Raw genomic sequence first — 144,179 nt, 5'->3', positions numbered from 1 at the left:
TAAAAAAAAAAAGAGGAAGTGGGGTTCTGGGCATCCATTTGCCAATGCAGCAAAGAAGTCACACCTTGTTACTGGAAGGGTTCCTGCTACCTGGGTGGGTCAACTCAAGAGTGTGGGGAGCCCATCAAAGAGTGTAGGCAAGAGCTGGGACTTTCTTCTTTCTTTATTAATTTTGCACTACTGGGAATTGAACCCATGGCCTCGGACATGCTAGGCAAGCTCTCTGTCATTGATCCACATCCCCAACCCTGGGCTGGACCCTTCCTACACTAGGATCAAGAACGTATGCCCTGCTGGGTGCAGTGATGCACACCTGTAATCCTAGCAATTTGGAAGGGTGAGGCAGGAGGATTGCAAATTTAAGGCCAGCCTCAGCAACATAGCAAGGCCCTCAGCAACTTAGTGAGCCTCTGTCTAAAAATAAAAAAATAAGGGCTTGGGTTATGGCTCAGTGGTAGCACGCTTGCCTAGCATGTGTGAGGCACTGGGTTCAATTCTCAGCATCACATGTAAACAAATAAATGTATAAAGGTCCATCAATAACTAAAAATAAATAAAAATAAAAATAAATAAAAAAATAAAAAGGACTGGGGATGTAACTCAGTGGCTAAGCACCCTTGGTTTTAAAAAAGAACATATGCCCTTGTGGGCTTGCTGTGTCACAATGACTAGGTGAATTCCCACTCTCTCTTTCTCTCTCTTTTTCCCCCCAATCCTGGGAACTGAATCCAGGGTTGCTCTAGCACTGAGCTATACCCCCAACCCTTTCTATTTTTAATTTTAAGTTGCAGAGACTGACCTTGAATTTGTGATCCTCCTGCCTCAGCCTCCTGGGACACTGGGATCACAGGCATGCCCCACCCACTGGGTGTGGACTTTGTCTTAGAATTCTTATTCCCTCTGTTTTTTATTTTTTATTAGAATGTCATAATTATACATTGTAATTGGGTTCCTTTTGAAAAAATTACACATGGAATCATGCATGGAATTTGCTTTCAAGCCCCATCCCTCCCCACTTTTCCTCCCTTCTCCCTCCCATTATTCTCCCTACTCTGCTTTTATTAGACTTTCTTCGTTCTACATATACACAAAGGTGAAATTCCCTTTGGTACCTTAATATGTGAGTATAACATGATTATGTTAAATTCATTCCATTTATCTTCCCCTTTCTCTTTTTTTTTTTTTAAAGAGAGAGTGGGAGAGAGAGAGAGAGAGAATTTTTTTAATATTTATTTTTTAGTTCTCGGCGGACACAACATCTTTGTTTGTATGTGGTGCTGAGGATCGAACCCGGGCCGCACGTATGCCAGGCGAGCGTGCTACCGCTTGAGCCACATCCCCAGCCCCCCCTTTCTCTTCCTTCCTCTCTCCCTCTCAATCTTCTTCTACTCCACTGATCTCTCCTGTATCTTTATGATATCTTGTATCTTTACAATATCAGATCCCCTCCCCAATCACCTTCTTTTTTAAGATATTTCCTAGTAGATGGACGCAATATCTTTATTTTATTTTATTTTATGTGGCGCTGAGGATTGAACCCAGTGCCTCACACGTGCTGGGCAAGCTCTACCAACTGAGCTACAATCCCAGCCCCTCAACCATCTTCTTTTCTTTGTTTTGCTCTCACTTCCATGTATGAGAGGAAACATTTAACCCTTATTTTTCTGTCTGGCTAATTTTATTTAGCATGATTTTCTCCATTTCTATCTATTTACCAGTAAATGCCCTTATTTCATTCTTCTTTATGGCTGAGTAAAACTCCATTTTGTATATATACTACATTTCTTGATCCATTTATCTCTTGATGGGCATCTGGACTGATTCCATAATTTGGCTATTGTGAATTTTTTTCACAATACTGCTATACACATCGAAGCGACTATATCACTGTGGCATGATGATTTTAGTTCTTTTGGATAAACACCAAGTACTGGGATAGCTGGGTCATATGGTGGTTCCATTCCTAGTTTTTTGAGGACTCTTCACTCTGTTTTCCAGAGTGATTGTACTAATTTGTAGTCCTACCAACAATGTAAGAATATACCTTTTTCCCACATTCTCACCAGCAATTATTATTTCTGTTCTTGAGAATTGCCATTCTTACTGGAGTGAAATGAGATCTTAGGGTAGTTTTGATTTTCATTTCCCTGATTGCTCGAGAGGCTGAATCTTTTTTTTTTTAATGTTTATTTTTTAGCTTTAGGTGGACACAATATCTTTATTTTACACTTATGTGGTACTGAGGATCGAACCCAGTGCCTCGTGCATGCTAGGCGGGTGCTCTACCACTGAGCCACAAACCCAGCCCCTGAACCTTTTTTCATGTATTTTTTGGCCATTAGTGTTTCTTATTTTGAGAAATGTCTAATTCTTTTGCCTATTTATTGATTGGGCTGTTTGTATTTTTGTTTTCTGACATCGAGTTTTTTGAGTTATTTATATATTCTGGATATCAATCCCCTGTCAGAGAAGTACCTGAAAAAAAAAATTTTCCCCATTCTGTAGGCATTTTCTTTACTCTCTTAATCATTTCCTTTGCTGTGCAGAAATTTTTAGTTTGATGGCATCCCACTTATTGATTTTTGGTTTTATTTCTTGAGCATCAGGGGTCTTGTTAAGGAAGTTGGTGCCTGCACCTATATGATGGAGTGTTGACCCTATTTTTTTCTTCTAGCAGTTGCAAGGTTTCTAGTCTAATTCCTATCTTTGATCCATTTTGACATGACTTTCGTGCTGGGTGAGAGATAGGAGTCTAGTTTCATTCTTCTACATATGGATAACCAGTTTTCCCAGCACCATTTGTTAAAGACTATCTTTTCTCCAACACATATTTTTGGCAAGTTTATCAAGCATCAGATGGCTCTAAGTATGTGGGTTTGTCTTTGTGTCTTCTATTCTATTCCTTTGATCATCCTGCCTAACTGTTTTTGCTACTATAGCTCTGTAGTATAATTTGAAATCAGGTAATAGGATGCCTCCTGCATCACTTTTCTTGTTTAGAATTGCTTTGGCTATTTGGGTCTTTTACTCCAAATGAATTTTAGGACAATTTTTTCTAGTTCTGTGAAGAATGTTATTGGTATTTTGATGGGTATTGCACTGAATGTGTATATTGCTTTTGGTAGCATGGTCATTTTAACTACATTAATGCTGCCTAGTCAAGAACATGGAAGGTCTTTGTCTTTCCATCTTCCCTCTGGTTTTGTTTGCAGTTCTGGGGATGGAACCAAGTGCTTCACACACGATAAGCAAATGCTTAACCATTGAGCTATAAACCTAGTCCTTGTTCCCTTTGTTTGTACTGTGGGACATTTCATCTCTTCCATAGCTCTTCTCATCTGTACACTCTACAAGAAAAGCCTCTACAACAAGGGAGTACGGAATCACCTGTAATCATAATCAGTAACATGATTTTTTTTTGTGTGTGTGCTGCTGGCTTATGTTGTCCCACAATTATAATTTTGAGGTCTGTTTATGGATCCAATGAACCTGAACTTCTAACATGGGATGCTTCTATCAGTCTGTCCCTGCCACACCTGACATTCATTCTGCTCTGTTGTATGAGGTAGACAATCTGACATTGGCTGCAAATGTGTGAAGGGCATCAATTAAAGTCCTACTGACTATTCCCAAAGGGATGTTCTTTGAAACAAGGACAAATCAGTATACATAGTGGATTCCAGAAGTTTTTCTTTCTTTCTTTCTTTTCTTTTTTCTTTTTGCGGGAGGAGTACTGGGGATTGAACCCCGGGGCATTTTGCCACTGAGCTACATCCCCAGCCCTTTTTACTTTGAGACAGGGTCTCACTAAGCTTCTGAGGGGCTTGCTAAATTACTGAAGCTGGCTTCGAACTTGCAATCCTCCAACCTCAGCCTCCCAAGTCTCTGGAATTATGGGTGTGTGCTCAGACCCAGAAAATTTTCCCTAAATATTTTTGCCCCAAATCAGAGCATGTAGTAGCTGTTGTGATTTCCTTCCTTAAAAACTATTATTTTTATTTTTTGCTTTGGTTTGCATTGTTAAACTAGCATTACAGTATAGAAAATTTGGTAATACATCTGTTCAATTTCGTGTATTTTCTTTTAGTCTTTTATCAAGTGTATTTTAGTTTTTTTTAATCCACTTTTCTATGTTTAAAACTGTCTTTTTATTTATTTATTTATTTATTTTGTGGTACTAAGGATTGAACCCAGGGCCTTGTGTATATTGCTAGGCAAGCTCTTTATCATTGAGCCATATCCCCAGCCTTATTTTAGTTTTTAGTATGATTGAAGTCATATTCCGTGCATAACTTTATGTTTATGTTTTTCTTTTTCTCACCTGGCATTGTGTAAAAGAATTTTAAAGCCAAGTGTGATAGTGCACAACAGAGACAGAAAGATGGCAAATTTGAGGCCAGACTTTGCAACTTAGAGAGGCCCTGTGGTTGAATGGGGATGTAGCTCAGAGGTAGGGTACTTGTCTGGCACATGCAAAGCTCTGGGTTTAATCCCTAATAAACACACACACACACACACACACACAAAATTACTTAGAAAAGCATATGAAAATAACATTTTTATAAAACAAACTTTTTTTTTTTTAAGAGAGAGAGAATTTTTTAATATTTATTTTTTAGTTATCGGCGGACACAACATCTTTGTTTGTATGTAGTGCTGAGGATCGAACCTGGGCCGCCCGCATGCCAGGTGAGCGTGCTACCGCTTGAGCCACATCCCCAGCCCCAAAAACAAACTTTTAAGAAAAAACAAAATCCCAAGCTTCTACATACATAAAAGTACATAATAGTGCCCTCTGCAATTTCACTATCACACTTTCAAAGGTAGTATATGGCAAAGGTAATTCTTTTTTTTTTTTTTAGAGAGAGAGAGAGAGAATATATTTTTTTTAATATTTATTTTTAGTTTTCGGCAGACACAACATCTTTGTATGTGGTGCTGAGGATCGAACCCGGGCCGCACGCATGCCAGGCGAGCGTGCTACCGCTTGAGCCACATCCCCACCCCAAAGATAATTCTTTTATTACTTTCTTATGCCATGTGAAAATAAATTGCACTTGCTTTTTTTTCCCCCACTTGTTTCTTTTATTAATATTGAGGAGTAAATCACACTAAAAAAGTGTTTCTTGCCAGGCACAGTGGCACACACCTATAATCCCAGCAGCTTGGGAGGCTGAGACAGGAGGATCACGAGTTCAAAGCCAGCCTCAGCAAAAGCGAGACACTAAGCAACTCAGTGAGACCTGTCTCTAAATAAAATACAAAAAAAAAAAAAAAAATAGGCCTGAGGATGTGGCTCAGTGGTTGAATGTCCCTGAGTTCAATTCCTAATACCCCTCCCCCCAAAAAGTGTATCTTGATTTATGTTTTTTCATTTTTTTTTTTTGGTGCTGGGGATTGTACCCAGGTCTTACCTGTACTCCACCCCTAAACTACATCCACAATCCCAATGAAACTTTTTTGCAGCAAATAGAGTAATATAATTTTTCATCCATTTTAAACCATGGGTGAAATTTCCACCAAGTAGAAAGGAAGCACTGGTAGGTAGTGGATACAGTGTGTGTGTGTGTGTGTGTGTGTGTGTGTGTGTGTGTGTGATGTGTATCAGTGTCCTTCAGAGCCTTTGGTAAATTTTGCCATTGCATCACCCCTACTTCATAAGGCAAACGTTTTAATTACAATGTCTGAATATTTATAAATATTTCGAGGATATGTATTCGATATTTTTGAGACGCAGTTTATGATGTCAGTGTAAGAGTTTAACTTTTAAAGTCAATTTGAAGGGTTTACTAATCAGAAATTATAAGGCAACAGAAGCAACTGAAAGCCAACAATTAGAGAACAGCTAATTACGTGATACCATATATACACTATCAATAGAATGCTAAGCAGCCATTGCAAGTGAGAATCATAAAAATAATGTCACAACACAAAATGCCACTCTTGCCACGTTCTGTGAAAGTGCAGAATTAGGAACTTCATGTGCTCTGTGATTATTTATTTCATTCAATGCCTAGCATCTGGAAATACTCAATAAAGGGTATGTGCTATTTTTAATACCAAATTATATTTTTTAATTTTTAAAAATTTGATAATGTAAAACTAACAACAATACAAAAATGGAATTGGAAAATGGACAAAGGGTGTGAATGGATAGCTCTCCTGAGTGGAACTGCACGTCAGATGGAAAAATGTTCAGTTTCCCTCATCATAAGAGAAAGGTAAATTATGATCCCTCTGAGGTATCATTTTAAATCAGATTGGCAAAGTCTGAAGAGTCTGACAGCAGTTGCTAGTGTGTAGATAAACAGGTGCTTTCTTACCATGCTTATGAGACTGTAAAGTGTGGCCAGCAGTTTGGCAATATTATCTAAATTTGAATTAGACATGCTGGGTGGGTGCAACTCAGTGGTAGAGTGCTTACCGAGTATGTACAGGGCCCTGGGTTCAAACCCCAGCACTGAAAAAAGATGGATTAGATGTGCCTAAACTAGACAAGGTGGCACAAGCCTGGGAGTTCCTGGGGAAACATGGGTACCCAAGAGTTGGAGGCCAACCTGGGCAACCTAGTGAGACCCTGTCTCAAAACAACAAAACCAAGAAACAAACTCATTGCCTGATTCTAGGAATTTATAATTCTAGAATTTATAATTCTGATTCTAGGAATTTATCCTATGATTTACTTAAAACATATGCAAAATAACACAAAGAAGCCTATATATTGTAGATTATTGTAATGTTGAATGATTGGAAATGACATAAATGTCCACTAATAGGGGTGTGTTTCAATAGTCTATATGAAGGAGTATTCTGTAGCTTTTAAAAGGGTGGAATTCCCAGCTACTCCAGAGGCTGAGGCAGGAGAATTGCAAATTCCTGGCTAGCCTGGGCAACTCAGTGAGACCCTGTCTTGAAATAAAGATTTAAGCCGGGCATGGTGGTGCATGCCTGTAATCTCAGTGACTCAGGAGGCTGAAGCAGGAGGATTACATGTTTGAGGTTAGCCTCAGTAATTTAGTGAGACCCAAGGGCTGGGGATGTGGCTGAGTGGTTAAGTACCTCTGGGTTCAATCCTCAATACCAAAAAAAAAAAAAAAAAAGAGGTAGATGGGTGTGGGAGTGTGGGTAAACACAAAAATGAAGACTTCAGTGTGTGCTATTAAGTGATAAAAGCATTGCGCAGCACAGTCTATACTGTGTGTTCCCCTTTGTGTGACTAAGGAAGGTACACACTATCACACACACACTATCTCTAGAAGCATGAAGGCAAGTCCCTACAGAGGCACCAGGTTGAGACACAGTTTGTCAGGAGTAATTGGAAAGGTGCTTCCTTGTATAGTTTCTTCATACCTTTTGAATTATGTAGCTTTTGCACATTACCAAGTTTAAAAAAATGGGTAAAGTAACATCTGTTTAATTTTAAAAGTTGGCAAAATGTAACCACTGTTCTTTTAAAAATTAATAAAAATCAGCTGGGCATGGTGGTGCACACACCTGTAATCCTAGCCAGTTAGGAGGCTAAGGCAGGAGGATCGCAAGTTTGAGGCCAGCCAGGGCAATTTAGTGAGACACTGCCTCAAAAGAAAAAATACAAAGAGCTGGGGATGTAGCTCAGTGGTAGAGCATCCCTGGGGTTCTTTCCAGTACTGAAAGGAAAGAAGAAGAAGAAAATAATCACAAAAATTTGAGGAGATAAATATGTTTAATCTGAGTTAAACATTACACCATGCACAAGGCCCCTGGGTTTCATCCCCAGCACTGCCAAAAAAAGAAAAAAAAAAAAAGAAAAACCACCAAAAAACATGATGCGGAGGAGGGAAGGGGGGGTGTGCTGGGGTTGTGGCTCAGTGGTAGAGCGCTTGCCTTGTACACTTGAGACACTGGGTTCAATCCTCAGCTCCACATTAAAAAAAAAAGTAAATAAATAATTAAAGTCAAGGTATTTTGTCCATGTTCAACTAAAAAATTAAAAAGAAAAAAACAACAACATGATGCCATGTGTATGTGTATCACAACATCTCATGGTGCCCTATTAATACATACAGTTTTTGTGTGCCAGTTAAAAAAAATAAAATTTAAATTTAAAGAACATTTTAAGCAAAAGTGGAGCCTATGGTCCTTGGGAAGCTAAGGCAGGAGGATCAGTGGAGGAGCCTGGGCAACATAGTGAGACCCCCACCCCATTTAAAAAGCAACTGTGATCCTAAAACAACAGTGATCATCTTTGCACCTTTCTTCCAGTCTTTGCAAGACACATGCACATTTTGACAGTCAGGAGCTGCAGACAATCACATTGTTTGCACGCCCTGCCGATTATTTTGCCCTTATGAATCAAGTGCAAAACAATCATTAATGCTGTTCTCCTATCCATTGGCTGTTACAATAGTAAAGGGAAAATGCCATTGCAGACATTTCAAGGCAAAATCTCACAGGAGCAAAGTAAGCACATGGACAAACTGCCCGGAATTCACTCTCATTAGATAAGAGGAAACGCCAGCCTTCTGGTATCCTGCAGTGAACATACCCTTGGGGTGCGTTTCCTATTCTTCTGGCTTCAGTTTCTCTGGTCTCTCTGCCAGTGGCTGGATGTGTCTGGTCAGTGGGCTCCAAGCATGTGTTTTGAGCATTAGTGGAGACTGTCGGATCAGTTGCTTCCTGTTCATGCTGGTTTTTGCAGCAAGGGCACAGTCAGGATGGCTGCAGGGAAACCCTGAACAGTGGGCTGGCTGGTCCCTGCGACCCCAGAGAGTGTGAAGGCATGGCTTTATTTCAGACTTTACAAGCCAGTTTCCAGCATCGCTTTTGCACTGGCCTCTCTGTAGATCCACCCTGTTTCTGATGTGTAGTACAGACCTAAGGTTATTTAAGGAAGCATTTGCCCAGCAAGGATTCAAAGCCAAACACCAAACCACCCCTGGTTTGAATGCAACTGGGGGGCTTATGGGGGTGGGATTCTAAGCCCCTGCCTGCTCCCCCTCCCCACCCCCACCACAAGAGGCAGCGCTGGTTACATTGACCCATCGAGTGTCATCAGTGATTTATGGCCCTGCAGGGCCCAGCTGTTGGCCATGGACAAGGCAGCTGCTCAAGGTTAAGCAGGCCCAATGTAAGGGACTTGTCGGGGGATGGCCCCAGTGCAGTTGTCCCCTCTCAGTGTCAAGGCGATGATCATGTGGCCAGTCTAGAAGCCAATGAAAGCTAAGGAGGAATTGTAGGGTACCCCTGCCCCCAATACCCACACTCGCCCCCATCCAGTAAGGCCCAAAGCTCTCCTCACAGCCAAATCCCCCGGATAACTGGACTGACAGGTTATCTAGGAGTCCTGGCCCAGCCTGCAGGATCAGTAGGTTGTCAAAGCTGCTCTCCCCATGTCCTGTGGTGTCACCTGATTGTCACTCAACAAAGGACATGCATGGGAGCAAGAGCTGAGAGAGGAAGGGAACATCCAGCTTTTTAACTGGCCCTTACTGAGCCCCAGGCTCTGTCCAAATGTTTCACTTGCATTTTCTCATCTATCCTTGCAACAAGCTAGTGAGGTAGATTTTACTAATATTCTCTTAAACCTTTTGAAAATGGAGATTCATAGAGGTTAAGAAACTAACCAAGATCCCTGTCTCTGGAGTCAGAGCTTTTAACAAAGTGCCTGCTCTTGGCCAGGCAGTTGGCATGGGCCAGTATTCCCTCTCCCCATCCTTGCTCAGAGGCCAGCAGGACAATCCTGGTTTGGAGTTGAGGATGCAGGTGTGGGGCCTTTCATCAGTTTGCTCAGGCAATGAGTGTGGGAGCTGGGAGTGTCTCTGGTATGCCTGACACCATGCTGTGCTCCTTTTCCTACTCCTTCAGCTTTGCTGCACTCCCCGATGCTGGGGGAAACTTCAGGGGGACCCACTGTGCACTTTGTGCACTTGTTGCCAACAGGGAAGGAAAGCCTGGGGTAGACCCTGTGTCCTGCCTGCGCCCCCTGCTCACTCAACTGCACTTGATCCTTTCCCCTTCCCCGAACATCCTTCTCTCTTGACCTCAGTTAGTCCATATTTTCCTGGGTTTCTCTTATGCTGCTGGCTGCCCCCGTTGGGGCTCCTTGTCTGACTCTCCCTTCTCTCCCTCCACTGTGGAAGGGCCCCAGAACTTGACCCTGAACTTGCGTACCTGTTAGTGTCTTTGTACTGAGCCTTACTCATTCCCACCTGTGACCTGATAACTTCAGGTCACAGGTGGGAATGAGTAAGACACACTTAACTGCTCCCTTGACATTTTTAACACCTTTATTGAGATTTAATTCATATACCATACAATTCATCCACTTAGAGCCTATAGTTCAATGGGATTACATCTCCAGTTGTTTTAAAAGGACTACATCTAAGGGCCAGGATTGTGGCTCAGTGGTAGAGCACTTGCCTAGCACATGTAAGGCACTGGGTTCAATACTCAGTACCACATAAAAATAAATAAAATAAAGGTATTGTGTCTATATATAACTAAATATATGAAAAAAAGACTATATCCCTGCTCCTTTATTTATTTATTTATTTTTAATTTTGAGCCTGTAGTAGTGGCACACACACCTGTAATCTTAGTGACTCTGGAGGCTGAATCAGGACGATCACAGTTTGAGACCAGCTCAGTAACTTAGGACATAAGGACTTAGTGACACCCTATCTCAATAAAACATTTTTTAAAAGGGACCTGGGGATGTGGCTCTGTGGTTAAGCAACCCTGGGTTTAATGTTTAATCCCCAGTATGATATATATATATATATATATATATATATATATAAAATTTTTTGTTTTTGTTTTTGTCTTGAGACAGGGTTTCTCTAATTGCTGAGGCTGTCCTGGAACTTGTGCTTCTCCTGCCTCAGCCTCCCAGGTAGCTGGGACTACAGGTTTCAGCCTAATGTTTTTAAGGTCTATCCATGTTGTAACATGTGTCAGTTCTTCATTTCTTTTATAGTCAAGTAAAATTCCATTGTATGGGTGGAATTTATGAATGGATAATTTCATTTCTCCATTTATCCATGGGTAGACATTCATGTTTCTATTTTTTAGCTATCATGAACAATGATGTTAAGAAAATTGATGTAGGGCTGGGGATGTGGCTCAAGTGGTAGCGCGCTCGCCTGGCATGCGTGCAGCCCGGGTTCGATCCTCAGCACCACATACAAAGATGTGTCCGCCGAAAACTAAAAAACAAATAAATAAATAATAAAAAAGAAAATTGATGTAAACATTTTTGTGTGAATATGTACTTTCATTTCTCTGGTATATATACCTAAGAGTGTGTTTTAATCAGCTGTTTTGCCACTATGGCTAAAAGACCAGAACAAATGTAGACGAGGAAGTTTATTTGGGGGCTCACTATTTCAGAAGTCTCAGTCCATAAACAGCTGGCTCCATTCTGCGGGGCTCGAGGTGAGACTGAACATCATGGTGGAAGAGTGTGGCAGAGGGCAGCAGCTCATATGATAACCAGGAAGCAGAGAGAGACTTCACTGCCGAAGACAAAATACATACTCCAAAGCTAGGGCCACCTCCTCCAGCCTCACCCTACCAGGCTTCAGTCACCATGTAGTTAATCCCATCAGGAGATGAAGTCACTGATTGGGTTAAGCCTCTCATAACTTGATCATTTCTCCTCTAAACCCAATCATTATCTCACACATGAGCTCTGGGGGGACACCTCACATCCAAACCATAACAGAGTGGAGTTATTGTAGCACAGGGTAACTCTACACTTTTTTTTTTTTTTTTTTTTGGTACTGGGGACTGAACTCAGGGGCATTCGACCACTGAGCCACATCCCCAGCCCTATTTTGTATTTTATTTAGAGACTGAGTTGCTTAGCGCCTCACTTTTGCTGAGGCTGGCTTTGAACTCTCGATCCTCCTGTCTAAACCTCCTAAATTGCTGGGATTACAGCGTGCACCACTGCACCTGGCTTCTACATTTAACTTTTTGAGGAACTGACAAACTGTTTTCCCTGGTGATGTGTCATTGTGCATCCCTACCATTAATGTATGAGGGCTCCCCATTCCCTCATCTTCTCCAACACTTACTGCCTTTGAATCCATTCATTCTAGTGGATTCCAGTAGTTTCTCACTGTGGTTTTGATCTATGATTGCTTAATGGCTAATGATGCTGAGAATGTTTTCATGTGCTTCTTGTCCAAGCATTCATTTCATCTGTCTATCCCTCTTTCCTTTCTTCCTTTTCTTTCTTTTTTCAGGAAGTTTGAGTTTTTCATTTTTTTTTTTAATTTCAAGGTTATTATGGCAGTTCTGGGTCCCTTGTATTTTCATTTAAATATTAAGATCAGCTTGTCAATTTTATTCTAAAAGCCAACTAGCATTTTGATAGAGATCACATTGAATCTATAAATCAATTGGATATATTGTATTCTTAAAATATTAAGATTTCTGTGAACATAAAATTGTCTTTTCATTTATTTATATTTTATTTGGTTTCTTTCAGCAGTGCTTTATAATTTGCAGGTAAGTCTTACATATCTTTAGTTAAATTTATAGCTAAGTATTTTATTCTTTTATTTTTCCTGTACCTGGAATTAATTTCCTAATTTCATTTTTGGAATGTTCATTGCTAGCATGTAGAAATGCAATTGATCGTCATGTCCTGAGCTGCCTTCCTGTCACCCTTCCATCCTACAACATGCTGTGAGTAGAGAAGTTTTCTTTCTTTTCTCCTTTTTTTTTTTCTTTTCTTTTCTGAGACAGAGTCTAAGTTGCTTAGGCTCTTGCTAAATTGCCCAGGCTGGCCTTGAACCTGTGATCCTTCTGCCTCAGCCTCCCCAATGGCTGGGATTAGAGGTGTGCACCCCTGGACCTGGCGAAATAGTTTTATTTTTCCCTTCTAATATGGATACTTTTCATTTCTTTTTCTTACCTGATTGCCCTAACTAGAATAATGTTAGGTAGCAGTGATGACAGACAACATCCTTATCTTATTTGTGATCTTAGGAGGACATCATTCAGCTTTCACCGTTAAGAATGATATTAATTATAGCCAGGTATGGTGGCCCATGGCTGTAATTCTAGTCCTTCAGGAGACTGAGGCAGGAGGATCAGGAGTTCAAAGCCAGCCTCAGCAATTTAGCAGGCCCTAAGGGTCTCTAAATAAAGTATAAAAAAGGGCTGGGGGTGTGGCTCAGTGTTTGAGTGCCCCTGAATTCAATCCCCAGTACCAAAATAAAAGAAAAAGGAATGATGTTATTTGTGGGTTTTTCACAGATTCCTGTTATCAGGTTGTGGAGCTTCTCTCCTATTCATACATTTTTGAGTGTTTTATCATGAGAGTGTGCTGGGCACATACCCTTTTCTGTATCTATTGAGATGATCCTATGGCCTTTTTTAAAAAATATTTTTTAGTTGTCATTGGATCTTTTATTTTGTTCATTTATTTATATGCAGTACTGAGACTCAAACCCAGGGCCTCATGCATGCCAGGCAAGCACTCTACCACTGAGCCACAACTTCAGCCCTAGGGCTTTTATCTTTTATTCTATCAATGTGATATATTACATTAATTGATTTCCAAACATGAGGCAACCCTCAGGATTGATGATTCACAAGGACTCTGAGGACTCTGCATATGTTATATTCCCAGCTGAGATTTATCATAGTGAAAGGACACAAAGAAAGATCAGCCCGGGAAACAGCACATGGGGCAAAGTCCAAAGCAAAGCAGGCACAAGCTTCCAAAGTGCTCGTCCAGTGGAGTCAATAGATGACAAGCCTGATTCCTCCAGCAGCAAGCTGTGACAACGCGTCTGAAATGTCTGCCAGAGAAGCTCACATGAGACTTCGTGCTCAAGGTTTATTACTGGAGCTGGTCACGGAGTCAGCTTCTGCCTAGCACATACCCAGATCACAGACTCCCAGAAGGAAAGCAGGTATTTAGCATGAACCACATTCTTTGTGCAGTGGAGGTACAGCAAGCCATTCTTACCAGTCCTTACATCCCTGTTCCCAGATGCCAGCCAAGGATAGAGTTCAAAAGCAGGCATTTCAAAGGATAGCCGTCTCAACTCTACCATATTAACTTTCTTCTGCAGAAAATGTTAAACCAATTTAGCATTCCCAAGATAAATCCCACTTATCATGGTGCATAATCCTCCTGTTTCTGTTTCCCTAGTAGCCGGAATACAGCCATGTGCCACCATGCTGGACACATAATTTTTATACATTGTTGGATTCAATTTCCTAGTATTTTGTTCAGGATATTTGTATCTAAGTTAATAAGGTATATTGATCTGCAATTTTCTTTTCTCATGAAGTCTTTATCTAGTTTTGCTCTCAGGTTGTATTGGCTTCTTCCAATGTTTGGAAAATGTACCCTCCTATTTGTTAGAAGTGGGTAAAAGATTAGTACATTAGTTTCCTATTGCTGCTGTAAATAAGTTACCACAACCTTAGTGGCTTAAAATAACATAAATTTATTTTTTTATAACTCTGGAGATTGAAAGTCCAAAATGAGTCTCTCAGGGATAAAACAAGGTGTCAGCAGGCCCGTTCCCTCTGGAGGTTCCAGGAAACATCCATTTCAGGTCCCTTCCAGTTTCTAGAGGTTGTTCATGGCTTCTTCCTCTATCCTCAAAACCATCTGAGTAGAGTTTTTTTTTTGAACTAGGGATTGAACCCCAGGGGTGCTTAACCATTGAGCCACATCCCTATCCCTTTCTATATTTTGTTTTGAAACAGGCTTTCACTAAGTTGCTGAGGGTTTTACTGAGTCACTGGCCTCCAATTTGCAATCCTCCTGCCTCAGCCTCCTGAGTTCCTGGGATTACCGGCGTGCCCCAAGCATACCCAACTGAGTAGTGGCTTTTCTTAGACTGTGTTCCCTCTGGTACCTCTGCTTCCTCCTTCTTACAGTCTAGATCCAAGTCTTCTGCATCCCTGTTATAAGGACCCTTGTAATTACATCAGGCCCAGAATAATCTTTGCATTTTTGACATTCTGAATTTAACCCCATTTACAAAATGCTTTCTGCCAGATAAGTGAGCATTCATAGGTTCTGTGGATCAGGACATGGATATCTTTAGAGTTGTTATCCAAATACAAAAAAATAAGAAAGAAAGAAAGGAAGGAAGGAAGGAAGGAAGGAAAAAAGAAAAAAAGTAGTCATTTTTCAGTAGACCATAGTTGGTGTTAATTCTTTAAATATTTGGTAGAATTCTCAAGTGAAGCTCTCTGGCCTGTGGGAAGTTTTTAATGACTAATTGGTTATCTTTACTTGTTATAGGCCTACTCAGATTTTTCAGTATTTTTTTTTATTCTTTATTTTATTTATTTGTTTTTATGTGGTGCTGAGAATCGAACCCAGTGCCTCACACGTGCTAGGCAAGTGCTCTACCACTGAGCTACAACCCCAGTCCTCAAGATATTTTTGAGTTAGTTTTGGCAATTTGTGATTTTCTAGAATTTGTCCGTTTCATCTAAATTATCTAATTTATAGTACAGTTATAGTATTCTCTTGCAATTTTTTATATTTCTATAAGTTTATGTCAGTGTATTTTTATTTTTTACATTTTGATCAGAATCTTGCTAACTTGCCCAGGTTGGCCTTGAACTTGTGATCCTCATTCCTCTGCCCTTTGAGTAGCTGGGGTTAAAGGCATACACTACTGTATCAGGCTAATTTATTTTTTTAATTAAAATTATTTTTAACTGATACATAAAATGCATATTAATGGAGGGCCATGTGATGTTTGAATACATGTTTTCATTGTGTAATGTTTAAATCAGATTAGACATAGCTATCTCCTCAAACACTTATCATTTCTTTATAATGAAAATATTCAAAATCCTTTCTTCTAGATTCTTTTTCCTTTCCTTTCTCTCTTTCTTTCTTTCTTTTTTTTTTGGGGGGGGGAGGAGGGGGCAAATACTGGAGGTAGCCCAAGAATTCTCTGCTCTACCACTTAACTACACCCAAGTCCTTTCTTAATTTTTATTTTGAGAGAGGGTCTCAATAACTTGCTGAGGCTGCCTTGAACTTGCCATTCTCCTGCCTAAGCCTCCCAAGCTGCTGTAATTACAGTGTACAGTCACACCTGGCTTCTTGTACCTCTTGAAATGTATAGTAGATTATTGTTATCTATAGTCTACATAAGCCTAAAGTGGACAATCTGAAAATATTTAGACCATGAAGAGATCAAGCAACTCATTTATTTAATTTTTTTGGTACCAAGGGTGCTTAACCTTTGAGCCACATCCCCAGTCCTTTTTATTTTGAGACAGGATCTCATGTTGCTTAGGGTCTCACTAAGTTACTGAGATTGGCTTTGAACTCCTGATCCTCATGCCTCAGCCTCCCAAATTCCTGGGATTACAGGTGTTTGCCACCCATAAGACCCTGTGATTTATAAAGAATATAAATTTGTTTATCTGACAGTTCTGAAGACTGTGAAGTCTGAGCTGGCATGCTGAGCATGGCACCAGCATCTGGTGAGGGCTTTTCTGCTGCATCTTAACATGGTGGAGGGCATCACATGACCAGACAGCAACCACCATAGCTCAGGTCTCTCCCTCTTCTTATAAAGCCACTAATGCTACCATGGAACCCCTATCCTCATGACCTCATCTAATCCAAATTACTTCCCAACCTCTTTACTTCCAAGATTCATTAACAAACGAGTTTGGGGATTAAGTTTCCAATACATGAACTTTGTAGGGAACACATTCAAACCATAGCAGATTGGTAGTTCTGTCCCTTTTTTGATCTTTCTCTCTCTCTCTCTCTCTCTTTTTTTGCCAGAACTGAGGATTGAACCCACAGACATTCTACCACTGAGCTACATCCCAGCCCTTTAAAATTTTGTTTTGAGACAGTGTCTTACTTAATTGCTCAGGCTGGCCTTGAAGTTGGGATCCTTCTGCACTGGGATTACAGGTGTGTTCCACTGTACCTAACACCTTCTTTGACTTCTGATTTTAGTAATCTGCATCTTCTATCCTCTTTTGTTAATGAATTTAAGGAAAAGTTTATCACTTGTGTCAATTTTTTCATAGGATCAACTGTTGGTTTTGTTGATTTTCTCTGTTCTTTTTATATTCTTAGTTTGTTTATTTCTGATCTAGTCTCTTCTGCCTTTTTTTTTTTTTAAACTGGTAGGGAGCTGGCTAAATTGCCCAGGCTGACCTTGAACTTGTCATCCTTCTGCCTCAGCCTTCTTTTTATTTTTTTATTGCTTTTATTTTTTAAATACATGACAGCAGAATGCATCACAATTCTTATTACACATATAGAATGCAATTTTTCATATCTCTGTTTGTATATAAAGTATGTTCACACCAATTCATGTCTGCCTCAGCCTTCTGAGTAGCTGGAATTACAGAAGTGTGCCGCTGCACCCAGCTCTCCTTCCTTCTTTTTGCTTTGGGTTTAGTTTGCTCTTTTTCTTTCCCAGTTCTTTGTTTTATTTCATTTTGTTGATGCTAATGATTAAACCTGGCATCTCATGCATGCTGGACAAGGGCTCTACTAAGATAGGCCCCCAGCCCTCTACTTTCTAGTTTTTTTTTCTTCCTCCTCCTCCTCCTCCTCCTCCTCCTCCTCCTCTTTCTTCTAATTGTTCTGGACAAGTATTTATAATGGAAAAAATAGCTTAAATATTTGAGAAGAAGAATGGATAAAGATATTTTAGATTCATAAGATAAAATGTAATATCTATTAAAATTTTAGTCTGAATAACTAGAAAAATGCTCACAACATAATTGAATTAGGATACAAAATAGTTTAAAATTTACAAACTCTCTCTCTCTCTCTCTCTCTCTCTCTCTCTCACTGTGGACATACTTCTGAAGAGGGTGCCAATCCAGGCACCACAGCTCACTCCGATAATCCCAGTGATTTAGGAGACTTAGGCAGGAGGGTTGCAAGTTCCAGGCCATCCTCAGTAATTTAGCAAGACTCTAAGCAACTTATTTATACCCTGTCTCAAAATGAAAAGTAAAAAGTGCTGGGGATGTGGCTTAGTGGTTAAGCACCCCTGGGTTCAATCTCGGGTACCAAAAAAGAAAGAATCAAAGAGAATTTTTCTAAGAAAAAACTTTTTTTAAATGAGTTTACAGTAGCCCAAGTGTTCAGTGTTCTAATCTACAGCAGTGCATGCTAATGTCTAGACTTTCACATTCACCACTCACTCTCCTCTTACTCAGAGCAACTTCCAGTCCTGCAAACCCCTTTCTTTTCTTTTCTTTCTTTTTTGCGATGCTGGAACCCAGGGCCTCATGTAGCTCTACCATGAACTACATCCCCAGCAGTGGTAACTTCTTTTGTGGTAAGTGTTTATACAAGTGTACTATTTCTTTGCTTTTTGTTTGTTTGTTTTTGGTACTAGGGATTGAACCCAGGGGTGCTTAACCTCTGAGCCACATCTCCAGCACTTTTTATTTTGAGACAGTGTCTCACTAAGTTGCTTACAGCTTTGTTAAGTTGCTGAGGCTGGCTTTGAACTTGCAATCTTGCTGTTTCAGCCTCATGAGACACTGGGATTATAGGCGCATGCCATGGTGCCTGGTTATTTCTTTACTTTTTATACTTTAATTTTTACTGTGCCTTTTCTATCTTAGATAAGCTTACATACATAGGTGTGATTGTGTTGCAGTTGCCTGCGGTATTCAGTGGAGTATAGTGCCACACAGGTGTGTAACCCAGGAGCAACAGGCTCTCCCACCTAGCCTAGGTGTGTAGCAGACTGCACCACCTCGGTCTGTGCAGGTGTACTCTGTGATATTTACATTATGGTGACATCACCTAACAATGCAGTCCTCAGAAATGCCTTGCCTTATATTTAACATCCTTTCTCCATTTCTCGCACCCCTACCAAACTTGTTACATAACTTTGAGATGGACACACGGTAACCCACAATGACAATAACACTAGATATGACAATGGTCTAAGCTTTTGCTGGTGGGATATAAGGAGATGTGTTTTGCCACAGCTGCCTGAACAGGAAATAAGAGACTGTTGTGAACCCTGCTCCTGCTTCTTCTTTATCTCTTTGCCTGAATTTCTTCAGGTAGCACACTGGAGCTGAAGGATGAAGTCTATCCATTGGCACAGGAGGGCAGAGCAGGGAGCTGGAAGCAATGTGAGCAGATAACTTAGTGGAACACAGCTTCTATTCCTGCCTGTGTACATCTGGTATTTTTTATTCTATTCTAAGTCATTCAAAGTAATGTTGTTTTTGACCCTTTTGACTTCACAACACACTAAAGGGTCACAAGTGCAGCTTGAAAACTATCACTGAGCTACCTCCCCAGCAGTGGCAACTCCTTCCATGGTAAGTGTGTTATTTCTTTTTTATATACTGTAAATTTCACTGTGCCTTTTCTAGTTTTTTTAAATTATTAATTTATTATTTTTATTTTCATATGGTGCTAAGGATTGAATCCAGTGCTTATACATGCTAGGCAAGCACTCTGCCACTGAGGCAAGGCCCCAGCCCCCTTTTCTGTGTTTAGATATGCTTAGATACACAAATACTTAAAATTGTGTTGCAGTTGCCTATGGTATTTGGACCCCCAAACCAGATGTGGTGGCTCATTCCTGTAATCCCAGCAACTCAGGAGGCTGAGGCAAGAGACTCTCAAATTAAAAATTGGCCTCAGCAATTTAGCAAGGCCCTCAGCAACATTTTAAGGCCATCTCAAAAGAAAAAATAAAAGGGCTGTGCCTCAGTGGTTAAGCACCCCTGGGTTCAGTCCTCGGTATTAAAAAAAAAAAAAAAAGAGTCTTGCAAGAAAAAGATTCAGGTTGAAGGGTGCCAGCCTGTGGCAAAGATAGAAAGGATATAGTGGCAGTTAGTTTCCAATGCAAGTTGCCCAAGAATCCTACAACATGGAGATTTTCAGGGCTAAAAACAAACATCTCTTTTGGTATTGCAAATTGCAAATTTGAGCAATGGGCTGGGGGTGTCACTCAGAGGCATAATGCATGCCTGGCTGTGGGTTACATCCCCAGCAGCAAAAACAACAATAAAAATTTAAGGGGGTGGGGAGGTGTAGCTCAGTGGTAGGGTGCTTGCCTAGCATGTGTGAGGCCCTGTGTGATCCCTGTGATCTTCAACACCAAAATACAGAAATAAATGTAAACAACTATAAGGAGTGGTTTGGGAGTAAAGTCTTGGCTCAAGATGAGTCTAACTTCTCCCAGAGGCTATGAGCCTGGAGGCAAAGATGGCCGATGTCGGCATTAAGGATGCCACCTTCCTACCCCTGACTCAGAAGCACTGAAAGAGGTTGTCTTAGGCTCAGCACAGCCTCATTTGCAGAACAAAGCATTTAGATTTAAAAAAGTATGTCTGGGGGCAGGGGGTTTAGCTCAGAAGTACAGCATTTGCTTAGCTTGTGGGGCCCTGAGTTCCAGAGCTCTCTCTTTGCTGCCTACCTCTCCCGTATCTACAGGGGAATAATGGAAAAGGAAGAACCTCCCAGAGTGCAGAATGAGGGGCTATCTGAATGGTATTCAAGAACCAGTTCTACTGCCATAGAGGGGAATCTTCCCTGTCCCTCTTCAGAGGATGCCATGTTTATTTAGCCATGCTGGAGATGGAACCCAGGGCCTCACACATGCTGGGCAAGTTCTTTACCACGAAGTATTTGTGTGGACAAATAGGCTTTCTTTTCTCTTGGGTAAATCCTTCAAACCTTTTTTCAGTTAAACATACATAACAAAATTGACCATTTTAACCTTTTTCTTCTCAAGGTGGGTTCTTGATACGTTGGCCAGTCTGACCTCGAATTTGCTATCCTCCTGCCTCAACAGCTAGGATTACAGGTATGTACCACCATGCCAGGCTCCATTTTAATTCCTTTCGAGTTGTAGTTCAGTGATACCAAGTATTTTCACATTTTTGTGATACCACTTTCACTATCCATTTCCAAAACTTTTTCATCATTCCAAATAGAAATTCTGTATTATTTAATAGTAACTCCCCATTCATCTCTCCCCTAGACCCTGGTTACCATTACTCTACTTTGTCTTTATGCATTTGCAAAATCTATGTACCTTATATAAGTGAAGTTATATAATGTTTGTCTTTTTGTGTCTGGTTCTTTTACTTATCATAATGTTTTCAAGTTTGTCCCCATTGTAGCATCGCTGACTAATATTCCATTGTATCTATATCCCACATTTTATTAATCTAACAATCTTAGGACACTTAGGATGCTTCTGCATTTTGGCTACTCAAGCAACACTGCTATGAACATGGATGTGCAAGTATTTTTTTGAGTCTCTAATTCATTTTTTTTATTACTATCAAGGAGTAAAATTGCTGGATCATATGGTAAATCTGTATTTAACTTTTTGAGGAATTGCCAGACTCTTTTCCTCTTTTCCCCTTTTCAGCAAAATGGAATATATTTAATAATTATTTGGGATAACAGTGTAAACTGGGACTGTCCCAGGCAGATTGGGATATATGGTCATTTTTCCTATATATAGATATATGGATGAAATGTTCAGAGAACATTGTTCACCAGTGTACATTTTCCATTTGTGCTATAAAACTTCGTTGTGTACATGGCCACTCAGAATGAAATTTGGTTCCCTGGCTGCCTAACAGCAAGGTGTAGCCATGAAACCAAGTTCTGGCGAATGGATGAGCAATGGCGGGCAGCTTCTGGGGGGGTCATTCTTGTCTCCTCTCTTTCTCTCTCTTTTCTCCTGGCTTGAAAAGAGAGGTGATGGCTACTAGACCCTGAAGCTTGAGACACCTTGGAAAAAGAAGATGTGCAACACGGAACAAGGGGATAAGAGGAGCCCCTGTCCCTGACAACAGATTGGGATTCCTGATACTGCCCTGGACCACCTACCTCAGGATTTTTACTTGAGAAAGAAAGAAATTCTTGGTGTCTTTCTTTCTTTCTTTTCTTCTTGATCCTAATTCTTTCATGTATTTCTAGTAGCTAGTTACCATTTTTTTTCTTTTTCTTTGAGAAAGGGTCATGCTAATTTGTCCAGCTGGCCTTATACATGAAATCCTCCTGCCCCAGCCTCCCAAGTGCTGGTATTATAGACAAGCACCATCGTTCCTGGCTTATATTGATCACTGTGATGCTCTAAAGGGGATCATTTTATGTTACTGTTCTTAGAGTGGAAACCAGCTGCAGTATCTGGCCTTCTTTGCTTTGTTGGACCTCGGTCTAGTTTGAGTTCCTTTGCCCTCCACACCTCCTCCTTCCTTTTTCTCCTCAGTCTTTTGTTCCCCCATTCCATGACAAAGCCTCTCAGCCTAAACAGTCACTATTTTCTCCACCAATTCTCCCTCTCTTTTATATATATATATATATATATATATATATATATATTTTTTTTTTTTTTTTTTTTTTTTACTTTTGTAGTGCTGGGGCTGTAACAGGGCCTCATGTCTGCTAGGCAAGCGCTGTATCACTGAGCAACATCCCCAGCCCATCTGCCTACTTGTTCTCACTGGAACCTGGCTCAACCTGGCTGCCCATAGGAGCAGAGGCTCCTGGTCTCCTCCTACCTCTTTGCCTCGCTCACTCTGTAGCCCCCTCTCTTGCTCTTCACTATTCCCCTTCAGTCTCCTCTTCTGAGGCTGTGCGCATGTCATCCCTGCCATTCCAGCATGCACACCAAGAACCCTAGCATCGCACCCTCCCATGGGGCAGGCAGTACAAGGAAAAGAGACCAGGGACTGATGCTGTTGGTTGTGGACCATGGGTTCCAGTCTGAACCTTCACCGGGGTCATGAGGACCTCGTCACTCCCCAAATTTTAATCTCTAATATTCTGTCTAGTTTTCCTGCTCCCCCAGCCCCTCTGTTTCCCCTGAATCTTGTCCGTGTTTCTCCAACTCCCCTTAGGAGTGCGGCTTTCCCTGAGAGCTGTGGTCCCAGCACTCTGTTTAACCATTTATTGTCTCACCAGCCTGACTGGCACCTCTGCCTCCTTCTGTACTCCCTGTCCCTCCTGTCCTGCCTCCTCTAGGAGGAGGAGTCTGCAAGCTTTTTCTGTAAAGGGCAAGATAGCAAGTATTTTAGGCCTTGTTGGTCTTCCTTCCTGGTCACAGGTAAATGAACGATCCTCTCCTGGGGAGATAGCTGAAGGGAGAGAGGATGCATCCAGGATGAGGGAACACAGAACAGTGTGGGGCTGAATCTAAAGGGAAAGGCTAGGAGCCTGAAGAGTATTTTTTATTTGTTTATTTGTTTGGTACTAGGGATTGAACCCAGGGGTGCTTAACCACTGAGCCACATCCCCACTCTTTTTTTATTTTTTTATTTTGGTAAGTTGTTAGGGACTCACTAAGTTGCTGAGTCTGGTCTTGAACTTGCAATCCTTAAGATAGGAGTTTTTCTTTCGCTAAATGGTCCATGGAGGGAATAGCTCTCCACAATATCAGGAACTCTGGCCTGTTGGATTCTTTCACAGTATCCTTCATATCCTCCATTTCCAAGATTGCTCATTGTACAAGATGGCTGTTTGAATTCCAGCCACCAACTCTTTACTGCCTGGCCATGGAAGGAAAAGGTAAAGAGGTGGATATGTTCTCCCTGTGGTAGACAGCCTCTCGGTAATGACGCCCAGTGATCTCTGCCTCTTGGTATTCACATCTTTGTCTAACTCCCTCTCCCTCAGTATGGCTGGATGTATCGATTCACTTCCAAGGAACAGAATACAGAAAGTGAGAGCTTGTCAATGGTCGAGTGCCCCTGGGTTCAATGTCCCAGTACTGCAAAAAAAAAAAAAAAAAAAAGGTACAACTTGTTACCTCCAAGACTAATTCATAAAAAGATGGTGAGTTTTGTCTTGGAGGCTTTTCTCACTTTCTCTTGGATTGCGCACTCTGGGGAGTGAAGCAGTCCTGGGCTCTGCCTCATGAAAGAATTGGAAATGAATCTTTTCTTTTTTTTTTTTTTTTAGTACCGGGGATTAAACCCAGAGGCACTTAACCACTGAGCCACATCCAGCCCTTTTAAATGTTTTACTTAGAAATGGTCTCACTAAGTTGCTTAGGGCCAGCTGAGGCTGGCTTTGAACCCGTGATCCTCCTTCTCGGCCTCCTGAACTCCAGGATGACAGGCAGGCGCTGCTGCACTCAGCTCAACATTCTTCAGGGGAGTACCAGGGATTGAACTCAGGGGCACTCGACCACTGAGCCACATCTCCAGCTCTATTTTGTATTATATTTAGAGAGGATTTCACTGAGTTGCTTATTGCCTCACTTTTGCTGAGGCTGGTTTTGAACTCGCCATCTTCCTGCCTCAGCCTCTGGAGCCACTGGGATTACAGGCGTGCGCCACAGCCCCTGGCTCGTCATTTTTTAAAAAAATATTTTTTTAATAGTTGGTAGACCTTTATTTTTATTTATTTATACATGGTGCTGAGAATTGAACCCATGCTGAGAACCTCACACATGCTAGGCGAGTGCGCTACCTCTGAGCCCCAGCCCCAGCCCCTGGTTCATCATTTTTAAAAAACATTTAATGATTTATTTTGGGGGGTACCAAGGATTAAAACCCAGAGTGCTTAACCTCTGATTTTGTGTGTGTGTGGTGCTGGGGACTGAACCCAGGACCTTAGGCATGCTAAGCAAGTGCTCTAGCTCTGAGCTACATCTTCAGCCCTAAACCCAGCATTTTGAAGCAGAGGATCCTTCTTGACATGTGGACCCTCCCTCCTTGAGCTCTAGAATCTTCTCTGGTTCTTCTGCTGATTTCCTGTTCAAGCCCCTCCAAACTTAAGTCCCAGCTCTGCCCCCATGAGACTTTCCATCCCTCCTGATGTGAGAGAGGTTCCAGGCCATTTTCCTCCTGCTGTCAAATTCCAGCTGGAAGGTCAGTAGAGTCATCCTGTGCTTGGTTGTCCTTGTGGATTCCCAGGAAGATGGGGTTGGGGCTCTTGTCCTCCCAATCGTAGGTGTTTCCCTTCAGTTCCATCCCTTTCTATCAGCAGTGGCTATAGCCATTTCACTTCTCAGTTACCAAAGGGCAGATTCACCTCATCACCATAGAACTAAATTTCTCCCAACCCTCCAGTCATAAAAAAGCATAATTTCCTCCTATTGACAGAATTTTCCCCTGTTCCCTGAAAAATGGTAAAGATTCCCTAGGCTTTTGGTCCCAAAAAGGAATTTTCTTTCCTTTTCCTCCTGGGCTTTTTTTTTTTAAACTGGGAACTTAACCACTGAGCCACATCCCCAGCTCATTTTAAAAACTTTTACTTAGGGCTGGGGATGTGGCTCAAGTGGTAGCGTGCTCGCCTGCCATGCATGCGGCCCAGGTTCGATCCTCAGCACCACATACAAACAAAGATGTTGTGTTCACTGAAAACTAAAAAATAAATATTAAAAAAAAATTTACTTAGAGACAGGGTCTCACTGAGGTACTTAGGGCCTCAATAAATTGCTGAGGCTGGCTTTGAACTTTGAACACACAATCCTCCTACCTCAGCCTCCCAAACTACTGGGATTACAATGCCTGGGCAGCATTTTTTTTCTTTCATGAAAACAATTAAATGAAAATGATTAGGGGCGGGGGTTGTGGCTCAGCAGTAGAGTGCTCGCCTAGCACGTGAGCGGCCCTGGGTTTGATCCTTAGCACCACATAAAAATAAATAAATAAAATAAAGGTATTGTGTCCAACTACAACTGAAAAATAAATACAAAAAAAAAAAAAGATTAAATGTTTTCATCTTGACTATGAAGAATTTCAGCAAAATACTTACAACTGGGTGGGTAAATTATAAACAACAGAAGTTTATTTGGCTCACTGTTCTGGAGCTTGAGAAGTCCAAGATCAAGGGGCTGCATCTAGAGAGGGTCTTCTTGCTGCTTCATAACATGGTAAAATGCATCACATGGCAAGAGAAAGAAAAAGAGAATAAAAGAGAAAAAAGGGGCTTAGCTCCCCTTTTATAAATAAACTGCTCCCACAATAACAACCTTAATCTATTTATGAGGATGGTGCCCCCATGACCTAATCGACTCTGAAAGGTTCCACCTCTCAACTGTCATATTGGGGATTAAGTTTCCAGTGCATTAATTTTTAAATATTTGGTTAATTAGTCAGTTATTGGTACTGGCAATTGAATCCAAGACTGGTACAGTGCTCTACCATTGAGTTACATCCCCAGCTCCTTCTTTTACATTTTTATTTTTTGAGACTGAGTCTCATTAAATTCCCCAGTCTGGCCTCAAACATTCAATCCTCCTGCCTCAGCCTTCCAAGTTTCTGAGATTACAGGCATGTTCCAACATGTCCAGCACCAACATATGAATTTTTTTAAAAAAATATCTTTTTAGTTGTCAGTGGACCTTTATTTTATTTATTATATGTGGTGCTGAGAATTGAACCCATGCTAGGTAAGCATTCTACCACTGAGCTATAATCCCGGCCCTCCAACACATGAATTTTGAGGGACACATTAAACCCATAGCTGTGAATTATTCTTTTTTTTTTAATATTTATTTTTAGGTGTAGATACACAATGCCTTTATTTTTTTTTTTTTTCTATGTGGTGCTGAGGATTGAACCTGGGTCCCACCCATGCTAGGCGAGTGCTCTACCTCTAAGCCCCAATCCCAGCCTAGCTGTGAATTATTCTGAGATAGATCTCTGATTCCTAAATTTTCCTCTAATCTTGGTAGAGTTTGGTCATTTTGCCAGACTACTGAAACTGAAAAAAGAAATAGGCATCTAGTAGGGGGATGTGAATGAATTACGTTCTGAAGACTTTGCTCTGTGGGGTAGGCAGTGAGAGAGGAAGCAGGGGAGTTTGGAGTTCAGCATAGAGAAGGCTGGAACTGGTCTTGTGGAGACAGAGATGACTACAGGAGAACCACTCACACCCATGTTCTCCACACTGTTGAAGGGCCCAGGAGATTGGTGACCATGAATTCTAAGCTGCATCATTTGGCCTCTGCAGTGTACAACTTCCAGGGGGCATCACTATCCTCGGTCTACTTTTCTTGGTCTACTACTAGCACCATTGTCCCCTATATTGTGAACTCAACCACACATCTGGCTTGCTTATCAACCACCAACTTTAAAAATGCAACTGCTAAATATTCCTCAAATCCCTCCTCTTGTTTTCTTGCACTTTTTAACAAATTCCTCTCTGTCCTCTCTGCTCCTCTTCTCTCTATTCAGCTGATAGACTGGATGTGAGGTGTTTGGTAGAAGGAGATGTTGAGAAAGACTTTCTGCTTTTGGAGACTCCCTAACCCCTTGACCTCTACAGCTCTTCACTCCTCCCTCCTCCATGATCATGCCTTGCGGATCTTTCCATGGCCCGTGTTTCACTGTCAGCTCCTTAAGTGATGTGATTCTCCAAGGTCCCTGACCATCTCTATCCACTCTTGCTGGAAAGCTCATTAACTTCAAGTCTTAATTATATGTTGTCATTTTATAGGTCTTTATCTCACTTTTTAACTATTTATTGTGTTCCACATCATTATTTCTACCTATTGGATATATTTATCTAGATATTTATTAGGTAGGTACCTCAAAGGGTGGAGGATGAGAGAGAGACATTTTAGTCAAAGGGAGCAAAATTTCTGTTAGGAGGAAGATTGTGGATTGTGGATTGTGGCAATCTCCTCCTAGCTATCCTCCTTGATTTCTGGTCTTCTCCTGCCCATCCTCCATGTTACAGCCATGGGGATCTTTTTGATCTTTTTGAAGGGTAATCTGGCCATATTCTTTCTCTATTTACCTCTAAAGTCTTACTGCTATTTTCAGGATAAAATTCAAGTTCCTTGTTCAAGTACACCAAGCTTTTCAGGATTATATCTCCATCTCCAGCCATATCTATTTTCCTTTTCCACACAAGCACCCATTGCCTCAGATTGACTGACCCCCCTGGCAGTTACTGAATATGTCCTTTTCACTGTTACCCCTACTGCCCCTCCACCCCCAATGCCCTTCCCTGTCACTACTTGTTTATCTGTTAAGGAATCCATGCCCGCCATATTGGATTGGATATCCTTTCCCTCCTATGTGCTCCCACAGCACCACAAGCCCAGCTTGCCTTTCTCACAGCATGAGTTTCACTGATCTCACTCCATTCATGGTCCCAAAGTTCCAAGAGGACTAGGACAGGATCTGGTTTGTCTCTGTGTTCCCTGTGCTGGGTGGTCCCTGGCACAGAATTGTTGAAAATACTTGGAAGAAAACTAAATGATAATGAAAGCATCTATCAGAGTTTCTCTTTTTTTCTTCCTCCTTTTCTTTCCTTTTTTCCTTCCAGTACTAGGATGGAACCTGGGGGCCCTCTACCACTGAGCTATATACCCAACCTTTTTTCATTTATTTCGAGGCAGGGTCTCAATAAATTTTCCAGGCTGGTCTTGAACTTGAGATCCTCCTGCTTCAGTCTCCTGAGTCATTGGGATTACAGGTGTGTGCCAGTGAGTCCAGCTAGGGTTTCTACTACCTATTTTTCTAAATACATTTTTCATGTTGCTGACAGTGTTAAATTCCTATTAACAAGATTTCATCATGTAACTTATCTGTTTAAAAAGCTGTCTTGATTCTCTTTCCTCTAGTTTATCACAGTTTAGCTTCATCCATTCCTTTGACTTAGGTTCCTTCCTTCTTTCCTCCCTCCCTCCCTTCCTCCCTCCCTCCCTCCCTTCCTTCCTTCCTTCCTTCCTTCTTCTCTTTCTTTCATACTGGGAATTAAATCAAGAGGTACTTTCCCATTGAGCTACATCCTCAGTCTTTTTTATTTTTTAATTTTGATACAAGGTCTTAGTAAGTTTCTGAGAGTCTCATTAAGTTGCTGAGGCTGGCCCAGAACTTGCAATCCTCCTGCTTCAGCCTCCTGAGTTCCTGGGATTACAGACATGTACCTCTACACCTGGTGGCACCATTTATAAGTTGATTGTGCCCACATCATCACTGTTTTCAACTCAAAACTCTCTGCACCCCCATATGTGTGTGTATGCATGTATGTATATATGTATATATGTGTTGGTATATATATACATACATACATACACACCTACATAAGTAGGTAACAATATATAATGTTTTACATATACAACAATATCACATATAATTTTATCTAATTATATAATTTCATAACGTGTAATTATTTTATAACAATGTTGTATTGATACATACATTAAATAATAAGTATTATAACCAACTTGTGAGTCTTGAAGAAATATTAAACTAAAAATTTAAATGCACTTTTTCTGCTTCAAAATTTTTCCTCTCGTATTTTTTCTTAATAAATACCATCATAAATAGCATCATCAATCACTGAGTTTCTCAAACTGTACATCTGGAAGTCACCCTTAGGAGATGGGTTAAGAGCATGAATTTGGTAGCCAGACAAATGGCTTTAATTTTTTCTCTGCCATATGCTAGTTATGTGACCTCAAGCAAGTTCCTTAACCTCCTTAGCCTTCCTGTCTGCAGACTCTCATTACAGCAGTATCTATTTGCCTAGCTTGCTGAGAGGACTGAATGACAGAATCATGCCAAGTAGTGGACAGATGCTGCTACCTGATCATTATTATTATAGCCATTTTCTCTCCCCCACTCCATCACCTTATCACTAACTCTGTAGAACCTACATTCTCAGAATCCCTTGAATCTATCCCATCCTTTCTTTCCCCACTGCCACTCTCTTAATCCAACCTCCCATCCCCTCTTGTCTGACAACTGCAGACGCTTCCGGTCTTGCCCTTTTCAATCCTTTCTCCACATTTCTAGCATAACTGTTTCTGAAAACCAAACTTGACTCATGTCAGCTTCCGGCTAAGGGGAGATCTTTCAGTTCCTCAAATGGACAGAGCTCTGCTCCCCTCCACAAATGCCATTTCCTCAGCTGGGGCCTCTCAGCCATAAGCTACCTCTATGGAGTGGCTCCCTCTTCTTTCTGCTCCCCAAGTAAACCTCCAGCTGCCTGTCCACCTCTTGGATGTCACTCCTCTGCACCACTTCCCTCCAGAGTGCCTCTGGGTGCTTTGTCACAGTGCTCGTCATAGGTCAGGTCCATGCAGTGCTGGACTCTGTCTCTGACACTAGACCAGGAGCCTCTGCAGGCAAAGTTTCTGTTTTGTTCAGCACCATTCTTCTACAACTTAGCCCAAATAGGAGCTGAATACTCCCTACCCCCCATTTTTTTTTTTTTTTTTGTGGTAGTGGAGATTGAACCCAGACTACTCTGCTACTAAGCTATCCCCAGCCATTTTTATTTTTTATTTTGAGACAGAGTCTCGCTAAGTTACCCTGGCTGGTCTTGAACAACTTGTGATTCTTCTGCCTTAGCCTTCCGAGTCACTAAGATCGTAAGCATATGCCATGATAGTGTGTAGCTCAATCACTTTAAAATTTATTATTTAATTTACTTTTAACGGGTAATACATGCCCATAGTAAAAAATCCAGAGGATGTAAAGGGACACAGAGTAAAAAGAAAAAGAAAAGTCTCTTTCTGCCCTGTTCCTCAACCACACAGTCCTTGTGCCTCTCTCTGTACCTATTTTATTGAGGATCCTTCCAAGATATTCTATGTAAATAAAAGTATATATGTACAGATATTGTCAATATGGTAGAATTTCTACACAGTATTCTGCACATGGAATTTTCTTACTTAACCTTATATCTTGGAAAGATAATCCTTTTCAGCTTATGTGAAACTGATGTTTAAAAAAATTCTGCATGGTGTCCCTTTTTAAAGATGTGTCCTAGAATGTTTAATCAATCCTCCATCATGGGCACTTAAATTCCTTTCAGTTGTTAGCTGTTATAAGCAATGTTACCCTGAATAGCCTTAATCACAAAAGTGATTATATCCATAGGATAAATCCCAAGAAATTAAGCTATTGAGTCAAACTGTGTGTGCATCTAATAGTGTGTTAGATATTCCAGACTGATTTCCATAGAAGTTCACTCATCTATTCTCCCATCTATAATGAACTACTATACATTCTTCACAAGATTGTCAACACAGTGTTTTCAATCTGATCATGACAAAAAGAGTGCTGTTGTAGTTTTGTCACATCCCTTTTTATAATTGAAGGTAAGCATTTTATCATATATTTAAGATCCATTAAAACCAACAGAAAATTGAACAAAAACTTAAACTGGCATTTCACAAAAGAAGAAATTCTTTTTTTAAAAAAAAAATTATCTTTTGGTTTTTGGCGGACACAACATCTCTGTTTGTATGTGGTGCTGAGGATCAAACCCGGGCTGCACGCATGCCAGGCAAGCGCGCTACCACTTCAGCCACATCCCCAGCGCCAAGAAGAAATTCAAATAGGTTAGAAGGGAGTTACAAATTAAAACTTAAAATGATGAAATGGTAGCAATTCATACCCATTGGAGTGGTTGAAATTAAGAAATCTGGCTGGGTATGGTGGCGTACACCTGTAATCCCAGCGGCTCTGGGGGCTGAGGCAGGAGGATCACAAGTTCAAAGCCACCCTCAGCCACTTAGTGAGGACCTAAACAACTCAGTGAGTCTCTGTCTCTAAATAAAATACAAAAAAAGGGCTGGATGTGACTCAGTGGTTAAGCACCCTGGGTTAAATCCCCAGTACCAAAGAAGAAAGAAAGAAATCTCATAGTCCAAATATTGTCAAAGAAGTGGAACAACAGAAACTCTTAGACACTGCTGGCTGGGATATGAATTGGTAAACTCGCTAAGAAAAAACAATTTGGCTTTATCTAGAAAAATCGAAGATTTTCATATCCTGTATCCCAGTAATTCCATTCCCAATGTCTGAACTCCTTGAAGAAGTCTTGTCCATGTATACCAAGAGTTGTGTAAATTAGTGCACAGAGTAAAACTGCTTTTTTAAAAAAAAAAAAATTTTTAGTTGTTGATTGACCTTTATTTATTTACTTATATGTGGTGCTGAGAATTGAACCCAGTGCCTCACACATATGAGGCAAGCACTCTACCAAGTGAGCCACAACCCCAGCCCTGTAAAACTGCTTTTATACAATACAAATGGAAAAACTTTTGGGGGAAGGGTGCTGGAGTTTGAACCCAGGACCTTGTGCATGCTAAGCATGTGCTCTACCAATTAGCTACACCTCCAATCCCCAAAATGGAAAACCTCAGGTGCTAATCCATAGTAATACAGAAAAACAAAATTGCATTTTATTGATTCAGTAGAAACCACACAACAATAAAATGCACAGCTTCATGCATCAACATGGTTGGACTACATAAAAATAATCTTGAGCTAAGTGAGTAAGTTATCAAAGAAAAGTATATAGCTGGGCGTGGTGGCACATGTCTATAATCCTATTGACTCAGGATGCTGAGACAGGAGGTTTCCAAGTTCAAGGGCAGCCTCAGCAACTCAGCAAAACCCTGTGAAAAAGTAAAAAATAAAAAGTACTAGGGATGTAGCTCAATGGTCAAACACCCCTGGGTTTGATCTCCAGTACCAAAAATTTTTGTTATGGTTTGATTGTATATGTCAAACACCAGAACTGTGATTGTACAATTTTTATCATTTGTAATTTACAATTCATATATTGAAACCTAATCACCAAAAGGATGGTATTAGGAGGTGGGACCTCTGGCAGGTAGTGATTAGGATGAGGGAAGAGCCCCTTGCTTTGTTTTTGTTTTTGTATGATGCTGGGGATTGAAAGGAGGGGTGCTCTATCACTAAGCTACATTCCCATCCCCAGCCATTTTTTATTTTGAGACAGGATCTTCTTAAATTGCTGAGGCTGGCCTCAAACCTGGGATTCCCCTGCCCCAGCCTCCTGAGTCTTTGGAATTACAGGCATGGCATCATGCCTGGCTCCTCCCCTTTCCTTGGGTAATATACCTTTTCCTGCTTTGCATGAATCCTCAGACACTGTACAGCAGTTTAGCTTCACCCCTTTGACCTTTATATAAAGAAAATTATACTCCTTTGTGACCTACTGATTTAGCTCAAGATGATATTTTTGCAGTCCAGCTGTGTCAGTGCATGAAGCTCTGATTTGTTTGTTTCATTGCTGTGTGATTTCCACTGTATTAAAAAAAACACAATTTATCTTTCCACTTTACTATGCATGGACATTAAGGCTTTCCATTTTTCTTGTATTAGAGATAGCTCTGCCATGAACGCTAATTTACATAATTCTTGCTACTCAAAGGATCAATGACCTTATCAAGGAGGCAGTGTTCATTCCTTTTTGCCTTTTTGCTCTATGAGGACACAGCAAGAAGGTTCTCTCCAGGGACTGAATGTCAACACCAAAATTGTAATTGTAAATTATAAACAATTTTATTGTTAGTAATTTACCCAGTCTAAGGCATTTTGTCATAGCAGCAGAAGAAAAAGACTAAGACAATAGTACATTTCACAAGAAATAACAATAAAATGATAGGAATAGCATATATAATATACAATACCATTTAAATAAGAAGGAAAAAGTTAACATATAAAGAAACATAACTTTGGTTGCTTACATATACAGGGATTATCTCTGAAGCATATGTAAGAAATTGGTTGAGAAGAGACTAGGTGGCTGGGGACAAGAAAGGGAGAACAATATACCTTCGAAAATGTTAAACCATGACTTGATTTATATAAACACATGCATTTTTATAAGACTAATTTTTATAAGACTCATTTTTATATCCTTTCCTAAAATGTTACATTTATTTTCTGTTACTGCACAAGTTACCATGATGTCAGTGGCTTAAAACAATACAGATATTTATTATCTCACATTTGATGAATCAAGAGTCTGGGAACAACTTCTTGAGGTCTCCTGCTCAGCTCAGGGTCTCCCAAGGCACAGCTGGGTTGCATTTTAATCTAAAGTCTCAAATGAGAAAAAACATGCTTCTAAGAGCTTTCAGATTGTAGGCAGAATCTTTTCCTTTTGGCTGTGTGACTGAGGAGCCTGGCATTGGACTGCTGTTGGTTGGAAGCCTCTAATGGCAGCAGATCCTAGGACAGCCACAATGGGCTTCCTCAATATGCTGGTTATTCCATTGCTTCATTAAGCCGCAAGGAGAATCTCTTGATACAGTCTGCTAAAATGGAGTCTTAGGTACCCAGCATAACCTGGAAGTGACAGCCAATCACTTTTGCCATAGTTCATTGGTTAGAAATGAGTCACAGATTCTGTCTATACTCAAGGTGTGGACTCAAGGAGATGAGAATTATTGGGATCACTGTACAGTTTATTGGCCACAACTGCCTATAATTTTTGGGGGGAGGGGGGTGCCCATGTTTTTGCTTACGCTTTTGTAAGAGCTCCATAGATCAAATAAATTGATCCTTTCTTTGCCACATGAGGTGCCAATTCAATACTTTTTTCAGGGCAGGTATTGGGAGTTGAATCCAGGAGAGCTTTACCACTGAGCTACATCCCCAGACCTTATTATTTTTTATTTTGAGACAGAGCTTTGCTAAATTGCTGAGGCTTGCCTTAAACTTGAAATCCCCTTGCCTCAGCCTCCCAAATTGTTTGGATTATAGGCATGCCCCATGGCACCCAACTTCATTCAATACCTTTTTGATAAACAAGCAAATGACTTCATGAATCTCCCACCAGTTCTTCTATACTCTTAGCTCCAACAACAAGGTCTTTCTAAGAGTCTGTTTCCCTTACCTGGGAAACTGAACTAGGTCAAAGTTTAGAATTAAACTAAGGTTCAAGAATGGGTAGGAATATAGGGATGACCTGACTACTATGTATGAACATAAAGCTAAAATAAAATAAAAAGGGTAGGAATAAGCTAGGCATGGTGGTGCACACCTGTAATCCCCGATACTCAGGAAGCTGAGGCAGGAGGATTGAAAGTTCAACACCAACCTCAGCAATTTAGTGAGGCCCTCAGCACCTTAGTGAGATCCTGTCTCAAAATAAAAAATAAAGGGCTGGGGATGTGGCTCAAAAGGTAGCACGCTCGCCTGGCATGCGTGCGGCCCGGGTTCGATCCTCAGCACCATATACAAAGAAAGATGTTGTGTCCGCCAAAAACTAAAAAATTAATATTAAAAAATTCTCTCTCTCTTTAAAAATAAAAATAAAAAGGGATGGGGATGTAGCTCATTGGTAAAGCACACCTGGATTCAACCCCCAGTACCAAAAAACAAAAACAAAACCCAAAAAACAGAATGGGTAGTAGAATTAGCTAGGTTCTGTGGCACATGCCAGTAATCCTGTCTGTGAGACTCTGTCTCAAAATAGTAATAAAAAGGACTTGGGATAAAGTTCAGTGGTAGAATGCCCCTCATTGTGATTTACACCAAGATGAATCAAAGTAGTTTAAGGAGTCAACCTATAATGTTGCAATTAGCAGAACAGATCAGGTCTTCCTCCTTTTTGTGGAGATCTACTTGGAGTCCTGTGGTCTTGGAGGCCCACACAGAATGTTCTGTCAGGTATGAGAAGCATGGAACAGTGCAGCCGTGCCTCTAATGACCTCAACTCTCCAAAGCATCTTATGTCGCCATCTTATGCCATATATTCAGTTCTCCAGTAAGCCTGTGCCCACTGTCCGGGTTCTGGGCTTCGTGGCGCTGGCTGTGGCAGCTTTGGTCATGCTCCCCTGACCTACGCCTGGACTCCCACCCAAGGAGTTGTCCAATTATTTTGCTTAGGCTTCCCCGCTACTTTTTTTTTTTTTAATTGAGAAAACTACTCTTAGTTATTCATGATTCAGATACTACAAGAATGTAAAAATTTCCAGGCCATGGTATTGTCACATCGTCTTGCATGAACCTCTATGTAAGTGTTCACTACAGAGTACTGAGTATTTAGACTTCCTTCTTTCACTAGACAGCAAGTCCTTCCCTCCAGGATTTCCCTATAGACCCATATATCCAGCTGCCCCCGGGTGACCTCCCTATAGGTATCCCACAAGCACATCACCATGTCCAAAGATGCACCCACTTGAAGCACCCCCTCTGAGTGTCCATGTTGCACCCAATCCTCTATTGTTGTATTGACTACCTTACATTGTAGTCATCTGTTCATGAGTCTGCCTCTCTCTAAATAGAGAGTTTACTATTTAAAAGAAGCCATTTGAATTTTATTATCTTTTATCCCTGGAGTCCAGCACAGTGCCCCCACATAGGCATTAATGAATGTTCATTGAACTGAATTGGATATTTGTATCTTCAGGGCAAGGGACTGGAGGGGTACCTAAGACATGCTCAGGACATGCTTGTTGCATTAGATTCTAGGAAAGATGCTTCTCCCAAAGCCCTCTGCCCACCCTCCTTCTCTGGCAGGCTTGGATTAAGACTGGGAGCCAATAGTTTGTCACATAGCAACAATAGTAAAGAATGAGCTACTGCCGAATAGAGCAGACGCTTGCCTGCTGCAGAGCAGAGCAGAGCTATTTTGAGATCCTTTAGGTAGAGTCCCAGTCTGATAGGTCCACACATTGTGGCTATAGTTACCATACACACGACATAAGTTTAGGGGCTACCAGGAATGGAAAAACATCTGATTTGCATATCTATCTCTTTTATCATCCTTTGGAGCAGCATTTTTGAATATAAAGGAGGGATTTTAGGTCACAGTTCTTCCTATTTTGAAGTCAATCACATTTGTATTTGCAATGCTGTTAACATATTTTAATATTCCATGAATTTCCTTATGGATAGGTTAATTTATAGTTATGCTATTCCAAGCAAAAAGAAGGACAAACTTCAGCTCAAACTTCCCAGCATGACACCAGTGATCCCTGATGGTATGGCTGGGCCCACTCTGTGTCCTCTTCTGCCTAGGCACCAGGTGCCAGGAATCAAGCACTTCTGCTTACAAACCAGACATCCTTGTTAGGCTAAAGGGAGCCTCGCTGTGTCCAGTAACTATTCATGTCTGAGTTTCTCTCCAAGTAGATGGTATGCTGAGGACAGGAACAGTGAGTGCCTCCTCCATTTTTTTTTTTTTCTTGTACAAGTACATTGCCACTGAGCTGTATCCCTAGCCTGTCTCCTCCATCTTTGAATCCACACCACTCAGCACAATGTTGAGCACAAAGAAAGGCTTAATAAAGGATGTTTAGGACATGGTTACCTTAGGTTCTGCTGGTTCACTTCAGTCCTAATGGTGGGACATCATGCCTAATGACATAGAAGGTGACAAGCTCTGTGTCTTCTTTTATAGGTTTGGTAGGCAGTGTTCTAATTTGTAGAAAAGATATTGTGTGTGTGTGCAAGGCTGTGAATGTTTTTTTTAAAATAATTTTTTAATTGTAGATGGAAACCATATTTTATTTGTTTATTTTTATGTGGTGCTGAGGATCAAACCCAGTGCCTTACACATGGTAGGCAAGCGCTCTTCCACTGAGCTAACCCCAGCTCTCTGTGAATGTTTTTATGTGCACACATCACCCTTCCTTCTTATCTCCTTCCTTCCTTCCTTCCCTCATTCTACAAGCATTCATTGGCCATGAATTCTGCGCCAGTACCTGTACTAGGTGCTGGAGTTTTGAAGAAGCTTGAGACCTGCCTCCCCACTAAGGAAGTAGCAACAGTTCAATAAAAAGAGGTCTGGATTTGGGAGAACTGAGTTCAATCCTTGCCACCTTCTATGTCATTAGGCACGATGTCCCACCATCAGGACTGAAGTGAACCATTTTGGAGCCCCATGAAGGACACTTTGCTTGCTTTATGGCTCCAGTTTCCAGATCATTAATGAGCACAAACACTTACTTGATATAACTGTAAAGAATCCAGATCAAAATATCGAAAATTCCAGGAAAGACAGAGATTGACTGACACCCTGATGGACAGGTAAGATAGATCATGTCTTTTCCAAGACCACAAAGTCTTTGTTGCTATGGTAGAATAGATGAAGTTGGAGCAGAGGGACCCCCGTCCCAGATGAGATTCAAAACTCAATGGTATCCATTCACTTGTTCAAGAAGTTTGAGTTGCATCCCTGGTATGCATCAGGTCTTGAATTAGGAGTTGGGGAGAGAGAGTTCACAAGGAAAGTACCAGCAAGAACCTAAGCACCTAGAATGAAGAGTGCAATGTGGGGCCATTCAAAAGCACAGGGTGCTGGTTGGGGACAACACAGGAGTCTGGAAGATCTGTGAGGGCTTTATAGGAAAAGAAATGTGTAAACTGAGACCTGATGGATGATTGATAATTAGATGGGAAAAGGGGTGGGAGGGATAAGGATTTCTGACAGAGGAATATATGTATGCTGTCTCAAGGGCAGAGAAAGCATGGCACAAATGGTATACAAATGATTCTACTTGGCCGCAAAGAGGGAAGCGGAGAGAAATGAGGTAGGTGGGCAGGCACCATTTCCTGCACATGAAACTTATCCTAACAGCAAAGAAACCCTTGACTTTTTTTAAAAAATTCTTTTGGGTCCCAGTTTCAAGCATCACAGACATTTATTATATATAATGACAGTTCCCCACAACACTTCTCTTGCCCCCAAACTGTTAACAGTTTGGTGCATATTCCCCTGGCTTCTAACCCATTTTTATTAATAATTACATTTATAAAAATAGAGTCATCAAATAATTGCTAACCTCTTCTGTTTGTACTTAGCAATATATAGATATCTTTCCATGATAGTATACTTGATTTTTTTTTTTTTCAGAGTCCTGGAGATCAAACCCAGGGCGCCCCTCCCCTCTACACGAGACAAGCACTCTACCACTTAGCTACATCCCCAGTCCTCAAAAATTTTTAACAGATTGTGCTTAACCATTTTTGAGTATCCAGTTCAGTGTTATTAAGTATATTCATACCATCACCACTATGTTTCTCCAGAACTTTTTCATTTTCTGAAACTAAAACTCTGTTCCCATGAAACAATAGCTCCCCATTTTCCTTTCATGCCCACCAGCATTCTGCTTTGTGTCTCTAGAAATTTGATTAAACTAGGTATCTCATATATGCAGAATCACATCCACAGTTGTGTTTTTTTAAAGCTATTTTGTGAATCTTTTTAAAAATATATTTTTATTAATTTATTTTTATGTGGTGCTGATGATTGAACTCAGGGCCTCACACCTGCGAGGCAAGTGTTCCTGTCTCAGCCTCCAGAGTCACTGGGTTTACAGGCATGTGCCACCATGCCAGGCTGCATCATTTTGTTGTTTTGGTGGTGGTTGTTTGTTTGTTTTTAACCATTTAGCTACACATGGGTTGTTAGTTTGTTTCCTCTGTTGGCAGAAGTGCGAGGGAGGCCACTGCAATACTACAGGAAATATTCTCATACCATCTCTATGCACTTGTAGGCTGTGTCCTATACATCCTGGGATTTTCAAAGGCTATAAACATTTGGTTTGCACCAATGCTCTATTCCCACCAACAGTGTATGCAAACCCAATTCTGCACATCCTTGCGTATGCTGGCACTCAATTTTTTTTTCAAGAACACATTTTATTAAATGTGATGTAAATAAAAATGCATCCCTGTAAATGCTGACAATATTTTGGGTGAGTATATAAATCAGTCTCTTGTAAAGGGTGTGAAGCCACTTTCATAACCCTGTTCACATTCCCATTCCCATTTGCAAGAACAACCCAAAAGCACAAACCATTCTTCCCTTGATGGCAAGTGTTTTGGCAAAAACAATGTTGAGGCCACACTGATACAAGCCTTTTTAATTTAATTTTTGTAATACTTCCACATGACTCAAAATGCATTTGAACTAGAAGATAATTTCAAAAGTAGAGTCCAAAGGAAGAGACTGACAATTTGGGATGATGGAAGAGGATTAGGGAGGACTATGTGTTTTCATGGATGACTCTCAGGTGTCTAGCTGGTGAAGTAGGAGGACAGAGAAATTAGTCATAGGAATAGGGAAGACCAAAAGGAAAAAAAATGTGTAGATGTGAGGGTAAAGGGAAGGAGGTAAACTGAGGCCACAGTGCCTGTGGACAATATAGGCAGCAAATTGGCCAGATGTAGACTGATGAACACACACTGGAGTAATGCATCTCCCCTCCTATTCTTTTTTTTTTTCCTTTCTTTTTTTTTTAGTTGTAGATGGACACAATACCTTTATTTTATTCGGTGCTTGGAATTGAACCCAGTGCCTCACAAATGCTAGGCAAGTGCTCTGCCGCTGAGCCACAGCCTGGGCCCTTCTCCTCCTAATCTCAAACCCACTCCCTAAGGCTCTTCTCTTTGGCAATCAGACACCTGGGAAGGCAGGTTAGTTACCAGAAGGTTGTGAGGTGCACAGAGAATGTCTTCAAATTGGATGATCATATGGGATATTTATTTCTGACTATGGAGAAGCCTAACATGCACTCATCTCATTTTTATTCTCTGAGTAATCCTTCTGAGTTGCATACAATCCTTTTCATTTTAGAAAAAATGATTTGAAGCAGCTATGGTGTACTGAGTGCTTACTACTATGTGCCAAGCCCTTCAAAAAGCCTTATTCATAAATTTTCATGTTTAATCCTTACAATAAAACAGGGGTGATTTTGTTGTGGTGGTGTTGATAGTGGTTGTGCTGAGGATGGAGCCCAGGATTTCCTGAAAATTCAGTACACACTCTACTGAGCTATATCAAAGCCTACAATAAGTTAGGTCTAATCATGAAAGCTACTTTACAAATGATGAGTCTGCCCAAGTCACACAGTTACTACATCACAGAGCCAGAATTTAAATCTCATCTTGTTTCACTTCAGCATCCCTATTCTTACCTGCCAGTCTGCTGCTTCTTGGGCTCCCCAGCTACTGACCAACAACTTCTTCCTTTTTTTTGAGGTACTTGGCATTGAACCCAGGGGCATTCTACCACTAAACTACATCCCCAGAGCTTTTTTTTTTTTTTTTTTTTTTTTTTTTGAGACAAGATCTTGCTAAATTGCGGAGGCTAGCCTTGAACCTGTGATCCTCTTGCTTCAGCTTCCCAAGTAGCTGGGATTACAAGTATGTGCCACCATGCCCCAGCCTCAATGACTTGTTCATGAATGCATTCTTTTCTCTTTTTATTTGGTACTGGGGATTGAAGCCAGGGGAAATTTACCACTAAGCTGCTTCTCCAGCCCTTTTTATTTATTTATTTTTTTAATTTTCAAGACAGGGTCTTGGGCTGGGGTTGTAGTTCAGTGGTAAAGTGCTTGCCCAGCACATGTGAGGCACTGGGTTCGATCCTCAGCACCACACACAAATAAGTAAAATAAAGGCAGTGTGCCATCTACAAGTTAAAAAAAAAAAGCGGGGGGTCTTGCTAAATTACTGTGAGTCTCCTTGAGTTGCTGAGGCTGGCCTTAAACTTGCAATCCTCCTGTCTTAGCCTCCTGAGTTGCTGGGATTACAGGCTTGCATCAATGTGCCCAGCATAAATGCATTCTTGTGACAATCTTTCTTTTTTCCTTTTTAGTAATGGGTGATGAACCCAGGTCCTTCTGCATGCCAGGCAAGCACTCTACTACTGAGCTATATCCCCAGCCCACTTCCAAGAATATATTCTTTTTTTTAAAAAAAATATTTTTTAGTTTTAGGTGGACACAATATCTTTATTTCTTATTTTTATGAGAATTGAACCCAGTGCTCACGCATGCTAGGCAAGCGTGCTACCACTTGAGCCACATCCCCAGCCTCAAGAATACATTCTTGATCTGCACATAATACCTCATGCTTGGATAAATTTTTATTTGATTAAGTTAGATATAATCCAGGCTGATGATTTTAAAAAAAAAAAAAAGTAAATCATCTTGAGTCTCATCTGATTTGCCTTTGGACCCCCCACCCACCCACACACACACACACACACATGGCAGACTTCAGGACATCATCCTGGGTAAAAAGCCAGGGCTTAAATCCCAGGAAGATACACCAAGCATCAGAGTTCTCTATTTACTTAGAACCTTCCCTCTTGGCCAGGACTGTGAACTCTCAGTTTTTCCTCTCTCTCTCTCTCTTTTTTTTTTTTTTTTTTGGTACTGAACTCAGTGTGCTTTACCACTGAGCTTCAGCCCCAGGCCCCGTTCCCTCCTTTTTTTTTTTTTTAAATTTTGAGAGGAGGTCTCACTAAGTTGCTGAGGCTGACCTCAAATTTTCAATCCTCCTGCCTCAGCCTCCTAAGCAGGCGCCTTTGCAACTTGCTTAGACCTCTCATTTTCTTTGTGGAATCTTCTCATAGCATGTTTTTCAGGTCTCCTTTGATTTCCTGTTTTTTGTTTTTGATACCAGGGATTGAACCCAGGGGTACTTAGCCATTAAGCCACATCTCCAGCTCCTCTCCATTTTTATTTTCTGAGATAGTGTCTCACTAAGTTGCTTAGGACCTCACTAAATTGCTGAGGCTGCTTTGAACTTGTGGTCCTTCCTTGTGTTTCCCAAGCTGCTTGGATTACAGGAGTGTGCCATAGTGCCTTATTCCTTTGATCTACTTCTTAAACTGAGTCTTACAGTATCTTTGCCAGGTGGGCAGGGTATGTCTGAATAGGAAGACTCAAGGTGGATCTTCTGCAAAACTAGGCAAATATTTTTCCTAAGGTCAGAAATCTTCAAAAATTGGGTAAGCAACCCTCTCACAAGGAAATCACAGACCATGGTTCCAGGTGTCATCCTCATTTCCTTCCTTTGTCCTCATTACTGTGAATGGAGGTTAACACTGTTAAAGATTCCTAAAGGTCCATCTTGTTCTTCCCCCTACACATGAATCCATCCCCTAACAGTTTTAAGATAAAGAGGTATTGTCCTTTTTAATCTGCCTGCTTTTCTACTGAAGTTTGGGTAAACTAGGCTTACTGTTTGTGCAACTGAACTCATTTTCCAAGACAACTTCAGTTGTTTTATAGGATCTTCACACCTAGGTTCTTTTGGTACTGGAGATTAAACCTAGGGCCTCACACATGCTAGGCAAGCTCTCTACCCCTGAGCTACATCCCCAATCCTACTCCTAGGTTCTTATTCTCTTCATCATTGGGGTGGGTGGGGGGGAAGTAGGCCCAACAATATGTAAACACCAACTAAGGAGCATGAGATGTGAAATATGAGAAAAAGCTTTTAATCATCTTGATAGATAGTGGTTTGGGGTTTCCTTAGGAGGCCACTTACACCCTTGCTATCTTCTCCAGTCCCAATTTACCCAAGGAAGAAACACAGGGGAATCCTGTAGTGTGAGGAATGTTAAAGCATACTTTCTTCTTTCTACTGCAAACTTCTTGTTCCATACACCAGACTTCAACACCTTCCATTCATTAGTTTTGTTGTTTTTTCACAGTTACATTACCTTTAGTACCTTACATTTCTGCTTTTATCCCATACACTCTATTTAAGGCACTACCTAATGTGGTCTTTTATTAAGCTGGTCTATTGGGGATGGGCAAAAAGAAATACCCTAAAAATACCCTAAACCTTCAGTTTAATGGTCAAGATTTTGGGTTTGGACCTAAAACATCCTCCCTCCCATTGCTGTTATTTTTCTAATTGCCAAAGTAATAAATATGCTTGTCTAAAAAATTAGAAAATTCAGAGAAAATGGGAACAATTCGTAATAAGTGTGGTCTGGAGATGTGAACCATTCTCTTTGGGAAGACGTTGGAGGAAAGAGTGGGTGCACAGGGTCTCTGTCCTCAAACCCGGGGCGGCGGGTATCCTCTACCTGGTGGATAGACCGGCCAAGTCGAAAGACCGGCTGCTCAAGGGCTCGGGACTCAGGGCCGTACCCACCAGCACTCCTATTAGTCCACCTGCGCCGTGACTTGGCGCCTTCTGGGGCGCAGTTCCCGGACTCCCTCACCCCGGTTCCCACCGGTCCTCTACGCGGAGACCCAGCCCTAGCACCTTCCCCCGTAACTGTCCACCGACGGAAAATAGGTTCCGAGTCCGCCCCTGGCCCCCCCTTAAAGCCCTCCCCTTTAAAGGGGGCCGCCGGGTGACGCCGGGGGAGTTTGCGGAAGCGCCAAGCGCGTTGGGGCCTTGGGCGGATCCCGTGATTGGAACCGGCCCCGCCCCCGGCTCCTCTTTCCCCCATTGTGTGAGCGGCTCAGGCGAGGCCCCGCCCCCAGCCACCTCCCTCCGGAGCCCCAGCCCCTCCCCTTTTTTTCACCCCCCCTTGGCTCATTTCCGGCCGCCGTCGCTACCGCTAGCCTGTAAGGAGGGTTCGGCAGAGGGAAGAAACAACAGCCGCCATCTTGTTTGTGTGCTAGGCTGGGGGGGAGAGAGGGCGAGAGGGAGCGGGCGAGAGTGGGCAGGCGGGACGCCGGGCTGAGTGCGAACTGCGGGAGCGAGAGAGTGCGGAGGGGAGCCGGGCCGGAGAGCGGCGGCTGGGGCCGAGACAGTGGCAGGGGGCCCGGGGCGCACGGGCTGAGGCGACCCCCAGCCCCGTCTCGCCCGCACACACCCCCACCGCGGCCCGGGAGCCCGGCCGGCGTCGACGCCTAGGGGGGACCATTACATAACCCCGCGCCCCGCGGCGCCTTCGCCCGCCGCCGAGGGCGGCCCGAGCCGAGCCCGGGGGGCGGGCGCTCCCGGCACCTGGCCGCCGGGGGTGGGGGCCGTAGCGGCGGCCGTATTTATTTATTTTCCGCGGGAGCGGAGGGCGAAGCCGGAGAGCGCGGCGCGAGAGGAGGCCGCCTGCGCCGCCGCCCGAGCGGGGCCTCCTCGGTGGGCTCGGCGTCGGCGCGGGCGGGCGGCGCTGCCTGGCCCGGCCCCCTCGGCCCTCTGGGCCGGCGAGCCCCGCGCCCGGCGTCTTCGCCGCGCGATGTGAGGCGGCGGCGCCAGCCTGGCTCTCGGCTCGGGTGAGCTCTCAGCGGCCATTAGGGGCCGGTGCGGCAGCGGTGCGGAGCGCGGCGGCAGGAGGAGGGCTCGGAGGGTGGGGGCGCAGGCCCGGGAGGGGGCACCGGGAGGAGGTGAGTGTCTCTCGTTGCCTCCTCCTCTCCCCCCTTTTCGCCCCCGCCTCCTTGTGGCGATGAGAAGGAGGAGGACAGCGCCGAGGAGGAAGAGGCTGATGGCGGCGGCGGAGCTCCGAGAGACCTCGGCTGGGCAGCGGCCGGCCGTGGCGGGCCGGGGACTGCGCCTCTAGAGCCGCGAGTTCTTGGGAATTCGCCGCAGCGGACGCGCTCGGCGGATTTGTTCCTGTGGCCTCCTCCGGGCCTGGCGGAGGCCCGGCCCCTCGCACTTGCCCCTACCTTTCCTATCGAGTCCGCATCCCTCTCCAGCCACCGCGACCCGGCGAACAGAAAAAGGAACTTCCCCACCCCCTCGGGTGTCGGCGGAGCCCCCAAGCCCACCCCTGGGAGCGGGGCGGGGACCCCAGGCCGAAGAAGATATTTCCTGAGGATTCTCGTTTTCCTCTCCTGTATCTCCGAAAGAATTAAAAATGGCCGAGAATGTGGTGGAACCCGGGCCGCCTTCAGCCAAGCGGCCTAAACTCTCATCTCCGGCCCTTTCGGCGTCGGCCAGCGATGGCACAGGTTAGTATCGGGGAGCCCCGGCCTTCCACATCCCCCTTCATCGTTTCTGCTCAGTCTACCTTTATTCTTCTGTATTTTTTCTCGCTTTCTGTCCTCCTAGTTTCCTGCCCCGTAATTAATTTTTAAAGGTGTTTGAATGAGCTGGTCGAAAACGTCCAGTGGCCCAACCATTTTCTTTGCCTCCTGATACATTCGTTGCAACACTGTGTCATATCGATGTGTGTTCTGGAATTAGAGCTCTTAAGTGAGTGCTGTATGGAAATGGCCTTTATTGTTGCTCCAATGCAGTTTAATTTGAGAAATGCCAATGCATTTGTGTGTAAGAATTTTTTATGCGATTTTAGTTTTGATTTTTGTTGTTAGTAATTGAGGAATTTTGTATTCTTTCTCCTTCGTTATACTTATTCTGTTTCCTTTACTTTCCCACTTTTCCTTTTCAAGATCTTGCTCCTTTCAGAAGATTTTCTGTTGAGAAATAGGATGTAAAAAATCTTGGTTTTGTGTGTGTGAGAGAGTAGATTTCAAGTTTGACGTAAAGTTTTAACAAAATTATTTGCTCTTACCAACCATTTTTAGCCTTTTTTTTTTTTTCCCTCCTTATTTGCTTTAAGAATCAATATGGAGCGCAGTTCATTTTACATCTCCCAGTTCATTTTCTCTGAGACCAAAATGTCTGAAACTCTGGGTTTTCGGGTTGGGAGACTAGAGGCATTTTCTTTGCAGTTTGTCACTTTCTTATGGTGAGTGGGGAGAGAAAAGATAAATGATTTTCTGGAATTGTGTATTTGGAAATTGAGATTCGAAGTTGAAAGTGTCCCAGTCATGAACTTCAAACGTGAATTGCTTGTACAAAAGTTTAAAATATGCATTAGGTTTGTGTTTGTTTTTGTCCTTATACTCTTCAAATATATTTGAAGGTCTTGGTTTCAGTTTAAAAGCTCTCTGATTCTTTTCTTTCTTGAGTTGTAGACAGTCCCTTTGTTAGGGGAAATTCAGGGAATCTCTTCCATCATCCTTTTCTTTTCCTACTTACTGTTTAATGGTGTTATCCTGATGGCCAGCGACCTTCTCTTTTGCAGTTGTAGTTGTTTGAGATGCCAGGATAATGAAGAGGAAGAATGGCTGGCCATCTGACAGTCCCCAAGATGTTCCCCCTTACTATGAGCATCTCTTTAACTCCCTGAGAACAGGGACAACGTCATCCCTCCATCTGCCAGTGAGAGTGCATAATGGAGTTAAATGTACCCTTTAAGTTTGCAGAAAACTTCTAGAGCATGTTTCTAAGTAGAGTTCATCTCAAAGGATGAAAATATGAGGATATAGCAAATGCTTTGAATTTTTTGCTTTTATAGAGTTAGGTGTATCATAAGTCACAGGTCCAAGTTAACCTGCAAAAATTGAGAAGTAGGAGTCTTAACAGTGTTCTTCTTCCGAAGAACAAGCATTGGCCATGTGTGAACTTTGATCTGTGCTGTGCCTTGAAGTTTCTGGAGTTTTAAGGGTTTTTTTTTTTAAAGCTCTTTCTCTTCAAAGTTCATACGCATTAATATGTTGTATTTCTTTGCACTTACTACGGTGTCATTCAAATTTTAAAATCATCTTAAGACATGTATTTTCCTGTAGATTTTTGTGTTATTTCTTCAGTTTTTGTATAATACAGTTTTTGTTCTTTAGTTTTTGCCTAAGGTGGTAATGGATTTTACATTTGCATTAGCTAGTAACTGTTGTAGGGAAAACTTTATATGCTTTATTTTGATGAGTCCTGATTTGAGCAGTTTAAAGTTGGAAGTTCTGTTCTTGTCTGTTCAGGTGCACTACTTATTCTCCATTACTGATCTGTGCCCTTGACTAACTTCTGTCAACTTGGGCTAACTCATTTTGGTAGTGTAATACCGGATTAATAAGCAAAAACTGTTTTACTTCTTGAAATATCTTTGAATATTATGAGTCCTAAATGTAAAAAAAAAAAGAGTCCTTAAACATTGGAATTAGTTAATTCACTAATTCTTGAATTTGATCTTAACGGTTTTCTAAGATTTGTAGTGAGAGTTAATCCCCCTCCCCCCCTTATCAATTCTTTACACCTGGAATTCTTTGTACAATTTCAAATTTTAACCACTCTGGATTTTTGGGGGGGTTAGGGGTGGGAGATGAGTATTAAAAAAAAACAAACAAACCTGCCACTCTCTGAACTTCACTTCATGCTGAGCACCATTACATTTTGATAATTTTTGTGTAATGTAAGTTTGCAGGCAGTTTTTAATCGAGACACTTTTAAAACTTCACATTTCAAATTTACAACTTTACATTTTTGACTTGTAGCTTTACTATTTTATAAATGTGAAAGGAAGCTGTTCTTTGATATTTGATTATGATTAGAACTGGCCAAAATGAGCCAAAACTTCTGGATCCCAGAAACTTTCTTTTTTGGTACTGGGCATTGAACCCAGGGGTGCTTACTGACTGTGCCACATCTTCAGCCCCTTTTTTATGTTTCATTAGAGATGGTCTTGCTGAGTTGCGAAGTGCCTTGCTAAATTGCTGAGACTGGTTTTGTTTTGAACTCGAGATCCTCCTGCCTCAGCCTCCTGAGTACTGGGATTACAGGCGTGTGCCTGGCTAGATCCCAGAAACTTTTTAAAAGTTTCTAGTGTTAAGCACATACCTACAAAGGATGTTTGAGTGTTTTACTCTTATAGGAATGAAAACTGGAATCCAGTGGGTTGACATGCTGAAGTATTACAAAACAAATTAATACTTAAATCCCAGCTTCTGAACTTCTAAGATTAGGCCCTGACAGAATGAAAATGACTTATTTAATGCTCAAGTATAGTAAAAAATTTCCAGGTTGATTCAAGTTTAAGTTTTGTATGTCAAAATAGGGAGAAAAAGAGACTTTTTATCTTTTCACCTTTATGATTGTTTCAATATTTGCATTTTATTCATGGAAATTTCTGTTTAGTTTGGGCCGGGCCTAGTGGCTTGGAAGGTTGAGGCAGAAGGATCACAAGTTTAAGGCCAGCCTAACCAACTTAGTGAGCGCCTGTCTCAAAAAGGACTGGGGAAGTAGTGTAGTGGTAAAGCCCCTCTGGGTTCAATCCCCAGTACCAAGAAAAAAAAGAACATTTTACTTAGTTTGGTATGGTTAGGGCAAAAATCATTCAATAATGAAATGCCTTTTTATCCTACCCCTTTTCTCCAGAAAAGACCATAAAAACTGTTTATAAAAATTTGACTAGAAAAGTTCATAACAGGTAAGTTCTAGAAAAGTTTCTTGAACCTGTTTTTGATAATCTGAGTAGAAATGAGAAGGATGATCTGTTGCCATCTTTGCTCAGTGAATATGTTCTGTCACTGCTTTGTAAGCACTTAACTGCTATATATACTGAAAAGAACAGACTTTGGGATGATGGGTGGTCCTACTGTATGTGTTGAGATTGGCTTAGGTTTATGCCTTCCCCACCTTCCCAGAGGTTCAGGGCAAAGTATAAAATATACCAGCATGTCAACCACTAGATTAATGTATACATTAAAAAGATGGTAAGGATTTTTGAAATGTCAGTTTTACTTTGTCAAAATAATATTATGCACCAGTGGCTTACCATCCTTAGCAGAACATTTTGATGGAGGCCATTCTTTTCTCAGTTCTTAGACCTGTGGTGTTATAATTTTATTTTTTAGGCATGAATGTTTACTTTAGCATTATGCTTCTGGCATCTTTGGTCTAGTGAGGTATTACTGACTGGAGCATTTTACCAACTCCCTTAATTTTCTTTGGCCTGGTAAGATTTATTCTTCTCAGGGCCTAGTAAATTCATTGATAGGACTTGAAGAAGATTGTTTGTGGTCGATAGTGAGTAAAAGTGACTTTTTTTTTTAAGTTGTAAGACACCCTTTTTCACCAGGAGTTCGTGTTCTATTGCAGGGATGGGAAATGTATTAGCATGTCCAGTAAATAGATGGGAGAGAAGTTTTGAAGAAAAGCTTTCTGCCTTGGTTACCTTTTGGCATTTTTTGTTTCTTTAATTTTATACCTCTTCTAAACTAGTCCATAAAAAGGAAAAAAAAAAAAATAGAAACAGTTGAAAATTAGTGCATAGTGGTGTTTGTAGAAACATTAAGTGGTTAAATAGGAAAGAGGAAAAGAGTGGGAAGAATGTTACAGATACAAGTGGGAGTGTAAAATACTTCTTCCTGGTGTATTTATAAAAACAATTCAGGAGTTATTCTGCCATACAACCAGATTAATGGAAAAAATAAGACATGGCTTCTTTTGTGTGTTTGTCCAGATTTTTAGTTTCCTCCTTTCTGAACCTGAATTTATTTATGTTTATTTTTTGGAAGTATTAGAGATTGAACAAGAGGCCTCTGCCTCTTGTATGCTGGGCAAGCACTCTGCCACTAAACTACACACCCATTTTTTTATTTTTTAAATAACATGCTATTGCAATGTTACCGAGGTTGGCCTAGAACTTGGGCTTATAGGCATGTACCACTTGTCCTCCACCTGAAGTTGAATTTTTTGAGTATAGCAAACAGTGAAATTAATGGCCAATTGAAACACTATAGCAAATATAAAATTTTTAAACATTGAATTTTTCAGATTTTTTTTCACATGATAGGTGGTAGTTTCCTTTTGAAATTTTAATAGAAATTTTTTATTATTGCTCAGTTCTCAAAAAGGAGTTAAGAGAATAAATGTTAATTGAGGTATTAAGCCTCTTTTAAGCAATTTGGATATAATTTGTTTTTAAATGTAGATCCTTTTTATAAATGCTCAAAAGGGCAATTAGGAGTAATTTTGTTAAGTGAGAGAGATAGTAAAATTAAAACTACTGGGGGAAAAAATGAGTGGTAAAGAGAATGAGATTAGAGTCAAGACTATCAGAGTATAGATCCCATACCTGTATTGACTGACTATGAATCTTGGGCCAGTTATCTAATCTCTCAGCCTCTTTTCCTCAAGTATCACTTTATAGGGTTGTGGTGAGGAGTAAAGGATAATTTTTTTTTTTCTCCCTAATACTTGGGATTGAACCCAGGGGGCTGTACCACTGGGTACATACACATACATACATATATACATACCCCCAGCCCTTTTTAAATATTTAGAGACAGCTGAGGCTGGCTTTGAACTTGGGATCCTCCTGCCTCAGCCTCCTGAGCCACTGGGTTTACAGGTGTGTGCTACCTACCGCTCCTGCACTCCTTTGATTTTGAGACAGGGTCTCACTAAGTTGCTGAGGTTGTCCTTGAACTTGTGATCCTCCTGCCTCAGCCTCCCATGTAGTTGAGATTATAGGCATGCCCCCCATGCTGAGCTGAGAATTCTTTTTATAAAATGCTTAAAACTACTTGCTGCTACATAGGTTGTACTTATTAACTTTTAATTGTTTTTAACTTCATTGCCAAATACATCACAAGAAAAGTGGTGATATGTTTTGTTTTTTAAATAGTTATATATTTAGAGTAGATAAAGAGAAGGGCAAGTACATGAAGTTTGGATAGCAGTGTTAGAGTGTGATTTATGATGTAGGATTACATCATCTACCCTAAGATCATTTTTTTAGGAGTTTAAAGGATATGGAATAAAGATTAAACTAAGATTAAAAGTACTATATTTATTGCATAGAATGTTTTGTATATGTAATTGAAGATGAACAGATATTTAAAGCATAACGAGAAACTGGAAAACAAATTGTTCTCATTTGGTATTGCTTAAGATAAGAATGGCTTTTTCTAAAGAATTGTGTGATTGAATACTATTTTTTCTCTCTTTCATTTGCTTATCTGGGTCTTAAGTTTTTCTTATGGAAGAAGAAAAGTAGGAACACTCAGTGCTTTTCAAAAGTTTGACCACACCCCATTAGAACTGCATTTTATATGTAGAACCAGAGACACTGTCTCAACAAGGGAACAAACAATATTTATTTTTACTACTTGTACTCCAATATTTTCTATTTCTTTTTTTTTTTTTTAAGCACAGATTTGCAACCCAGTATATTGATTTCATGACCCACTGTTGGTGTATGAGCCACAGTTTGAAGAGTATTTGTTAGAAGAGTTGACAAGATGGCAGTTGTTAAGTATTGAGGCAACATTTTCTGTATGGTGGGATTTTATCCTCAGTATAGGGAACACTGTGATATCCAGACATACATAGTCCCTTCTTTTCCTTCCTGAAGTTTATAGATAAAGGGGAAGAAGGGTGGGGGAGGTATAGGGGGACCCTTAACCCAGTAGTTATAGGCTCTGGGACCCGTCTTTGAGCATTGGTGTCAGATGGAATTTCGTGGGTAGAGATAGGATTAATAAGAGTGAACCCAGGCTGGAACAGGAGAATGTATGAGGCCAGAGAGTATGGCCTCTTCAGGGAACCTCAGGAATAGCAAGAAGTGCACTGTAAAGTAAGCAAGAGGTCATTCATACAGGGCTGATGATGTTTATAGGAGTTTACACTTTGCATTTTAGCTGTTTTAAATGGACGGAACTAGAATTATACCGTGGAGGATTAATTTAAGTGAGAAGTTCTTTGGGAAGAAGAAGGGAAAAATAGAGTGAGCAGTGAGAAAATGTTTCAGTGTTGGTAAGGATGGGCTTATCACAAAGGTGGACAAAGGTGGAAAGATCTGAAGGAAGATTGATTTGATGTTAGGTAGCTCATGGAAAAGGCAACGATAATTCCCAAGTTTCAAGTTGGGGTAGCTGGAAAGGTGATGATTTACTATGTTAGAGAATGTAGGAAGATATTTTTTGGTGTGTAGTGTTACGTATATAGCAAGGAGGCTAGTAATGGATTTAATTTTGGATATTTTGAAGTGGTATGGTTCTCCTGAATTGAATAAGTCAATTTTCATTTGCTCTTCCTGTATCTCCTTTCAGCCAACGGAACATTGAATACCTACTAAGTTTAGGCATTTGGGATGTAAAGAATAGTGCTTTCTACTTTCAAAGCCTTAAGGGATCTGGATGGTATATGTGTACATAGTTATCTCACAAGTTTTGTTTCTGAAAAGTTTCAAAGGAAGAGGATAGGGGTCATTTCTGACAGGGTCGGTTTTGGGTTTGGCTGAAAATCAGAGAAAAACATTTATTTGCTGTAGCTGAAGATATCTTACCTTTTCTTAAAAGTAGAAAAGTTGGAAGAGTGTTTCAGGTAGAACAAATACAAATGGTTCTGATGTGTCTGTAACAAAGGCTGTGTGGTTGGGATTTTTTTTTTTAATTTTTATTTTTTAGATGTAGTTGGACACAATACCTTTTTTATTTTTTATGTGGTGCTAGGTGCACGCTCTGTCGCTGAACCGCAATCCCAGCCCAGTTGGGATGTTTTCATGCCATGCAGGTGGAAGAGAATGTTGAGGTCCTATTATTGGAAAGATAAAATATGCTAAGAAATGGGCCATTTATTTTGCCATTGGGGTTAAAATTGTAGGAGCAGAAGAGTGAAATAGTTGACGAAAACTGGGTGAGAACATAATGGAAGAAGATCAGGAGTAGGTTTTTTATCTCTTGAAATGAGCTTATCAATTGCCTTGGAAGTTTATGGTAAATTAAAATTACCAAAGTGAATTGTTTAAGATCCATATTTTTTAACCAATTAACATAAATGTAGAAAATATAGTAGTCACAAACAGTTCACTTTCCCCTTTGTTATTTACAGATGTGCAATTTTAGGAGATTTTGTTAAGAGATGGTATGATACCTTCTCCATATAGGATCCCTATGGGCATTTGTTTGGGGTGAACCCCAAGGTGTACTCAAAATCGAGAAATGTTCAGCGATAGTTAAGCACACAGTATGTTTTTTTTAAACTTATTTTTTATTGTTGTGTTAATTACACATAATATGGACACATAGATACGGACACACAGTGTAGATAAGTAAACATATCATTGTGTTGTTAAGGTGGATTTTAATAAATAATAATATTCTCTTGTGGTTATTTTCACACTGTTACTGTATGAGAACATTATTGGTAAAAAGCAAGGCAGATAGTCAATGTAAACCTTCTAAAAGCGGGTCCCAGTCACATTCCTGATTAGTTACAGTACTCTTATCTTTGTTTAAATTTTAATATATAAGTGATAATGTTTAAGAATGGACTTCCAAGTTAATCTCTTCCCAAAGTATAGCATCTTTCCCCAACCTCCTGAGGATTGAACCCCAGGGATGCTTTAAAACTGAGCTATATCCCCATCACCCCCTTTTAATATATTTTTAGTTTAGATGGACACAATACCTTTATTTATTTGTTTATTTATGTGATGCTGAGGATTGAACCCAGTGCCTCACATGTGCTAGGCAAACTCTCTACCACTGAGCTGTAACCCTAGCTCTTACTTTTATTTTTTGCTTGCCTTTTAGTCCTCAGTACTAGGGAGGCTGAGGTAGGGAAATCAAGTCAGGAGGACTGCTTGAGGTCAGCATGGGCAGTATAGCAAGACCCTTATCTCAAAAAAAAAAAAAAAGTGCATATTTTAAAATTTGCTTGTGATTTTGCCTTTTGACTCTATTGGATTTAAAAGTAAGCAGTTGCCAGAATGAAGAACTATGTGATCCTGTATAATCATCATCCTCAGTCTAAATGTAGATAAAGAGATTTTTCAGTTGTTTTGGAAGTATTAAAAATCTTGTCTTAAGTGTGGATATTTCATTTTAGTTAGTGTTCCTTCAAATTTTGTGGTTTGAAATGTTTGTGCCTCTTTTCTTGATAAGTATTTTTGTTTTGTTTTGTTATTCTGGGGATTGAACCAGAGTCTCTCACTGAGCTATATAGTACTTTTTTATTTTGAGGACTTGCTGTTTTGCTCAAGCTAACCTTGAACCTTGGGATCCTTTTGCTTCAGTCTCCTGAACAGCTCAGATCACACTTGACTGCATGCTGCCATTTTTTTCTTTCTTTCTCTTTTTAATTGTTTCATATGTAAGGTATTAAAATGCTACTTAAAAAATACAAAGGGAAAGTTATTTTAACCTCATATGCTTGTGAAGGTTGAATTGCCTCATATTAAAGGCTACAGTCTGGACACTGTGACATATACCTTTAATTTCAGCTGTTAATATTGAGGCAGAGGATGATGAATGAATTCAAGCACAGCCTAGGCAACATAGCTAGATTCCACCCACTTCTGCTTCCCCAAAAGTCTAGTGTTTTGAAAGTTGCATGCTTTTAAGTAAACAGTGTAGGAATGACCCAAACCAATGATAACAAGGAATCTTTGTGATTAGTACCATATTTCACCACATAATGGCTACAGATTTTATTTATTGCAAAAAAAGTGGGGTGCGACCATTATGTGACATTAAAAAAAAAAAACAACCAAAACTATGCCAGTGTTACTTAAAAATCATTTATTACTAAGAAGTCTTTGGCACAAGATTAGGAAGCACAAATTACTCTTGCATATGAATTAATATGGTGGCAACAATTATGCAGTGAAATACAGCAGTTTTAGTGTTTAGCCAAACCATTATAAGAATGATGTTAGATAGATTTTGACGTGTGTGTGTGTGTGTGTGTGTGTGTGAGAGAGAGAAATTCCAAATCCCTCAACAGGAGCTGTGTACAGGAGGCTCCATTCTGATCTCTGCCCTCCTCTGCACTCATTTGGCTCCCCCTGCTTTACTTTGATGAATTGGATGAATCTCCCCTCCCCTCTTTAGGTTGTTCTCTTTCTCCAGTCTTCATCTGTTTAGCTTCTGCTCATCCTCTGACCTCACCATCAGGGTAGATGAAGGAAATAAAGGTTTCCAGATCTGGGATGTCTGTTCTGGTTTTTTATTTATATTTTGCAGTGCTGGGGATTGAACTAAGGGCCTTATATATGCTAGGCAAGTGCTTTACCGTTGAGCTACATCCCCAGGTCTTTTTTAACCTCATTTTAATGTGAAGAAAGGAGAAACAGTGGGTGGAGTCTGTTCTCTAAGTGGGTACTTGAGAATTTACTAGTTAAGGTTTCTTTTTTGGTGTGATGTGGGGATTGAACCCAGGGCCTTGTGCATGTGAGGCAAGCACTCTACCAACTGAGCTATATCCCCAGCCCTAGTTCTGGGATAATTAGTAAGGATTTTTGCTTAATGAATACACCTTAAGAACAGAACTGAATTGATTTGACTTCAGTTTGCCTAAAGCACAAAAATAAACAGTTCAACAAATAATTTGTGACCCTCTAAATGAAAAAAAGTGTAACTGTAAGAGGAACTAATATGGTAGAATTAGATTTTGAGCTAAAATTCTTTTAAGTTTTGCATCCTATTTAAGTGTTAAAACTTTCTTGTAATTATGCTTACAAGATGTAGTTTTGGGGATTCTGTTGTTAATTGTGCTAATTTTGAAGGTTATGCTTCTTGTATATATTTCATGGTGGATGATTTTAAGTTTCAGGAGAAAAAGTTTCAGGAGAAATTTTGAATTGTCTTAATCTTTTGATTTTTGGAAAGACTAAGTGAGCAGAATTCATTTTACAAGGAATTATGTGGTTAAATCTGCTGTGAAGACCACAAGCAATAGGCACCACGGGTGATCTATAGAATCAGTACCCAATAATGAAAGGGTGATTTGACTCAATAGTTTTCCACATATTTAACCCAAACTTGTTTTTATTTAAATTGTCTTTTTTCCCCCCCTTGGTGCTGGAGATTGATCCCAGGGCCATTCTATGTTCCCAACCCCTTTTATTTTTATTTTGAGACAAGAGGTCACTAAGTTGCTGAAGTTGACCTTGAACTTATGATTCTCCTGCCTTAGGTTCCCTAGTTGCTGGGAACAGGCCTGTGCCACTGGTGCCTGGCAGATCATCACATTTCTAACACATGGTCCATTGGATAAACCATGTGTTATGCTAAATTTTGTTTTATTTTTAAAAATTAATTTATTTGGCACTGGAGATTGAATTTAGGGACACTCTGAGCCATATCCCCAGCCCTCTTTTATTTAGAGACAGGGTCTTTCTGAGTTGCTTAGTGCCTCACTTTTGCTGAGGCTGGCTTTGAACTCTAGATCCTCCTGCCTCAGCCTGCCAAGCTTCTGGGATTCTGGGCATGCGCCACTGTAATTTTCTCAGGTTTATGAATTTCTGATCAAATCAAAACGAGACAAAGTGAATTATTTTATTTTATTTTTTTAATGTGCTGAGGGTCGAACCCAATACCTCACACATAGTAGGGGTAAGTGTTCTACCACTGAGCCACAACCCCAGCCCAGAAGTAAATTATTTAGAAGAAATACTTCCTTTTTTTACTTTGTACTTTTCAACTTCTGGGTTTTGCACTCATAACTCCAGCAAAACTGCTACCTAGTTACTAATTATCTCCCATGATCTATGTTCAGTGGATTTTCCTTGAAGCATGGGATGCCAGCTACTACAACTTTCTCCTTGGAACCAGCTACTACAACACTCTCCTTGCGGGACAGACTGGGAAATGTTGGGATTTTAACATCTTTTTTTGATTAACATCTTCATAGGTCATTGACCTCTGGCATTTTTTGATGGCCTCTTAGTGGGCCTTTTCTATTAATTAGGTACCTAATAGCACTGCGTAAGTTTTCCAACAGTAACATAAGCTTCACATTTTTCTCTACAGAAACATGGTATGTGTGTGTTTTCTGTTTTTTGGTGCCAAGGATTGAATTCAGAGCCTTGCACATGCTAGGCTTGAGTTCTACAAGTGAAATATGTGCCTACCCCCTGCCCTGGTTAATTATACCAGTATATTTTTCCCTTGTCCATGCCCGAAATTTTAGGGTTCACCTTTATCTTTTTTTTTTTTTTGTAACTCCCAACCTACAATTTTTGATACCTCTGTCAGTTTAGTATTTGTGCTCCAGGTATAACTGCTTACTTACATCATTTCCCCAACAGTAGCTTCCTGGCTGTTCTCCCTGTCACTAGACTTCTCTGTTCATTTCATTCTTCATCCTGTTTCCTTGAATTATCTCTAATAAATGCAGATTTGTTCATATAATTCTGCTTAAAAATTCTTCGGTGAATGAGTTTTTCCCTCTGGAACAAAAATCTCAAACTATATGTTGTAGGACCCTCTAGGTTGCTGCTGCTGCTTCTCATTGTCATTTATGTGATGCTTGGATTGAATAGAGCCTTGTGCATGCTAGAAAGGCTACCCTCTTTGCCTAGACTGCGTCTTGCTGTGTTGACCCGGCTGGCCTCAAACTAAACTCTGGTCTCAAGTGATCTATCTCCCTACCTCAACCTTCCAAGTGACTGATACTGTTGGTGCATATCACCATGCCCAGCTGTGTTGCTTCTAAATGTGAACATAGTATTTTATTCAGCTAATCTGAACTATATTCCCCATGTAGTGCAAGTTGAGATAGGGACCTGAGAAAATGGTTTGAACCTTTATTTTTTCTCTTTCCTTGAAGGAAAAGGAAGAACCCAAGGAAGTTAGTCAGAGGTGTGATATTAAGGCTGCTCAGTAACGAATCCCACAGGTTTTCATTTATTGTTTATGACTAACTTTGGTTTAAAGTCATACTCTGATTTTGGTGTCTTCCACACACACTGTATTGCTTAATTCACCGCTCATGAACTTGCTAGCAGGTTTTATTCTGGGAAGCCCTTGAAGAAAGACCTAATGGGGAGAGATTTGAATTTGGCAGTAAAAACAAAATTCACATAATAGCAGCTTTTTTTGGTTGGTGTTTTTGTTTGGGTGAAGATGGGGATTGAACCCAGGTCCTTGGGCAAGCACTCTATCTGAGGTATACTATACCACCAGCCCTTTTATGACTATGTATTATTGGTACCAGGGATTGAATCCAAGGGTGCTTTAACCACTGAACCACATCCCCAGCCCTTTTTATTTGTTTTTGTTTTTTTTTTTATTTTGAGACAGGGTCTCACTAAGTTGTTTGCCTCTGTAACTTACTGAGGCTGGCTTTGAACCTGTGATCTCCTACCTCAGCCTCCCAGGCTCCTGGAATTACAGGCATGCACCACCATGCTCAGCCCTTTTTATTTTTTGAGACAGAATCTTTATTAGTTACATAGGCTGGCCTTGAATTTATGATCCTCTTGCCTTAGCCTCCCAATTAGCTGAGATTATAGGTATGTGCCACTGCTCCCAGCCATAATTTTTTTTTGGGGGGGGTGTGTACTGGGGATTGAATTTAGGGACACTTAACCATTGAAATACTGAAGCTAACTTTGACCTTGTGATCTTTCTGCCTCAGCCTTACAAACTGCTAGGATTAACAGGCTTGTGCCACTGCACCCTGTGCCATAATGCATTTTTGAGCTTCAGTACTCTTTTTTTAGTTGTAGATGGACACAGTATTTTTATGTGGTGCTGGGGATCGAAACCAGGGCCCCATGCTTGCAAGGCAAGCTCTTCACCACTGAGCTACAACCCCAGCCACAGAGCTTCAGTACTCTTAACTTTGCCAACCTCTTAATCACTGATTAGTGCCTGATTAATTTTTTAAGTCTGGAAATACTATTTAAAAGTTTGTTAAGTTGTTTTCTCAGTTTAAAATTTTTTATAAAAGTTGTAGATTCTTATGATGTTCAATGATTAAAAAAATAAAAATGAAGTCTATTTTCATGTATAGGAAGGATTTCAGAGCGAGATGCAAGGAATTTGAACAGGTTCTGTGAATACAACAAAATTCACAACAAAATAGTAGTCTCTTAGGGGAATCAGAGTTGGCATCAGTTACTATATCTGTTTTAAAAACACAGAGGGAATCAGTCATGTTCAAATTTATGTCCTCCCAAGGAGGGAATAGGGTTGTAAAGAAATTTGAGGAGAATGGATCCTCCTCCTCCCAGTTCCTCTTCAATCAAAACTATAGTGTTTTATATTTTAAGTAAACATGGAAACAAACTGTACTAAATGATCTTTGGTGGGGTTAACCTTGGCACTCGATCACCATGCTATATCCCTAGCCCTATTTCGTATTTTATTTTATTTTTAGAGAGAGAGAATTTTTTAATATTTTATTTTTTAGTTTTCGGCAGACACAACATCTTTGTTTGTATGTGTGCTGAGGATCGAACCCGGGCCGCATGCATGTCATGCAAGTGTGCTACCGCTTGAGCAACATCCCTTGCCCCCTATTTCGTATTTTAGAGACTGAGTTGCTTAGGGCCTCACTAAGTTGCTGAGGCTGGCTTTGAACTCATGATCCTCCTGCCTCAGCCTCCCAAGCCACTGGGATTACAGGTGTGTACCTCTGCGCTGGGTGCATACTGTACTAAAAAAATCTTAAGAAACCTTTGTTCTGACCCATATGTGCCTTAGTCCCCAGCACTCTGAAGGCTGAGTCAGGAGGATCACTTGAGCTCAGAACTTGGATACCAAACAGGGCATTGTAGTAATACCCTGTCACAAACAAACAAAAGATTAATAATTTAGGTGTAGTACTTTAAGAATCTTTTAAGAAACTGTCACATTCTTAGAACATCTCAATGATGAAAGGAAATAAAATAAGTTTTAATGTCCTGAGAGTTAATTGTTCACAGTTGGAAAGTAACATTTACAAATAGGACAAAGTGGCTTGTAGTATTCACATACTTTGCACATAGATGACTGATGGTGGCTGATAGCATTTGGGATCATAAATGTCAGAACTTTGAGATTTAATCAAAATAGTAATAATTAAAGTTAGGACTGTTGACAGTCAATAATAGACAAAGTGTTTTCAACACTGGAAAAAAACATAGTGTGTTTGATCATGGGTCAAGGTTTGTATTACTTTTTATTTTTTTTATATGGGGGATTGAACCCTGGGATGCTTCACCATTGAGATACATCCCCAGCCCTTTTAATTTTTCTTTTTAAATTTTTTTGGGGGGTGTTACTAGGGATTGAACTCGGGGGCACTCAGCCATTGAGCCACATCCCCAGCCCTATTTTGCATTTTATTTCGAGACAGGGTCTCACTGAGTTGCTTAGCGCCTCTCCATTGCTGAGACTGGCTTTGAACTCGCGATCCTCCTGTCTGTGCCTCCTGAGCTGCTGAGATTACAGCTGTGTGCCACTGTGCCCAGATTTTTTTTAAATTTTAAGACAGGATCTCAGTAAGTTGCTTAGGGTCTTGCTAAATAGCTGAAGCTGGCTTTGAACTTATGATCCTCTTGCCTCATCCTTCCATGATGCTGGGATCACAGGCATGCACCACTGCTCCAGGCATGTTTTAGTCAGCCTTTTCACTGCTGTGACTAAAGGACCAAACCAGCACAGTTGTAAAAGAGGAAAGGTTTAACAATCTACATGGCTGAAAATATAAGGTTTTTAAATATAAGTAAGATACCTTTAATATACTATTATAATGTTAAATACCCCATTAGGTATATCATATGCAATTATAAGATATCTGGAAACACTTCACTATTAATAAATACATTTAATATTAGCTATTTGTACCTTGTCTGTTTGAGCATGTGCAATGAATATGGGAAATGTACATGGTTATTAAATGAAGCTGGGCCCATTGACACAGATTGTAATCCCAGCTACTCGGGAAGCTGAAGAAGAGAATCCAGTTCAAGGCCAACCTGGGCAATTTAGCAAGTCCCTGTCTCAAAATAAAAGGATGGGGATAGCTAGGGATATAGTTTAGTGGGTAGACTGTTTGCCTAGTCCTGGGTTCAATTCCTAGTACCAAAAAAAAGTTATCTATTAAAAGAGACCTTTATCCATCTTATGCTTATAATTTGGTAAAGAAATAAGATGCCCACAAATAATTTAACTATAAACAGATGGGAGATAAGACATGAATAGTTGAGGTTTTAATAAAATGGGCCATTTTGGAAAACAGCAGTATTGGGATCCATTTTTGAATTGAAACCAGAGTATAGATCTCATGGTAGCAACTACAGTTAGAACTATTGAAATTAAGTTTAGGATTACCAGTTTAAAAAAAAAAAAATCAACCCTCAAACCTTTATTTTCAGTATCTACTACTGTAGTAACTGACCCCCTTTCATAGGAGACTCTAATTTGTAATGTTAAATATTTGTATCAACAAGAGACAGCAAGCAAGCAAGCACACTAGATTTAAGTGTAGTGCAGGTTAAATCCTCAATCTAGGGCCAAAAATTATACTTCCTTATTGCTGACATCATTATTACTTACACTTATCCTTCCTCAGTGAGATCTGTACATTTAGTTGTTGTTTACTTCTGAGATTATTGAGAAAATAAATTATGAGAACCATATGTGATGTGCCAAGTATAGTGCTGGACATATTGAACATGCCTGATAAATGCTTGTCTGTCTCCTAATAGAGTAAGTGGTTCTTTTAAATAAAAATAGGTAACATGTTTATAGTGTGAAATATATGCCAGGCATGTTCTAAGCACTTTATATATTAATTCCATCCTTATAAATAAGACAGGAAGTAGGTATTTGCCTATTATACAGAGGTGGAAACTAGGTTGGTTGTACTGTGTATACTTTAGAATTATCTGATTTCCCTGAAAAACTTAGGATCTTGGGCTGGGGTTGTGGCTCAGTAGTAGAGCACTTGCCTAGCATGTGTGAGGCACTGGGTTCAATCTTCAGCATCACATAAAAATAAATAAGATAAAGGTATGTGTCCATGTACAACCAAAAAAAAAAAAACAAAGGATTTTTGAGTTGGTAATTATATATATGGAGTACAGTGTAATGTTTTGATATATTTGCTTTGGATTTCCTATGTTAATAGTTATCACCTGCAGATAAGTTTTGTTTTCTTTTCAAACTTGTGATTTTTTTTTTTCCTTATTCTACTTGAGTACTCTAGAACAGTATTGAATAGAAATAGTGTTCTTTGGGCTGGGGGTGTAGCTCAGCGACAGAGCGCTTGTATAGCATGTGCAAGGCCCTGGGTTCCATCTTTAGCACCACATAAAAATAAATAAATAAAATAAAAAGGTATTGTGTCCAACTATAACTAAAAAATAAATATTAAAAAAATAAATAAGTAAAATAAAGATATTAATAGTGTCCAAACTACAACTAAAAAAATATTTTTTAAAATTGTGGTTGGACCTTTATTTTATTAATTTATTTATATGTGCTGCTGAGAATCACCTCACACAAGCTAGGCAAGCGCTTTATCACTGAGCTACAACCCCAGCCCAATAATATGGCGCTTTCTTTATGGAAAGATTAACCAAAGATTGATTTTCTCTGATAATAATGGAATTATTTAGGACTACCATGTGCCCATTACTGAGCTTCAAGTATTTTCAAGCCTCTCCCTTTTCACTGGAGTATTTTAGGGGTGTGTGTGTATATGTTTCTTTCTTATTGAGATGGGATCTCAATTTGTTGTCCAGGCTGGCCTCAAATTTATGATCCTCCTGTCTTATAAGAGTCTAGAGTAGCTAGGAAACAGGTGCAAGCAATCATGTCCAGCTTTTAATGGAGTATTTTAAAGTAAATCTCAACCAGATCCTTTGACAGAAACTTTAGTGTGTCTCAGTAAAAAGGATTTATTTAACATTGTTGCTATATCATCACACTCAGTGATTAGTCATTTGTTAATATTACCCACTACTCAGTCTGTAGTATATTGTGATTTCAGAAGGTGGTTTTACATTTGATTTGTTCAAATCAGAATCCAACTAGCTCCAGTTGTTGAATCTTTTATTCTTGTAGTACTGGGGATTAGACCCAGAATGCTCTAAGAATATAAAGAGTACACCTAAACTGCATCCCCAGCCATTTTCATTTTTTGAGAGAAGATCTCACCAAGTTGCTGAGGCTAGCCTCAAACTTGGAATCCTTGTATCTCTGCCTCCCAAGTCGCCTAGGGTTACAGATGTCTGTCACTGCACCTGGTGTATCTCTTTATAGTAAGCTTTTTTTCTTTTTCTCTCCATGCAATAATTTGTTGTAGAAATTGAGACAGTTTCTTTTTGATTATGGTTGGAGTATTTTTTAAATTTTTGTAGTTGTAGATGGACAGAATGCCTTTATTTTATTTATTTTATGTGGTGCTAAGGATTGAACCCAGTGCCTCATGCATGCTAGGCAAGCGCTCTGCCACTGAGCTACAGCCCCAGCCCTGGTGGAAGTATTTCATTGGGTGTTTATCCATTTTTGTATGTTTTCACATTTTGCACAAAATTAATAGCATTGCTTTACTTATTTATTTATTTTTTAAATAAACATTACTCTTTATCACTTTGAGGATCGAACCCAGCGCCTCATGCATGCTAGGTAAGCGCTCTACCACTGAGCCACAACCCCAACCCTCATTGCTTTATTTTATTTATTTATTTATTTTCATTCATTAACCTTTCCAGAAGTTTTTTATTACTCTCTTGAAAGAGTCATTGTTTAATTTTATTGATACCCTATCATTTGTATCTTTTATGTTCTCTTTCATTTTTAAAAAAATATTTTTAGTTGTTGATGGACCTTTATTGTATTTATTTGTATGTGGTGCTGATAATTGAACCCAGTGCCTCACGCATGCTAGGCAAGCACATTACCACTGAGCCACAACCCCAGTCTCTCTCTTTCATTTTTATCTTTTACCATTTTTTCTGTTCTTTTTCAAATGTAGTAACTTGGATGTTTACTTCCTGAATTTTTATCCTTATTTTCTAACATGTCTTTTAAGTTTTGAATTGTTGTGGATGGAGATTAATTTTTTCTGTCTATGTTCAGTATGCTGATGCCAACATATTTTCTTGGGTAATCCAGGGGAAATGTAAAAATTGGGCATAAAATATGATCTTGTAAATAATATAATTAGCAGAAAAAATGAAGAAAATAACAGCAGTTTATTAAGCAGTTGTCTCTTTTGGGTCAGGGTTTGTTTGCTGTGGTTTGAACCAGGGCCTTGAGCTTCCTAGAGAAGGTTCATTAACACTCAGCTATACTCCCAGCCTGTAGTTGTCTTTGAATAAAGCTTTAGGTGAATTTTATTTAAAACATTGTTTTCAAGCTATTCATAGTTTATTATGTTTTTATTTATTTGTTTGTTTATTTTGGTGCCTCAGGAGCACTCAACTATTAAGCCACATCCCAAGCCCTTTTTTGTATTTAAGAGACAGGGTCTTGCTTAGTTACTTAGGGCTTCAGCCTCCTGAGCTGCTGGCATTACAGGTGTGCACCACCAAACCCAGCAAATGTTTTGTTTTTATAATGGAGAGGCCCATAGGATTTTTTTCAGTAGGAAAGGGAAAGATCTGAAAAAGTCTGGGTTCTAAATCATATCCTGAGATTTTAGGGTACAAATTAGTTTAGTCAGTTTCTTTATGACCAGATGCTTACTGTGATGGGCACTAGGCAAGAAATTGGTGTGTAATGGTAGGACTTGTGCTTGTAAAGATCTGCTGTTTAGGTAAATGGGTGGGTTGAGGGGTAGGGTAGTAAGGTAACAGGGAAAGGGAAGAAAAGCAGACATAAGACACATAATTTCAGTGATAAGATAGAATGCTCCAAGAATATGAAGGTTACGCAGAAGAGGAGTTCTTAGGAACCAATACTAATTGGATCAAGTAGATCATTAAAATGGTAGTTTGTCTTTAAGGTTTAGACTAATTTTTTATGGGATATAAATACTTATTAATACTTCCTTTCACGTGAGCTCTATTTGAAGAATTAAAATGAAAGAAAACTCAACATCTCAAATGATATTAGGTTAATACTGTCCATAGTCTTGCCATGGTACATTTGGTGATGTCTGGAAATGTTTTTTGATTGTCACAGTTGGGGTACAGGTGCTACTGGCATCAAGTGACAAGACCAAGGATCTGCTGATTATCTTTGTGAGGGGGGAGATATTCTGTACTGAGGGATGGTGTGCTCTACATTGAGTTACATTTCTAGCCCATCTTTTTTTTTTTTTTTTTTTTTTTTTTTGGAGTCAGTGTCTTAAGATGCCCAGACTGGCCTTGAATTTGCAGTCCTTCTGCCTCAGCCTCCAGAGTAGCTGTGACTATAAGTGTGTGCCACCACACTTGGTATTCTGCTGAGCATACTATAGTCATGAGACAATCTCCCCTCTCCCCACAACAGAGAATTAGCTAGCCTAAAATGCTAACAGTGTCCATGTTAAAGAGCTTTGTGTCAGTCTATAATTTGTATCACCTTGGCTGATGATCATGATGGGGTGGTTTATGTTGAAGGGGTTGAAGCTGTTTCATATTGATCTGATTAGATTTTGGTTAAGGAAAACTATTCTGTAGACTATGGGTCATATAAAAGAAAATATACTCAGTTGGTTAAGGCCCTACTCTGTGGTAGGAGCTTGCCAAAAAATAGTGGACAACTCTTGTCTTCCTGGAGCTTACACTGAATTTGTAGATTTCATTTTATAAATGGATGGTTGTTTTTTTTTTTTTTGACTGTGTTTGTATATCATAACATTTTAACTTGGTTTTTTAAAAATATTTTTTATTTGTACAGGGACACAGTACCTTTATTTTATTTATTTATTTTTTTAATGTGATGCTGAGGATTGAACCCAGTTCCTCACACGTTAGGCAAGAACTCTACTACTTAGCCACAACCCCAACCCAAAGTTTGTTGTTTTTATTTTGAATTTAGTTTGTTTTAACTTCTAAGGAAGGCTGGAATAATAATTGCATATCTTTTTCATGATTATTAGTATAAATTTTTAGCAATTTACCATGATGGGTATTATACCAACATTCAATCCTTTTCCCCCTTGGTCTTATTTTAGGTACAATTCTTGGATATTTGAATCTGTTTGTATAACCAGAACCCCTTAATTTTTTTTTTAGAATGGAAAATTGTAATACAGATAATAAATAGGTGATAATCCATGGAGTGAGGTTTGGAAATGATATTTAATGCTTACCCAGAACCAAAATACAAAGAGGTTTATGATTTTGGTTGTGTGAGACTTTAACTTTCATCTTTCCTCCTTTTTTTTTTTTTTAGATTTTGGATCTTTGTTTGACCTGGAGCATGACTTACCAGATGAATTAATCAACTCTACAGAATTGGGATTAACCAATGGTGGTGATATTAGTCAGCTTCAAACAAGTCTTGGCATAGTACAAGATGCAGCCTCTAAACATAAACAGTTGTCAGAATTGCTACGGTCTGGTAGTTCCCCTAACCTCAACATGGGAGTTGGTGGCCCAGGCCCAGTCATGGCCAGCCAGGCCCAACAGAACAGTCCTGGATTAGGTTTGATAAATAGCATGGTCAAAAGCCCAATGGCACAGGCAGGCTTGACTTCTCCCAACATGGGGATGGGCACTAGTGGACCAAATCAAGGTCCCACACAGTCCACAACAGGTATGATGAACAGTCCAGTAAATCCACCTGCCATGGGAATGAACACAGGGATGAATGCTGGCATGAATCCTGGAATGTTGGCTGCAGGCAATGGACAAGGGATAATGCCTAATCAAGTCATGAACGGTTCAATTGGAGCAGGCCGGGGACGACCGAATATGCAGTACCCAAATCCAGGCATGGGAAATGCTGGCAACTTACTGACTGATCCACTGCAACAGGGTACTCCCCAGATGGGAGGACAAACAGGATTGAGAGGCCCCCCACCTCTTAAGGTAAGTAAGTGCCCTTTTAGTTTATGAACACAATCAGTACCCATTTGATTGTTCCAGTTACTGATTTACTGTTCATATTCAATCTTAACATTGTATAGTATTTCCTGTGTGTTATATGTCAGTGATCTCTTGTGATGTCAGAGGTTTTAAAGAAGTTCTTCTATAAGTAAAAACATTGATTTTACAACTGACTAGTGATAGTTGGCATTATGCATCTTTAAGTAGAACAACTTGGAGTGGCCCTGGTTTTTTAAGTAATTTATTGGATTTTTTTGTTGTTATTAACAGGGAATGAGCCCAGGGGTTCTTAACTACTGAGCCACATCCCACACCCCCCTTTTTTTTTAAAGATTTTTTTTTTTAATATTTATTTTTTAGTTGTAGTTGAACACAATATCTTCAATTTATTTATTTTTATGTGGTGCTGAGGATCGAAACCCAGGGCCTCGCCTGTGCTAGGCAAGCGCTCTACCACTGAGCCACAACCCCAGCTCTCCCCCACCCCTTTTTTATTTTTTATTTTTATTTAGGGTCTTGCTAAGTTGCTTAGAGCCTCACTAAGTTGATGAGGCTGGCTTTGAACTTGCAATCCTCTTGCTTCAGCCTCCTGAGCCACTGGGATTACAGACATACTTGAAAGGCTTTTCTTTTCTAGAAAGCCCACTTTCTTAGCTTTATTGAATACTAAAAACATTTTAAAGACCTTTTAAATGTGTATTCTGCCTGCATTCTAAGCATATCATTCCTCCTCTGTTTTTCTTAAAAATATTTTTTTTTCCTTAAAATGGGATCATGCTATTAATGGCCAGTGCCTGTGGTTAATTATTTCTTGAATGATAGAAGTCTTCACTTGGAAGATTGGAAATGGTTAAGATTTTCACAGGAGTCCAAGCAAACTTTCTAAACAAATAAACTTGGAACAGCATTAAGAATTTTGTTCTTTAAAAAAAAAATTTTTTTTATTCTTGAGCAATTTGATGGGGGCAGAGAATGCAAGTATGAATTTAAGGCATAGGGACAAACATGGGATGAGAAACTAAAATCACATGTAGGTAGACAAACTTTCCTATCTTCTTTCTTTCCTTCCCTCTTCCTTCCAGCTCCATAGTATAAAAAAATAACAATTTAGGAGAGGACTGTGGTTACCATACCTGCTCTGTAGATTCTGCTTTTCTAACACTTGTTGTGGCTATTTCAGTGTAACTTACTTAGAATATTTGGAATAAGAACCAGAAGGAAGAAGATAGCCAGGCACGCTTATAATTCCTGAGATTTAGGAGGTTGAGGCAGGAGGATCACAAGATTGAGGCTAGCCTGAGCAAATTAGCAAGGCATTGTCTCGAAAAAAGAAAAAGAAAAAAGGTTTGGGAATGTGGATCAGTGGTAGAGCATCCATAGGTTCAATACCTACTACTTGATTAGGCATTATCCCTTGTCCAAAACAAAGCAAAACACAAAATGAGAAAGTAAAATACCTCTTATAGATATTTGCCCTCCTCATGTTTGTTTATATTCTTTTTTTTCTCCCCTCCCCTTTCTCCTTTTTTTCTTGCTGTCCTGGGGATTTTACCCAGGAACACTCTACCTTTGAGTTATATCCCCAGCTCTGTGTGTTTTCGTGTGTGTTTATTTTTTAAAATTTGAGATAGGGTTTCACTAAATTGCCCAGGCTGGCTTCAAACTTTCAATCCTTCTGCCTCAGCCTTCTGAGTAACTGGGATTACAGGCTACCATGCCAGCCCAATGTTTATGTTTTTGTGGAGAGAGGAGCTATATGACAGGTATTAAACCTTGACTAACTAATAAAATATTTACTTTCTGAGTCTTGGCTTTTGTGCTGGAGATGGTGCATGAATTTAACTTCATGGAACTTACTTTCTACAGGACACACAAGGGAAAAATGTCTAATATGCCAAGCAAGTGCTATTGGGGTGTGTGTGTGGGGGGTGTCACCTGTGAGAACAGGTAGGTAGGAGTGGGTTATTGTTCTTGTTTTCATCTAAGTCACAAATTTCTTGTATCAGCATTATTTCAGGACCTGAATAATGGCAGTGAACAAAACACAAACTCCTGTCCTTAAGGAGTTTATATATACATATTTTTTTAAGTTTTTTTTTTGTTTTGTTTTGTTTTAGTTGTAGATGAACACATAGCGTCTTTATCCAACCCAGTGCTTCACACATGTGAGGCAAGTGCTTTACCACTGAGCTACAGCCCCAGCCCAGGAGTTTATGTTTTGATGGAAAGGGACTAAATTATTGGAGTTAAGGAAGAGGTACGCATTTAAGATCCAAGTATTTTTATAGAACATCTAATTTTTTCTTTATGATAGGAAGAAAGGCCTCCTAAATTTTCCTGTTGAAGATTAAAATAAATCCAAGTCAGAGTATTTAAATTATTAGCCAGCACTTGCCCCCTTTCACTTTACAAGTCCTAAAATTATCTTATAGGGGCTATGAACAGCAGTTGTGGAAGATATGATCATGCTGCTAATAGAGATTTCAGTTGGATTAATACTGTATAAATTAATGTAAGGTTTTTATCTACTATGGAACTAAGACTAAATTCATTCAGAAAATCTGTTCAGGGACTGGGGTTGTGGCTCAGTGGTAGAGTGCTTGCCTCACTGCATGGGACACTGGGTTTGATCCTCAGCACCATATAAAAACAAATAAACAAAATTAAGGTATTGTGTCCATCTAAAATCTGTTCAGTGAGAGAGCCTTTATGATCAGGAACACGAAGTTCAAAATAGATATTATTGAATAATCTCAGGTCAGATGTGGTGGTACACACCTGTAATGCCAGCCTCAGCAATTTAGGGTCTCACTAATTTGCTTAAGGTCTTTCTATCTCAAAAATTAAAAAAAGGCTGGGTTGGTGCGGTGACCATACCTGTAATCCCAGTGATTCAGGAGGCCAAAGCAGGAGGATCCCATGTTTGAAGCCAGCCTCAGCAACTTCGTGAGACCCTATCTCAAAAAATTAAAAGGGCTAGAGATGTCATAGTTAAACACCCCTAAGTTCACTGCCCAGTACCAAAAGTAAAATAATAAATATATTAGACTGTATAAAAGTACTTAAATTAGTGTTAAAGAGTCTTAATAGGTATTTAATATGTGCTAGGGTTAAGTTTGTAACAATAGTCTTAAAAAGAAATAGTTTAATTCCATCGTATAGGTAAGGGAAACAAATCTCACGAGTTGTAGAGAACTCTTGCTTTTGTGAATTAAAAGCTCATTTTAATTGCTGTAGTTTAGTACCATTCAGTTATTATGATTCATGTATCAATCTAAAGCCTACACAGCTAAAAAACAAAGTGATAATGTTTGCTGCAACATTTGTACAATCTTCATTGCTAGAGTTATAATAACAGCAATAGTCATGACTACTTTCTGTAATCCTTTCCACAGTTCTCCCTTAATGATCCCTGGCCCCTTCACAGACAATCCTGGAACATCTTTATTACTTCTTACTCTGTAGTCTTAGGTCTGGGGAAAAAGAAATCCTAACCCATGTTTCCTCTGACTGGTTGATTTACATACTTTTGTTACCTGGATCCAGTTAGGTTCATCTCCAAATTTTTTTATACCTTATGACCGATGAAAATTGGTGTTTAGAATAACAAAAATCATGAGTTGGAGGTGTAGCTCAGTGGTACATGCTTAGCAAACTGAGGCCCTGCATTTGCTCTCCAGCACCAAACACTAAAAGACAAAAAGTCTCAGGGGGCATTCATTCAATTGAGTATTTACTTTAGGAGTAATCTCCTCCTGGGCAAAACAGGAGTGTTAATGTCAGTTTTGGAGCTCTTTTAAAACTAGCATTAGTTTGTGATGGCCCTTGCCATGTGATGTTGAATCCTGAATTGTAATGTTTTTAAACTAAGAGCTATTATTATTGCACCTCTGTTTTAGAACTTGAGTGGCTTTGGTTGAGCAAGTAGTACAGCAGGTAGGAAGGATTAAGGGTTCATTAGGTGGAAGGCAGGGAGGGAAAATCCATATGGAGAGAAACTGAATAATAGTGTTATAGTGTAGGTTGGATGGCTCTAGTCTCTATTTGCTATTAATTGTGCTTTAACACAAAGACTTGCCAGTACAAATATATAACCTGGACATTTGTGAATCTGCTTGATAGCATGAAACATCTAAATTGATTTTATTATTTCTTGAACCTTGAAATCACATAGTATTGACTTGCATTAACTATGGTGTGTGCAGCTCTGACTAAGACTTAACAGGGATTTTTGTCCCTGTTGTAAATGTTACTAAAGTGTTAATATTCTTTACCTTTCATGCTCTGCTTTTTACTTTTCCTCTTTATCAATGTTTATCTATCTTTTTCTCCCTCTCTCTCTTTTTCTTTCACGTCTGTTGGTTCATGTGTGTATTGGTTCTTGTGTTCCCCCAGCTTTCTAGGTTTTGTGTGTGTGTGTGTGTGTGTTTACTAGTAGTTGTTGATGGACCTTTATTTATTTATATGCCGTGCTGTGAATTGAACCCAGTGCCTCAAACATGCTAGGCAAGGGTCTTACCACTGAGCCACAACCCCAGCCCTCTAGTTTTAATATATTGAAAACAGAAGCAACCTGTAGAATCAGAGTTTTTTGGGGGGGGAGTGGTATTGGAGAATGAACCTAGGGTGCTTACCCATTGAGCCGCATCCCCAGACCTTTTTAAATTTTAAGTTAGGGTCTGTGTCGCCTAGGGGGCCTTGCTAAGTTGCTGAAGCTAGCTTTGAACTTGGAATCCTCTTGCCTTAGCCTCCTGAGTCCTGTGACTATAGGCATGTGCCATCATGCTGAGCATAGTCCCCTTCAGTTTTTTCTTCTAACTTCTTTAAACTGTGCCTTCCTGGTCCTTTGCTTTTTCGGTTTAGAGATGTCTGTGTGGTAATGGGCAGTTGAACATCTGGAACACATTAGCTATAGGGAGGTAACAAGATCAAATAACTACAGGGTAGCATAAATTAAGTACAGTATATTTTCCTCCTGTTTTATGTGATAGAAACTAGGAAAGGGGTACAGGAGATAGGATAGTGATAGGAAGATTGGTTGTATTGTATTTTCTAACTAGCAACGTAATTCTGAGGATGATGAAGTAGGTAAGAAAAACCAGGGAGTCTCTGACATAGTGACCAAAAACATCAGGAATAAAATATTGCCTCTTGACTAGCAATCAGTGCAGTTTGTGTATTTGAGACTTTAGTCTTATAGAGAGAGAGCTTGGAGTATGTAGGTAATACCTCATGACTGAGGGAACCAGCAATGTCAGGAACTGGTTTAAATTAAGCTGGTCTAAGCAGGCAAGGTAGTGTCCGTGCACATAGTTGTGAAACACCAGATTATACTGGGATGTATCTGAGTAAAGATGTTAAGCTTACTAACAGACACCAAGGCAGCTTACAAATTCCAGCATTTTATTTACTCAAATAATAGACTAAGCATAATTTACTATAATTTATGAGCATAATTTATTATCTCTTTATCAGTTACTGTCATGCAGATGTGATAATTTTCATACTGTCTCTCATGAATATCCAGACTAATTAAAGAAACAAATGAAACCCAGTTCCCCCACGTGTAAGCATGCATACTGTTGGAATATAACTATTAGTACTTTAAGAAGCACATTTAGCAACAGCATTTATTTTAAACTACCAAACATATCCTGAATTCCTGTTTCTGTATTTATTTGTCCCTGTAATCTTCCTGACCAGATTTATTTAGAATATTCCAATTATTGGGGAGGAGATTGAATCAGTAAGTTTTTTTTTTATTCTGAATGATTTCTGTTCAGGTCACCCCATTCTATTATACTGTTTTCCAAACTGTGCCACTCTCATTCTCATTCCCCCATCATCATCAGTGCATTGACCAAGTTACTTATCTCTTAGTTTCTTAATTACATTTAAAAATGGAACTCATTTCATGTCATATTTATGTAAGCAGAATATAGAAACTGAACTTTATTTATAGAGGTTCATATATTTTTTGTGGCTTTTATAGTGTTATTTCTCAAAGTCAGTAAAGTACGATTTTGAATGTTTTAGGATGTCTAGATGATAAAGCTACAAAGTTAAATGAACTGAGGTTCTTTCCTTGTTTTGGTCCTGGGATTGAACCCAGGGGTGCTAAACCACTGAGCCACATTCTCAGCCCTTTTTTTATTGTGAGATAGGGTCTTGCTAAATTATTGAAGTTTGCCTTGAACTTGTGATTCTACAACTTCAGCCTTCCGAGTTGCTGGAATTACAGGCATGTGCCACTACACCTGGCTAGGTTCTTTCCTTTTTGTGCATGGTCTAACATATAGAAGAGGCACATGTTCTAACACATAATCATCTATGTCATATGTGATTTAAGGCTTGAAAACATGGCAATGTAAAAAAGGAACTCTATAATTATAGGACAATAGAGGATTCATAGTAGCAGCATTCAAAATTAAAAGGATGAGCAGAATCTGTATAGGTACTTGTTAATTATGTTTGTGCCACCTAAGTAAACAAAGAATGAAAAATGAAAATTAATTTCATGTTTGTGATCTTAGTATTTATTTCCTTTACAGGTTAGCATCACAATCAAATAGTAAAGGAAATGTGCCACTGTTCAGTTATAGAAGAAAAGCTTAAGGCAAATGTTAGAGTCTCAAGAAGCATTATGGTTTCATAAGAAATGGGTACAGGAGATAGTAAGATGCCATGAAGAGATAGGCCTCATGAAGGTCCTGGTATACCATTTAATGGTATGCCCTCCATTAATAAGTACAGGTGAAGATAGAAGCCAAGATCTCTTGAATTTAGTCTATACGAGCAGTGATGTGTTTGAATTAAGATGGTAACATTGAGCAGGGACATGGGAAAGATGTATGTGTGTGTTTAGATAGAATTGAAGGGTCCTTTGATAGGATTGGATCTGGCAGAGAGGGATGGAAGCTGTGTGTGGCACGTTTTAAATCGAGCAGTAGCTATAGCATTCTGATTTACCATTCTGAGTGCTTACTGTTTGTCTCTAGTAGGAGTTGACTTAACTTTTGGGATCCTACAACTGGGTGGAGGGGAATTGGGATCTGAGGAATGTTTACCACTGAGTCACACCTGTAGCCTTTTTTTTATTTTTTGAGATAGGGTCTTGCTAAGTTGCTGAGTCTGGCCTGGAATTTGTAGTTCTGCCTCATCCTTCTGTGTAGCTGGAATTGCAATTGTGTAACCCCAAGCCCAGTTAGCTTTTAAATTATTAATACTCTTTTCAGTTAATCATCATCATACATAGTATGATGGTTTCAGGAGAACTAAAACATAATTACAGAAAACCTACTTTCAGGTATATAGGAGTTGCAAAGTCAACTTACTTAAAGGGGTAAGCAGGTAACTTAATGAATAGAGTAGCTTGGTTTATAGGGCAGCAAGGATTAGTGTAGAGTTAGGATATTTGCATGTTCTTTCCAAGGATTCAGAATTAAAAGGTTTAGAAAGCATTGTTACCAATGTCCCTTTATTTAAAAAAATAAAAATAAAAAATATATATATCTCACAAATCACCAGTTTTCTCTCTCTAAATAAAATACTGGAGTACAAAAACACTTTGATTTGTCAGACTCTACAATGTTATATTTAGGGATTAGATGGCACAGAAAGTTGAGCTGAATTGGCCATGGTGTGTACATTAAATGTAAGTACATCATATGCAACTTAATGGGAATGAATGGCAAACCTTTTTTAATAGATAATTATATGAAGATGATTAAAAGTGTTTCTAAATACCTTTATCTCAAGTATTTACAGAAAAGAGTTGTAAATTTACTGTACTTCAGGCCCCTTGTTCTTGATCTTAAGACTGTACTTTCAAAGGCATGCTTTTTTAAATATGTTTTATGTGGTACTGGGAGTTGAACCCAGAGGTGTTTTGCCACTGAGTTATACCCCTGGGACTTTTCTTTCTTTGTTTGTTTCTTTGGTACTGGGGATTGAACCCAGGGACGCTTGACCACTGAGCCACATCCCCAGGCCTATTTTGTATTTTATTTAGAGACACTGAATTGCTTATGCCCTTGCTAAATTGCTGAATCTGGCTTTGGACTCGTAGTCCTCCTGCCTCAGCCTCCCAAGCCATTGGGGTTACAGGCGTGTGCCACCAAGTCCAGCAAGGTCTTATTTTTGAGACAGGGTCTCACTAAGTGGCCAAGGTTGACCTTAAACTTTCAATCTTCCTACCTCAGACTCTCAAATTGCTGGGATTACAGGCATATGCCATCACATCTGGCTAGTTTTCAAATATGAATAGAGGATTTTTTTCAAAATTATTTTGTATATAGTATATAGAAAATCAAAAGGGAAATGGCATAGTAATGTCCTAGTAACATGGGAAAGGAAATTAATTTTTCTTCCGTTTCTTACTATTAGATAGGAATGATGAACAATCCCAATCCTTATGGTTCACCATATCCTCAGAATTCTGGACAGCAGATTGGAGCCAGTGGCCTTGGGCTCCAGATTCAGACAAAGACTGTACTACCAAATAGCTTATCTCCATTTGCAATGGACAAAAAGGCAGTTCCTGGTAGTGGAATGCCCAACATGGTAAGTACTTACCAGTTACCAGTGAACGTTTAAATTGGCATTTTAACAACAAATAAAGGTGTAAAGTTTTGATACCTTCTGTATGTGCTAAATTTGCACATTATGAGCCTGAATTACACTAGGTATGTAATGAGTGAACCCTCTGAGGGAAGAGGAGGCTTGTGCGTTCTCTTAACCAATGAGAGTGTTAATCCAAACAGGAGCAAGTAAGCTACTGCAGTTTCAGGGAACTAGCCCTTTAGCAAATTTGGCTGGTAAGCATTTCTGAGGAATAGGAAAGTGAAACCTCTCTGCTCTTAGGGGAAGGATTCTCTGGCAAAGGATCTCAGTTCTCAACTGACTACATCTACTAGTTTTTTTTTGTTTTTTTTTTTGCTACTACCATACCAAAGTATCTCTCAAAAGATATTTGTTTTTGTTTTACAGTGCTGAGGATCTCTCTACCACTGAACCATATCCCCAATTCCAGTGTGTAGTGGAATTTGTTTGTTGCAGGACTGGGCTTGAACCCAGGGCCTCAAGCATGCTAGGCAAGTGCTCTACCAAGAGCTACATCCCCAGCTATTTAAATTTCATTTCGAAATAGTCTTCTTAAGTTGCCCACCAGGCTGGCAAATTATGATCCTCCTGCCTCAGTCTGCCTCAGTCTCCTTGAGTAGCTGGAATCGCAGGGGTGTGGCACCATACCTTCCCTTACATAGTGTTTTTGTTTTGCAATACTGGGACTTGAACTCAGGGCTTTGGACATGCCAGGCAAGTTCTCTACTACTGGGCTATACCCCAGCCCCTTATAGAGTATTTTAAGCAGTTTTTCATGTGTGTGGGTACCAGGGATTGAACTCAGGTGCACTCTAAGCCACATTCTTAGCCCTATTTTGTATTTTATTTAGAGACAGGGTCTCACTGGGTTGCTTAGCACCTCATCATTGCTGAAGGTGGCTTTGAACTCAAAGTCCTCCTGTCTTGGCTTCCAAGCTATTGGTATTATACCTCTGTGGTGCTGAGAATTGAACCCAGGGCCTCGCACATGCTAGGGGAGCACTCTACCCCTGAGCCACAATCCGGCCCTATTTGTTTGTTTTTAAGTGTAGGGTCCTATGGTAACTCTATTTCTCTTTGAGATGTTTTTGGGTTTTGTTATGGTCACTGACTGTCTGTATTTTAGTCTTCTAAGTACTAGAAAAATAAAGATTAAAGACAACAACAACAAAAAAAAAACACCGCATCCTTGTCCCTTAGAAAGACTTACACTTCTTTTTTTTTTTTTAAGAGAGAGAGAGAATTTTTTTAATATATATTTTTTTAGTTTTTCGGCGGACATAACATCTTTGTTTGTATGTGGTGCTGAGGATCAAACCCGGGCCGCACGCATGTCAGGCGAGCGCACTACCGCTTGAGCCACATCCCCAGCCCTTTACCACTTCTTTTTAATTGGAGAAATTAAATTTCTTCCAGAGTTTGTAATTTTTTTTTTTACTCCCTTGTCCTCTACTGAATCAACCAAGAAGTTCCTCATTCTTTTATCGTAGTGGGGAATTGAGAGCCCAGGTTTGTTAAACATTTTTTGAGACAGGGTCTCATTGAGTTGCCAAGGCTGAGCTCGATTTGTAATCCTCCTGCCTCAGCCACAGCTGGCAAGTGCCTCATTCTTTAAAATCTAAGGGAGTCTTACTCCTCTCCCAATGTATGTTCTTCACTTTGTTCTTTGCATATCATATATTAATTATATCATTTGGTAATGCCATCTTTTTTTCTTGTTACTATATTGAGCTTTTTTTTTCTCTCTTTAATATTTTAGTTGTCAGTGGACTTTATTTTACTTTATATGCGGTGCTGAGAATCTAACCAGTGTATCACACATGCTATGTAAGCGCTCTACCACTGAGCCACAACCCCATCCCACTTGAGCTTCTTGATGGTTGGGGCCATCATTTATATATGTATTTGGATCCCTCCATCAAAAAATAATAATAATTTGCATATAGTAGACCAACCATAGAGTTTTAATAGAAAATATCCAGATCCCTATTTAATAAGAGATAGCATACTGTGACATATCCTGTTAAATGTATCTTTATTGTTATATCCCATAGGGCCAACAACCTGCCCCACAGGTCCAACAGTCAGGCTTGGTGACACCTGTTGCCCAGGGGATGGGTTCTGGAGCACATACAGCCGACCCAGAGAAGCGAAAGCTCATCCAGCAGCAACTTGTTCTCCTTTTGCATGCTCACAAGTGCCAGCGCCGGGAACAGGCTAACGGGGAAGTAAGGCAATGCAACCTTCCCCACTGTCGAACTATGAAGAATGTCCTGAACCATATGACACACTGCCAGTCAGGCAAGTCCTGTCAAGGTGAGTGGACCCACATTGGAAGGTGATGGTTTTGTTTAGAACTTTGATTATTCTGATGGTATTATGGGTGTATACATAGGTCCAAACTCATACATAAAATTTGTGCAGATTTTTTTTGGGGGGTTGGGAGTACCAGGGATTGAACTCAGGGGCACTGAGCCACATCCCTAGCCCTTTTTCATATTCATATAGATACAGGGTCTTGCTATGTTGATTAGTGCCTTGCTGTTGCTGAGGCTGGCTTTGAATTTGCAATCCTCCTGCCTCAGCTTCTCAAGCCACTGGGATTATAGGTGTGTGCCACTGTGCCTGGCTGTGCACGTTTTTTTATACCTCGATAAAGCTTTAAGAAATATTCTATTATCTGAGTATACCACAGTCAATCCAGCTGGTAAAAGACCTCTTGGCTGTCTAGTGTTTAGCAATTATAAATAATGTTGCTATCAACAAAGATCATTTAGAGACTCCTCTACTCGTAATCCCTACTGTACCATTGGGAAATGATAAAAATTGAGTTCATTTAATGAGCCAATATCTAGAGATGGTATGAGAGTAGAATTCAAAGGTCTTTCCTTTTGAGATGGTCCTCACTGGCTTTGATTTGCCCCATTGTATCATCCTTTTCTTATCATTGAAGATATGCTAACAGCCATGTACCCAAATATTCAACTTAATAGTTTCACCTAGTTTCTTCCAATTTAGTAGGAGTTTGTGTATGAAGTAATTAAAAACTTGTTTATAGGCATGTGTTAGCATATTGGCTTAGAAAGAATATCTTTAAGTATGTCATATTGCATAGTGGTGGAAAATGGGGCCTCTGAAACCAGAGGCTTGGGTTTAAATCCAGCTTTGGCTACTCTGACACTCTGACCATGTGCAAAATTGCTTAACTTTTTTTTTTTTGGTGGGGGGCCTGTTTTCATATTTAAATCTGAGTGTTAATAGGAGCTTCTAAAATCTGAGTACCAATAGGACCTATACAGTAGCACAGTTATAAAGGTAAATGTGTTTATACATTTGTAGCACGTAGTGATTGATAAGTTAGCTATGGTTTATGTAAAAAGAAAATCCTACTCTTAAAAAGTTTTTTCTCCATTTTAGTGGCACACTGCGCATCTTCTAGACAAATCATTTCACACTGGAAGAATTGTACAAGGCATGATTGTCCTGTGTGTCTCCCTCTCAAAAATGCTGGAGATAAAAGAAATCAACAGTGTAAGTGATGAAGTCTTTTATGGTTTATACCACAACTACTCAGAGCCTCTCACTATGCTGTTTGATAGAATCTAGAGTACTGTTTTTTCTTTCTTCTTTCCTTTTTCTTCTTTTCTCTTTTTGCGGTGCTGGGATTCAAACCCAGAACCTCACACTTACTAAGCAGGTTCTCTACCGCTGAGCTACACTCCCAGCCCAGAGTCCTTCTTGATTATGTGGGGTTCCTATAATTCTGGGACTGAGGCTGTGGCTCAGCGGTAGAGGTGCTATAACTGCCTAGTGCTATCATACTATGTTGAAAAAATATGTTTTTTCCTTTCGCTTTTTCTGCTTCCAGTTAACCACATTAATTCCTAGAATCAGATTGTTTAAATAGCTAAAATATAAGATCCAAGAACTCTAACTATCCATTCTTTTATTAAAACAGCCATAGGTGAATTTGGGCTCCATTTTAAATGCATGGAAATTTTAATATAATTGCTTTGACATTGAGCAAGTTACTCTCCTATACCTGAAGTCTAAATAACTTGAAATTTTTAAAAAAATATTTGTTTTAGTTGTAGTTGGACACAATACCTTTATTATTAATTTTTATGTGGTACTGAGGATTGAACCTAGAGCCTCGCATGTGCTAGGGGAGCACTCTACCGCTGAGCCACAACCTCAGCCCCAGAAACTATCTTAACAGAAATAAAAAACTGATTATTTTTTAATCTTTGGATGAAAAAGTTTTTCTTACAGCAAAGACAAGTCATAAATAAAAATATATTTTAAAAGTACATCTACCACATCTCTGTCAACCATAAAACTTTAAGCAGTGAAAAATGGAAAGCATGTGAAAATGGAAGTAAGTTCCATAAACAAATCATAAATTCCCCAGAAGAAAATTGGGAATAGGAGATAAATTCACCAGAGGGAAGAAACACACAAAGTTCACTGTTAAGTAATGAAACTGCATTTTTAAAAATCTCATTGACAGATAAGATGCTACCCAGTGTTGGTATTTGTGTGGTTCTGGGGCATTCATATACTGTTGGTGGGAAATCTGATACAGCCTGTTTGGTATTGTGGACCAAAAACCTTTCATACCTATGATCCCCTTCAATCCCAATCAGTTTTGCATCTAGAAGTTTTTTCACAGAGATAATGGGAGTCAAGATATGTATACTGAGATATTTTATGATCACCATTAATAATAATTTTGTGGTTTTTTGAAATTTAAACATGTTAGTCTTTCTTTTTTTCCCACCATCTTTAATATTGTAATGCCATGTCTTTCGTCTTCTATAGCAATTTTGACTGGAGCACCAGTTGGACTTGGAAACCCTAGCTCTCTAGGGGTGGGTCAACAGTCTACCCCTAGCCTAAGCACTGTTAGTCAGATTGATCCCAGCTCTATAGAAAGAGCCTATGCAGCTCTTGGACTACCCTATCAAGTAAATCAGATGCCACCACAACCCCAGGTACAGGCGAAGAACCAGCAAAATCAGCCGTCTGGTCAGTCTCCCCAAGGCATGCGGCCCATGAGCAACATGAGTAAGTTTGTGTCTTTCTAGTAGCAGAGATGATATTGGTTGGGTATATAAATGACATCTGTAATTGCAGGATTAACTCCTTATTCTTTTTCTCACTTTCCCCCTAATTATGGATATAATTTTTTTTAAAAAAATCACAGCCTAAAAGAACTTTTATCATCCATATACCAGAGGTAACACTTCTGGATTACATCATTTTTTTCTCTTTTTTTTTTTTTTTGTGGGGCAGGGGGGAGTTTAAATTTCTAGAAATGAAAGTTTAATGAGATCCCTGTGTTATTCTGTATCTTCCTTTACTGTGTGGATATCTTTCATAATCGGTATCTAGTATCTTTTTTAATGTAATATTTCATTTTATATAATGACCTATTACAAATGGACTTTGAGGTTTCCAATTATTTTGCCATTTTAAAACTCTAAGTAGAGACAGGTGCCAGTGGCTCATGCCTATAATCCCAGCATTTTGGGAGGCTGATACAGGAGGATTGCGAATTCAGAGCCAGCCTCAATAACGGCAAGGTGCTAAGAAACTCAGTGAGACCCTGTCTCTAAATAAAATACAAAATAGTGCTAGGGATGTGGCTTAGTGGTTGAATGCCCCTGTGTTCAGTGTCCAGTCTCCCCTCCTAAAAAAAAAAAAAAAAAAAAAAAAACCTCAACAGAAATTGTATTTGGCTTAAGGTATTGTTTTGGTTTGAAATGTATAGAAATGATCGTGGTTATTGTTGCTGTAGATTTCCATGTAACTGGCAGCAGGAATAGTGTGCTGTGCCTCTGGAAATAGATTTTTTAATAAACTGGTTTGTCGGTGTTCTGATGATATCCTAATTTGGTGTTTTTTTCTTGCTCTGTGTATATGTGATAAAAGAGCTTTGCCCTGTGACTGTCCTTTTGTTGTCAGGCTGTTAAACATCTAAATTATTTTGTTTAAAAAGTTAGATTGACAGTTTTTGTTTTTTTCTTTTTTGTTTTTGTTTTTTCTCTTTCTAGTGCTGGGGAGGGAACCCAGTGAGCCAGGCAAATGCTTTTCCACTGTTATCACACTCCTATTCCTGTTCCCTTTTTTCCTTTTTTTTTTTTTTTTTTAAACTTTTTCCCACTGGGATGTTCTATTCCTGATTTGATTTTATTTTATTTTTTATTTTTTGGTACTGGGGATTGAATCTGGGGACTTTTTACTGAGCTACATAACCAACTCTTACATTTTTCATTTTGAGATAGGATCTCACTAAGTTGCTTGAGGCTGGCCTAATGTGGTGATTCTCCTGCCTCAGCCTCCCATTTCACTAGGATTACATGTGTATCCCCACTGTGCCCAGGTGTATTTTTATTATTTAAGTTGACCTTCAAGGCATTGCCTCTTCATCCTCTTGTGTTTACTAATACTCATCATTCCTTAGTATTCACAGGGTCTGGTTCCAGGATTCCCCATAGATATTGGAATCATAGGATGCTCAAGTCCCACATACAAAATGGCTTCGTATTTGTATATAATCTCTAAACAATGTCTTATTACTAGGTCATTTAGGAACTGGAAACAAGAATAAAAATCCAAACATGTTCAGTACAGAAAAAAGTTCTTTTCCCTTACTTCCTCTTATTTTTATTTATTTAATTTTTTAAGATGTCGATGGGCCTTTATTTATTTATATATTGTGCTGAGAGTTGGACCCAGTGCTTCACACATGCTTACTGAACCACAGCCCAGCCCCTAAAACTTCTTTTTGTGCAGTGCTAGAAATTGAACCCAGGACCCATCACATGTTAAAGCAAGTGCTATACCACTAAGCTACCACCCTGCAGTCGCTCTAGTTAATTTCCAATTTTTCAGCAAACAAAAATGTTATGCTGCTTTCCCAAATAGACTTAAATTGGTAACACTGCCTCACCCACATCATTTTAACCCTAAGGTATTCTTAGGAACCAAGTGAAGAAGATAGATTAGATATGTAATTAGAAATTTAGGAAAATTCTCTGTCATGAGATTGGGGCCATAAAAAATGTCTGCATGTCCACCCCAGTAATAAGTTCTTCCTTTGGTCATCAATGCATATTTGGGATAAAGGTAGTATTTTGGTGAATTCTTTGTTCCCCATTTCCAGTATATGAATAAAAATTTTCCCTTGAATTTTGATTTGGAGTTTTTCAACCTACCTAGAGTTAGATAAAGATGTGTGTACATATCCTTTATCTAGAGTCACTACTTTTCCACAATTTTGCCATATTTTTTTTTTGCATGGATTTGAGGCATCCTACCTTTTTTTTGTGGGGGGGAATCCCAATTTTTTATGATTAATTATATTACAACATATATCCTAATAATAAGGACACTATTTTTAAACTATCATTATCAACCCTGAAAAATTTAATAGTTATTCAATAATGTCATCTAATATATACAATATTCTTTTTATATATATTTTATTTTATTTTTTTATTGGTTATTCAAAACATTACAAAGCTCTTGACATATCATATTTCATACATTTGATTCAAGTGGGTCATGAACTCCCATTTTTACCCCGTATGCAGATTGCAGAATCACATCGGTTACACATCCACGTTTTTACATATTGCCATACTTGTGACTGTTGTAATATATACGATATTCATTTAAATTTCCCCACTTTACCCCAAACTCTGAGTGTACATTTTTTGTCATGTGTCTTTTCTTTTAATCTAAAAGTCATATAATTAAATTGTCCCACTGTATGGATTTGTCTGTTTATTTCCTTTTTAAACTTTTCAGACTAATATTCCTTAGCAGTGGTATATGTGTGAACATTTTTAAAATATCAGTCTAAATATTAGTATTTATATTTGCCCTTAGTGCTTTTTTGTGGGGGACTGGGGTATTGAGGATTAAACTCAAAGGTGTTTTATCACTGAACCACATCCCCAGCCCTTTTTGTTTTTTTTAAGACAGGGTCTTACTAAGTTACCAGCTGGGACTGGTCTTGAACTTGGGATCCTCTTTCCTCAGCTTCCCTAGTCACTGGGATTACAGGTGTGCATCACATGCCCAGATTAATACCTATTCTTTATAGTATCCCTGTTTTCTTGTTGCCCTTCAAATTTTCTTATTATCTTTCGGGTATTTTATGAAAATTCTGAAACTGTTATTATGAGAAACTTATTTTCCGTTTGGTTTTGAATTCTTTTTCCAAAGGCTTGTGTTTCCAATACTTGAGATCTTTCAAAATATTGTATTTATTATGGATGTATATCACAGAATCTTTACCTAAAATATGTAGTACTAGTGAGGATAAAAAGCCTAAGCAAGCATAATGATGCCATGTGGAAGGTATATTCACAATTCCAACTTGGGTAGCAGACATGTCTCTCACTGTGACACAACTGGCTGTAGTACCGGATTATATCGGGCTGTGAATTGTAGGTAACTGTGATGGACAAGGTTGTAGAACAAATGATATGCAGTATTCAGACATTCTGTGCTGGAGTGTGGCGTAGACATCCTATGTGGGCTTGGTCTCCACATTAAACCTCTAGTCTGGCTAGATAGGCAAATGATTAAGTAGACGGTGCTATGCGATTTTTCTTACATGAATCAGGTTGGATTGTAGAGATTCTATAACAGGGAGGGGGAGAGAATTTTTTTTGAAGCCTAGAATTTTTAAATGTATAATTCAATTACAAAAATTATCTTTTCTGTGTTGGAGCCTTAAGTGATCATACTGGACCATGTTCTCAAATCTTCTGGTTACTAGTGCATTTAGTTAGTCTGAAAATTTTATTGGGATGAAATCCCTTTAGAAAACACAAGTATATTCTCTTGCTGGTTTTCAGGTGCCATGAATTTTCTTTTCAAACTATGATTTAAGCCATTAGTGGGAACCACTGTTAAATGAATCTGGAGAATTTGAAAGAATGTTTTTCTATTTCCTGTGGCATCAGAAAGCAGTAAAATGAGCAAGATTCTATATTGTGTAACCACAGTTTTGTTTTTTCCTTCATTGTACTATTGTTTTGCCATCAGTAAAACATCTGTTACACATACAATTTTTCTACAAAGGTATTATCTACATGTATGAAGTGTCTATGGTGACAAATAGAGAATTATGGACAACACAGTTCTATTTCAGAAAGACCATTCCAGCAACTACTTTTCAGAGAGCCAGCCTGTTGACATCAGAAGGAAGGTATTTAGGGACCAGAATGAAAGACGTCCACAGTACTTGTCTTCATTAAATATTATTTATAGATCTAGCCAACTTATTTGCATTTCAGTGGGAAATTTTGTTGTCTTTACAATAACTTGAGGGAGTATATTAATAGAACTTATCAAAAAAAGTTTTAACATGAAAATCTGGTTTAGTGTGAATATTGCCATTAGATACTTTAAATAAATAGAATATTCATTATAATTGTTTGAAGAAGAAGTAGATACACATAGAGCATTTTCAAACCATTTTGAAGGAATATTCAATTAAATTCGTTTTTCTTTAACCCTACCAGTACTTCTCATCCCACTGTCGAGCGATCAACATACTCCTATGTCCTTAGATAAATTTTCTGTGCTTATGAAAACATATATGTATAGTTCAGTTCCATGAATGGTTTTGTTTGTAGTTTTAAATTTTTTTTCCTTCTTTTAATATTACTGAATCTATATTACTATAGAGTCTGGGTCTACATAGATATAACTGTAAGACAAATGATTAGAAGCAGAAATTCTAAGTGAAAGAAGATGTGCATGTGTGTTTATATGTTTAATGCCTGGGTATACCTGTCCCTAGAGTTTTGAAACATTTGAAAATGTTTCTTTCCTCACATTCTATTTTTGAACATGATTTCATTTATTTATTTATTTGTTTATTTATTTATTTTGGTTATTGGGGATTTAAGCCAGGGTTATGTCCCCAGCCCTTTTTTTAAAAAAAAATATTTATTATTATTAGTTGTAGTTGAACACAATATCTTTATTTGTTTATTTTTGGTGCCGAGGATCGAGCCCCGGGCCTCGTGTGTGCTAGGCGAGCGCTCTACCGCTACGCTACAAACCCAGCCCCTTTCCCCAGGCCTTTTTGTTTTTCATTTTGAGACAGGGTCTCATTAAGTTACTGAGGCTCGTCTTGAACTTCAGATTGTACTGTCTCAGCCTCCTGAGCCTTGGGATTACAGATTTGTACTGCTGCGCCCAACTCAAAATATAGTTTTAGACTATCAACTTTTAAAAGTCTTGACTTTTCATATAATAAAAATATATTATTTCAAATTCTTCATCTATAAGGACAGTTCAGCACGTTTGCATTCTTTTTAAAACTATTGTATTTCTTTTTCTGGGAATTGCCCATTACTTTCCTGTTGAATTATCTTTTTCTTAATGGTTTTGTAAGGGTACTTTTATGTATTAGCTTTTATATGTTACTAATTATATTGCTAATAATTATTTATTGCATGCGCTACAGTTTTTTTCTAATTTGTCATTTGACTCAGCTTATGGTGTTTATTGTATGGTGGCTATTTTATTTATTTTTCTCTCTTCCTATTTACTTTGTTTTGACTTAGGTGCTAGTCCTATGGGAGTAAATGGAGGTGTAGGGGTTCAGACGCCGAATCTTCTTTCTGACTCAATGTTGCATTCAGCCATAAATTCTCAGAAGTAAGTTTTATTTTGACCCTGAATCACATTTCCAATACTTAAGAATTTCTTGAATGTTTTAGTTAGCTTTCTTGATATTTTCTTTATGAAATAAGAGAAACATGTTGTACTTTCTACTCTTATTTTAAATTGTATCAGTAGGAAGTTTAAGGATCACATCAGCATAAAAATAGAGTTTGATATAGTCCATTGTTAGGAGTCCCATTATCCAAGGGGGTTCCCTGAGATGTTATGTCCAAGTAACAGCTTTGTCTTTTGTCATGATCTAGTTTTTCCCAAACACAATTCTTCATTCTTCTCTTATAGTAGGAAGCATAATTTTTTTCCCTCACACCAGTGCAATGACATAACCCGCACAGATACAGTCACACGCATATTTTCTCTTATGCACATATACTTGCCATAGGGTATTATTACCCCCTTTATGCAAATAGATTTGCCATTGGTTATTGAACCTATGGCAGTAATCACTCTAAGCACTGATTAAGTGATGTCTTCTCTCTCCTGCCTGTCACTAAATCTATTTTTATGGCACTTTAAAGCCCAATGATGAATGAGAATGCCAGTGTGGCCTCCCTGGGTCCTATGCCAACCGCTGCTCAACCATCCAGTACTGGAATTCGGAAACAGTGGCATGAAGATATTACTCAGGATCTTCGAAATCATCTTGTTCATAAACTGTAAGTAAGATTGTGGGCATGTCTTTATTTATAAGAGCTATCTTGTGAGCATTCTTCCAACCTGCTAGGCTTTTAACCACCAAAGAAATATTACTGATAATCAAACTGTTGATGTTGATAATTCTGTTCTTGTGTCATTCTTGCTTCTCAATTTTTTTCTCCTCTCATTTGTAGATTTTCAGCTTTAACATTATGTGAACTATTCTCCCTAGTGTCAACAATGAATGAACTGATTAACTATTGTTTATTTTAGTGCCATCGCCTTGCGTGATTTATATTTCATATGAAAACTTAATTCTCAGTTTTTTAAACTATGTAGAGGGTAAAATCCTTTTCTGTTAATCCTAGTATGATTTTTATTATGTTGACAAGTTGAATCTAGTTAGGTGGTCTCTCTGGTCTTGTGATCTTTCTTTTTTTTTTTTTTTTAAAGAGAGAGAGAATGTTAATATTTATTTTTTAGTTTTCGGAGAACACATCTTTGTTTGTTTGTGGTGCTGAGGATTGAACCCGGGCCGCATGTCTGCCAGGCGAGCGCGCTACCGCTTGAACCACATCCCCAGCCCCTCTTGTGATCTTTCAAATGTCCTCATAACAGCTTATGAAATACTTTCTGCATTATATGAATTTTATGTATGCCAGGTGCTCTTCTTCACAAACTCCATCTTGAACAGTTTTTGTCAGATGTAAACATAAGGTAAAATATAATGTGCCCAAGATCAAAAAGGCAGAGCTTAGATTTTATGGATTAGACTTTACCCTTGAAAAAGCATGAATCATTTTTTCTTAGAGAATGTAAGTCTTTCCGTTTCACCTCCACTCAATAGCAGGATCTCCTTTGTTTTATTCCCCTGCCCCTCTTTTTTTGTTTAGGGAGGGGATGTTTTTAGAGAATTGAACCCAGCAGTGCAACACCACTGAGCTATACCCCTAGTCTTTATTTCTTTAAGTTGCTTAAGCTGGTCTCTAGCTTGTGATCTTCCTGCCTCAGTCTCCTGAGTTATTGGATTATAGACTTACAACACTGTACTCAGCATTTTTATTTAAGTTTTATTTTATTTTTTTAAATACTTTTATAGTTGTAGATGGACACAATATCTTTATTTTTATTCATTTTTTTTTATGTGGTGTTGAGGATCAAACCCAGGGCCTCACATGTGTGAAGCAAGCGTTCTACTACTAAGCTACAACCCCAGCCCATAAATTTTATTTTTTGTAGTCCTCTAGGGATTGAATCCGGGCTTCACTCCAGCAGGGCAAGCACTCTACCAATGAGCTACATCTCTAGCCCCATTTCTTTTTACTTATCATTATTTTATTTTTGAGACAGTATCTCACTGAGTTATCTGAGCTGGCCTTGAACTTGAGATTCTTCTGCTTCTCTCTGCCTTCCAAATAACTGGCATGTACTACTACATTTTTCAAATTGACTTGATTGGAATCATCAGGCTTACCTTAAGTTGGCTTAATTTTTTTTTTTTTAAGTTGTCAATAGAATTTATTTATCTATCTGTGGTGCTGAGAATTGAACCCAGAGCCTCACACATGCTAGGCAAGTGCTTTACCAAGGCAAGAATGCTGTGGTTTTAATGAATTAATAAGGAATAACCAAACTGTTATTTTGTAATTAAAAAGTTTTTTGTGCTTTCAAATTTTTCTAGCAACTCATGTTGTGTCTTCTAAATGTTCACTTCCATCATCTTGATCTGTTTTCTTCTAGTATACTGTACATTTGAACTATTATGACAAAGGTCAGGATTTTTTGTTTGTTTATTTAGTGCCTTATAATTTCTTGAGTTCTTCATATAGAGTAATAGGGACTGGAGAATTTTTATGGAGTCATTTCTTATTGTAATGAGGACATTTTGTTTTCACACAAAAAATAATTTCATTTTGGTAAGTATTACTGTATATGTGAATACATCTCTTTTCCCCTTAATTGTATGTTCATTGTACAAATTGGGGAAAGTATAGAGTATTGTACATTTGTATGACATGAATGCAAAGTTGACATGGTATTACAATAATAGGATTTTCTGTTCCCAGTGTTCAAGCCATATTTCCTACTCCGGATCCTGCTGCTTTAAAAGACAGGCGGATGGAAAATCTAGTTGCCTATGCTCGGAAAGTAGAAGGCGACATGTATGAATCTGCAAATAATCGCGTGAGCATCTGATTTTTGGTTTTCTGTTGAGAATCAGAAATGAGCCTGTTCTGGTTGTTTAATTTACTCTTCTGTAACATAACAAGTGATACTATGCTTCCAAGAGTACTCCCTTTAGTTACCTCATCTTTTTATTTCAGTGACGACAATATAAAGCAATTTCTTGAGTGTATATCACCAAAATTCTTATTTATTTATATATATCTTTATTTTTTTTTATATGGTGCTGAAGATCGAACCCAGGGCCATGCACATGCTTAGGCGCATGCTCTACCGCTAAGCCACAACACCAGCTCAAGATTCTTATATTATTTCCACTAAATACAGTGCACTGACTTGCTACTTTATTCATTTAGATTGTGTTTCTGTCAACTTAAAAAGTGACTGAGCTTTGTGCTATTTTCTCTAGATCATGGTATATAACCTGCTTGAAATTGTTGTCTCAAGTAACAATGTAGTTTCTCTAATTAAACTTTCTTTCCAAGTTGACACTAACTTAAAATGTAGGATATTCTTTCCATGTCTTAGTGTATATTTTGGAATCCTCAATGTAGGATATTCTTTCCCAAGTTACCAGTGTATATTTTGGAATCCTGCTTTTAGAGATTGTGGTTTATTGTATGAATTCATAATAAAACTATTGGCCACATGATCATTGCAAACATGAACTTATTGTTGAAATGACCAAAGACAATAGATTCGATTTTTTCCATTTAATTTCTGTCTACTTTTTAAATGAAGCTTATATTTGTTCTTTGTTAATTTTTTCAGTTATCCAATGATAGTTCTTTTACCCTCAACTCTCTTCTTTTACTTCAAAAAGGCTGAATACTACCACCTTCTAGCTGAGAAGATATATAAGATACAGAAGGAACTAGAAGAAAAACGAAGGACTAGACTGCAGAAACAGAATATGCTACCAAATGCTGCAGGCATGGTACCAGTTTCCATGAATCCAGGGCCTAACATGGGACAGCCACAACAAGGAATGACTTCTAGTAAGTGGCTTTTACTTATTTGGGGATGAAGTTGATTGTGTTTATGTGTGTTTTCAGTACTAGGACTCGAACCCAGGTCCGTGTGCATGCTACCACTGTACTACATCCTTTGCCCTTCTATTTTATTTGGAGACAGGGTCTTAATAAATTATCCATGCTGAACTCAAAACTTGTGATCTTCCTGCCTGAGTCTCCCAACTAGCTGGGACTAAAGGCCTGTGCCACCTCACCCAATTTATAAAATGGTTTCCAAACAAAGCCATTAATTTGTATAAGCCGTGTAGTTGTTCTAGGGTTTTCAGATGGCCTTTTGCCAATGAAATGAATATAGTTCATCCATTAGTAAAAACAGCTATTGAGGGCTAGAGAGCTTGCCTAGCAAGTGTGAGACAATGGGATCAATTCTCAGTACCACATATAAATAAATAAAATAAAGGTCCATCAACAGCTTATACACACACACATATATGTATATGTGTGTGTGTGTGTGTATGTATATATATATATATATATATATATGTATGTATATATATATATATATATATATATATATATATATATATATATATATATATATAGTGACAGTTGATGGGGCTGGGGTTGTGACTCAGCAGTAGAGTGCTTGCCTAGCATGTGTGAGGCACTGGGTTTGATCCTCAACACCACATGAAGATAAATAAAGGTATTGTGTCCATCTATAACTAAAAAAAATTTTTTTGTGGTGTTGGGGATTAAACCCAGGGTCTTGTGCATGCCAGGCAGGCACTCTGCCAACTGATGTATATCCTCAAAATATTTTTTAAAATGTCAGCTGAAGAGTATATTAAGATTTTGGGGCATTATGCTTAACTTGGTAATCTGACATTATTTTTTTTTAGAGCCTGAAATAGTCTTCTCTAATAGTGGAACATAGAAAATAATGGCTTGCCTGTGACAGGCAACTAGTAGAGGTAGGCCGGCTATGTTCAGGGACCCCATAAAGGCTTAAATACTTCCTGAAAGTATTCAAGATCATGTTGCAATGTCATGCTTCCTCTTTAACACAACATATTTTGTGTCTTAAAACAAATTTTTAGAAGCATAGTATCATTTAAAATCGCGTCTGGTCATTTCTGGTTGTAACACCATTCTCCTAAACATTACTTCATTCATTCATTGACTTATTAGGTTCTAAGTAGTGAAATATGGTGTTGAGACACAGACATAAGAACACAGGCTGTTGAAATGATGTAAGAAAGGCTATGATAGTGGGTATTTGTTCCTCTTGAGTTAAGGGATACTGACCACCTATAGGAAGTATGAACTGAACCTCCAAATAGCAATTCTTATACGATCTGTTGACCATTGGAACTGAGGAATTCATCTTCCTCAATCCTTGGCCTTTAGCAGCCATATTTGAGAACTACAGTGTGCCAGATGCACCGATTTATTTATTTATGTGGTTACTTATTTATTTTTGGACACAGTCTCATTAATTTGTTTGTTTGTTTGGGGGCATAGTCTCATTAAGTCACCCAAGCTACTAGTGTAGAACTTGCAGGCTTTCTACTTTGGCCTCCTGAGTAACTAGGACTTTAGGCATCTGTAACCACATCTAGCTAAATACACTCTTCTAACTGAACAAAGATATATAAAGAATTAGAAAGAGCAACATTTCTGGCAGAAGGAATAGTATATATGGAGCCCCAGTGGCAAGGGAAGAGGAGCATACTTTTTGAGTAGGTATAAGGAAAAAATGTTTTGGAATGAGAAAACAAGGATTAGATTTGAGAAATGATCTCAACGAAAAAATAATGATTCCAAAAATAAGAGAAAATGAAATAATCTGGGTTTGATCCTGAACTAGTATAATTATTTGGGAAATAGAGAAGTACATGTTTGAAATACTAGGGTTGGGTAGAATTTGCTCAAGTAGTATCAGTAAAATAATATGGTAAGTTTGCTGTTAGCTCATATTAAATCTGACATTTTATAAAATTAGATCCTTGCCTTATTCCTATTTATAGAAATTAGTCATAGACAAACTTAATGATTTTGAGCTTTAAGAGAAATGTTTGAAATTGAAATAGACTATTCAAGGAAATGTAAAAGGAAATTAAGAAATTTCTCTATAACTAGGCACTACCTGAAAGTTTTTTTTTGTTTTAAGTTTTATTTATATGTGGTGCTGAGGATCAAACCCAGCGCCTCACACATGGTAGGCAAGCGCTCCACCACTGAGCCACAACTCTAGCCCCAAACTGAAAGTTTTTAAAGAAAAAAAAAATAATAATAGAAGGTATCATAAGCAGTACTGGACTGAACAAACTGAGGAAAGTATTTTCAATATTAAGGGTGCTAATCACCTTACTATGATAAGAGAGATAGAGAAGGGCTGAGGTGTGGCTCAGTGGCAGGGCGCTCATCTAGCACGTGTGAGGCCCTGGGTTTGATCCTTAGTACCACACAAAAATGAATAAATAAAATGAGAGTATTGTGTCCAACTACAACTAAAAAATAAATATTAAAAAAAGGAAAAAGATTAAACAATAATTATGGAAAATATATATGAAAGAGATATCAGTAGAGATATTTGGAAGGCTCTTTAAAAGTTAAAAATGCTCATTTATTACAGGTTATGAGCTGTCTGAAGTGATGGGTGATATCTCCTTAGAGGAGGGTCTCCCATTTGTGTGCCTGAGGTTTGACTGTGCAGCACTCAGGAGGAAGGAGCTGATCACTGAGGCATCTTGTTTTGTCACAGGATGGTGGAGAACTAATATTTTTCTCTGTACACCTTGTTGGATATATAGATGATCTAAGAAAACAGTAAAATTCATATATATAAATCTCATTGTTAAATATTTTTATTTTTGTGTTTAGGAGGCACATGATATAGTTCAATATAACATGAAGACATTTTCTTCAGGCTCATGTCTAATTCAGAATGTTTTTCTTTTGAGATTCAGGCTGATTTTTTAAAGCTATTATTAGCAATATATTGTAGATTTTCGTTTTGTTTAGTGAAGGCAGCTGGTACAAAAATAACTTGTTTAACCATTTCTCTTCCATTCCAGATGGTCCTTTACCTGATCCAGCTATGATCCGTGGCAGTGTGCCAAACCAGATGATGTCTCGGATTACTCCACAACCTGGTAAATTAAGAAAGAAAAATCCATTTTTAACAGTCTCTGATGTACTATAAAATTATACTTGCCATATTTTTTTCTTGCTTTAGACCAGTAGCAAGTATCAAAATTACCTGCTTGTCAAATTAAAAAACTTTTTGGGGTTGGAAACCCACAGAGGAAGGGGTGTTGGGGGCGGGGGGGCGTGAAGAGCAGGTTGTCTGGCAGGTCAAAGGGCAGATGACAGTAAATGATAAAACATCCATTTCAAAACAGCTGGCTAAGTTGGAATTTACTGCAGCTTATAAAATTTCATTTAGAAACCATATGTTAGCTAACAATTCACTTTTTCAGCTGTTGTGAATGAAATATTCATTTGTAGTTATGAGGTTGAAAGAAAGTTTTTGTTATTAGTCCTGAGAAAATTACACAGAATCAGATATAAAAATTCTTATCTTGGGGCTGGGACTGTGGTTCAGCGGTAGAGTATATGCCTAGCATGTTGGAGGCCCTGGGTTCGATCCTCAATACCATATAAAAATAAAGTAAAGGTATTGTGTCCAACTACAACTAAAAATCAAATATTTAAAAAAAAAAAAAAAAAAAAAACCTCCTATCTCTCACTTCCTTAAAGGTATTCAGATATTATGTTTTACATGAATTCACAGGTTTAAATCAGTTCGGTCAGATGAATATGCCCCAGGCCCCTCTTGGACCCCGGCAAACCTCTCCTCTTCAGCACCATGGACAGTTGGCCCAGCCTGGAGCTCTCAACCCGGTTAGTTTGACTTCTTTGGGTAATCTGTTTGACTTCTACCTTATATATTAAAAATCTTTTTTCTTCGTTTTTACTTCATATCATAAACTACAAGACTTTGTTCTTACACTGCAAATCTGTTGTATTTGGCTTTTTATAAATATAAAATGATGTGTTTCAGGATAAGAATAGTTTTAGTATGGCAAGAACTAAATAGTATACCACAACTGGGAAAGAAATGTTAATACCCTTAAATTTTGCTTATCTTGTTTAACTAGAAACTACTTTTTAGAAATTTTTCCTAATTTCTAATCCTGAGATAATAAGTGGATGTAAATTGAAGAAAATTCATGTTAAGGAAGTGGCATTACGTACTCAGTTTTGCAGTGTGAGTACTGGGGATCAAGGGTACTTTAATATTGAGCTATATTCCCAGCCTTTTAAATTTTTGATTGTGAGATAGCATCTCAGTTAATTGCCAAGGCTGCTCTTAAATTTGCCATCCTTCTGCCTTGGCCTCCTTAGTAATTGCCATGGTTAGGAGTACATGCATGTGCCACTATGCCCAGTTCTTGTGTACTGAACTAGGGGGAGAGAGGGGGTATTAAGTACATTGAGGAATTAATTATGGTTAAACTACAGTAAATTAAAACACTTTGTAGGAAATAATTTTGAAGTTTAGATAATGGCACAGAAGTGGCTTATAACTTAAAAAAAAAAAAAAAAAAAAAAACATGGCTAAAGTGTATATATCATAGCTGACAAAAAAACTCCCATCCCTGGAGTTTCAACATTCACACTTTCTATAGATACCTCTTTCCTTTAGTACCTGTCTTCCCCTCTCCAGGCAGGGAATGATCTTTTGCAAGGGTAATAGAAAGGCAGTTGTCTGATTTAGAAACTGGAGAGTAGAAACTTAGCATCTTGCGGTTGCTTTTGTAAAGTCTTAGCCAGCCAGCCAGCTCCTGCCTTTGTCCCATATCTCAGCCTGCCTTTTATATTTACCAGGTACCACCATTCCTTGGGCCTTTTTGAAGTTCTCCAGCATTTACTACTACATCTCATTAATCTGTCATATTTAACCATGCATCCTGTTTTTATAATTTATAAGGCAGTGGCTTTTCTTTAAAGTTTATGAAGTTTTCCTCTTGGTACTCTAGATTTCCTGCCTAGTTAAGGCCATTCTCAGCAGCATAATGAGACCCTGCCTCAATAAATAAAAAGGGTTTGGGATGTGTCCCAATGTATAGAACACTACTGGGTCCAGCTCCTAGTACTGCAAAAAAGTAAAAAGTAAATCAATAAAAGTCTGGGTTTATGTAGAGCAATTTTAGAAATGAGATTTAACAGTCACTAGAGCATTTGCATATCATCAATCCTGTCAGATTCAGCAACCACTTGTAATATTTTGGATTTACCTGTTAGAGTCTTATTGTTGATGTTATTACAATACCAGTAACATGAGCAGAACGCTCATACAATTGTAATTCACTCTCTACACTTTTAACAGTGTGCACACAGTTGCCTTGATACTTTGTCAGAGTTCCAGGTATATCTGTGTACCAAGAGAATGTGCTTTTGTTATTTCTTTAGTAGGCTTGGGTAAACACTGAGGCTCTTCTGTTAAACATTGGCATAAGAGTTGATTTTTCCACAACTTTATTTCTCCCTTGGTACTCTCACTTCTGCATGTATTCTCTTCTTTTTGCCTTTCTTTGCTGGAAACAAAGCCAGAGAAGTTGATAGTTCCAATTGTAGTAGAACTATATTGAAGCAGTTTGTTGCTCTGATTTTTTGCAGCCTATGGGCTATGGGCCTCGCATGCAGCAGCCTTCCAGCCAGAGCCAGTTCCTCTCCCAAACTCAGTTCCCATCACAGGGAATGAATGTAACAAATATGCCTTTGGCTCCATCCAGCGGTCAAGCACCAGTGTCTCAAGTATGTTTCACAAATGGATTTTTTACTTTGTTATTCTCTTGATTTAGGTTTTTACAGTGATGGGTGGCAGCAGAGAATTAGGGGGGGAAAACAGGATTGTTTATTTGTTTAGTAACAGTTTTGGATTTCAGAACATGAAGAGATTATTCAGTGATTTTTTTTTTTTTTTTTTAAGAGAGGAGAGAGAGAGATTTTAATATTTATTTATTTTTTTAGTTTTTGGCGGACACAACATCTTTGTTAGTATGTGGTGCTGAGGATCGAACCTGGGCCGCACGCATGCCAGGCGAGCGTGCTACCGCTTGAGCCACATCTCTAGCCCCTCAGTGATTTTTTTAAATTGGTGATTTTAACATTTTTTGAGGAGTAAACACTTTTAGAACTGAAAGTTTAGTGAGACTGCAATGTAGAAGGAGGAACTGTGACTGAAGAGAGGATAGAAAGGTCCCAGGAGCTCTGTATACTCAAGTCTCCTGTGCCCCTGCATTGATAAAACCATTCTGCTGAATGGTTTGAAGTCTCTTTGGTTAAGTACTAAATCAGTTGTATCATCATCCATCATCATCATCTGGGGGGCCAGCAATAGGATTTTTTTATAGGGTATTTTAAAATAGAGACCTTGCTGCTTTCTGTTTAATCATTTTATGTCCTAAATATATAGCCTGTCTATATAAATAATTTTTTCCCTTCATTTTAATAGGCACAAATGTCCAGTTCTTCCTGTCCAGTGAACTCTCCTATAATGCCTCCAGGTTCTCAAGGGAGCCACATTCACTGTCCTCCTCTCCCTCAGCCAGCAATCCATCAGAATTCACCCTCTCCTGTACCCAGTCGTACCCCAACCCCTCACCACACTCCCCCAAGCATAGGGGCTCAGCAGCCACCAGCAACAGCAATTCCAGCCCCTGTTCCTACACCTCCTGCCATGCCACCTGGACAACAGCCCCAGGCCCTGCATCCCCCATCCAGACAGACACCTACACCACCAACAACCCAGCTTCCTCCCCAAGTGCAACCTTCACTTCCTGCTGCTCCTTCAGTCGACCAGCCCCAGCAGCAGCCTCGCTCGCAGCAAAGTACAGCAGCCTCTGTTCCCACACCAACAGCACCACTACTGCCTCCACAGCCTGCGACTCCGGTAAGCGGAGATTGGGTCTTACACAGAATTACTTAAATTGTTCTGTATTTTATTTGTGCACTATTTCTGGTCTTACTTATTTCATCTCTTATTTCTCCATGGATAGAATGGAACCTTTTCCATTTTGTTGCCTAGCATAGAAGGAACTGGGGTTAATGGATTTCTGAGTCTTTGTAGCACTGTTGTTTGTTTTTTTGTTTGTTCTTTCTTTGCAGTGTTGGGGATAGAACTCGGGGGCACAAACACTGTGCTACATCTCCAGCCTTTTTTATATTTATATAAATGTGTACACACACTATTTCTACTACTCGTACTTTCTTTTTTGGTAGGTGGAGTACTGGGGATTGAACTCAGAGGTACTTGACCACTGGGCCACATCCCCAGCCCTATTTTGATTTTTTGACAGGGTCTCACTGAGTTGCTTAATGCCTCACCATTGCTGAAACTGGCTTTGAGCTTGTGATCCTCCTGCCTTATCTACCTGAGCCTCTAGGATTTCAGGCATGCACCACCACACCTGGCTACTTTTTCTTTAAGACAGAAGTTGCCGAGGCTGGCCTGGAATTTGCAGTCCTCTTGCCCTGATTATAGGCCTATATCACCATGCCAGCACTCTGTAGCTCTAAACAAAGTTAAAAAGTTATGATTACGGCTCGGGTTGTGGCTCAGAGGTAGAGCACTCGCCTAGCATGCGTGAGGCACTTGGGTTCAGTCCTCAGCACCACATAAAGTAAAATAAAGACATTGTGTCCACCTATAACTACAAAATTAAAAAAGAAAGTTAAGCTCAGGCAGGGAGTAAGACTCAGTGGTATAATACATGCATAAGGCCCTGGGTTCCGTCCCCTCCACCAAAAAAGGAAAAAGTGATCTAAGGTGAAAGAATTATAAGCCCACAACATGTAGTTTCTTTGTGACAGGTTGGTTATGTTTATGGTAAAAGGTCCAAATTTTCATCTAGTACATGAGTCTCTGTTAAAAGAACTCTGTAAGGCTTAGACTTTCTGCCTTGATGATTGATACTAATATTTTAGTTCAGTCATGTTTGTGAATTAAGTACCAGCAGTAACCTCTAAAAAACAAGGAAGGGCAGAATATTGAAAAGACCAAATTTTGAAGATGTGAATTTGGTGTCAACATACCTTATATACAAACAGAGATATGATAAATGGTGGTATAAAGGTGTACTAAGAATTGTATCTAAAAAGAATTAAGAGAGCTCATGTATAATGGCATAATTTGGTGTGAACATACTTTATATACAGAGTTACAAAAAATTGCTGTGAATGGATAATTATGAATGTAATGCACTCCACTATTGTCATGTATGTAAGAAAGAAAGAAAAAAAGCTTTACATCATGGTTTCATTCTTAAAGTCTTAAGAATGGTCTAAGAGACAATGTTGCTACAGAAGTGCTAAATAAAATCATTTGCTATGTTTAAAAAAAAAAAAGACAAGACCAAATTTGCTTGATCTTTTTCTTTAATATGGTAAATTTGAAAAATACGACTAATTATATTGACTTTTTTTTTGTTCCTAATACAGTACTGGGAATAAAACTTTGGGCTTTGCACACGGCACTGTACCACTGAGCTAGTTACTCCAGACCTGTAACATTTCTTATTGGGAAGTCTTCGAGGAAAGATTAAAATTGCCAGAGCTGGGGATGTGGCTCAAGCGGTAGCACGCTCGTCTTGGCATGCGCGGGGCGATGGGTTCAATCCTCGGCACAACATAAAAGTAAAATAAAGATGTTGTGTCCACCGAAAACTAAAAAATAATATTATTATTTTTAAAAATAAGAGATTAAAATTGCCAGGGATTCCAACACATGCTTGCGTTGATTCAAAATAATCATTGTGTATGGAAGTTCACTATATTTGTTCTCTCTGCTTTTCTGTGTATTTGAAACTTTTGCTAATGAGAGGTTAAAAGAAAAATAGTTATCCTTTTGTTAGTTGTTTCATTTCTTGATACACGTGAGCTTCTCTGAGAAAGTCATCTTTGGAACTCCACTACTCACATAGTTCCACAGAATGTTAATTAGCAAAAAATAATCAGCCTGTCTGTATCGCAAAGGCCTTAATCTCCTGTTTCTAAATTGTGCACCATAAGTGGATATATAATGGCACTAGCCAAAATACTGGTGTGTAATTCTATGTAACTTAAATTCTACTTGTGTAATTGGCAAACTTTTGGTGTGTTTCCCCTTCTTTCTCTATAGCTTTCCCAGCCAGCTGTAAGCATTGAAGGACAGGTGTCAAACCCTCCATCTACTAGTAGCACAGAAGTGAATTCTCAGACCATTCCTGAGAAGCAGCCCTCACAGGAAGTAAAACTGGAGGCCAAAATGGAAGTGGATCAACCAGAACCAGCAGACACTCAGTCGGAGGATATTCCAGAGGTAAGAGTAGAGCAGGTAACTGCTATGATTTGATTATGACTCCTGATTTAAAGAAAAATATATTGTAGGAAAATATTCTGATAATTAGGTCTAATTACATTGATTTTTCCAGTGAGAAAGACTCCAGATATGTCCAGGGGAGAGAGTTAATTATGATATTAATTGTATTGTTTCACAACTGAATGTTTTTGAAATACAGAAAATACATACCTTATCTTTTAGGCTAAAGCTGAAGACTGTAAAGTGGAACCTGCAGAAACAGAAGAGAGAGGCACAGAGTTAAAAACTGAAATAAAAGAGGAGGAAGACCAGCCAAGTACTTCAGCTACCCAGTCTTCTCCAGCTCCCGGACAGTCAAAGAAAAAGAGTAAGATTTTTTAGGCGGTCTGTTTCTGGAGGTAGAGAAAAAACAAAGACCCAGAATAGAACAGGATTGGGCCTCTTGGGCCTCAGAAATAACCAGTAATGTGATTTAATTAAGTTTGGGGCCCTGAGCTTGGTTAACTATTATTGAAAAAGAATTTTTTTTCCTATAGATATTTGCACTTGCTATGACTGCTGAGTCAGTCGTGCCCCTCATTTCTTCAGGGTTTATTCATTAGCACCTTTGAGAAATTATCTTTTTCAGAAGAGAAAAATGGCTGAATTATATCCTTGACTAAAATGCAGGAAAGAATAACACTAATAACAGTAGCATTTATGGTTTGCCTTCTTTGTGAACAAGGATCAGCAACTATATCACTTAAAAAACTACATAACAACTCTGAAGGTCGTTTTGTCTTCTTAAAATATTCTTTTAGTTGTAGATGGACACAATAGCTTTATTTCATTTTTATGTGGCACTGAGGATCAAACCCAGGGCTTCACATATATGAGGCGAGTGTTCTACCACTGAGCCACAAAACTGAGGCAGCCTAAGTCTGAAGTTTTTAACAGGCAGGAAGACTAAGACTTAGCAAGTTTAAGTAACTAGCCCCAGGTCACTCAGCCAGATAGTACCTGGGCAGAGTGTTCACCTCGGATAACTCCCAAAAACTAGAACTAGAGCTTCTTATGGCTCTTGGTGATCCTTCAGGTAAGTGATCTGCTGAATCTTAGAGATGATGTATATAAAAATTTTCCAAAAATATAATATGACATAAAATACCAAGTTTAAAATTTTTCATTCAAAATATTTGTTAAGTGTTGAGATGGTATTTCAATGTAGGTAGGTTGTAACAAATGCAGGGTTTTTTTTTTTTAGTTGTAGATGGACACAATATCTTTATTTTTATTTGTTTATTTTTATGTGGTGCTGGGGATCAAGCCCAGGGCCTCACACGTGCAAGGCTAGTGCTCTACCACTGAGTTACAATCCCAGCCCCACAAATGCAGTCTTAACTATTAGGGATCTCTCTTCAAAACATTTAATCTGTAGGGCTGGGATTGTAGCTCAGTGGTAGAGTACTTGCCTAGCATGTGTGAGGCATTGGGTTCAATTCTCAGCACCATGTATAAATAAATAAAGATCCATCAACAACTAAAAAATTTTTTTAAAAAATTAACACGTTTACTCATTTATTTTGAGTACAAAGAAGTCTGAGATAGAACTCTCTCCTCTCTGTAGTGTAATTTTTTTTTTCATGGCAGTTCCTCACTGAAGTGAACAATATCTAAAAGTACTAACGAATATGTACCTGAAGGCGAAGTTAATTTTTAGATCAAGGCCTTCCCTTTCTCAGAGTATTTTGTTTTTATTTTTATTTATTCAGAGTTGAATCCTTAGTCACTAGTTTCTTGAATGATGGCTTAAATTAATTCCATTCGCTGGAAATGCTAGCAAATCTTTCTTGACTTTTGGGAAAAGAACAGGTTTTGAATAACCAAGACTCTTATTCTTAACAACAACAATTTAGTGTTTTCTCTCTCTCTCTCTCTCTCTTTTAATTTTACACATAAACCCTAGTATCCACTGTTAAAATAATACACCACTTTTACTCCTCGGCTCTAAAACATCAAGCATTTTAATCAGAGACTCTTTGAGTGCCTTCACTTCCTTTAGTGATAGGACAGAATCAGGTCTATTTCTGGCTTTGTTACATAAATACTGGTGTCATGAAAGAAAATTTTCTGTTCTCTTACCAGCAGTATCTTTCGGACTATTATTTTGTGACATCTCTTCATAGATTTTTAATTTCCCTTGGCTTCTCTTTCTACTTAGCCGAGTCTGTGTTAACTGAATTTATGACTGGAAAATTAACTGAGCTTATAATTGTGGTGACAAGTCATGCTGTTTTGAAGGTACTGCCTGTAAAGAGCAGGAGTTAGAATCAGGAAGCAAGCCGTTTCTTGGAGGACAGTGTAGTCACCTTCCATGCTAGTCAGTAAACCTAGGACCTCGATCATGCTAGGCAAGCACTCCATCGCTGAGCTATACCTCTAGCCCAGTATAATCACTTTGGTATTTTGTGAGTCTTGAGATACTTAAACTTCAGCTTGAATGTTTTTTTTTAAATGGTTTGTTTCAATTGATAATCAATTTAAATGTACTTTTAAAGTTTTCAAACCAGAAGAACTACGACAGGCACTGATGCCAACATTAGAGGCACTTTACCGACAGGACCCAGAATCCCTTCCCTTTCGTCAACCTGTGGACCCTCAGCTTCTGGGAATCCCTGTAAGTATTTATTTTCTTTGGTTTTAATTTGGTACCAGTTTTATTGAGGTGTAATACACATACAAGTCACCTACTTAAAGTTCATAATTCAAAGGCTTTTAGTATATATTCTCAGAGTTGTACAACAGTCACCATAATTTTAATTTTCTTTCTTTTTTTTTTTTTTTAGTTGTAGGTGGACACAATAATCTTTTATTTATTTTTTGACTTATCTTTCAAGTTTTAGGGGGCAGTTGGGGAGAGTTCAGCCATTTTATAGCATCAGTCAGTACCTCAAGTTAGGCATCGTGGCATGTGTCTATAACCCAGCTCTTTAGGAGGTTGAAGCAGGAGAACTAGGAGGTTTGAGTCCAGCCTGGGCAACATAGCATGACCCCATCTCTAAAATGAAAAAAAATCAATACTTCATCCCTTTTTGTGCTTTAATAATAGATAATACCACATTTCATTTATTCATTGTTTAATTGGTAAACATTTTGGTTATCTCCACTTTTTGGCTATTGAGGGTAGCACTGCTTTGTATATTCATGTACATGTTTTTATTGTAGTTATGTCTATATTTCTCTTTGGTAACTACTTTAGGAGTAGAATTTCTGGGTATTATGATTTATGGTGGACCCAAGTTAGTTTTGTGTCCTAGAGAGAGAATTTTTTAATATTTATTTTTTAGTAGACACAGCATCTTTATTTTATGTGGTGTTGAGGATCGAACCCAGCGCCCTGCACATGCCAGGCTAGCACATTACCGCTTGAGCCACATCCCCAGCCCAGTTTTGTGTCCTTTTAAAAATGCCATTATATACACCAGGCTGCTAGCAGCTTTCATTGGAAGGTTTTAAAATTTTATTAGACAGGATACATGAGTGCTTCCAGGGGCAAAAATCTTTCAGGAGTTCATTTTTCCTTTGACCTTAGATGTAGCACTGAAGTTCTCTGGGCTTCATTTCCTCATTTTTATAGGCCCCTTCCAGTGAGTTTTTAAGACTTGTCTTCTTTGTACCAATCTCATGTGTACTATGGCATAGCAGCTGGAGTTACTTTGGGGACCATCAGCCTACTGTCTTGAGAATCCCTACTAGCTTTATTCTCCTTGCCCTCTGTACCATTTCATGTGTATATAAACTGATTTGAAGATGTGATGGATATTAGTCTACTATTAGGAATATAGACAGGTCAAAACTTCAATTACATGGAAAATTAAAGAGTATAATAGAGTACTCCATTCTACCTCAAATACACTGCCCAAAGAGTGAATAATGTTGTTTGATGTCACTTGTCCTTGTAGGATTACTTTGATATTGTGAAAAGCCCCATGGATCTTTCTACCATCAAGAGGAAGTTAGACACTGGACAGTATCAAGAGCCTTGGCAATATGTGGATGACATTTGGCTCATGTTCAATAATGCCTGGCTATATAACCGGAAAACTTCACGGGTATACAAATACTGTTCCAAGCTCTCTGAGGTCTTTGAACAAGAAATTGACCCAGTCATGCAAAGCCTTGGATATTGTTGTGGCAGAAAGGTAAGAAATGGCTTTCAAATCTGCCTTTAAATAATGTCTTTTTCTCTCTCCCTCTTGTCTTCTCCCTCTCCCCTCCCTGTGCTGGAGATTAAACCCAGGGCATCAGGCATGCTAGGCCTGTAATCTACCACTGAGCTACATCCTCGGCCCCAAGAGGACCTTTCTCTAAATGCACTGTTTATTGTTAGTTTCACACATCACAGTAGTATATTATTTGTATAGAATGGGCTTTCTGTAAAGACATTTTGTACACAGACGTGAATTATATGGCAAACTAGACCTTAGAATGCCAAATCATCAGACTAAGCTCATCTGGAATAGGAGCTCTGTCCTGTTCCACTGTATGTGTACATTGCAGAACATCTACTAGCTTTCTTTTGCATACACAATTACAGTGTTTGAGCTGTACTTGTCCTAGTGGGGTCTGTGGAATGGGACAGAAATAAAAGACTGCTTAGTCTACCTCAGATGGTCAACTTATATAGTATTCAACTTGGAATGTTTTTTGGAAACTGAAGTAGTCTGTTGTAATTAACATAAATGAAAACTAAGACATCACTAACTCTTGTTTAGATTTTCCATTCTAAACTCACACTTCACACTGTGCTCTTTAACAAAATATTTCTTTTGCAGTTGGAGTTTTCTCCACAGACACTGTGTTGCTATGGCAAACAGTTATGCACAATCCCTCGTGATGCTACTTACTACAGCTACCAGAACAGGTAAGCTTGACTACATGTAGACTGCAGTTCATGTGTCCTCGTGTCTAGGAAGTTGCATGCAGCTGAACAAGCACACATGCATCATGGTAACTTGCTTGAATACACCTGTACGCCACAAGTTCTACCATTATTTTCTGCCTTTGCTTGCAGAATTAATATAAAATTTCCTAGCAAAAAAATACCCTTGCTTGAGTTGTCTGGGCCTTTATTTACTTTTGTTTATTTTTTTGTTGTTTGGGGATTGAAACTAGGACCTCAACACATGCTAGGCAATACTGAGCTATACCCCAGCCCTGGGTTTTGTATACAGGAGGAACCCAAGACCTTGGGAAGATATGCAACTTTGTGAGCTCCTGGGACTGTATCCAGACTCCACATCTCTTTATGTTGTGCTTTTATTAATTGCCACAGCCTACTGTAGAACTTTGAATTAAAATTTGTTGGCTTTAGATACTATTATATTTTTTTCCTGGTACCAGGGATTGAACATTAACTACTGAGCCATGTCTCTAACCTCTTTTTCAAATATTTTATTTAGAGATAGGGTCTTGCTGAGTTGCTTGAGGTCTCAGTCTCCCAAACCACTGCAATTTGCAATTACAGGCGTGTGTCACTGCACGTGGCTAAAATTAGGTGTTGTGGGGTTTTTTTGTTGTTGTTGTTTTCTATGTGTGGCCTATCCCTTAGTAGCTCTTAGAAGAGATGAAAATAGGATTTTAGAGTATTTGCTTTGCTCTCTTCAAGTAAATTAAAAGGAAAACCTTCAAAATAGTTCTGTACCTGACTTCACAAAAAAAAAAAAAAAAAACAACTAGGTATTGCAGAGATTGGTAGATTTGTAATGAACTAAGCATTTTCTCCTGCTCAGTTAGTAACCAATAATCACAAAAATTGCATTCATGAATCTGTTTTAAACATGATTAATCTCATGTTTTCAATAATGAGGCTCCAATATAGCTTGCATTGGATGTTTATTTTGCAGTTTCTGACTAGTAACAGCAGGGCTAGGTAGTTAAATGCCTTTAGTTTTTTAATAATACCAAACCTGGGGCTGAAGTTGTTACTCAGTGGTAGAGCGCTTATCTAGCATGTGTGAAGCACTGGGTTCGATCTTCGGCACCACATAAAAATAAATAAAATAGAGGTATATCAACAACTTAAAAAATTTTAAAAATAATACCAAGCCCATGGTGTTGGGGTTTTGTTGAACTTGTGTGCTACAGATGCATTTCTAGCCTTGAAAACTCACCCAAACTTTGTTTACTTAGAAGAGTTCATTGAACTCCTAATACTTTGTAGGCATTAGAATCCAGATTTTTTTTTTTTTTTTTTTAATTCCTTGAAAGTCAGGAAAGGGGAGACTAAAGTTACATAAGCACGTTGTATTTAAAAATTCAGGTAACAACTGGCGTGAAACTTTCCTCATGTTATAATCTTGATTTATGCCATTTTTGGATTTTTAACAACAATGTACAGTACTTTTTTTTAAATATTTTTTAGTTGTAGTTGGACACAATACCTTTATTTCACTTATTTATTTTTATGTGGTGCTGAGGATCGAACCCAGGGTCTCATACTTGCAAGGCGAGCGCTCTGCCGCTGAGCCACAACCTCAGCCCCCTTTTTTTATTTCTTACCAATGCACATTTAATCATACCTGAATACACCACTGCTTCCCCCCGCCCTTTTGAAGTATATAATGGGTATAATGTGTATTTAACTACTTTGTGGATGGAATCTATTCAGTGAAAAACTATCTTTTTTACTTAAGGCTTCTTTAGGATTGTATTTTATGTTCTTTAATCATTTGTTTTTGGAGGAATTATTTCCTTCTACTGTATCCCTAGTGGGTCTTTTTTTAGTTACCAAGGATTACACTCAATTACTGAACCACATCCCCACCCCTGTTTTGTATTTTATTTAGAGACAGGGTGTAACCGAATTGCTTAGCACCTCTCTTTTTGCTGAGGCTGGCTTTGAACTCGAGATCCTGCTGCCTCAGCTTCCTGAGGAAGCGTGCGCCACTGTGCCTTGCCCAACTGGGTTCTTTTGTTTTTCTTTTTGGAAGTGGGAAGAAGTGTGTGATTGCCATGTTTAGGTAGTGGTGAGAGTGACAGTCTCCTCTCTGGTATATTTATCATTCTTCCTCCTCCTGATTATTTACATCAAGTAGCATTAGCTAGTGAAGTGACAGGGTATGGGTCTGTGTAAGTGAAACATTTTTATTTTATTTGCTGTAATCATTTGCTACTTGTGATCCCGTTGAGATATTTAATGCTAATCTGTGCTTTGCCTTGGCTTTCTGCTTTGTGTTGTCCTGTCTTGCTTTTATGTTTTTTGTTGTCCTGCAATCCCTCATTTCTTCGTTTGTTTTGTGTTTTTTTTTTTCTCCCCCATGCTTGTCGTTGTCTGCACTTGGCTTTGATTGCAAAAAAACAAAAAACAAAACCAAAACCAAAAAACCCAAACTGTGGGGCCCATAAATCTGCATCATTGAATGTCCTTGTCGCCGTTGATGACCTGCTCTCTGCTCCCGTCCCCCTCCTTGGCCTGCTGTGATTGGTGGCTTCGTTGCTTGGCTTGGGCTGTGTTGTGTGAACGGAACAGTTCACCCCAGTATGGCCTTCTTGCCGACAGGTATCATTTCTGTGAGAAGTGTTTCAATGAAATCCAAGGGGAGAGCGTTTCTTTGGGGGATGACCCTTCCCAGCCCCAAACGTAAGTAACTGCATTATTTTGAGAAGTGGTTTGTTTGTTTGTTTGTTTTTGTTTTTTCTTCCCTCCCCTCAGTTTGTTTTCAGATGATGATGTTACTTGGGCTTCTACATGGTGTTAGCTGGTCCTGTCTTGTATCATAGCCATTAATCTCGGGTGGGTAGTTAAAAATTAAAAAAACCAGAAGTAACTTCTCAGTTGTACACTCACATTTCAGATGCCCAGTAGCCATCTATGGCTAGTTATCAGCACATAGCCATCATGGCATAAAGCTCTACTAGACAGTGCTGATCTAGGGATATGTCCACATTGGACAGTCAGTTTAGAGTAAAAGTACCCTATCTTCTGAAAAATAACAGTCTTAACATGTAGGGCTTTAACAGACCTAGTTGGGTTTTGCAGTCTCATAAGCTCTTACCAGTTTGGTAAATGCCAAGAAAACTTTTGAAACATGTAGCCTTAACTGCAATGTTAATCTCTAAAATTTAGATACACTATTTATTTAAGAAAGAATAACTCTTTAAACAGAAGATGTGGAGTACATTCCACAAAAGTAGTAAAATAGTACAAACAGGATTCTGAGAAAACCTGGTTTTTCCAAACTGGATTATAATGTTGCACTTCCCTTTCAGTCACTATTGAAATACAGGATAGAAGTTCTGGGTTCTAGTCTGAGACTGTAGATGCTGGGAACCATGGTTTCCCAAGGAGGCATTCTGACTCTTGGCTAAAGCAGGGAGGTTCACTCTAGGGCAGGTTTCACTGATTCAGAAGGGGAAGTCAGTTTAGATAGAGTAGAAGTGGCCTACCAAGTGTTCCAGACTTCAAGGCAATATGTCTCTGGCTTTAAAAATTACTTTAATCTAAAAGAGTCTACATTTCTAAAAGTTCCCAGATCTTCCTGGTGCTCTTTGACTTCAGATCATACTTAGAGAGCCTAAGACCCACCATTCAGATAAATGAATCTCTAGGTTATAACTTGTGTAGGAAATGCTTTTAAATTTGGAAGTGTCCCCATTTTTGTAAGGAAAAATCACAGTATCAATGTGAGCCTCTAAAGTTGATTCTAGGCAGAACATGTGAGATCCATAGCTTCTGTATGTACTAAGGCCTGAGCAGTATGATGTGCTGGACTTCAGAAAGGGCTGCCATGGGAAATTGCTTTAAATATATATATGTATATACTGTATATGAAATATAGAATTTTTGTCCTTCAAAATTAGCCTCTTTTGGGTAACTATAAGAACCTGAATTATATACAATTAGCCTCCATTTCTACTGTCAATCAAAAATAAAAGACTTGAACATCTGTGGATTGTTAGTATCTATAGTTATAGTGTTCCTGGCTCCCTCTGATACCAAGGAGTAACTAACTATATTCTTAATGTTGAGATTTTCTCTTGATAGAAAAGTTGAGTGTCGAGACATTACTGATAAAGAATTTTTTTAAATAGAGGTTTACTTCCTGCTGTTTTACATCAAGCTTATAAAAAAGTGTGTAAAACAGTGGGTCAGATAGAAAAGGAATTTTTATATTTAAATCTGGGTTCTTCATTTCATTTTAGGGCAAATTTATGTACTGTAAAGTCCTGTTGAAAATTCCTTTTCATAAACATGCATTTGTGTAGCCCAAGAATGCATATATGTATATACACACACACACACACCTAAAGTATCTAAATTATCCACCTACTATGTGGGTGTGATCCCTTTAGTTAGATATGGTTAGATTGCTCATCTTTCTCTATTGCCTTTTCTCACAGTGTCTGTTTTCTCTCCTTAGTACAATAAATAAAGAACAGTTTTCCAAGAGAAAAAATGACACATTGGATCCTGAATTGTAAGTAGTTTCTCTTGACCAATCAATACACTTTGACTTTTTTCCTTTCTTTCATTCTCGTTTTCCATGATCAGATGACTATATTTCTGTGTTAAATCTACATGATGTACATTTAAATCGCCAGAAAAAATATGGAAAGCATTTAGGAACTACGCCTGTTATGTTAGTTTGTATTTCCAGGTAGTAGTGTTCATATATATTTTACTGAATGATTTAATGTTTTATTGTGGTGGTTCTCTCTCTCTCTCTCTTTTTTTTTTTTTTTTTTTTTTTGGACTGGTTAAGGAACCAGCGCCTCACATACAGTAGGCAAGCGCTCTACCACTGGGCTATATCCCCAGCACAGCTGTTCATAGTGTTTCTATGGGCCCATGTGAAACATCACATTACCTCTGCTCAGTGCTTTGTGTTCCATGTTCCATTATATCCTGCATTTACAGTGCATGCTCATAATCCCTTCATTTGAAGCCCCTGGAGCACTGAAAAATATACCAGTTTTTTAGGTGTTTCTACAATGGATGGGGATGGTATTGGACTCGTTGAGATAATACAGAAATTTGTTATGTACAGAAATTTATACTGTCTTTCCATAGTCAAATTTAAGATGGTCACATTTAATGACTGAATATTATTACTTTTGAAATTTGCTTTATCTATAAACACTAAACGTTTTTAAAAATAAAAAGTTCATTAAATTGTTTTTCCAGTTTTTTGGGCTTGACCTTGGCTAGCTTTTGAATTGTTAGAAATACTGGAAATTTGGGGGCTGGGGATGTGGCTCCAGCGGTAGCGCGCTCGCCTGGCATGCGTGCAGCCCGGGTTCGAATCCTCAGCACCACATACAAACAAAGATGTTGTGTCCGCCGAAAACTAAAAAATAAATCTCTCTCTCTCTCTTTAAAAAAAGAAATACTGGAAATTTAAAAAAGGTCCATTGACAACTAATTTTTTTTTTTATGTATGCATTTATATGTAGTGCTGAGAGAATCAAACCCAGTGCCCAGTGCCTCATACATGCTAGGCAAATGTTCTATCACTGAGCTATAACCCAACCCTGGAAATTTCTTTTTTAGTTACTACTTAATTTTCAGTTTGAATTTCATTGAAGTTTCTGTGTTAATTTTGGCATTGGCTTGCAATTTCAGGTTTGTTGAATGTACAGAGTGTGGAAGGAAGATGCATCAGATCTGTGTCCTTCATCATGAGATCATCTGGCCAGCTGGGTGAGGCTTATATCAATGTTTTCTCTGGAATTTTTCTTCATGAATATTTTTTCTTTGCCATAACCATTTTTACCTTCAGAGTTATTGTCTTTAAAATGTTTTCTTTGGATTGGGAAAAATCTCAGTATGATTTAATGTTTGAAACATTAAATAACCTAAAATCCAAAAATAAAAAATAGATTTCTCTCTTATTTGCATGCATTCTTTTCATTCATATATGTGTATTTTATTCCGCTGGGTGTTACATTAAAATTGTTATATCAAAAGTAAATCTTTTGATAAAGCAGGTGTTAGATGTCATATAGCAATAGAAAAATAGATACAGATATTGGTGAGGGACACTTGTTACTACTTTAGAACACATGCTATGAATGGTATGATAAATGATGACTTTGCTAAGTGTTTTGACTTAAACAGTTTTTGGTGGGGATGGGGACAAGTTACATAGCTGTACTTGCAGTATAGGCTCATATTGAGAGAGGGACAGACAACCTTTCACTATGCAATAGTGGGGCTGATCCCATCTCCATTCCCAAGGAAGAAAGGGAAATACAGGGCTTCATGGATCTCCATTACACATTGGACAAATTATTAATGCTGGTTTGATGGTCACATAGGAAAGGGGAAACTAGTTAAAATTTTTACAGAAAATATGGAATTGACCCCCAGCACAGCCAAAAAAGGTTTTTGGTTTTATAGAAAATATAACTCTAAGGAAAATTACAATAGGTGATTTTTAGTTACTACTTAATTTTCGGTTTGAATTATCTTGAAGTGTGCTTTTTTAGAGCTCTATTTAATAATTGAAGACTTGATAAGAATGATTATGATTAAAGAGATTTCTTATGGTTACTACAATTTAGGAGCAGTCAGCTAGTTTGAGATAATATTTACATTATTAAGCTTGCTTTTTTTCTAAATCAATAAAGTAAAAAATAAGATTCTTTCTTCTCTTCCACCCAAATTCCTCACCACCAGAATAACCATGGCTAACAGTTCCCACATCTATTTCTGTTTCATTATGTTTTACTGATGTAAATACTAGTTCTATTTTTTTAGTTTTTGCATCTGATACATCAGGGACATTCATTTATGTGTGCTGCATTTTGGGGGTTTTGGGGTTTGGTTTTGATTCCTTTAATTTTGGATAATTACTAGAGATCAAAGCCAGCAACTTAGACATACTAGGCAAGTGCTCTACCCCTGAGCTGTATCTCCAGCCCTTTTTATTTTTGAGATAGGGTCTCAAAGTTGCTGAGGCACTTGTGATCTTCTGCGATTACAAGCATGTGCCACTGTGCCCAGCTTTTAGTTTTGAGATAGGATCTTGCTATGTTTCCCAGGCTGGCCTTGAACTTGCTCTTCTCCTAGTTCAGTCTCCCAAGTAGGTGGGATTACAGGGGTATATCACCATGCCTAAGTCTGCTGTATCTTTAATGGATCCTTAGTTTCTGTAATGTCCTGTAACCCATTTAGTTAATTATTGATGTTTATGTGATTTCAGGTTGCAAGAAACTACATGTACACACACGTAATTATAGGAACAAAGAGAATGTATGTTTGAAATCAGTTGGTTCTACTTTTAAAATGTACATTTCTACCTGTAGCATTTAGGAAATATCAACACTTGTGCCACTGTGATTGGCCAGGAGAATATTCCTGTCTTAGTTTCTAATCTAATCTTTTCATATATAAACCAATTTATTTGCCCTTCACATTTCTTAAAATTTTTCTTACTGATTCCTAAAGGTGCTGTGTGTATTCTTTGTATTAACCTTTTGTTGTATATGCAGAAATACATGTGTCAGGTTGTCTTCTGAATTTTAATTTTATGCAAATGACAAGTTTTGTTTTTTGTTGTTTTTTAATCTATGTTAACTTAAATGCTATGTTGTGTAAGCAAAGTCTTGGTTTACATTTTAGATTTGTCTGTGATGGCTGTTTAAAGAAAACTGCACGAACTAGAAAAGAGAATAAGTTTTCTGCTAAAAGTAAGTTTTAATCTTATTTAAAGTTATTTAATCAGTAATCTACTGAAAATTGAATTGTAATCTGCATTTTTTGTGTGAAATTGATTAGACACAACATGCTTTCCTTTTTTGTATGTTTCTCCTCACTTGGAGCATTTCATAATGAGGACCACATGTGGAAATAATTGGCCAGAAATGCCATCCTCTGAGCAACTATATCATTTATAGGGACGACATTTAGGCTTCACATGATCTTTTCCAGGCAATGTGGAGCAGGAGAATCACAAGTTTGAGGCCAATCTGGGCAACTTACTGAGACCCTGTTTCAAAAATAAAAAGGGCAAGAGATGTAGCTCAGTGGTAGAGTGCCTCTGAGTTCAATCCACTGTACTGCAGAAAAGAAAGAGAATATTTTATCATAAAAGTAATTGACACTAATAATGTCATTGTAGTATTTCATTTAGTTTTATAGATGCTTTTGCAGTATATTGGTGACCTATGGATTGCTTTGACTCCTATACTGTTTTTAAATTTGCTCAACCATTATTGTGGCTGTATGGTAGACCTCTCACCTAGCACATGCAATGCCCTAGGTTCGATCCTCAGCACCACATAAAAATAAATAAGTAAATGTCCAACTACAACTAAGAAAAATATTAAAATATATATTATCTTGGGCTGGGGTTGTGGCTCAGCGGAAGAGTGCTTGCTGCACTTGTGCGAGACCCTGGGTTCTATCCTCAGCACCATGTAAAAATAAATAAATAAAAGATAAGATGAAATTAATAAATAAAAAGATATTGTTCACACACACACACACACACATATATATATATAATATTGCAAAGTCCATGTTGATGTTCATTGTTCTATGGATTTGACTTTTGAAAACTTCCCAAATAGTTGAAATATGAATTTAGACATTATTTGAGTACTTTGCTTCCTTTAAATAGCACATACTTAAATCACAGTGATACAGAGAATTATGCATAGCCCCACTCTAGTATGACATATAAACAAAATTTTCTTCCTCTGCCCCCTTCCCTATACAGACTACCTAGCTAACTTTTTAAAAATTTTAGTTAGTTCGTTTTTCTGTTTACACTGGGAATGAGGAGCACAATGAGATTTGAGATTGAACCTCAAGACTGATAGTAAGATTTCAATAATCTTGGTGAGGTTTTTTGTTTTGGTATTGATTTTGTTTATTCTGGGGTTGAACCCAAGGCCATACCTTTTTAACTTTTAATGTGTGTTCTTAGGGTTGCCATCTACCAGGCTTGGCACCTTTCTAGAGAATCGAGTGAATGACTTTCTGAGGCGACAAAATCATCCTGAATCAGGAGAGGTTACTGTTAGGGTTGTTCATGCTTCAGACAAAACTGTGGAGGTCAAACCAGGCATGAAAGCAAGGTATCTATTAATTAATTTCCTTTTTTTTCTCTTATGGATCCATAGTTGTTCATACCTAGGTTCTATTGGTCATTCCAACCTGAATGATATATGTTGTGTTTTTTTTTCCCCCTAATCCATATTGTGCAGGTTTGTAGATAGTGGAGAGATGGCAGAATCCTTTCCATACCGAACCAAAGCCCTCTTTGCCTTTGAAGAGATTGATGGTGTTGACTTGTGCTTCTTTGGCATGCATGTTCAAGAGTATGGCTCTGACTGCCCTCCACCCAACCAGAGGTATGACTGCCTTGCTATGGCTAATTTCTAATTTGTGTAGGGCTTGAAAATAATAACAGATGAAAAAGCATTACAGGGTTAAAGTGTTTAGTGTGCTTGGTTGGAACAAGCACACTAAAGTATTAAGTCAAACAGATTGACAAAATGGCCCCCAAACAGAAAATAACTATACAACGCTTCTCTTAAAGGATATGAGTAGCAGCCTGGAACTAAACTCATACATTTCAGAAAATTGACTTAAATCTAGGTTGCTAATATTTGGAGTAGGATGGTTAGAAATTCTGTCTCCCAAAACAGTATGAAAGGCAAGAATAAGAATTCTGTCAGAATATATTCAATATATATATTGATTGGTATAATATGTGCCATGCTGGGTATTAATACAGGAAGTTTAAGGCTCATGAACTTCTCTGAAAGGTCCACAATCTATTTGTTTACTAATGTTAACAAGCACTACAGTTGAAAGGGTGAGCAAAGAACGTAGAAGAAAGGGAAAGTATTTTTAGCCACATAAAATAACAATTCTTTGTGATATATGTCTTATTTTTTCTCCGTTTTTGATACAGGAGAGTATATATATCTTACCTCGATAGTGTTCATTTCTTCCGTCCTAAATGCTTGAGGACTGCAGTCTATCATGAAATTCTAATTGGATATTTAGAATATGTCAAGAAATTAGGGTAAGTATATTGATAATTTCTTTTAAACAATGTTATTGTGGTGGTGAGAACATAGGCGGAAATGTTTAAATACATAATTTTTACCTTTTCCTGACCTTGGTTCTTATCTCACATTAACTATAATCTGAACATTATTGGAGCCCCTGTGAAGTTAATGCTACTAATACAAAGGATTATTTTCCTAGTTTCACCCATCCTACTTTAGCTTTATTTATTTATTTAGTTATCGGCAGACACAACATCTTTGTTTGTATGTGGTGCTGAGGATGAAACCCGGGCCGCACACATGCCAGGCGAGCGTGTTACCGCTTGAGCCACATCCCTAGCCCCTTAGCTTTATTTTCTTCAATTGAAATTGAATGTTGGTTTGCAATCTCCCTCCCCTCACCCCATCCCTCCTACATACTGGGGATGGAAACCAGGGGCTACATCCATATCCCTTTCTCATTTTTAATCTTGAGATGGGGTCTTACTGAATTACCCCATCTGGACTTGAACTTGTGATCTTCCTGCCTCAGCCTTGCAAGAAGCTAGTTATGGTGTGTGCCACTGTCCCCCACTAAGGGCCAAATCTTTATTTTATTTTACTTATAGATGAACACAACACAATGCCTTTATTTTTTTGTGGTGCTGGGATCGAACCCGGGTCCCGCCCGTGCTAGGCAAGCGCTCTATCGCTGAGCCACAATCCCAGCCCCATTAAAGGCCAAATCTTGAACTGCATTTGATCTTGTGACACCTGAGTATCAAGACCAAAAACAAAACAGTTTTAAAGGTATTCCATGTATACATATCCTAGAGAATAAAACGTGGAAGGCAAGTTTGCCTTTCATTTAACCTTTTGTTAAAATGGGCCATGTTCCTTGCATTAAAATCTTCGTTTGGGGGCTGGGGTTTGTGGCTCAGTGGTAGAGCGCTTGCCTTACAAGTGTGAGACCCTGGGTTCCATCCTTAGCACCACATAAAAATAAGTAAAATGAAGGTACTGTGTCCAACTACAACTAAAAAATAAATATTTTTAAAAAATCTTTTTTTGGTGGTAAAATATAAATCTGGGATTTTGATACAGAGCTAAATAATCCCCTCTCTGAATGAAATTCCCCATATGGCAATGTGAGATCCATTTTTATTGCTGTGTATTATGCCTAGTTCTGGCCTAAGAATTTTGATCTGATGTTAGATTGTGCAGTTTGTTATCTTGAGAAAAATTATTGGCTTCTGTATCGGCTCTATCCATGTGGTTTGAAGTTTAAATTCTACCAGGTGCAGTGGTGCACATGTCCCAGCTACTTCATAGTATAGGCAGGAGAATCTCTGAACCTAGGGCAGCCTGGGCAACATAGTGAGATCCCATCTCTTATATGAAGGGTAAGTGCAGTGATGCATACCTATAAGCAGGAGGCTAAATTGACAGGGGAAAGAATCCCAGGCCAGAACCCTGTCTTAAAAGAAAAAGGGATAGGAGTATAGTTCAATATATAACATTCTGTCTAGAATGAATGACCTCTTGGTGTTCCTTCTCTTTGTGGTGTTAGATATACAACAGGGCATATTTGGGCATGTCCACCAAGTGAGGGGGATGACTACATCTTCCATTGCCATCCTCCTGACCAGAAGATACCCAAACCTAAGCGACTGCAGGAGTGGTACAAAAAGATGCTTGACAAGGCTGTGTCAGAGCGTATTGTCCATGACTACAAGGTCAGTTGGAGTATGAAAATATACTGTATTCTTGGCTACTCTGTTTTCTGTCGTTTTACAAGTCTTCTGTTTGCTTCTTCCACATAACTGGTACAATTATGCTAATTTGATAAAGTGTCTTTTATACAGATGAAAATTTTCAAAGAAACACTAGGTGTTTTTGAGTTGTAGATCAAGAAATCTGTTATGGCCAATTAAAATAATAGACATGTTATTTAAACATCAATGAATTTAGACCATCTTATGATGTGCACTAAGTTGAGGAAAACAACAATTTTTTTTTTTCCAAGCAGCCCAGCACACCATTCAGTAGCAACAACAGTTCCCAGTATTGTAGTTTGGGTCATTTTGAACCATAAAGCCTCCTGGAATGCCAGTAACATAACAATTAGAAGGAGGGCTGCTAGTGCTAGTGCCATCTCTTAGACCTAGCAGGAAAATACTACACCATGTGTTTATGTTAAAGCAGAATATATTCCTATCATCATGAGTATAGGAAAGAGAAAACTGGGATACTGACATCAGACCAGGTTTTTTCACTGTTCATGCATGACACTAAATATCTTCCTGACATATGGGTTAGGGATAAAATCTCAGCCAGCTTTTAGAAGACATTTTAATACTTCATCTTGTGTCATATAATCAATGCTTTAAGAAAACAGAAATTACTGTTTGTACTACGATGTTTTTACAGGATATTTTTAAACAAGCTACTGAAGATCGATTGACAAGTGCAAAGGAATTGCCATACTTTGAGGGTGATTTTTGGCCCAATGTTTTGGAAGAGAGTATTAAGGAACTGGAACAAGAGGAAGAAGAAAGAAAGCGGGAAGAAAACACCAGCAATGAAAGCACTGATGTAAGGGCATTGTTTTCTTTTCACTGTCTGCCTTGAATCTTACAAATAATCCAGATAGGAGCTTCACTTTTTACCTTGGTGTGAAAGAACTCTTTTTAAATTGAGCAAGATGGCTGAGGACATAGCTCAAGTGGCATGTGTGGGGTCCTGGGTTCCATCTCCAGCACCATGAAAAAATTTTGGCAAAAAATGGTGGCTTAGAAAGATTTCATATGATTCTATTTCTCTGATTATCATCCTCTTTAGCATCAGACTCCCTTTTACAATTTAGATGAGTAATAAGTGATAAAAGAAATAAGAGTTAATTCTGAAAAACTGACTTTGTGTATGGTGTCGTTTTTTTTCCCCCATACTGGAAATTAAAACCCAGGGCCTTGAGCATGCTAGGCATACCACTGAGCTACATCTTTACAGCCGTAAACAATTATCTACCTAAAGGGCTTAGTTATGGATATTTTAGACCTTGAGGGCCATACTTCTGGCATCTGTTTCCCACCTTTTTCCTTCCAGTCTCAGGAATAAAAACACAGGGCCTCATGCACATGGGACAAGCACTTTACTGCAGACCTGCGTTCTCAGCCACCGCCACATTCCCCCCTTTAATTTTTAACTAAGGGCCCTTTCGTATGGCATTTATGGCTATTAAAAATTAGGCCTGGGACAGTTTTGCTTCTCCATCACATAGAACTTGGCTTAGTAACCCTGACAGTCACTTTCCAGAGCATATCTAGAATTCACCGTACTGGCTTTTTCTTTTTTTTTTTTAATTGGAGTCCTAATTAGATTTCTGACTTATAAAGAAATCCTAGGGTTGGGGATGTTGGCTTATTGGTAGAGCGCTTGCCTAGTGTGGATGAGGCCCTGGGTTTAATCCCCAACACCATATACACACACATACAAATTCTACATAGCCTTTTAGTTTAAAATACTTGGTTTTTCAGGATGGGTTGGAGCTTTTTTGTTGGTTTTATAGGCTCATACAATTCTAGAATGAAAGTTGGAAGGATACAAAACCAAGGTCTTATGGATCATCCGCTCCATGCACTCTTTACTACCCCATACAGCCATTCCTTGTTTCTTAGCCATGATCTGGGCTTTGTTCCATCATCGGGGTCTGTGCACTGTGAGGCTCTTCTAGGCAGAATGTTAGGGATGCATCAATCACCGTAATGAAGGATCAGGTCTGCACTGGAGAAAATTGGGGCAAATATATTAGTAAATATTAGTTTGCTATAAATAGCAGCTTAAAAGTGAAGAGCTTGTGAAATAAAAGTTTAATCTCTAGCTTAAAAGGGGAGAAGAGTCATTTTATCTTCAGAATTGTTTACAAATCGCTTCTTAATAAAACCTTAATTGTTTTCTTGTCTTTCTGGCCACCATATAGGTGACAAAAGGAGACAGCAAAAATGCTAAAAAGAAAAATAATAAGAAAACCAGCAAAAACAAGAGCAGCTTGAGTAGGGGTAACAAAAAGAAGCCTGGTATGCCCAATGTATCTAATGACCTCTCTCAGAAACTATATGCAACCATGGAGAAACATAAAGAGGTAAGAGGCAGTCTCCAAGAGGTGGGTGAAAGAAACGACCCACCCCAATTGGCATTTATGATGTAAGCACCAAACCACTGAAAATTTATGGGGGAGAACTCATTTGATGGTGATTGGGAAGAAAAAAGAGTCTTAGTGGGTTTTATAAGACAGTGTTTATTAGCTTGTGCGGTCATTGGATTTATAACTCAAAAGTATATGCATAGTTTGTCTAACTCTATAACGTCTGTTTTTATTTTATTTTTTTATGCGGTGCTGAGGATTGAACGCAATGCCACACATGCTAAGCAAGCGCTCTACCACTGAGCCACAACCATAGTCCTCAAATGTTCATCGTGTTTGGTGAATGTTGTTTTTCTAAACTCCTTAGAACTCCCATTAGCCAGCTGGGCACAGTGGCACATACCTATAATCCCAGCAGCTTGAGAGACTGAGGCAGGATAATCACGAGTTCAAGCCAGCCTCAGCAACTGTGAGGCACTAAGCAACTCCCTGAGACCTGTCCCTTAATAAAATGCAAAATAGGACTGGGGATGTGGCTCAGTGGTCAGGTACCCCTGAGTTCAATCCCCAGTATAAAAAAAAAAAAAAAAAATTTAACTCCATTAGCCATTTCAGTTTGTTTGTAATGGTGCTTTTGAGAAAGAAATGGGGAAAGAAAAAAAAAATGCTGACCGTAGCTTTGGAACCAGGCATGATGGGGCATGCCTCTAATCTCAACAATTTATTGAGACCATGTCTCAAAGGGATGGGAATGTGATTCAGTGGTGGGTTAAAAAAAAAAAAAAAAAAAGTAAAATTAGGAAGTAGAATTGGAGAAAAATCAATCATTCACATATATACTTATAACAAATAATTTGTTATGGTTGAGGATATAACTGGAGTTTCCCATAAGAAAAACCAAGACACTTAAAGTTTTGTGGTGGTGGTGGATTCAATTTCACAGTTCAATTCTTACAGACACCAAGTTATTCTTTTACAGGAAGTGGCAGTTATGTGGAGAGGGAACAGAAAGTTTGATTTTAAATATGGAATTACAACTATTGGTTAAGCAGTTTCTTTGGAAGAGAAATAAATTTGCAGAACCCTCTCCTGTAATTATACCTTTTAGGTATTCAAGCATCTTTTCCCATAGTCCACTACTGTGCCCATCCCCCTTTTTTATTGAGGCTTAGCAAACTGACGTGGTTATCAGAGAAATACAAGCTTGATACCATAACCTCAGCCATGCTATCAAAATGAAGAATTCCTGAGTTACTAATTGGGTATTAATTATCAACAATTGATAGTTACTAGCTCTTTTAATTCTTCAAACAGTAGTTAATGCTTTAAGTTTAACTTAAATTGTGGACACATTCATTCCATGACTGGGTTTTAATCTTAGGGCCTTAATTCTGAGGCTCTGGAGTAGGTTATAAATCAGTGTATTAGCTTCACTATAGATAGTAACAAAAGCAGCAAACGTGCTTGGCCCAGTGCATTGCAGATCTTCCTGCCAGTCTGCAGATTTTCAGTCTGTTAGAAGCTGGCTAAAACCAGCATGGACTGCATAGCAGATTAGTGTAATTAGTTGAATAAAAGTTTATAGTTCTAGGGCTGGGGCTGCTACTCAGTGGTAGCACCTGGCATGTGTAAGGCACTGGGTTCGATTCTCAGCACCACATATAAATAAATAAAAGTCTATCAACAACTAAAAAATAATTTTAAAAAAAAGTTCATAGTTCTAGCCAGGCACAGTGGTGCACACCTGTAATCCTAGTAACATGAGAGGCTGGGGCAGGAAGATCGCAAATTCAAGACCAGCCTCAGCAACTCAGCAAGACCCTATCTCAGAAAATAAGAAGAGGATGTAGCTCACAGTGATAGTTCCATCCCCAGTACCAATTTCATGGGAAATGATGTTTGTTCCAAGTTTCCAACCTTCAGTGAACAAAAATTTGGGGGGTTTTTTGTTTTTGTTTTTCCACTCAAGAAACTTACCCTAGTGTCACCATCTAATGTCTGGTCCTGTGTTCTAGTCCAGGATATTGAGTCAAATTGTGTTGAGTTGCCTTTCATTTTGAATTGTTGCCAGCTTTTTCTTTCTTTCAGAGACATGAGTATTTTCTTGATGAGTAGTTAAGCAGACTTTCTCTTTTTGAGCTATTGTTTGCTCGCAATTAGATTCAGGTTAAACCATTAGTACCTAATCAGAGAGAACAGAGATAGGTGAATAGGAGGAGAGGTAAGTATGGTAGTAAGCTAACCCTGCATCTGCTCAGCCCGCTGGGTGCTGCCCAACTTCTTTCTGCTATAGTTGCACACTAGAGTTAGAATAAGCTTATCTGTTTGGCAGGTCTTCTTTGTGATCCGCCTCATCGCCGGCCCTGCTGCCAACTCCCTGCCTCCCATCGTTGATCCTGACCCTCTCATCCCTTGTGATCTGATGGATGGTCGGGATGCATTCCTTACCCTGGCCAGGGACAAGCATCTGGAGTTCTCTTCACTCCGACGAGCCCAGTGGTCCACCATGTGCATGCTGGTGGAACTGCACACACAGAGCCAGGACCGCTTTGTCTACACCTGCAATGAGTGCAAGCACCACGTGGAGACACGCTGGCACTGCACCGTATGTGAGGTCAGTACCGGGTTGTAGGAAGGAGGGGGTTCTGGGTCTTTATTGTCTTAAAGGGTGATGCAGACACATGTTACATGGTTGAGAAAGGGCCCAACCTCATGTTTGCTTTTTTGTTTGGCTTGGTTTTAATTGTAGATGGACCTGATATTTATTTATTTTTTTATGTGGTGCTGAGGATCAAACCCAGTGCCTCACACTTTTGAGGCAAGCATTCCATCACTGAGCTACAACCCCAGTCCCTGGCCTCATATTTGAAGAGGCCTACGCCAAGTATCTAAAAATGCTTTTGGACTGATTTAATTCTCCGAGAATTGACCTGCACTCCTTATTTTTTCCCCAGGATTATGACTTGTGTATCACCTGCTATAACACTAAAAACCATGATCACAAAATGGAGAAATTAGGTCTCGGCTTAGATGATGAGAGCAACAACCAGCAGGCTGCAGCCACCCAGAGCCCAGGAGATTCTCGTCGCCTGAGCATCCAGCGCTGTATCCAGTCTCTGGTCCATGCCTGCCAGTGCCGCAATGCCAACTGCTCTCTGCCCTCTTGCCAGAAGATGAAGCGGGTTGTGCAGCATACCAAGGGCTGCAAACGGAAAACCAATGGTGGGTGCCCTATCTGCAAGCAGCTCATTGCCCTCTGCTGCTACCATGCCAAGCACTGCCAGGAGAACAAGTGCCCTGTGCCGTTCTGCCTCAACATCAAGCAAAAGCTCCGGCAACAGCAACTGCAGCACCGGCTCCAGCAGGCTCAGATGCTCCGCAGGAGGATGGCCAGCATGCAGCGGACTGGTGTGGTGGGGCAACAGGGCCTGCCCTCCCCAACTCCTGCCACTCCAACCACACCAACTGGCCAACAGCCAACCACACCACAGACACCCCAGCCCCAGCCCACCTCTCAGCCCCAGCCTACCCCTCCCAACAGCATGCCCCCCTACTTACCCAGGACTCAGGCTGCTGGCCCTGTGTCCCAGGGTAAGGCAGCAGGCCAGGTGACCCCTCCAACCCCACCTCAGACTGCTCAACCACCCCTTCCAGGCCCCCCACCTGCAGCAGTAGAAATGGCAATGCAAATTCAGAGGGCAGCTGAGACGCAGCGCCAGATGGCCCATGTTCAAATTTTCCAAAGGCCAATCCAACACCAGATGCCCCAGATGACTCCCATGGGAATGAATCCACCTCCCATGGCCAGAGGTCCCACTGGGCATCTGGAGCCAGGAATGGGACCTACAGGAATGCAGCAACAGCCACCCTGGGCCCAAGGAGGACTGCCTCAGCCCCAGCAACTCCAGTCCGGGATGCCAAGGCCAGCCATGATGTCAGTGGCCCAACATGGTCAGCCCTTGAACATGGCTCCACAACCAGGATTGGGCCAGGTAGGTGTGAGCCCACTCAAACCAGGCACTGTGTCTCAACAAGCCTTACAAAACCTCTTGCGGACTCTCAGGTCTCCCAGCTCTCCCCTACAGCAGCAACAGGTGCTTAGTATCCTTCACGCCAACCCCCAGCTATTGGCTGCGTTCATCAAGCAGCGGGCTGCCAAGTATGCCAACTCTAATCCACAACCTCTTCCTGGGCAGCCAGGCATGCCCCAGGGGCAGCCAGGGCTGCAACCACCTACCATGCCAGGTCAGCAGGGCGTCCACTCCAATCCAGCCATGCAGAACATGAATCCCATGCAAGCAGGAGTCCAGAGGGCTGGCCTGCCCCAGCAGCAGCCACAGCAGCAACTCCAACCACCCATGGGAGGGATGAGCCCCCAAGCGCAGCAAATGAACATGAATCACAACACCATGCCTTCACAATTCCGAGACATCTTAAGACGACAGCAGATGATACAGCAGCAGCAGCAGCAACAGGGAGCAGGGCCTGGAATTGGCCCAGGAATGGCCAACCATAACCAATTCCAACAACCCCAAGGAGTTGGCTACCCCCCACAGCAGCAGCAACAGCAGCAACAGCAGCGGATGCAACATCACATGCAGCAGATGCAACAAGGGAATATGGGACAGATGGGCCAGCTCCCCCAGGCCTTGGGAGCAGAGGCAGGAGCCAGTCTACAGGCCTATCAACAACGGCTCCTTCAACAACAGATGGGATCCCCTGCTCAACCCAACCCCATGAGCCCCCAACAGCATATACTCCCAAATCAGGCTCAGTCCCCTCACCTACAAGGCCAGCAGATCCCCAATTCTCTCTCCAATCAAGTGCGCTCTCCCCAGCCTGTCCCTTCTCCACGGCCGCAATCCCAACCCCCCCACTCCAGCCCATCCCCGAGGATGCAGCCTCAGCCTTCTCCACACCACGTTTCCCCACAGACCAGTTCCCCACATCCTGGACTGGTTGCTGCCCAGGCCACCAATCCCATGGAACAAGGGCATTTTGCCAGCCCGGACCAGAATTCAATGCTTTCTCAGCTCGCTAGCAATCCAGGCATGGCAAACCTCCATGGTGCAAGCGCCACGGACCTGGGACTCAGCACCGATAACTCAGACTTGAATTCGAACCTCTCACAGAGTACACTAGACATACACTAGAGACACCTTGTAGTATTTTGGGAGCAAAAAAATTATTTTCTCTTAAGACTTTTTGTACTGAAAACAATTTTTTTGAATCTTTCTTAGCCTAAAAGACAATTTTCTTTGGAACACATAAGAACTGTGCAGTAGCCGTTTGTGGTTTAAGCAAACATGCAAGATGAACCTGAGGGATGATAGAATACAAAGAATATATTTTTGTTATGGCTGGTTACACCCAGTCTTTTTTTTCCCCCCTTGTGTGTGTGGTTTAAGTGTGCACTGGGAGGAGGCTGAGGTCTGAAGCCAACCGTATGCTCCTGCCTTGCACCTCCAATAGGTTTTATTATTTTTTTTAAATTAATGAAAATATGTAATATTAATAGTTATTATTTACTGGTGCAGATGGTTGACATTTTTCCCTATTTTCCTCACTTTATGGAAGAGTTAAAAAAAAAAAAGAACATTTCTAAAACCAGAGGACAAAAGGGGTTAATGTTACTTTAAAATTACATTCTATATATATATAAATATATATAAATATATATTAAAATACCAATTTTCTTTCTCTGGGTGCAAAGATGTTCATTCTTTTAAAAATGTTTAAAAAAAAATTCCCCCTTTCCTCCCTTCAAGTCAACTTTTGTGCTCCAGAAAATTTTCTATTCCGTAAGTCTGAGCGTAAAACTTCAAGTATTAAAATAATTTGTACATGTAGAGAGAAAAAAATGACTTTTTCAAAATATACAGGGGCAGCTGCCAAATCGATGTATTATATATTGTGGTTTCTGTTTCTTGAAAGAATTTTTTTCGTTATTTTTACATCTAACAAAGGAAAAAATTAAAAAAGAGGGTAAGAAACGATTCCAGTGGGATGATTTTAACATGCAAAATGTCCCTGGGGTTTCTTCTTTGCTTGCTTTCTTCCTCCTTACCCTGCCCCCACACACACACACTTTCTGTAAAACTTGAAAATAGAAAGCAAAAACCCTCAACTGTTGTAAATCATGCAATTAAAGTTGATTACTTATAAATATGAACTTTGGATCACTGTATAGACTGTTAAATTTGATTTCTTATTACCTATTGTTAAATAAACTGTGTGAGACAGACACCTGAGCTTTGTTTCACTTCTTGGGGGCACATCTTTGTCTTAATTGCCCGATTGCTTAGGATTAAGAGGGGAAAAGGAAGACCTTAGTTTACAGCTGCCTTAATAGATATAATGAATTCCTATATAGATGTTGGAGAATTTGTCCAAAGTTCAGAGAGAAAAAAATACAACATTCCAAATACCAGTAAGATGTCAAAAGTTGAGCTGACAGGATCATCATCATCTAAGTAAGGAAGGATGACCTCGGTGTCTTCTAATTACCCTCTTACCGGGGATGAAAATGAGGACCCACGAGATCACACCTGCCTTTTTTTTTTTTTTTTTTTTTTTTTTTTTTTTTTTTTTTTTTTTTTGCTACCACTGCCAATTGCCCAACAAGAATTGGGTTAGAGGAACCAAGTTGAAGGAAAATGTGTGGAAAGAAAGAAAATCCTGGACAGCTGAGATTACAGTGTAAGCCCAGCAGTTTGCTAGATGTTGACTATGACCAGGTGTTTTTAATTAGAACACTAAGCTGCTTTGACATCAGTTGGCAGGTCTGGTCTGGTCTTGGTAGAGCTTTGGACTAACCATGATATATGGCAGGTATCTTGACTCTTCCGTTTTATGGTCTCAAAACATAAGCATTTTCTGACGGGAATTTGTACACTATTAATCAGAGCTAACTCTGAGAAAGGTATCAAGCACCTACCTGCCTCAGGTCACCAAACCAGCAGATAAATAGTGGGCACCTAGATCTGTGCCAGGCCATCCAGCACTTGGTGAGGATATAGTCCTGCCTTGGAGCTAGCCAAGGTCTAGAGAAGGAGGGTTTACTAAGGTAAAGAACAGCAAGAATCTAGTGCTAAGTGACAAGGAATGCAAGAGGGGTTGGGGGAGAAAGTTTTAATAGGAATCGGGAAAGTGCCTGGGAAGGATAGTATGGAAGCTAGATCTTAGAGGGGAGATAAATTGGGAAGTAGAAGTGAGAAGGAACTTGGCCCAGAACCAGATCCTGCTGGGGAGCATCTCCAGATCCACTGGCGGAAACCCCACTGTGGAAGGTGGTGAGTGCCACTTAATCCCCTAGGACCAGGCACCCAAGATTAGCCTGAAGCCCCCAAATGGGAGATCCATGAATTCCATTACATTCCCAAGCAGTAATTTCCCAGTTTTCATAGCTGTGCCTCTGACTAAAAATGGCTGGGGATATATAGCTCAGTGGGTAGAGTGCTTGCCTTACATGCCTAAGGTCCTGGGTTCAATCCCCAGCACCACAAAAACAAAAGTACTAAACTTGCACACTGTCACTGCAGTGTCGCATGGAGGAAGAAAGGGTGAAATGCTTAAGTGGAGATGAAGAAAAATAGCTGCCCCAGACCAGAAGTAGTGCTAAGGAAGGGGGGAAGACATAGATTAGTCCAGAGTCACAGAGTACAAGGTAATTTCAGTGATTATGTAATTTTTCCCACCCTTGGTGCTGAATCTATGTATCTTAATTTTCACTATGTTCACAGTGAAAAATTATGACGAGATCAAACAGGCCCAATTCTTCAACTGGGCAGCTTCTAATCATCACTTCACAGTATTCCAGGTGCTTTCATCTACTTAGGTTCCTAAGAGTCCCATTTGACAAATTAAAAAAAAAAAAAAGTTCAAGACCACACAGCTAGTAAAAGACTTACCAGGAAGTTGAAGGTCTGCTGGACTTGCAAGCTCTTCTTCTATAGCCTTCATCTCCTTTATTATAGAAAAGCCCTGGTAATGGCTGTAAAATTAACCAATACCTGTGACGCAAGCCAGTTTAAGGATATATTGAATAAAAGTGGAGAAGACTTGTACACTAAAAACCACAAAACGTTGAAAGACCTGAATAAACGAAAGACATGATTTTTCATGGACTGTGAAACCCGTCATTGCTAAGAAAACAATACCACTGAATTGATCTAAGAAATTCAGTCACTATCAGGCTATCTGCTAACAGCTGAGCATGGTGACACAGGTCTGTAATCATAGCTACTCTCCAGGAGACTGAAGCAGGAGGATTGAAAGTTCAAGGTTAGTATGAGCCATCTAGCAAGATTTTATATATATATGGCTGGGGATGTAGCTCAGTGGTAGAGTGTTCCTGGGTTCAATCCCCAGTACCAAGCAGGTGTGAGAAAATGTGGGCTTAGCCAGAAACATTAAAACAATCTTGCAAAATAGCAAAAAATTTGAAGAACTAATACTTTCTGATCTCAAAATTGGCACTGGCATAAAAACAGTCATTTTGACCAATGGAACAGAACTGACAGTTCAGAAATAAACCCATATATTTATGGTCAAATGATTTTTTTATAGGGTTGCAGACAATTCAATGGAGAAAGAATAATTTTTTCAACTGATTACTAGAACAACTAGAATCTACATTCAAAAGAATGAAATTCTTTAAAAAGTTAAAATGGATCACAGTCCTAAAAGTAAGAGCTAAAATATAAAGATGATAGAAAAAATAGTCATAAATCTTGATGACCTTGCATGAGGCAATGATTTCTTAGATAAGACAACTAAAGTACAAACAACAAAGAAAAAATAAATTAGACTTCACCGAATTGAAAACTGCACATCAGGGCTGGGATTATGGCTTAGTAGTAGGGTGCACTGGGTTCAATCCTCAGCAACACATAAAAATGAATAAATAAATAAAGGTATTGTGTCTATCTACAACTAAAAATATATTTTTAAAACAACTGCATCAAAGGACACAATGAAGAAAGTATGGTGCTGGGGATGTGGCTCAAGCGGTAGCGCGCTTGCCTGGCATGCGTGCGGCCCGGGTTCAATCCTCAGCACCACATACAAACGGAGATGTTGTGTCCACCGAAAGCTAGAAAATGAATATTAAAGAATTCTCTCCTCTCTCTCTCTCTCTCTCTTTAAAAAAAAAAAGAAAAGAAAGTATAAAAACAATACCCAGAATAGGATATGCAAATCATATTTGGGTATCCAGCCTATATAAAGAAATCTTAAATCCAACAATAAAAAGATGAACCAGGCGCAGTGGTACACACTTGTAATCCCAGCAACTCAGGAGGCTGAGGCAGGAAGATTGCACCTTTGAGGCCAGCCTCAGCAATTTATCAAGACCCTGAACAACTTAGTGAGACCCTGTCTCAAAAGAAAAAAATTAAAAGGGCTGGGGATGTGGCTTAAGCACCCTTGAGTTTAAGCCCCAGTACCAAATAAAATAAAATAAGTGAATAAATGTAATAAAAGATAGATGGGAATTTTTTTATTTTATTTTTTTTTTAATGAGCAAAGGAGGGGTTGGGGAGCTCAGTGGTAGAGCATTTGCCTAGTATGCCTGGAGGCCCTGGGTTCCATCCCCAACACTGGGAAGGGGGGAAAAAAAAAACAGGCAAAGGACAGACATTTCTCCAAAGAAGATATAAAAGTGGCCAATGAGCACATGAAAAGATGTTCAACATCAGGAAAATGCAAGCCAAAACTGAGATACGGCTTCACACCCACAAGAATGGTGATAATCAGACACAAAGACAAGTGGTGCTGGTGTTGGATAGAAGGGAAAGCAGCATGGGGCTGGCGATACAGCTCAGTCAGTAGAGTGCTTGCCTCGTGTGCACAAGGCCCTGGGCTCGATCCTAAGCACCAAAAAAAAAAAAAAAAAAAAAAAAAGAAGGAAGAAAGAAAGCAGTATGGCAGTTCCTCTAAAATGTCACCCCCTGAGAGGGTGCCAGGGCCAGGTGAAGGGGAGATGAGGGCAGGCTACTCTTGGGGTTTCTTTCTGGGGTGAAAAAAATGATCTGGGGGCTGGAGCTCTGGCTCAGGTGATAGAGTGCTCGCCTAACATGCATGAGGCACTAGGTTCGAGCCTCAGCACCACATAAAAATAAAATAGAGATATTGTGTGCATTTAAAACTAAAAAATAAATATTTTTTAAAAAATGATCTGGAATTCTGGTGATGGTAGTACAGTTCTGTGAATATAAAAACTGCATGCTTTAAGATGGTGATTCGTTTTTGGCATTCCTGGGTAGTGAAAGGGTACTTTTTTATGGTATATGAATGATATCTCAATTTAAAAATAAAAAAGAAGGGGCTAGGGTTGTGGCTCAGTGGCAGAGCACTTGCCTAGCATGTGTGAGGCACTGGGTTCAATCCTCAGCACAAGAAAGAGAAGAGAAGAGAAGAGAAGAGAAGGAGGAAGGAAGGAAGGAAGGAAGGAACATCAACAACTAAAAATATTTTTAAAAAATAAATAAATGGGGGCTGGGGTTGTAGCTCACTGGTTGAGTGCTTGCCTCATATATGTGAGGAACTGGGTTCGATCCTCAGCACCACATAAAATAAATAAATAAAACAAAGATTAAAACTTTAAATAAATAGGAAGACACAGACCAACATCTGATTAATAATTCTGGGCTGGAGTTTGTCTCATGAAGCCTGAACTTTCAGGGATGTTTAACCTGCAGATGGGGAGCCTAGAAAGTCAACGGGGATGGTTCTGAAAGGCCAACAAGAAGAACAACACTGGCCAAGCACAGTGGTATACACCTGCAAGCCCAGGGACTCAGGAGGCTGAGGCAAGAGGATCACAAGTTCAAGCAATTTAGCGAGACCCTGTCTTAAAATTAAAAAAAAAAAACAACAAGGGTTAAGAATGTGGCTCAGTAGTAAAGCGCCCCTGGGTTCTACGGAAAAAAAGAAAAGAAAAGGAAGAGAGAGCATTTGCCAGCCTGTGCAAGGCCCTGGGTTCCATCCCCAGCACTGGACAAAAATAAAATCTGTTCATAATGTAAACTTGAGCAAAATTTGTCCCAGGACAAGTAAAGTTGCCTTAGGATATACTGAGTTTCTCCTGAGAGTGAAAGAAACTGAGACCCTCCTTCAATATAATGATAGAAATATGTATACATAAAAAAACTAGATAATTCATTTTATCAGTTAATGATCAGTAGTGACACAATGATCCCATCTGAATCTGACTCTTCATCATCCTTCTCACTATCCAGAAACAAACCCAAAAGTGAGTATAAACTGCAGATGACATCTCCCAGCTAGTATTCTTCACATGACATCAAAGTCACCTCATATTTGTGAGGTCTGGAAGGTCTACTGTGTGCAACACACACTGGGAACAAAGGGGAGAACTAAGGGACAAACCAAGTGATAGAGTCACCTACAATGAGCAGGTTTGGATAAATGTCTAGGAAGAGAACTCAACAGTGCTGATCTTAGGCAACTAACTTGACCTCAGCCATGTCACCTGTGCAGTGGAGATTGGAGTCCATCTGACTCCCTCACCCCGTGGTTCTAACAATGAGCAAGTGTTGGCCAGAATGTGGAGGAAGAGCTCTGTGCGTGGTTGGCAGTGATATGAAATGGTGAGAGGGTTCAGCCTTGGTGGAAAACAGTTGGCGGTTCCTCAAATAATGCAGTCAGCAACGCCACCACTGGGCATGTACACAAAAGAATTACATTCGGGATGGGAACAGATTATTTGCAAATCGATATTCACAGTATTAGTCACAATAGGCCAAAGGTGGCAACAGCCCAAATGTCCATTGACAGATGGCTAGATAAACAAAATGTTTTCTATACACACTATGCAATATTATCCAGCCTTAAAAAGAAGGAAATTCTGAAGCAACAAAATGCTATAATACAAGGGAACTTGGAAAGCACACTCTGGGTGAAAGGAGCCAGACGCAAAAAGACCCAATATCCCCTGACTGCACCACTGCGCACTCTCTGAAGCTCTCAAAACTCACCTTGGAGAAAGAGTGGAAGTGGCCATGGGGGCTGGGGAGGGTACAAGGAGTTGTTATCTAATGGCAGACTTCAGCTTCGGACAATGTCATCATACTGTCACTGAAGCGTACACTTAAAAATGGTAAATTTTGTGTTATGCATATTTTGCCACACTAAGATCAGGTGAGGTCAGGTCATGAAGGGTGCTGCTGTAAGCACCAGGTGGGAGCTGGTCCACGCAGGCAGTTTCTCTTTTCCTCCTGGACACTGCAGTAAGGCAAAAGGACTGAGCTCTGTATAAGGCCTAGAAGGTGGAGGAAACGGCGCTGGCGGTGAGGTGCTCCCTGGCCTGACGCTGCAGGCGGAGGTCAGAGGTCGGCAGGGAAACACTTCGGAAGCACCCCGTGAAGGGGCATCTGGAGGTAAAAATACAGGTATGAGGGCTGGGATTGTGGCTCAGCGGTAGAGCACTTGCCTAGCACCGGCGGAACCCCGGTTCGATCCTCAGCACCACATAAAAATAAAGGCATTGTGTTGTGTCCATCTACACCAAAAAATAAATATTAAGAAAAACAAAAGAATACAGGTCTGAAATATAAAGGCCCTGAATGGCACCAGCAGAGGATGAAACATGGCAGGAAAAGATTATTGTGGGAAACCACAAAAAATGAGGCAATTATTGAGGAAATAAATGATGGAAATTTTCCAAATTGGATGAAAACCAGAAGATCACAGAGCCAAGCTCAGTGAATCCTAAACAGGAGAAATACCCAGAAAATAATACGGAGATATGTTATAATAAAAGTGCTGAAAACACTTAAAGTAGCCAAAAGATAAAAAAGACACAGATGGAACAAAGATGTCATCAGAAATTATGCAAGCCAGAGGACAATGAAGAAACCCATCAACTGGGCTGGGGCCGTAGCTCCTTGGCAGAGCGCTTGCCTAGCATGCACCACATAAAAATAAACACATTCTGTCCATCTACAACTACAGGAAAAAAAAAAAAAAACACCAACCTACACTCTATTTTTTTTTTTTTAATATTTATTTTTCAGTTCTCAGCGGACACAACATCTTTGTTGGTATGTGGTGCTGAGGATCGAACCCGGGCCGCACGCATGCCAGGCGAGCACGCTACCGCTTGATCCACATCCCCAGACCCCCAACCTACACTCTATAACCAGAGAAAGTACCCATGACAAATGAGGCCAGGGATGAGTTCCAGGACTGTTAGTGCACAGGCTCTGGAAAGTGGAATTTTTGCAGGGTGGAGAGCACTAGGAATTGAATCCAAGGTTCCTTATACCTCTAAGCTACATTCCCAGTCCTTATTTTTTTATTTTGAGACAGGGCCTCCCTAAGTTACTGAGGCTGGCCTTGAATTTGGGATCCTTCTGCTTTACCTTCTGAGTAGCTTGGACTACATGCATGCACCACTGTGCCCAGCAAAATGTGGAACTTTTTTAAATTACCAAATTAATGTAAAAGAAAACAAGCAAAGGGGACAAGCAGTAACAAAGAACAGAAAAACAAATAGCAACATGCTATACTTAAACTCAATCATAAGGATGATTACAGAGTATGTTCCAAACACTCCAATGAGAAGGTAGATATAGTAGCCAGGTATAAGGGAGCACACCTATAATCTCGAGGACTCAGGAGGCTGAGGCAGGAAGATCACAAATCCGAGGCCAGCCTGGGCAATTTAGCCAGACCCTACATCAAAATAAAAAATTTTAAAAGGCTGGGGCTGTAGCTCAGGGTTAAAGCACTTGGCTGGTTTGCGAGAGGCCCTGGGTTCGGTCAACAGAGCTGCAAAAACAAACAACCCCCCCAAAAAACAAAAAGCACATAGCCAACACTCTGTGCAACAACAAGGAGCACAGGCCTTCTCCCAGATCTCTGGAGAGACAAGGCCCTCCACCTCCACAGTTCTCTATCTCCACAGGACATCCCAGCCTGTCACAGACGGCAAGACAGAGACAAGAACAGAACACTTGTAGAAGAGGTAATACTGGTTTGATAGGGCTTTTTTGTTCTTGTTTTGTTTTTTGTTGTTTTTTGGTGCTGGGGAATGAACCCAGGTCTTCACACATGCCAGGCAAGTGCTGTACCCCTGAGCCACAGCCCAAACCCCCAAACTGTTTTTATTCTCAGTGTCATGAAAGTAGACCAGCAAACAATGGTTGAAAAGGCAGTTGACAGATCCTAGACACAAGTTGCTTGCAGGTATCAGGTATCAGTTGCTTGCAGGTATCTGGCAAATATTTTCTGCCAGCTTGTGACTTCCTTTTCATGCTGTTTTTTGTGTCTTTATAGCCCTGGAGATTGAACCCAAGGGCGCTCCGTCACTGAACCACACCCCAGCCCTTTTTGAGACAGGGCCTCATTAAGTTGCTGAGGCTTGCCTTGAACTTGCCATCCTCCTGCCTCAGCCTCCCAAGTAGCCAGGATCACAGGCGTGCGCCATGATACCGGCTCATTTGGTATTAACTCTTTCATCATTTGGCATGTAGAACGCATCTGCACAAAGGAAGCACTCTCCAGCGGACTCTGCAGTGAGACCATCGGGACTGGACATTTTTTTCCCCCACTTTTTTTTTTTTTTTTTAATTGGTGCATTATAGCTGGAGACTTTTCTGTCAGGATATTTGGTTTGTTTATGGTACTGGTGACTGAACCCGAGGCACTTTAACACTGAGCTACATCTCCAGCTCTTTGAGACCAGGCCTGGCTAAGTTGCCTAGACTGGCCTTGAAGTTGTGATCCTCCTTCCTGAGTCACTGGGATAGCAAAGGTGCAGCAGTACCAGTTTGTCAGATTTTCCATCATGAACTTGATTTCCTTAGCAGCTGCAGAGCTATTCAGTTCACCTGTTTCCTACTTGGTGAGGGAGGTAGTTTGCTCTGTGGAGGAATCCGTCTCTCCCCTGGGTGTGCAGGGCTGCCTGCAGTGCTCCCGTGTTACCCAGGGTCTGTAGTGATGTTCCCTATTTCATTCCTGAAGTTAGTAATTTATGTATTATTTTTCTTTATCAATATTTTTAGAGGTTTGGCAATTTTGTTGAACTTTTCAGACAACTGGCTTTTTGTTTTATCCTTTTTAAAAAATATTTTTATTAGTTATTGATGGATCTTTATTTATTTATTTGCTTACATGTGGTGCTGAGACTCTAACCCAGGGCCTCACACATGCTAGGCAAGCGCTCTACCACTGAGCCACAACCCCAGCCCCTGTTTTATCCTTTTTCTTATGTTTTTCAACTTCATTGAATTGTATTCTTATTTTTTCCTCTCTATTTGCTTTTGGGTCTTGCTCTAGTTTCTTGAAGTAGGAACTGAGATCACTGATTTGAGCTTTTTTGGTATAAGGGTCGAAGCCAGGGGCACTTAACCACTGAGCCACATCTCCAAGCCTTTTTATTTTTTATCTTGAGACAGGGTCTCACTAAATTGCTTAGGGACTCAACAAGTTGCTGAAGCTAGCTTTGAACTTGCAATCTTCCTGCCTCAGCATCCCAAGTTGCTGGGAATAAAGGTGTGTGCCACTGCGCCCAGCTTAGTTTTTGGTTTTTGGTACTAGGAATCAAACCCAAGGGCACTTTATCACTGAGCTACATCCCTAGCCCTTTAATATTTTGTTTTAAGACAGGGTCTCACTAGGTTTCTTAGGGCCTCAAGATTTATTTTATGGCCCAAGATATGTTCTATCTTGCTATATGTTCTGCGGACACCTGAAAAAGGACACACAAGCTGGTGCTGTTGGGTGGACTGTTCTATGATATCTGTGATCCAGCAGATCCTCCGGGTTGATGGTGATGTGGAGTTCTACCTCCTTGTGTATCTAGTTTTCTATCAATCGCTGAGAAACAGTGCCGAGGTCTTCAACTATAATTATGAAGATGTCTATTCTACTTCCAGCTCCTTTGGGTTTTGCTTTCCATATTCTGAAGCTCCGTTCTTTGGTACATATGCACTTAGGATTCCGTCTTCTCGGTGGATTGACCCTTTAACCATTGTATACTGTACCTCTCTGACCTTGCTAATGTTCTTGTTCTAAAGCCTACTCTTTGATATTAAGGTGGTTACTCCTGCCTTTCTAATGTTTCCATGTGTATCTTTTTCTCACACTTTTCTTTTAATCTATAATCATTATATTGGAAGGGAATTTCTCATACATAACAGAGTTGGGTCATGCTTTTAAATTCAGTTTTTGTGTGTGTGGTGCTGGAGGTTGAACCCAGGGCCTTGTGCATGCGAGGAAAGCCTCTACCAACTGAGCTATAGCCAGCCCTTAAATTCATTCTGCTCTCTTTTCATTGGTATATTTAGACCCTTTTCACTTAACATAATTGATATGTTAAGACTTCAGTCTGCCATTGACTGTTTTGCTTTTTCATCTGTTCTCTTTTTCATTTCTGTTTTGTCTTTCAGGCCTTAGTGTGGACTACCTGGGGATTTCTGGAATGGTTTCTATGCATGTTCTTTTTTAAATTGTTTTAATTGTTGATTGACCTTTATTTGTTTACTTATATGTGGTGCTGAAAATCAAACCCAGTGCCTCACACATGCTAGGCAAACACTCTACCAACTGAGCCACAGCCCAGCCCTCTCCGAAGCCTCTCAAATGGCCCCAGACACTGCACTGCATACACGTGATCTGCTGCTGTCCATGTTCTCCCACGTTGAGCGAGGCCCTGGGACCTCACCCCCAGTGCCACCCGTTATCCTTCCTCATCTGCCTTCTTCCTCTACCCTGAGCCCAACCTTAGGCAACACCATCACTTTTGTTCCAACTGTAAAATGTAACTTAGAAATCTCAAAACGGTAAGGTAGTCCATTTACTTACCCATAAATGTGTCTTTTTGTGTTTTCTTTTCCTCCAGGGCGACCCAAGATTCCCTATTTTATAATTTGCTTTCTCTTTAAGACACTTGAACGATTCTTTAGAGCAGATCTGCTGGTGACAGACTGCCTGGTTGTCTGTCTTCTGAGGATGTCCTGCTTTCCTCTCTGCTCATTCTGTCCTGCTGCTTTGACTTGAAGGGTCCTCCCTGTCCCTGCTGATGTGTCCAGGTCCTGGCTTCTCCAGATCCAGTCTGGGAAATACGAGGCAAAAGGAACTCAGGAACTACTACCATGTCCTTCCATGAGTCCCAGTGACTTTCTTTCTGGTCTGATGTCTCATTGTTCACCTTTCAGAGCCCTGTGTGGGTCCAACAGTCTCCATGTGCAAACGCGGGCAGCTGCACTTAGCGAGGGAAACGGGGAGAGCGCGTCGGGTTCACCTTCCCAGAGAGAAGTCAGGTAAATAATCTGAAAATTTACAATAACATTAGAAAATGAAATGCTTTGGAATAAATCTACAAAATGTGGGAGATCCCTATCCAATGAGAACTACAAAACGTTAGTGAGAGAAATTAAAAAGCCCAAGGAGGTAAAGAACTATACCATATTTGAACACTGGGAAATTCAATGTTGTCATTTTCTAAAATTGACCTAGAGATTTAGTGTGATTGCACTACAAAATTACAGGATTGTTTTCCAATTAATAAGTTGATTATAAAATTCACATAGAAATGCAAAAGATTTATAATAGCCCAAACAATTTTAAAATAAAAAGAGCTGGGGATGTGACTTAGGGGTAGAGTAGCCCTGGGTTCAATTCACAGTACTGGAAAAAAATTGTCATTTATTGAAATAAAGTTGAAAAGAAATGTAATTGACTTCCCCCCCCCCCTTTTTAAAAATCATTTTGCAAGCTATGTTGCTGGTACCCACTCATTCCTTCTAGAGCATTCTTTCTTTGACTTTCCTGATGCCATCTCTGCTTATTTTCCTCCCTCTCCAACCATACTCCTTATCCCTGTTATAGTTTGGATATGCAGCGTGCCCATACACTCATGTTCTGATTGGATCACGAGGGTTCTGACTTCATTGGTGGATTAATCCATTGATGGCTGAATGGACTCCTGGGAAGTGGTGAGAGAGAGAGTGTGTGTTAGTTGTTAAAGACTGAACCCAGGGGTGCTCTTACTGACTTATATCCCCAGCCCTTTTTATTTATCTTGAGCAAGGTTCTTGCTTTTCATGGGTATATTTAGAAGTTGCCCAGGCTGGCCTCAAATCCGAGCCTCCTACCTCAGTCTCCTGAGTCACTGGTATTAATAGGTGCGCTCTGCTGAAACCAGCTATGGATCTCTATCTTGTGGCTGGGCAATAGCAATGGTGGTTGAGCACTTGCTTGGCATACATGAAGCCCTGGGTTTGATCCCCAGCACCAAAAAGAAAGATCCTGTCTTGGGCCTGGATACTTTCTCTCAGGTCCAGGCCCACACTTTTCCCAAAAGCTAGGGACATAGCTCCACCTTGACTGTGCTGGATGCCTCCAACTGCACCAGCTCCCTGCTGAGCTCCCAGCCCACTCCCTACACCCTCCTTGGGGCCTTTGGATGGCATCACTGCCTCCAGTTGCTCAAGAAACCAGGGCATCCTCCTGGGCTCCTCCCTCCTGTCTGTTCCACAGCCATTTAAGACCACAGCTCACCCAAGGATCAAAATCCAAACCCTTCAGCAGGGGCATTCACGGTGCTCACAGTCCAGCTAAAGCCTCCTTCTCTGATTCCAACCCACAGAAGATGGTGCCATTTCTCATTATATTGCTCTAGGAGGTGTTTTGCCTCCCTGGGTCCATGATGCTCCCCTGTGTGGATGCCCATGGCTGTCAATGCCTGGTGAGCAATGCTCCTCAACTACCACCTCCATGTATTCCTTGACCCCTTGGGACCCTCACCACACCTGCAGCATCCCTCACGTGGAATCAGAACGCCCCATGTTGGAGTCTTTCCCCAAGACCTGACTCCTAGAGAACCTCATTCATCCCCATCTCTACCTAGCCTGGAACAGAGGCAGGTGCTTGGCTCAGTGGGCTCCAGAGATTAATGATGGCTGAATAAATTAAGGAAACTCTAGGCCACGCCCTGTACACACATCCCCCAGCATCTTCAACCCAACCCTTCTGAACATTTGGAATTTTTTCCTGTTATATTTTAGAGACAAACAAAAATTCTTTTTTTTTAAGAGAGTTTTTTTAATATTTATTTTTTAGTTATCGGCGGACACAACATCTTTGTATGTGGTGCTGAGGATCGAACCCCGGCGCTATGCTTGAGCCACATCCCCAGCCCCCAAACAAAAATTCTTGAAGGAGGCATCTGAAAGGACTCTCCTGCACAAGCAGTTGTCATGGAAACAGAAGGGTTACAAGACCAGCTGTAGATCACCCGCCTTCCCTCCCTGTTCCCCTGGGCCAGGAGTGGACCTCCATGGCAGCACAGGGGATTTGGAATGTTGGCCCTGATTTTCCCTCACAGCCTCTGAACTCCAGGAAGACCCTGCGTCAGGAGGAGGGACAAGGAAGGGCAGCAGGAGCAAGGGGAAACCTGGGCGGCCTCCCGTGTGAAGGGCCAGCCTCCCCTGTGAAGGGCCAGCCTCCCCATGAGGCTGCCCTCCACTGCCCGGCAGCAAATGTAGGAGCTCCTTCTCCACCCAGTGCCTCTGCCAGGCCGGGCGGAACCTCCCAAGTCACAGGCCCTGCTAACCTGCTGTGATCTTATCCTGAAGATACAGATTGGATTCTCTGATCTTAACTAGACAACCTCAGGGCCACAGGCCACTCTCTGCCCTCCTCCCTGCACCAACCCAGATCCACTCTGTAACCTGAACCCAGACACTACGCTTTGCACACGGCCTTCCTGTCAGTCTAGACAAGACTTACTGTGAGAATGGAAATTTTTTTTTTTCTTTGCAGTACAGGGGATGAAACCCAGAACTTCACACATCTAGGCAAGCTTTACCATTGGAGCTATTTATTACCCCTTTTATTAAATTTTATTTTGAGATAGGGTGAGGCTGGCTGGAACTTGCAACCCTCCTGCCTCAGCCTACTGATTGGCTAGAATCACAGGGTGTGCCACCATGACTGGCTGGCTTAGTTTCTTCTTCTCTTTCCTTCTTTCTGATGCTGGGGATGCAACTCAGGGCCTCACGCATCCTGTTTGGATCTTAATTGTCCCCCAAAGGCTCATGTGATGGTGCTACAAAGTGATGCTGGATCCCTTAAAGGGCAGGGCTAGCTGGAGGAGCCAGGTCACAGAAAGTGTCGGAACCAAGCCCCTTCCTCTGTCTCTTTGCTTTCTGGCCACCAAGGTGACAGGCCTCCTCCACCATGAGCCTCACCATGAAACACTGAGCCGCCACAGGTCCAAAGCATGAGCCTAGTAACCGTGGGCTGAAACCTCAAGCCAGAGTAGATCTTTCCTCCTTTTAAGTTGGAATCTCAGGTGTTCTCCCACTGAGTGTGTCCCCAAGGTGATGCTACTAACACAACAGAAAAGCTGGTCACGGAGAGCAGTCCAGGAAAAGGATGGTCCAACAGAGACTCTGCAACTCTCACATCCCACCCTGGCTCAGCCAGCCGTGGCCTGCAGAGTCCAACAGCCTCCATTGCTGGGTTCCTGGATCTCCTGGTGATGGCATAATGATGAGTGAGTGACACGTGCGGCCTCCCTGGAGTAGCTGGTCAGTGACCTTCCTCCCCTATAAATTCCTGAGCAGCATGGTGTCCATCAGCCTCTGCATCCTTGCTGAGCGTGGAGGGGACCCAGAGTATAGCAAGTGCTGTCATGGTGCCGGGCTGGGCCTCACAGGTGAGGATCCAGCCAAAGTCTGCATATGGCTTGCCAAGGTGCTGAGTGTCCCCTGGGGACAGCTGACCTTCCTAGGCTCTCTCAGCCTCTCTGCAAGTCCTTTTCCAGTTCACACTGTAATCGTCCACAGTACTCAGCACAAGGTCAGGGGTACAAAGGAAGCTCTCACTCAATGAGGTGGGAGCTCCTCTTTTAGAAATACCCCAATACCTGCCCACGGGATGCCTTCCCTCGAACCCGCAGGGTGCTGGCCCAGCAGCATACCTGGGCGCCTGGTCATGTACCTCCCTACTTTGTTCAGCACGGGCACCCACCACCCAGTCTGGCTAGCCTTTAGGCCTGTAACCAACCAGCAGCTGGCCCCAGCCCAGACAGGACTTCCTCCTCAGTCCACAGCAGCCATCTGGCTGCCCTCGGGCTCCCTCTAGCTTCTTAATGTTCTCCGGACTCATGTCACTGGCTGACATTTCTCCTGCTCATTTGTCTCCATCCTGTTGACAGAGCCTAAGTATGTGTGACTCTTCACCTACATTAACAGAGCTAATGGCTCTGAGTACTCACGGCCGGCCAGGCACTATAAAGCTCACAATGTAAATATTTTTGCAGTAGAAATTAAACCCGGGGCTGGGGATGTGGCTCAAGCGGTAGCGCGCTCGCCTGGCATGCGTGCGGCCCGGGTTCGATCCTCAGCACCACATAATAAACAAAAATGTTGTGTCCACCAAAAAAATAAATAAATAATAAATAGTTCTCTCTCTCTCTCTTTAAAAAAAAAAAAAAGAATAGTATTAAAAAAAAAAAAAAAAGAAAGAAATTAAACCCAAGGGGGCTGGGGTTGTGGCTCAGCAGTAGAGTACTCATCTAGCAAGTGCGAGGCCCTGAGTTTGATCCTTCGCACCACATAAAAATAAATAAAATAAAGGTATTGTGTCCAACTACAACTAAAAAAAAAAAAAAAATTAAAGAAATTAAACCCAAGGCTTTGCCCATGGTAGGTAAGCACTCTATCACTGAGGTATACCCCAGATGTTTTTATTTTTTTATATTGAGACAGACTCTTGCTAAGTTGCCCAGGCTGGCCTCAAGTTCCGATCCTCCTGCCTCAGCCTCCTGAGTAGCTAGATTACAAGCAAATGCCCCCATATCCAGCCATATTTAGACTCTTTTTCTGGGCATGTCCTTAGAAGTGGATTGCTGGATTACCGTCTTAGTCTCTTGACCCACCATACTACTCTCTACAGTGGTGAGGCCATTTCACGTTCCCATCAGAGAATTCCCCCCAAGGGCTCCAAGACCCCGTCTCAGTAAAATATAAAAAGGGCTAGGGATATGGCTCAGTGGTCAGTGCCCCTGGATTCAATGGAAGGGAAAGGAAAGGAAGGCCAAAAGCCAATGGCAGAAAAGAATCAAATACTCGAACATAATGGTTCTGAGCAACCCAAGAAAGGAGGGATAAGGACTGAGGGGACAGACAGAAAGCAAATAGTGGCATTAATAAAAGTAACCATTTCAATAATTACATTAAACGTAGGTGGAAAAAGCAATCTAATTAAAGCCAAAGATTGTCACACTGGATAAAAAAAGGAAGACTCAGCTGGGTACAGCAATGCACGCCTGTTATCCCCACGGCTCAGGAGGCTGAGGCAGGAGAATCACAGGTCCAAGGCCAGTCTCATCAACTTAGCAAGGCCCTGTCTCAAAATAAAAACAACTTGGCCCTCCTGCCTCAGCCTCCTGAGTCACTGGGATTAGAGGCATGAGCCATCATGCTCCGCTAGGAACTGGATCTTAAGTGCAATGGAGAGCTGTGAGAGCACTTTAAAAGGAGGGCAGCATGATTTGACTTAAATTTTAAATATATCAGTCAGGCTGTGTGTGAAGACTAGTTTTGGTGTTACAAGTGAGGAATCAGGAAAACATAAGGAAGCTCTGTCGGTTTGCAGGCAAGAGACAGTGACTCTGTCCAAGCAGTAAGGAACAGTAGATTTTGGATGTCTTCAAAATAGAATGAACAAGCCTTTCACTTTATGCCCAAGTTCTTTTGTTTGTTTGTTTTTTCTTTCTTGGTACCAAGAATTGAACCCAGGAGCACTTAATCAATGAACCACATCCCCTGCCTGGTTTTTTTTTTTTTTTTTTTTTTTTTTGAGACAGAGTCTTAGTAGGTTGCTTAGCTTGCTAAGTTGCTGAAGCTGGCTTTGAACTTGCATCCTGCCTCAGCCTCCCAAACCACTGGGATTACAGGTGTGTGCCATCGTGTCCGGCACTTTATGCACAAGTTCTGATGCATAAAGATCTGAATATTCTGCCTGGTGCTAGTCACTGGGTTTAGGTTTGCAGCTTGGGGGTAGATTTGCAGTGCAGAGGGTTTCAGACTCAGACAGACATGGATTTGAATTCTGGCTATGTCACTTAGTCACCGCGTGACTTCTACACATCCTCTTATAGCCTCCTCACCTGCCAAATGAGGTCCCCAAAATTTAGCTCACAGGGCAGTTGTGAAAGTTAAGTAGGAAAAGAACTTTGCACAAGATCTGCCGCTGTCGTTCTGAGGAGCTGCTGGACATCTTCACATTCATTCCACTGGACCCAAGGCCACATTGGATATCTTCACATTCATTCTTCTGGCCTCCCTGCTTGCAGTTCCCACCTGCTCCAACCTGCCCTCTACTCTGCAGCAGGACCTGACCTACAACATAAATCAACTATGGCACTCAGGCTCCATAAATGTTGCAAGGGCCCACTCCCTAGCCTGTGGCCATCCAAAGCATTTCCAGCCCTTGGATAAACTGCTGTTCCCCGCTACAATGCTCTGGCTGATGCTCTTCCCTCTGCCTGAAGTGTTCTTTCCCTCATCACCTGTCACTCACATGACAATTGCTCATCTGTCAGACACAGCTCACCAGCACTGAAACCAACACCCACTGTCCACCACCTAAGCAGAGCTGCTCTCTTTTCTGAGTGTACATAGCCCATAATTCCAGTAGCACATGGGAACTCCCCAGGGCGGGTCCTGTCATCTTAGCTCTATGCTGGCCAGGCCCCTCAGCTACTTAGGAAACATCTGATAAATGAATGCAGAGGGAGGCAGGTGCAGACCTTCACAAACACACCTCTTCACAGGTGTCTCTTTAGTGCCCATCAGTGAGCTTCTGGGGGAGTTTTGGGGGTTGGTTTGTTTTGTGGTGCTGGGGATGGAACCTGTCCTCAGGCATACTGGGCAAGCCCAATACTGCTATGCTACAGACCTATCCCTGGGAGGTTTGCTTGTGATAGTTGGGAGAAAGGGCTTTGGGATCAGAGTGCCAGTCCACCATATCCTCCCTGTGTGACCCTGAACATGCTACTTAACCTATGACTCAGTTTCTTCATCTGTAAAATAGACATGAAAATAAGTTCACAGGGCTATTGCAAGATCAAAAGAGATTATTTACATGATGTGCTCAGCTGAGCACCTGGCACACATAAAATGCTTAATTAACAAGCTTTTAAAAAGTACAGAAAATGGGCTGGGGTTGTAGCACAGGGGTAGAGCGCTTGCCTAGCATGTATGAGGCACTCAATTCTCAGCACCGCATATAAATAAAATAAAGGTCAATCGACAACTTAAAAAAAGTTTAAAAAGTCAGGCATGGTGGTACATGCCTGTAATCCCAGAGGCTCACAAGTTCAAAGCCAGCCTCAGCAATTTAGCAAGGCCCTAAGCAACTTAGTGAGACCCTATCTCAAAATAAAAAACAAAAAGGGCTGGGGATGTGGCTCCATGGTTAAGTGCCCCTAGGTTCAATCCCCATACCAAAATAACAATTTTTAAAAACCTGATCCAAGACTTCTAAATTTAAGTCCAGTGTTTTCACATATTCCCAAAGTATGAAGAGAAAGGTCATATTTATGAATGAGCACAGCCTTGGCAGGTTTGATAACTGCACTGAAAATAGAAATTGCTGCTTGGGAGGCTGAGGCAAGAAGATGGCTTGATCGAGGTTAGCCTGGGCAATTTGTCAAGACTCTGTCTGGGTTGGGGAGATAGCTCTGTGGTAGAGCCTTGCCTAGCATGTGGGGGGCCTGGATTCAATCCCCAGTAGGCAGGCAGGAAGGAAGAAAAGAAGGAAGGAAATAGTTCTTAGGAATCCTTTGCTCTAGAATGTCCAATCTAAATCATCAAGAGACAGGTTGGACTCAGCCATGAGGCTCCACTTTGCAGCATTAATTTAAAAAGGACTTTTTAGAAAACTGAGGCTGACACAGCACGATATCTCTGTTTGATAATGAACACTATCATTGTGAGTTTTTTCCCAGGTACTAGAAGTGAGTACATCATGTATATGGCAGGCTCTGAAGGGTGATCTGCATGTGTTTTATAAACAGGAGGGCTGGAGAGCTGAGGGATACCCAGTTACAGCTCCAGCCGGTTCCTTCCCATCATGTAGGTGCATGTGGCTCTTAATCTGTAGGTAGAGGAGCCACTGCCCTGCTCATGCAAGGGAGCACCAGGGTTGACCTACAAAGCTAGAAATCCTGATTGCATTTGTTAAATGAAGACATTACTTTGAAAAATTTCTAACCACTATTCAGGTCAATGAAACTCTTTTTTTTATAAATATATATATATATATATATATATATATATATATATATATATATATATACATATAGATATATTTTATTTTTAAGTTGTTGATGAACCTTTATTTTATTTATTTACTTATATGTGGTACTGAGGATCAAACCCAGTGCCTCACACATGACAGGCAAGTGCTCTACCCCTGAGCTATAGCCCCAGCCCCCAATGAAACACCTTTGTAGGCTGAATTCAGCCCACAAGGCTCCAGTTTGCAGCACTCTTTTAAAAAGAATTTTTTAGGAAATTGAGGCAGCGTAAAAGTGAACTACCAACAAGGTAGTCTTCCTTAATCTCTGCATGAGTACATACAATGCCTGTCGGCCATCGCATCTTCCTCGGTCAACAGTACAAGCAGATACTCTTTTTTGTAGCACAGCCAGACCTGCGTTAG

General features: G+C 39.9%; 1 protein-coding gene across 2 annotated transcripts; it reads left to right on the top strand.

Annotated features, from left to right (window-relative positions):
- Positions 1-44,549: 44,549 nt before the first annotated feature.
- On the top strand, positions 44,550-124,721 carry Ep300 (E1A binding protein p300). 2 transcript variants are annotated; one of them, XM_027926990.2, is made up of 31 exons: positions 44,550-45,338; positions 66,213-66,850; positions 75,254-75,430; positions 77,524-77,785; positions 78,887-79,000; positions 80,291-80,536; positions 86,065-86,158; positions 86,701-86,838; positions 88,885-89,002; positions 89,826-90,000; positions 93,057-93,134; positions 93,776-93,885; positions 95,665-95,802; positions 96,503-96,940; positions 99,167-99,346; positions 99,569-99,713; positions 101,884-102,002; positions 103,288-103,527; positions 104,161-104,249; positions 106,887-106,967; positions 108,748-108,804; positions 109,950-110,027; positions 111,951-112,018; positions 113,260-113,410; positions 113,540-113,686; positions 114,253-114,366; positions 115,902-116,067; positions 116,762-116,926; positions 118,311-118,472; positions 120,808-121,089; positions 121,430-124,721. In XM_027926990.2, exons 1-31 carry the CDS (start codon positions 45,245-45,247, stop codon positions 123,626-123,628), a joined length of 7,263 nt encoding a protein of 2,420 aa, XP_027782791.1. In that variant the 5' UTR covers positions 44,550-45,244; the 3' UTR covers positions 123,629-124,721. The 2 variants fall into 2 exon arrangements, with proteins under 2 accessions (XP_027782791.1, XP_071465551.1); XM_071609450.1 differs by lacking the exon at positions 80,291-80,536.
- Positions 124,722-144,179: the final 19,458 nt, after the last annotated feature.

The sequence above is a fragment of the Marmota flaviventris genome, chromosome 3 (assembly GCF_047511675.1).
Source record: "Marmota flaviventris isolate mMarFla1 chromosome 3, mMarFla1.hap1, whole genome shotgun sequence".
Lineage (NCBI taxonomy): Eukaryota > Metazoa > Chordata > Mammalia > Rodentia > Sciuridae > Marmota > Marmota flaviventris.
This window is presented reverse-complemented; position numbering and strand designations above follow the sequence as displayed.

What these genes read in the sequence shown, in the direction of transcription:
- Ep300 (XM_027926990.2), top strand. Translation starts at nt 45,245, where the DNA reads ATGGCCGAGAATGTGGTGGAACCCGGGCCGCCTTCAGCCAAGCGGCCT. An exon ending in TCAGCCATAAATTCTCAGAA is followed by an intron (nt 86,159 to 86,700) that starts GTAAGTTTTATT and finishes GGCACTTTAAAG; the next exon opens with CCCAATGATGAATGAGAATG. An exon ending in GTATTGTCCATGACTACAAG is followed by an intron (nt 116,068 to 116,761) that starts GTCAGTTGGAGT and finishes ATGTTTTTACAG; the next exon opens with GATATTTTTAAACAAGCTAC.